Source organism: Sinohyriopsis cumingii, chromosome 7 (genome assembly GCF_028554795.1).
Source record: "Sinohyriopsis cumingii isolate HCF-2022 chromosome 7, ASM2855479v2, whole genome shotgun sequence".
Lineage (NCBI taxonomy): Eukaryota > Metazoa > Mollusca > Bivalvia > Unionida > Unionidae > Sinohyriopsis > Sinohyriopsis cumingii.
In genome coordinates this window covers 106,026,722-106,170,900 of record NC_142967.1, presented here as the reverse complement: position 1 = coordinate 106,170,900, position 144,179 = coordinate 106,026,722, and the positions used below count along the sequence as shown (strand labels likewise).

At 36.9% G+C, this 144,179-nt stretch overlaps 1 protein-coding gene, 1 long non-coding RNA gene and 1 other non-coding gene across 4 annotated transcripts; 2 read left to right on the top strand and 1 right to left on the bottom strand.

Annotated features, from left to right (window-relative positions):
* Positions 1-12,403: 12,403 nt before the first annotated feature.
* LOC149795886 (uncharacterized) lies at positions 12,404-21,915 on the top strand. The gene is made up of 2 exons (XR_016422441.1): positions 12,404-14,846; positions 14,890-21,915. It is a non-coding gene; the product is annotated as an uncharacterized LOC149795886 (long non-coding RNA).
* Positions 21,916-55,801: 33,886 nt separating this feature from the next.
* Trnar-ccu (transfer RNA arginine (anticodon CCU)) lies at positions 55,802-55,874 on the bottom strand. The gene has a single exon. It is a non-coding gene; the product is annotated as a tRNA-Arg (tRNA).
* Positions 55,875-56,097: 223 nt separating this feature from the next.
* LOC149795884 (uncharacterized) lies at positions 56,098-104,844 on the top strand. 2 transcript variants are annotated; one of them, XM_089965804.1, is made up of 8 exons: positions 56,098-56,164; positions 67,502-67,540; positions 70,886-71,006; positions 78,506-78,624; positions 86,126-86,205; positions 92,165-92,226; positions 98,540-98,659; positions 102,381-104,844. In XM_089965804.1, exons 1-7 carry the CDS (start codon positions 56,125-56,127, stop codon positions 98,616-98,618), a joined length of 540 nt encoding a protein of 179 aa, XP_089821930.1. In that variant the 5' UTR covers positions 56,098-56,124; the 3' UTR covers positions 98,619-98,659; positions 102,381-104,844. The 2 variants fall into 2 exon arrangements, with proteins under 2 accessions (XP_089821930.1, XP_089821931.1); XM_089965805.1 differs by lacking the exon at positions 98,540-98,659.
* The last annotated feature ends 39,335 nt before the right edge of the window (positions 104,845-144,179 follow it).

The window sequence follows — 144,179 nt, the reverse complement described above, 5'->3', positions numbered from 1 at the left end:
ACTTACTCAAACAATTTATAACATTTGTTTACAAGTAGATCACTTTAGCCTTTATTTCAAATATTGTTGAACCAGTAAGAACAAACATCTCAAGACCATTCAAACTGAATTTTTGGAACATAATTTCCTTTTATATACAAACAAATAGAGAACATATTCTAGATCAGTAAATCCATATACATGAATGAATTCCTATGAACATATTGTTTATGTACATAAAAATTATTTTAAACATAACGATTGAAATATTGAGAGCAGTGATAATACTATGCCAGTTCATTAGGTATGGTGATTATATATTTGTTTATAGTGAAAATTCCAAGAAAGTGTTTGAAAAATGTTATAAGAATTTAAATTTTAATATCATAGATATATAGTGGCAGTTGACAAGATGGCATACGTTAGGTCTGAATGTTTGACAAGCACCTGGTGTACCTGTAAATTATATAATGCCTCACGCCTTTGTAATGGTAATGGCTGGCAGCCCATAGGCATCGGCATATGTTAAGATTTGACTGACGTAATGAAGATACATTAGTTAGTACCTAAATAACTGAATTGCTAAGACTGGTATTGTGTCATACTGATGAATGAATTCTTATGCAAGTCACACTATGTTTATCATAATTCTTCCTGTTTAGATGAGATACTTCACCTAAAGGAAACACAATGGAATTGTCCTAAAAAGACAGGTGATGGTATATTGACAGGAAATGGTGGAAAGGCAGGAAACCTTTCTGTTTTTGGCATTGAATTAGGTGGGCATATGTTAAGATTTGGCTGACATTTGATGACACATTAATTAATACCTAAATAATTGACTTGTTATAACCAATACTGTGTCGTACTGATAAATTAATTCTTATGGATGTCATAATACATTTATCATTTGCTATTTAGATGAGAAACTTCAGCAAAAGAAAACTCAGTGGAATCATCCTAAGGCAGGTGATGGTGTATCCTGGATGGGGACAGGAAATGGTGGAAAGGCAGGAAACCTTCCTATTTTTGGTGTTGAAGCAGGCAATCTTAAGACAGTCAACAAATTTAAAATTGAACAATCAGGTGAGACATGTAACAGCGACATCTGTGAAAAAACAGCAAAAGAAATACTGGGTTGCGGACACAAGTTTTGCGAGATATGTTTCATTCCAATGAAAAGGAATCCTGTGTGTACAATATGTTCTCAAAACCCTTTTGAGACCACTCCGGGAACATCTTTAAAAAATCCAAGAAAAGTAACAAAAATGCCAGAAGCATCTTCCAGTAGTGATGCCTGCATCATATGTATGGAGAAACTTGATACACGACATAAATTGCCTTGTGGGCATGACTCCTTCCATGAGAAATGTATCATTGAGGCATTTGTGTACAAGGAGGTGTGTCCACTTTGCGGGAAGATCCTTGGAAGAGTTACCGGAAGTCAGCCAGATGGGGAAATGAAAATTACTAAATCGGGAAGGTCATTACCAGGCTATGAAGACTGTGGATTGATTGAAATTTTTTATGAGTTTCGTGGTGGGATACAAAGTGTAAGTACCAATATTTCAGCCTGATTCAGCAATTGTAGACTCTAGCCAAATTTTTCCGGCTATAATTTTAGGTTATAAGGCAGTTGATTGAGTAAATGATACAACAAAAATAATTAAAGTTTATATTGTGCTGATGCAATTGGAATAAAATCCCTTGTCCAGAAAGACCCACCACAAAAGCTAACATGGCTTGGTCCGGTCAGCCCATACGAAAATAACTTGTTCATTGCTTTTGAGTCACTTATATTCATCAATAGAAGAAGAACAAATGCTTCTTCTTTATACAAAATTTTAAAAAAGATCAAAATAACAACAACTACAATAATAATAATTATTATTATTATTATTATTATTATTATTGATAAAGGTCTTCTAAGTGAACTGTCAGTGACTATACACTCTACTAATAAGTGACATATGGTCAATGATTGGGATTTTATATGCAAACTTGGCATTTCACTTGTAAATAAGGTTTATTTCACTTATATGACACATGACTTTGCTAGCTTATCTAAAATACTGGTATAAGTGAAATGCACATCATTTACTCATTTCACCTGTCAGTGATGTAAGTGATTCCCTGCTTAATTCAATGAATTTCATTTATTTTTTTTAAACTTCACCCACCCCTACCCACTTTCATGAAAATTGTGTCCTCAGTTTGATAGAATGTATTCATGCAAATGGCTATCTCTGAGTTCTGACCTTATACAAAATCTTACAAACTTACATTACTGACATTATTCGATCTGTCACTTTGAATCACATTTGAAACAGCTTGATTAATATAAAATATTTAGCTGAAATAAAACATAAAAATGTGATAACACACCATAAGCATCATATATTCCCCAGATAAGAAATATAAATTTTCTTTTAGAAGCAATACATCTTAGTTAAAATCAATCATCAAGTACACTGTTCAGACAGATAAATTTGAAATCTGCCTTTTCTCACCCTGTACAACCAGCCATTAAGGCAGTTTGAAATCTGCCTTTTCTCACCCTGTACAACCAGCCATAAGGTAGTTTGAAATCTGCCTTTTCTCACCCTGTACAACCGCTCCGGTGGCCTAGTGGTTAGAGCGTCCGCCTCGGATGCAGGAGGTCGTGGGTTCGATCCCCAGCCGAGTCATACCAAAGACTTACAAAAATGGTACTAACAGCTGCCTCGCTTGGCGCTCAGCATTAAGAGGTTAGTGTTAGGACTGGTCGGCCCGGTGTCAGGATAATGTGACTGAGTGGGACATCATGCTACATGTCTGCGCCATGATGCCCCAGTGCTAGACATCACTATAAACTGCCACATTGCAGACATCGTAGCGATATGACTGAAAAATTGTTAAAGCTACATTAAAAATCCAAATCACATCACATCACCCTGTACAACCAGCCATTAAAGTAGTTTTCTTTCAGAATCTGTTGGCCATTCTATCTGTGCTGGTAAATGAATGTGTTCTCAATGATGATTTGTCAGCATGTGAATTGTGTATATTGCACAATGATGGAAATAACAAAAGCAAGAAAAACAAAGCTACGGAAGGAAACATGTTGGCATGGTTCAGTCTGCAGACTTGCATGGTTTAAATTCAAGAAATGAGAGGAAATGCGGCTAAGCCTAAATCATGATAGCATTCATCCTGGAGATCTACTAGACCCCAGATCTTTGCAACAGAAACATGTTTTAGATGTAAATTAGAATTTCAGTATCCAGCAATAAATTATTCTCTATGATTTGATGAAAATATGCTTAGTTTAATCTTGAGTAAGGAATAATATTGCTTTAAAAGAAATTATAAAAATTAATTTTATTAGGGTGCTGAAAAAATACCTATATGAAGGTGTGTCCCCAATTTGTGGCTGTGTTTTTTTACTTGTGCAATTTACACACACACTCATTGCTTTATTCTAGCTTTGATACCTAAGGCCTATCAGAGTTAGAAGCTTAATCTCAGTTGTTTTGGGAGACTTGTTTTTAAACTTAAGAGCATTTTAAATTATACATTATGAATTTATCTTTATTTTAATATGTGACTCTTATTGAAATTTATAAATAATCTGGGAAGTTTAGTATGTTTTTAAAAAATTGATAGTAGCACTTTTTTGTTGGACTAGCTGCATTTTACAATAAACCTTGGACTGGAGACTGTATTTTGCAGTTAGACTGTTAAGCAGAAAATGACCATAAACTTGCAGTTCACTTGAAATATATTCAACTGTTCAAGAACGCAGCACTTATAAACGACTTGTATATCACTTAAAAGTCAGTTGTGGGCGAAGCACATGAATCAATATTGTTTTCACTTATATTATACTTATAATTGCAAACACTACTGTTTTTTTACTTATTATAAATAATTTACTTATAAGTAACCATTAAGTCTCTTACACATCAAATATATATGACTTATTGGTCAGAACAATATGTCCTTTTGGAGAATTCAAACTGCATCATTCTGTTGTGATCATGACATGCTAACCAGTGAGTCACCTTGGCTCAAGATTATCAAAGCTAATTCATAATCCTTCGTTATCATTATTTATACTAATTATCTTTTAATTAATATTACTATGCAACCTGTAATTTCAGCCAAATTTACAGGTAGGGGAATCTATTATGTTGATATTTTAATCATTTGCTTCAGTCTATAGTTTGAAGTCTTACTCAAAATAGTATAAACATAATTTCTGTTTTACCGTCATTGCATACTTCCACACCATTAAATTGGCATTTTTTTATTGTTTGACAATTAAAGTAAATGTTTTGCTTTGGTTATTTAAGGACAACCATCCTCACCCAGGAAAGCCCTTCAGGGGAACCAGAAGAAAGGCTTATCTTCCTGACAATCGTGAGGGCCAAAAAGTTTCAAAGATGTTGAAGGTTGCCTTTGACAGAAAGCTGGTTTTTACCATTGGAGAATCCAGAACAACTGGAAAGACTGATACAGTCACTTGGAATGACATACATCACAAAACTAGAATTGAAGGTGGACCTTCTAAGTAAGTTTGACCTTCAGGAAGTATATGTAGATTGTCATATTAATAGGCTTTATTTCTCCTCAAGATAGTTCTCGCGTGTTTGACCTAAATATTTTTACTGTATTCAGCTGTAAATTTGGTACAGTATTACTGTATGATTAGCCTGGGCCACATGGCCCACCTTGATTTTCCTCGCTGTGTAATGAATACTGGTAGCCAAACCAGGACCCTGGATCAACTGGCAAACTTTGGATAGCTAGATAATTACCCTGGATAACCTTGTCCACTTTCGTGTTTGTTACTGTGTAATGGATAGTCAAACCAGGGCCAGGGGAAACAATGAAGTGGAATGAAATCAGTCACCCTAAATCTGAGGGTGCTTGGTGGCACTGCAAATGTTGACTAAGATTTAAATAAAATTAATAATGACAACAAAGCATGCCAGTTCACATCTCTAAGGTTCAGAAACATAAAATTTATATCAGTTATGAAGACTGCTATAAAGGCAAATTAGTTGTATACTTAAACTTAGGTTTGTACCTGGATGTGCCAAGATTGTTTGTGTCTTACCTGAATAACCAAATGCTAATGGCTGTTCAGAGGGCAGTTACTGCATTCTGTGGAACATCAGTTCATAGTATTGTTTACTCATTTTATATATTCTGTTACAAAAGAGTCAAGACAAGAGGTCTTATATCTTTACATATTTCATTTGAGCTCAAGGAACACATGGTAGACAGAAACATTTGAAGTTTTTTTTTAAAAAGGAAAAGATGTTTCACAACTGCAGAATATTTCGTTTACACATATTGCATAAAATGCTTTCTGAAAGTTAATTTGCTACACGAGTAAATAACAAAGAATTGTTGTTTTTATTTTCTTTTAATTTACAGCATTTTTTTCTGAAATAAATTGTATTGTTTCCATTACAATTATTTGCTTATTTCCAGCTATGGTTATCCAGATCCAGACTATCTGAGAAGAGTAAAGGAGGAGCTGGAAGTCAAGGGGGTGACAGAGGCAGATATTTAGAGACAGTGATTTTCGGGCTAAAACTACCAAACAGATGACAGTGTGAAGACATCCACTTGCTCATTTTCAATATGAAAGAGCAAGAGATTGCATCCAAAACATCAAAACTTTTGTGTATTTACTGTATATATTATAGCGAGTAATCAATACACATGAAACATGTGTAACAAATGTTCATACTGTGAGCTATATTCAGCAAGTATTGTATTTAAATTATTTGAAGAGTTTTATGAATTTTTTGTTTGATAAGCAAAAGTTGGATTTCTTATTAATCATTGAATCATCTATGATTTTCATTAAGATTATCTCACTAATTTATAAATTATATGATATGATGTTATGACACCAGTAAAAATGAATGACGTGAGAAAATGGCATGTTGTATTACTGTTGATTTCTGTTTAATTGCAAACAACTGTTGATTATTTTTTAATGAAATACATTACCCATAACTTTTAATTTTTTTGTTACATTTGATGATGGATACATTTTTGCAAAAATATGTCATATTTGGCTGTACACAATAGGAAAATGTACCTTCTGTTGACATCAGAATCATATTTCACTGTACACAATAGAAAAATGTACCTTCTGTTGACATCAGAATCATATTTGGCTGTACACACTAAATACACAATAGGAAAATTCACCTTCTATTGACATCAGAACCAACAGCATCATGCACCAGCAGATCTGGGCCTATGCTTTGTATTAGGACTAATCATTAGAACATGGACCCTGATCTATAGTTACATTATGTCTTGACAGATTAATGTCTATGTTGATTAGACTTGTATGTGAGTGTATATATATTAAAATATGTATCCATTAAAGTTATATTGGTTTAATGATTGAAGTGTCTCAAAATTTGCAGTTGTGTTATTGATGCTTAACTGTTATCATGTAGACACTTATAAGAGAAGTTTGCAGCTTTTTTATGTGTGAATGGATAGGTATTTATTATGAAGGAATTTTTGTTTATTTGTCTATCTTATTGTTTAAGTATCACTTGTGTGACATCTGTTGATCGCATGGCATTTGTCTGAGTAATGGCTGGGGATGGGAGTCAAAAGATTTATTGAGAGCTTTGTCCCAATGATATGGATGGATTCCCATGAAACTCAGTAAATATTACAGTTATCACCTAAAGTTGTACATATTGACAGATAACTTTGTGAATGTCACTGGATCACCATGAAACATGCAAAATGTTATGATCACCATCTGAATATGTACCAGGACTGAAAAAGCAGTGGTCTATGGATATCAAGTAGTTCATTTCCAATACAGAACTCCTGATTTTTTTTTGTCAATCTGTTGTCAATCAGACCAATCAGTGTGCAACAATATCTCTATTCTAATTTTAATATGTTATGGCATAGATTTTCAAAGCTTCAATAAATTTATCACTGTTTGACAGCATGTACATTAACACACATTGAATATATGAACTGTAGACTTGTTTCCACACTGAATATTGTAACCATTTGATAGTACTATAATATTTAAGTAACCAGTCCGCTTTAACCATCTTGCACTGTCTGATATGCAGCAAGAAGTTATGGGAACTTGTGGTAGTTCCCAGGTGATAATTCATCATAAATCTATTCAAGTTTGGTTTCTCTAGATCTAACATTTGCCAACCACTGACATTGAATAAAAATCTCAGAATCAGAGGTTGGTGCTCACTGTTTTGAAAATAAGTCACAATCATCATTATTTGAAGAAATCACATTGCATAAGGATATTTAGGTACATTTCACTTTGTATGTGTGTCTGATAATAGAAGATAGAAACAGTTAAAAAACTGTTCACTATAGTTTGCAGAGCTGCCACAATAAGTCCGGGACTTGCTAGTCCTTGTTTTTTTATTTAGCTCCTGTGTACATATCAATAAGTTGCTTTTTGAATTTTTTAGCCTTTTTATCTTGTACCATAGAATATTCTGTGAATGTATCTAAGCACATTTGATGGATTACTATAAAAACCTTATACATAATATGGTCATCATATCAAGATGCACATATTAAAAAGAAAAAAATATCACTATAATTTTTTTCAATGTTATTGACCTTTCTGTCTTGCACCTGGATGTAATTTATGACAGAATATTTGGAATACAAATTGTCTCACAGATTTCATTAGATTATCATGAAACCTTGTACTTATTGTGGTTATCATCTAAGATGCACATATCAACTGATCAAATTGTTTCTGTGATTTTTTTGTAGTCATCATTATCACTATCATCATCATCATCATCATTATAATCACAACCATCATTATCATCATCACTATCATTATAATCATCATTAATTTTATTGCTTCAGAGGTGTTAATAAATATTGTATCCTTTCATTAGATAAATTACTCGTGCTAATATGGAAAGAATTATGAATAATTAAGTGTAATTACAGTGCATGTGAGAAATTTCATGAGACATATTGTAAATAACAAAATGTATGCAAGCAGAAAGTTTAGTCAAATATTTTAAAGTAGAATGAATCAAAAACTTGTTAAACTTAGTTGATACTAGAATTCAAAACGGTCTATTTTTTCAAGAAAATTTAATAAAGCTTAAATGTCATAATTTATAGTATACAAAACTTTGTAAATATTCACCTAACTTGGATGTAATTTTCACACTTGTTTGTATTTTTTCATTGTTTTTTCAGCAAATGTTGGGTTTTGTACATGATTTTTGTTTCATTTCAGGTAAATTTAATTGTCCAACACATCTTTCTACTAAATGTTTTAAATCTTTGGTTGCCATATTTTTCCTTTTCTGCATTGTAATTTATGTTCAGCATGATTGAATGCATGTTTTATTTTTTAGCTTGCCTGTTCATAAGGTCAAATGAGCTTATGATATGATCCTTCATTGTGCATTGTCCATCATCTGTCATGTGTCATCTATTTATAATTGTTATTTGCAACTTTTTCTCCCAAACAACGGAAGACAAATGGACTAAATTTGAAAGAAAACATCCTGGCAGGAAACTCTTTTGGATTTATTCAAGTAATACCAGGCCACTATCAGATATGACAGCCATTACTAATATTTAAAAACCTTTCAACAACTTTACAAAAACCACCAAATTTGTTGATGTTCTGGCATGATGGTCAATCATTACTAAAAACAGAAAATCTTTAAATCACTTCTCATAAACCACCTGACAGAATTTGACCAAAATTGGTAGAAAGCAGCCTGGCATAGCTGGCATTCAATTCTGTACATAGAATGCTGAACTGCCATTAAATATGGCTACCATTACTAAAAATAGAATATCCTTCAAAATTTGCTCAAACAGTGCTAAACAGATTTTGACTGAAAGCATCTTGGCATAAAAAGCGTTTAACCTTTTTCAAATTATACAAATCCATCGCTGCATTTTACTGCAGTTACTAAAAAAAATAAAACTTTAAATGGCTTCTTCTTCGAAAAAGCTTAACAGAAATGGACCAAATCACCATCCAGGTAATAAACGTATTCAGATCTATGCAAATAATGCTGATTGTGTGATGTGCAGTTCTCTGAGTTTTGTAAATAATATGATTCTAAAAAGTAATGACAGACCTAGTTGTCCATGCCTATTGTACAGATTAACTCCCCTTGTAATGTCAAGTAGATGTACATACTTTAAGGATAGGATACGAACAGCTTCTAAATTATGAATTGTCACCAACTCTCCAGAGACAAAAGGTCAACAGAACATGACCTTGTATCTGTTTCTGTCAGTCTGCTTATTGATGAGTAAATAACAACTTTAATCAAATATTTTGTGATATCTGTTGATATATGGAAATTTGTGATATATTTTGCCAATTTTGCATCTCTGTGTGCATTATATGTAAATACTGTGCAAGGTGAGAGAAAGGTTAAAGCCTTAGCAAGAAGAAAATTTATAATTGCTGTCTTACATTTATGTTAAATAATGTTCACTTTCTACTTTCATTACCATACTTTTTGTGTTGTACAGCATGATCCATTGTTGAGTTCAGGATTCAAAGTACATCAGAGTCCAAGTTTTTCTCTGTTTAATGTTTATTCATTGTACATAAAATTGTTACATTTGCATTATCCTTTGTTACATACCATATATAGTCACTTATAAGACAAATCCAACTGCAAAATGCACAGACCTAGCATAATGCACATAGCAGATCTGGGTCTATGCAGTTTGTTAGGAGTAATCAGTAGAACAAACATCAGAGACTCTGATCTGCAATCATATTATGCTATGTCAGAACAGGATCTTTGTTGTTTGCAGTTTGACTCGACTTATGAGTATGCATATAAAGTATAATAAATTATTATAGCTGTCCCATTCTAAAACCAGGCTTCTAGCCAAAATAATTTGTTGAAATATGGTTGATATGCATCCTTAGTAAATATTGGTCAGCATCAGAAGGCAGTGGGGGGTGGGATGGGGGTATTAGCAAATATGGGCCTGTCATTTGATAAATAGTGTATATTCAAATCTATCACATACAGAGCAAGTATGGTTTTATGGTTGCAACATAGTCAAAAAGGTCGCAACAGTGTCATAAGTTAAAGCTTTGAAAAGTTAATATTTTTTGTATACTTTATTATTTCTCACTCATAATGTGATAATATATTTTAGTGTAAGATTTTAAGTTTAAAATTGATGTGTTGTGTTGAGGTAACTATCTACCCATCTTGCTATTCATGCCTTGTCCTTGAGTACTACTGTAAGACTTTACAAAAGAAAAGTGTGCAATTTCAAAATTAAAGTTGCAGTACTTAGAGTTCATACCTGTGATATATTTTAAAGTACCAGTCTGTGAGATCTAACAAAATATTCTCTGACATTTTTAAATTTTTTTGATATGATTCACTTTTGAAACCCTGCATGACTCCATCTCTCTTTTACCATATATAGTTTGTATTACTAACAATATTTACAAACTGTATGGTCATACTAAAATTACTAACATTGGACTTTCAGATCTGTTTTATGTCAATGGAAACAACTAGGATTTAGGTAAATGATTAGACCTGATGAGTTATCTCCCCTATTCTGCTGTTGCTAGCATTTTAAACACTAATAGCAAATGCTTTTATAAAATGAAATCGCCATTACAATTTCTCCAATATTGTATATGTAATATAAATTCTCAAATGATAGATAAAGACAAGGAAATTTAGAAAAATAAGTTTATGTTTATGATAGTAAAAGTGATTGCGAATAGCAACATCTTGGGAGGTATATGTATTCCATAAGGTCTTATGTAAATTAGTGACACCCAGACTGTGCAGACCATCAGTACCTTCAGTACTTTGATTGTTTCAGAGGCCATCCTTGAGCACTGATTGAAAAGGCAAAGGAACTGTTCTTTGGTTCACTTTTACTATCTTAAATAGTTGCAAATGATAGGGAATATACCCACAATAATGACTGAACTGATTGGTATTGCTAAAGAGTGTGCTCACAATAATGACTTAAATCATTGGTATTACTATAATGTGTGCCTACAGTAATGACTGAAAAGAATTGTATTATTGTATAATGTACATGCAATAATGACTGAAATGATTGGTATTACTACAGAATGTGCCTGCAGCAAAGACTGAAAGGAATTGTATTATTATATAATGTACATTTTGTTTATTAATTCCCATTATCACTGCTTCGATGGCCTAGTGGTTAGAGCGTCCGCCTCGGATGCAGAAGGTCGTGGGTTTGATCCCTGGCCGAGTCATACCAACACTTACAAAAATGGTACTAACAGCTTCCTCGCTTGGTGCTCAGCATTATGAGTTAGTGTTAGGACTGGTCGGCCTGGTGTCAAGATAATGTAACTGGGTAGGACATCATGCTACATGTCTCTACATGATGCCTCAGCGCTAGATATCACAAAAAACTGCCACAATCTAGCGTTATGACTACAAAATTGTTAAAGCTATGTTAAAAATCCAAATCACACACACACACACACACACACACATTAATTCTCATTGGACTTTTGCATACAAGATGAGGGGCAACAAATACAGATGAAACAGTTGTCCATTAAAAACTCACCCTCTATGTGTGCATACATGTGTGTGTGTGTGTGTAATAACATTATACTATTTATTTTATGTGTAATAATTTCCTATGTAAAGATTTGGCACCAATTTTTGTAAAGCAGAATGAATATGCATGGGAGGTGTTGACATATTTGAACTATTTTGTATATTCAGTGTTAAAAGAGAAACCATTGGACAACTCACTTAAATTTGCATTCATGATTTCACTTCTGAATAGCATGCAAGTTCTTTTCATGTGTCACTTTATTGTGACATAGCATAGCACAGTGCATGAGAGACATTGATGGAATATGCAATTTAACATAGACAGATCTATAGATGGGGAAATCCTTGACTTTGTATGGGTGACTTTAAACACTTGCATGCATTGGATTCAGAGACAGTACCCAAAGTACAAAGTAAGTGAATTACTACAGCACCATTCAGACATTACTATGAATGACTCCTGAGCTAACAAAATTGGAAATCAGGGTTTCTGTAAGGATATTTTGCTGTACATAAAACGATAATTTTTAATTTTACAATTATTTTTAATTTCAAAATCTTCCATTGTCTTGCATTTCTTAAGAGAAGAAATGGGTTTATTAATACTGTATAAAAAAAAATTTTTAAATATGTTTTACTTGACATGCACACTGTTTATATTTTCATTCAGTTTGTAAGATAGTCATTTTTATGAGGCAGATTTTCATTGTATATGGAGTTAGGCTTTAAGTATCAAAATGTAATTTGAGATAATTATATATCTATATATATATATATATATATATATATACACACACACAAACACATTTAAATGACTGAAAACCAAAATCCTTCAGGATCAGTATTCTGGGGGTGGGTTTGAAAAGTTTATGGTTTGCTGAGTTTTCTGCAGAGGAGAAATCTTTTTCGAAGTACGTAATGTGACAAGAGAGAGAGAGAGAATGTAATTATGAGAACATGTGTGTCTTTGCAAATAGAGTTTACAAAAATAATGAGGGGAAAGTGCAAATTAATGTGTTTAATGAAGAATTAGCTGAACAAGATAAGTTCTTTCCAGAAACCACATCCTGTCACATAAATATATTTGTTCCACAGTCCTCATCACAAGAAACAGCTGTCAAATGAGATACTTCTATAACTTTGCAACATGTCTGTTATGAATGATACTCAACAATGTTTAAATACTCCATATGATGTGTAATGTTCACAGTTCAATAACCTGGCTTAATACGGCAATGAGCAATGTGGTTTTCTTTCTTACATCTTTTCTTTAATGTGGCTTTTGTAAATGCCTCAGTGTATTGTGGCATAGCCAAATAGCACTTATCCTTAGCAATAGCACAGTTTATAATTTCTGGATAAGATATAAAACTCCAAGCTATGTCATTGAGTGAATCTGATTTTAGAATACTGCTTTGTTGGTCTCTGTCAGCAAAGCATGAAAAGCAAGACCATATAACTGGTTAAAAAAGCCCTGATATTTAATTAAGAAAATGAACAATGTTCTATTGATCATGTATACAAATGAACAGTATCAATCAAAGTTAGGTGATAAGCACATAAACATATTCTTTCTTATGTGGCTTACCTACAGGCATTTAGTTACTAATAATTTGCCTTAAAAGCGGTCTTCTTCATATGGTGCAAAGACTTCAGATTAGCCTATTATCAGCCCTAATCTGTGTTAGTGAATGTGTCAAGTATTTATTTAACCCTGCATGCTCTAGGGACTCTTTTGGGGTCTTTGTCTCACAGATCAGCCTACTACAGTACATGCTAACCATAATTGATCTGTTCCAGAATGTGACTTTTTAAAAGCATAAAATTGAAATTTGGGATGGAAATTTCTTTTGGTATTTGGAGTTGATGGGTTTTCTTTTAATGAGAACAAAAATGAAAATAGTAAGGAAGAAAATATTTGGAATTTTTAAAAAAATGCTCTTGAGGGGATTCCATTATACTGAGATTTTGGTTTTGTATAAGTCTACCTTGTTATTATGCCATTACACTAGAGAATCATTTATTCAAAGTCTAAATCATCCAGACTGTTATAAAATGTACCCAAAGGGGATTGAATAATCAAGCTACAATTATAATGTTCTCAGACAATATGTATATATGGGCTAAATAGCACAGTTCCAGCTATGGAGTGCTAGCTTCTTAACTGAGTTCACATAAAACAACTTGCATCTCAGCAAAAATGTCTTATACTGTAGGAGATCACTAACGAGGTATGGATTGTAGTTGAGGAGATATGTTTTATGTGTATCTGAGTTCAGTATATGAGGTATCTAAGTTTAATATGTGAGGTATCTGAGTTCATTGTGAGGCATCATAGTATCTGAGTTCATTATTTGAGGTATCTAAGTTCAGTATGTGAGGTTTATAAGTTCGGTATATGATATATCAGAGTTCAGTATGTGAAGTATCTGAGCTCAATATGAGGTATCTAAGTTTAGTATGTGAGGTATCTGAGTTCAGTGTCAGATATTGGAGTATCTGAGTTCATTATGTGAGGTATCTAAGTTCAGTATGTGAGGCATCTGAGTTCATTACGTGAGGTATCTAAGTACAGCATGTGCAGTATCTGAGTTCATTATGTGAGGTATCTAAGTTCAGTATGTGATGCAGCTGAGTTCATTATGTGAGGTATCTAAGTACAGCATTTGCAGTATCTGAATCAAATATGTGAGATAGCCAAGTTTAGTATGTTTGGTATCTTAGTTCAGTATGTAAGGTATCTGAGTTCAGTATGTGCGGTATATAAGTTTAGTATGTGAGGTATTTGAGTTCAATATGTGAAGTAGCCAAGTTCAGTATGTAAGGTATCTGTGGTTCAGTATGTAAGGTATCTGAGTTCAGTATGTAAGGAATCTGAGTTAAGTATGTGAGGAATCTGAGTTCAGTATGTGTGATATCCAGGTTTAGTATGTAAGGTATCTTAGTTCAGTATGTAAGGTATCTGAGTTCAGTATGTGAAGTTTCCAGTTTAGTATGTAAGGTATCTGAGTTCAGTATGTAAGGAATCTGAGTTAAGTATGTAAGGAATCTGAGTTAAATATGTGAGGTATCTGAGTTAAGTATGTGTGATATCCAGGTTCAGTATTTGAGGTATCTGAGTTCAGTATGTAAGGAATCTGAGTTAAGTATGTGTGATATCCAGGTTTAGTATGTAAGGTATCTGAGTTCAGTATGTGAAGTTTCCAGTTTAGTATGTAAGGAATCTGAGTTAAGTATGTGTGATATCCAGGTTTAGTATGTAAGGTATCTGAGTTCAGTATGTGAAGTTTCCAGTTTAGTATGTAAGGTATCTGAGTTCAGTATGTAAGGAATCTGAGTTAAGTATGTGAGGTATCTGAGTTAAGTATGTGTGATATCCAGGTTCAGTATGTGAGGTATTTGAGTTAAATATGTGAGCAACATGATCTCACCTCATCAGTACAATTTCTATCTAAGAGATTCCACTCTCTGTTTGATGTAATGGACTTTGCTTGTGGAATCTTCCATTCAGAAATGTATGGCTGTAGTGTGTTCTGAAAAAATAATACAGTGTACAGTATTCCTGCATTATAATGCTATTTTGGGAACCATAGAGTATAAAGATTTATAGTGATACCACCATATAATAAAATACATGATACATATAATTTCACCACAGAACCACTAAATATAATCGGAACAGTGAACATATTTGCTTTATAACAGGAACTGTGGTATAATGAAGGGCCTGGTAGAAAGGGAGTGTTGCATCAATGACAGTAATTGGGGGTTCATTATATTGGATTACAAAAAGGTACAGCTGTAGCATTCACAATAATTGGAGTTTAGGTTCATTGGATTACAGAAAAATACAGCTGATGAAAGAGAGTAGTTTACTTTTTGACTTTGAGAATACTGTTTTCCTTCCCTAAGATGCTACTAAGGGGCAGCTCTAAAGGTGTACTGCATTTTAAATGAGGTTGCCTTCTTAGAAAATAACCTCACTTATAATGCAGTACACTTATAATGCAGTACACTTATAATACAGTACACTTATAATGCAGTACACTTTTATAGCTCCTAATGAGTAGTAGTGTCATAGTTGTGGTACACAGTGTTCTGTATATCAGTTGAATACACTTTCTTAGTAACATTACATATCAAAACTGCAATCGGCCCCAAAAAAGGATTCAGTAACTCATGTTATATGAGGGGAACACAATATACTGGGTGCTTTATAATGAGGGAACACTTTAACATCAAGGCTTAATAGAAGCAACTGTTTGGTTGGTACAAACAACATTATATAGAAAATGAAGTAATTGTCAACCACTATCACAGAAATTTGCTGATGTAACTGAGTAATTAACATAATTGCTAAGCACTATGTAGATAACAGGATGTAATGAAGGGTGGCATAATGTGTACTTAACATTAAAATTGCCTAGCAATATGTAGATAACAGGATGTAATGAATGGTGGCATGATGTGTACTTAACATTAGAATTGCTAGGCACTTTGTAGATAACAGGTTACCATGAAGGGTGGCATATTATCTAATTAACATTTTAATTGCAAAGTAATTACTTTGTAGATAACAGGTTGTAATGAAGGGTGGCATATTGTGTAATTAACATTTTTTTTTGCCAAGTACTTTGTAGATAACAGGTTGTAATGAAGGGTGGCATATTGTGTAATTAACATTTTTTTTTGCCAAGTACTTTGTAGATAACAGGTTGTAATGAAGGGTGGCATAATGTATAATTAACATTTTAATTGCAAAGTAATTACTTTGTAGATAACAGGTTGTAATGAAGGGTGGCACAATGTATAATTAACATTTTAATTGCAAAGTTAGTACTTTGTAGATAACAGGTTGCAATGAAGGGTGGCATAATGTGTAATCAACATTGTAATTGCTAAGCAGTGTAGATAACAGGTTGCAATGAAGGGTGCTAGAAATGTGTAATTAACATTTAATTGAAAAGCATTTTGTTGATAACAGGTTGCAATGAAGGGTGGCATAACATGTAATTAACATAGTAATTGCTAAGCATTATTATAGAAAACCAGATAAGAGGTTGCAGTGAAGGGTGGATTATTGAGCAGAGTTGATCCAGACTGTTTAAAGAAAAAATAATTGGTGATAACCAAGGATGGTAGTAAAACAGGTTGCAAAATAACAAGGTTAGACATTTGATAGATACATTTATATGTTTATTTATCTTATTTTGGATGAACAAATAATTTACATTAGATAGTTTGGATATTTTGTTTCATTGTTTATGTGTAATCTTATTTATTAATTTTTCATTTATAAAATTTTACTTTATTTTTTGTTTGTTTCTTGCTCCATGCTAGTTAGAACAGTCATGTCATGCCTTGTACATACACAATACTCCAAAAGAAAATCACACATGTAAATATTTCATCTGATTAAAAAAATGAAAATTGGTAATACATGTAGTAATCTACACATTTGTATCTTGCAGTGTTTCCTTTCTAAAAATTGACTCTTTATGTAAATGAACTGGTTCTACACAAAACAGACAATATATCCTTAATTTGGCATGTATAGCAGTTAATTATGTTGAGCTTTACCATTTTTCTGTTTTGATAAACCATTAATGGCCTAAGTGGTTAGATCATCCACCTCAGATGTGGGAGGTTGAGGGTTCAAACCCCAGCTGAGCCATACCAAAGACTTATAAAAATGGTACTAGCAGCTGTCTCACTTGGCGCTCAGCATTAAGAGTTTAATGTTAGGTCTGGTTGACATGGTTTCAGGATAGTGTGACTGGGTGGGACATGATGTCACATGTCTGCAGTATGATGCCCCAGTGCTAGACATCACTTTAAACTGCCACAATACAGACATCATAGCAATATGACTAAAATGGTTGGAGCTACATTAAAAATTCCAAATCACACAGTCTTTTGATATAATTTGTCAGTTTATACTTTTCATTTTATAATTTGGCCACTCATGCATATATTTTTGCAAAATGTAGGATTCTCACCAAGTATGTTTTGGGTGTAATTTTTCAGAATTTTCTAGTAATTTTAATGTGTGGGATTTCTTTACATTTTACAGAGCTTTCTACATGGATTCAGCCAATAAAATATCTGGTTAAATACAAATAACATGTGGACCATGATGCAAAAATACATGGATATCGCATAATTTACATGTAAAGTCTTTTAGAACTGGTGACGTTTGCCTTGCTTTTCATATATTAACAAAATGAATGTTACATACAGCAATATTTTATGTTTTTAAATTGCGGTTTGTTTAAAGATTTTGGGAAGGAATGTTTATAGATTGTTCATGAAATTGTTGTCATCACCCAGCATTTAGTTCCCACTGAATCAGAGTTTAAGATGAAAAAAAACTGTCGGATTTGTAATAGCTTTAATTTAAATTCATGTGAAGTTTAGTGTAAGGCTAAGAAAAAATGGTTTTTCTGGTAGCTTGAAACAAGTTAAAAACTTTGCTGATGATCTCAAATTTTGCTGCTATCGGAATAAAAATTTTTGAATGAATATTGACAGAAAGTATTGATAATTTATGCAAAAGAATGATAAATTAAATCAAAGTAACAAATTTCATTATTGATTAGTCCTATGATTTGTGTAAAGAACAAGAAAGAAATACATCATTTCCTTCACTATAAGGTATTATATACTTTGGATACAAAAGAATAATACCTGACATAAAAAGAAATTTATTCATTACTCACTTGTTGAGACAAGTCCTGTAAATTGGGCTACTTATGTACAAAATGTATTATTCAAATATGGTTTGAAGTAATTTGGATTTAAACAGATGTTAGTAATGTTGTTTTTTTCTTCTATATTTTTAATGGATTATATGGTGCAGTAATGGCATACCTATGTAAATGAATCACATAAAACACACTCACTCTAATCATTTTTAAACCGTATTAAAATACAATGACTTAAAAATAAAAGCAGAATACTCCAAACATTTTTAAACCTTATTAAATATCAACACTTAAATATAGGCAGAGTACTCAGTCTAGACATTTTCTAACCTTGTTCAAAATCATCACTTAAATATAGGCAAATTACTCATTCAAGACATTATAAAACCTTGTTCAAAATCAACACTTAAATATAGGCAAAGTACTCAGTCTAGACATTTTAAAACCTTATTCAGTATCAACACTTAAATATAGGCAAAGTACTCAGTCTAGACATTTTAAAACCTTATTCAATATCAAGATTTAAATATAGGCAAAGCGCTCATTCTAAACATTTTAAGACCTTATTCAATATCAACACTTAAAAAATATAGGCAAAGTACTCAGTCTAGACATTTTAAAACCTTATACAGTATCGACACTTAAATATAGGCAGAGTACTCAGTCTAGACATTTTAAAACTTTATTCAATATCAACACTGAAATATGGGCAGAGTACTCAGTCTAGAAATGTTAAAACCTTATTCAATATCAACACTTAAATATATGCAGAGTACTCAGTCTAGACATTTTAAAACCCTTTCAGTATAGATGCTTAGATATAGGCAGAGTACTATAGACATTTTAAATGTTTACATCATATATTTAATATAGCAAAAGGTTGACAGGAATTGATATTTAGATGTTCTCATATAGTTAATGTTGAAAACGTTGACTGGAGTTGAAATTTATTTGATTCATACGTGTTGTTAATATTGACAAATGTTGCCAGTTGAAATATAGATGTTCTAATTATATATTTAATATTAGAAAAAGGTTTACTAGAGTTGGAGTTAAAATTTATATGTTCTAATTTGGTGTTTCAATTATATATTTAAGATTTGAAAGGGTTGACAGGAGTTACAATTTAGATATTTTAAACATATGTTTGATATTGAAAAAGGTGGACTAGAGTTGAAAATTTGGATGTTATAATCATGTATTTTAAATTGAAAAAGAAGTTGAGTTGAGAGACATTGTCCATACTGCTTATATCAGATTCCTTTGAGTATTCTGTCTGTATGCCTAGATCACATTGCTATGTGTATGCCCTCTATATGCCTAGATCATATTCCTATTTGTATGCCCTCTTATATGCCTAGATCATATTTCTATGTGTATGCCCTCTATATGCCTAGATCACATTTCTATGGGTATGCCCTATATATGCCTAGATCATATTCCTTTGTATATGCTGTCTGTATGGACAGTTTAAGAGAAAAGTATCTGTATAGATAGATAAATAATAGCATTGTAACATTAGATTTATTTTACAGACACGAGACAAATGCAAAACTTTTTCCTTTGTAATAGCATGCAAGATGTTTAATAATTAGTACAAATCTGTATTATTCATAGCACTGCAAATGTATGCACAGAATATACTGTATTGTATTATGTGTCAGAGACCCTAGGCCTGAAATATATTGTATTATGTACCTGAGTCCTGAAATATATTGTATTTTGTGCCTGAGGCCTGAAATATATTGTATTATGTGCCTGAGGCCTTATGCCTGAAATATATTGTATTCTGTGCCTGAGGCCTGAAATATATAGTATTATGTGCCTGAGGCCTTAGGCCTGAAATATAATGTATTATGTGCCAGAGGCCTTAGGTCTGAAGTATATTGTATTATGTGCCAGAGGCCTTAGGCCTGAATTATATTGTATTATGTGCCTGAAGCCTGAAATATATTGTATTTTGGACATAAGGCCTTAATTATGAAGTGTCATTGCCAGTATCTCAAAGAAATAATACTTGCAGTCCATTTTGGTGGCTATACCAGGAACAAAATGTGTCCTAATATCCTCTATAACAAAGTGTTAGGGTCATTTCTTGATCAAAACTCTCTGTTCAAAACCTAACTACTCTAAATTTAACATCTGGTAAGGAAATAATGGAATTCTTTTTTCTCCTTTTATTAAATACCAAATAAAAGTCTCAAAGTTAGTGATAAAAGGGAGCCACACATTTTCAATTAAAAACATTTTTGGATCATTGTTATGCAGACAGTAATCAGAAATTTAATGTGCTGATGTCCAGATATACCCTGTTTCATTTTCTTTTATATTATCTACCATTGCTAAACTTTGTAAATATAACAGGCCTACTGATTTGGGGTCAAAGGTTCAATGGTCATGGTCAATGTGGCTGAAAGAAGAAATATGATTTTTGCACAATAATGTTAGTTCTGCACCACAGATCGTGGCTGAAGATTGTGGATGACTTGCACTTTGATAAGGTAGAAAGGAGCTTTTGATTTTGGGGTCCAAAAATCATGGTTACTGTGGCTGAAAAATAGAAAAAGACTTTCTGCATCAAATTTAGTTCTCTACACCAATGTTTGTTGATCAAATAGTACATTTTGAGTAAGAATGAAGCTTATTTATTGTGTGGTCAAACGATTAAAAGTCACAGTCACCATGACGGAAGAAAAAAAAATGTTTTCTTTAAATTAACGTTAGTTAAAGGCCACATACCCTTGACCTAATTTTGCTGAGGGCATTACTTTTTGACATGGAAATGGACAATTGATTCTGAATGGCTAGGTCAAAGACAAGATCATTTTAGATGAATGAAAAATTGGTCTCCTGCACAGTAACTTTTGTTTTAACTGTAGTTTCGTTTATCTGACTGTTTGGATGGCTTGCAGTTAGTTTAATAAAGAAATCTATACATTTTTGGCTCTAAAGGTCAAGGTAATGGTATATAAAATAAAATAATGGCTTCTGTTTAGCAAGTTTAGTTTCAGATGACATATCTTTACCAGAGGTAAAGGTTAGTGAGACCCTTTGTCATTGGTTAGTAATTTCCAAAGCAAGGAATGCTTTACTAATCCCACATCAGGAACAATTCAGCACTGTGCAGACTGTGCCCTACTAATCCTTTCATCAGGGACAATTAAGTACTGTCAAGAAATAAAGTACCTTCCAATGTGTTCTTGTTTATTTCAAAAACCGGGTTATATTTTATTCCTTTATTTCAAACATAAATGGTATACTGGAGAAAAATGTAAAGAAGCCAGGAATTGCTTGCCATGTTATTTTAAAGTTTTCAGTTTTTAGTGTCTCCAAGGAAATATCACATTGAGATGGCTATATGATATGTGCATTAATCCATTTGACATTACTGTACTATTTGTGTGGTATATAATGTTAATTTGTTTTCTTGAAATCAATAGGCAAATGGATATTTGACTGATAATTGGACAAATAAAAATGGCATAATACACAAAGACAATGTTACCATTTGGAAGATGTCATGTGTAGAGGATGAAGGCACTGTAATTTGCAGAATCAATGATAACATAACTGTGGTAAAATAACACTTGCTTTTGTTGCTTCAGTTTGAAATAAAAATTTTAAATGGATGGTTATTAGTATAGTTTTATTTCATATTTTTGTATGCCTAATGTAAGGTGGGGCATAATTTAGTATGACTGGTGTTCATCTGTTACCAGTTTCATTTCAATACATTAACTCCAGTTCTTCACCATCTCATGAAAAAAACTGTGGCAATCATATTCACCCCCAAGCGAAATAACAACCTAGTCTATCCAAATTTCCATATACAAAATCAATTAATCAAATACGTAACACTAGTAAAATTCCTAGGAATGTTCTTTGACAAACACCTCACATGGAAACAGCACAATGAACAACTCACCCAGAATTGTAACAAAGATCTCAATTTACTCAGGAACAAAACAGGAGCTGACTGGGGATCCAACCAGAAAACCCTCCTCACGATATATAATACCCTAATTAGATCAAATCTGGATTACGGTTGCCAAGCATATAACTGTACTACAAAAACCTGACACTCTCCAGAAAAAAGCCTTACTATCATGCACAGGAACACTCCCCTCAACGTCATTAGAAGAACTACAAACACTAACAGGAGAATTACCCTTAAAATTACGTAGCAAGAACTGCTCCTCCGATACTCCGTTCGATTAGATACCCACCCAGACAACCATCCCACCAAAATGGCTATAAACAAATGTAAAGTAGGCATCAAACCCAAAATCGTACCCACCACACCAAGTGGCAAAGTAATCCTTGAACTAAGAGAAAAGATAACTCTACTAAAAAAAACCGGTAACAAACATTACAGACCAGAACAAATCACCATGGTTACAAACACCACCAAGGATTAACATTAAAGCTACGAAATTAGGCAATAAAGAAGGACAAGAAAACTTACTAAAACCTGTACTGGTAAACGAAATCAACCTAAAATACCCGGACTATGTTAAAATATATACCGATGGATCAAAAACAAACAACCCACCAAGAACAGCAGCAGCAATAGTCATCCCTGAATTCAATATAGAAACGGGATCCTGATTACCTGACCGTTGCTACATTTACACCACTGAATTCTGGGCTATACTTGAATCACTACAATGGATTAAAGACAACCAAATACCTAAAGCAGTCATTATAAGCAATTCCCTAAGCGTTATCAAATCGATCCAAAATCGCAATACACACTCTAGGGAACAATTCCTCGACAGAGCATGCCAGTTAATCGACGATATCACCACAGCACATCAATTAGTCGAGCTCATGTGGATACCGTCGCACATTGGAATCTCTGGCAACGAAACAGCAGACAAAGTTGCACAAACCAAACTAGGAGATAAAAACTCTATCAAGCTTAACTATAGCTCTACAGAAGCACTAAGTTTCGCACAAACATATATAGACCAAAAATGGCAAGAGTTTTGAACTCCTATAAAAAAAGATAAAAAGCACCATGAAACCCAAAAACCGTAGATAGGAAAATACAGCTACCTAAGGGTACCTATTTAGAACAGAAACCCATAAACAGGATAATCTCTGGAAAAACTAAACTAGCAAGCAGTTTAGGAAGGTTTATAGGACCCAAACCAGCCACCATTAACTGCATTAACTGCCAATACCGAAGATCTACACCACGTAATCAATATATGCCCAAAATATCAACCCGCTCGGAAAATATTTATCAAAAACCAAAAAGAGATTTGATCACCACACACATACCCAGAGTTTCTTATGGATTCTAATAAAAATTAAACAATCAGCATATAAAAATATAAATAAATTCATAGACTCAGCAGGACTTAGGAACAAAATATAATTACTATCCCCACAAAACCAAAAGACCCATTAACTAGCTAAATAAATTTAGAAGCCCCCACATAAAAACCCATAACATATCATTCAGTTTTATTAAAAAAATATTAATAAATAATTCACTTACGAAGCACCTATAAAAAAAACTAAGGAAACCGCAAAATCGGATGTCCTAGATGTCCTTAACGAACCGTGTAATCGGCTAGGACTCCGGTCTCTTGCTAAATAAAGTATAATAAACATTCAATCTCTAAAAACATTAATAAATCAATAACTTAAAGAGGCAATATCTAAAAACTTATAAATAACATAACGTAGGAAGCACACCCTAAACACCTCGACTAGTAATACCATAACAACCTTGAAAATCTCTCTTCATACATGATTTCTACTATCAACCTCTATAAACAGCATAGACACCCCCCCCCCCTCTTTTTTAGAACATTTTGAAAAAATAAAAAAATTAATAATTGAAAAATTAAAAAAATTAAAAACGCAACAAACACCAGGCAAATGCAACAAGAAACCAGCGATGTGAAGCAACCAGGACCGTTCCCGTGCTCTCCTTCCCACTAATAATGAATGAATTGCCCACTGAACTTAGACACAAAGACACAGTGATCACATTCAAGAGGGCTCTCAAAACTCACTTATTTCGACAGCAAGAGCAAACTTAAAGACTTAATAATGTTTCCTACCTGAAATATTCACAGCATGTTTTTTTATTTTTTTTTAATGTTTTTCTAATTTCATGTTGTTTGTTTTTGTAATAATATTATTATGTTTCTTATCTTATAGGTGTTGTCTAAAGTTGTAAAGCGCTTAGAGCTTCTCAAGATTAGGCGCTATACAAAGTCCTCATTGTTATTATTATTATTAATAACAGCCAACCATTCAACTGTAAGGGACCTTTATGGACCCACAGATTGAGGCCAAACTATCAGGGTTCCTTGAACCCATAAAAGTCTGGGGGAGGTGGCACCATTCCCTTCCCCAGGAACTACTAGCAGGCTGCGGTGCAGTCAGAAAAAGTGGCACATGTACAATTGTGCGCACGCCACTATAATTAAACTCAACAACAACAATTCACCATCTACAGTTACCAAACTGATATCTTGAACTTGAGGTAAGGAAAAGCCTAATGATTTCTATTTAGGAAGGTCAAAGATCAAGGCCTCTGGGATTGAAAGAAGAAAAATGGTTTATGCACAATGATACTAGTTCAACATCATATACTGTAGATATCTTGTTATTGAGTTTTAAAAAAATGCCTATTGAATTTGGGGTCAAAAGGTCAAGGTCACAGTCACTGTGACTTAAAGAATGAAAATGGTTCCCACACAATATTATTAGTTCTACATCACAGACCTTATTGAAAAATTTTAATGGCTTGCATTTGGGGTATGGAAGAAGCATTTGTCCTTTAAATATCAGAGTCTATGACTTAAAGGAAGAAAATGGTTTCTGCATATAAATGTCTGACCTTGACATTTATCTTCTCTAAAGTTTATGGTTGAATGCACATTGGGTATGATAGAAGCCTGTTTGATTGAAGGTGCAAAGATCAAGGTCACTGTGGCTAAAAGAAGAAAATAAATGTTTTTGCATTATTGCTTTAGTTGCTGATCATGTACCTAAATTAATGTTTGTGGAGGGTTTGAAATTGAGGTATAGAATAAACCTATAGATTTTGGGGTCACAAGTTTCAAAGTCGAGTTAATTGTGGCTCAACCAAGAAAAAATAGTTTTACAAAAAAAAAAAAAACTTGTTTTAGGTAACTTCGATTGAAAAACAGCCTTTCTATTAGGCTTGCACATAATGTAAGAAAGAAATGTATAGGTACCAAGGTGTAAAGGTCATAGGTAACAGTCATACTAAGCCTAAAAATGCAATTATGGTTTCTGCATATTAAGTTTTGGCCGCAACTGCTTAACTTAAATAAAGGTCCAAACAATAAGACTCCTTAACTCAAATAAAGGTCCAAATAATAAGACCCTTAAGTCAATAATCTCCGGAGCCAACTCGAGGTTTCATGGAGGATTATTAAACACATCGCTTGCGTACTGTACCGTTTACTGTACTCTTTTTTTTTAATTGTGTATTTGTTGGAATATAAATTGGCCGTATTTCTTGCTTTAAATTCACACTGTAAGAAATATCTTATTTAAAATACAAATTTCACTTAGACATTCAGTGGAGGCAAAAGTTAAATGTTTCTCATAAGTTTTGTTCCCGCCTTTTGCTAAACGTGAGGAACCAGTTGTTTCAGGTCGCAATACTTTCATTGCCGTTTCTTTATTTCAAGGCCTGTAGATATAATTCGACGCAACCTGGTGTTAATTTGTATATCACCACTAGACTGGGTGTCGCGTGAGATTTGTACAGCCTGTTGTAGTTTTGTTACAAAAGTTTTCCGCACATTTTTATCTCCGCTATCTAAAATTAGCGTCGTTTAAAATTAATGAGCAAAACTTGATTTTCTATATATTATCACTTTAAGGTTATCAGGTAGTCTATTCGATGCCATTTATATATTAAAGAATCACATGAGCTTCAAAGATGTCTGTGCTTTAAGCTGTTTATAAGTTATTATTTTATTTATTTATTAAGAACGTATTCATGAGTCGACAGTAATACAAGACAGTAGATGATAAAGTTAGATCGATGAACCAACAGAACGTTTAAATTGATCAAACCCACCCACCTACCTTGATTGATATTTAACAAGATGCAAAAAAAGTTTAATGTTATTTAATAATAATAATAATAATAATAATAATAATGAGGACTTTGTATAGAGCCTAATCTTTAGAAGCTCTTAGCGCTTTACAACATTAGACAACACCTATAACATATAAAAAACGTATATAATGACATTATTACAGAAAACAAACATCGTGAAATTAGAAAACACAAAAACACGCTGTAAATCTTTAAGGTAGGGAACATTATTAGGTCTTTAAGTTTATTCTTGCAGTCGAAATAAGTGTTTTAAGAGCGCTCTTGAATGGGATCTCTGTGTCTCTGTGTTTAAGTTCAGTGGGCAATTCATTCCACGTTACTGGGCCCTGGTATGCAAAAGAACGTTGTCCATATGACTTCGTTTTCGTACTGGGAATATTGAGTATACGATTGTCAGAAAAGGAGCGTAAGTGTCTTGCTGGTGTGTACACATGGGTGAGGTCGAATAATTATGTTGGACTAGAGTCCGTCAGTGAAACGTAGCACAGAAAACAAAGTTTGTGTTTGATTTTGGATCAAATGGATAGCCAGTGTAGGGTACAGAGCAGCGGGGAGGTGTGCTCTGATCGTGGTTCTCGAAGGATGACCCTAGCAGCTGTGTTTTTGACACAAGGATTTTATTATCTAGCCACTCAGTCGTATGATATATTTGGTCTTTAACACAGTTGATGATTATGTGATCTAGCCAATCTGTGATATGACACCTTCGGTCCTTATCCTGATACCCATTCCCACTACATAACTCAACCCCCGTGTACCCACCCCACCCCACCCTCACAAGAGGGGCGCTGTGTAGGCGCCTTTTTAAGACCAAATAAACTTAAGTTTCGTAATATTAATGCGTGAAAATTAAATGGCTAAATTTCCGAAATAACTTGGGTCAACAATTTATCCTATGCAACGAAGACACCCAAATCAGTTATGCTTGCAAAGGTCTGAGAAAGACTAATGCTGGGGGCTTGTTTGTTGTTACGGGGGGGTCTGTTTGCTTTTTTAGTTATGATTATCATTGGCAATTTTACCAGATCTAAAGTCCTTTAGTTCAGCAGTCGGCAACTATTTTCACACAGCTCAGTCCTCAAAAATGGAGTTTACATTTGTATAAATTCTTCCACTTAATAAGCTCATGGAAATTTCATGCAGATGTGTTGAACATGACAGTAATTTCTTGTTCCGGTGCATACACTTCCAAATAAAAACGCCATGTTTTTGAGTAGTCGTAATTGCGTCCACTGATAACGATGTCAAACGAGCTACCTTAATCCCGCTCTTCCTACTAACGTGTAAATTTGAACTACTGGATGTAATTTGATGCAAGTTGGTATTTGTAAACTGGAAGTGGCATCTAGACACTACTATAGAAGGTGTGTCAAGTAACATTTGTTGTGGTTCTGTTTTCAAGGTTTAAGGTATAACCAATTTGTTGAAGTCTTCCCCTCATGCTTGTTTTAGCTGTATAAAATGAAAACCGTTTCGATGTGATGTGTGATGTGATTTGATTTTTAACGTAGCTTTAACAATTTTTCAGTCATATCGCTACGATGTCTGCAATGTGGCAGTTTATAGTGATGTCTAGCACTGGGGCATCATGCCGCAGACATGTAGCATGATGTCCCACCCAGTCACATTATCCTGACACCAGGCCGACCAGTCCTAACACTAACCTCTTAAAAACCGTTTCGAAATGAATGGGTAAGAATTTGTATACTACATACTATCACCAAAACTATATCACTTAGGATGTTTGATACCATGTAAGTGACGCAGAATATTGGCGAGTCACATAGCATGTTTAATGCCATATAAGTGACGCAGAATATTAGCTAGTCACATAGCATGTTTAATGCCATATAAGTGACGCAGAATATTGATGAATTACTTGTGATAAAAGTCATCTCATAACACAATTCCTTATTTCGATAAACCTATACAATTTTCAGGTTGCATTCATGTTTGTTGTTTGTTTGTTTTTTCTAGTTTTTTAAACAAAATCAAAATGCACTAGAAACGTTTACTCTAATTAGGCATTAATTAGAAATCTGACCCATCGAGAATTGTTGATATTGATCTTGACATCGTTTCTCACCACCCAGCTCAATTCCCTCACACCTCTCCCAACACCAAGAAGAGGGTTAATAGGTAGGTACCGTTTTTTGATAACTTTAACTTTGGTTTCAGATTCTCAGTGCATGAAAATGAAATGGTGGAATTTCCGACACGACGCATGTCATAAATATCACCTTGCAAACGAAGACACGCAATTTCAATTATGCTCGCAAATTTCTGAAATTGGCTTCTACTGTTGATGCTTACGAGAATTATCGACAATTTTACGAAATCTGGAGTCCTTTGGATCTTGCTTCATGTTAAAGATATATATATATATATATATGTAAATTTCCTAAATCTTCAAATCTAAGTATTATAACCCCAAAAGGTGTGGTGGAGCATTTACTCAACGCCCGCCAAATAGACAATATTGGCAAGCATAGACAGACAGACAGACAGGCAGGAAGACAGACAGACAGACAGATAGATAGATAGATAGATAGATAAATAGATATTTACATGGCGTACGTAGTTCAGATTGTAAACCCCTACCCCAAACAAATTGATTCAGAAATGTTCTGAAATCTTCGACTCAACAAAGCTAGTGCAAATTTGTCCATCATTAGAATAATCTCTAGTTCCGTCGCATTCACCACCTCATAAAAGCGCCATGCTGTCTAAAGCACTTGACTCAAATTAATCGTAAGTAGGTCCGTTCATAGTGACATTAACTCGGATTAATCGCAATTATGTCCATTGATAATGACATGAAATGAGAGCGTATTTCCGCTCTTTCTACGGACAGGGCATGTTCAATTGCCCTCCATGGGACACGCAATTAATTTGCACATTGCAACACGATTTATTGGTTATATTGAACAAAATATACACTGAGTATGTTGATATCAGATTATATTATTGTTGAACTGAACTGAATAGAAAACTTTACTCGGCATTAAATTGTGATGCACAATTTATGGTGATAGGATGGGTGGGGTGGATGTAACAGATGTCATTTATCTAGAGTGGACAAACTTAACGAGAGGGGAAGAAGAAAAAACAGATTTTCTAAATAATAATTTTAATGTAGAACATTGTAAAATTGAACAGCTTTACAATTTATTCATTATAAAAACAACGTTCGGATGGAACCATCTATGTAAAATTGAACAGCTATACAATGTATTCTTTATAATAAAAAAAAACAGTTGGAACCATCAAGAATGATTTGAAGACACGAGACAGCTATTCTGTGCTACCTTTGGTGTAACAGCCCTCTCTCCCTGTGTATTTATGTCGACGTGACCCAGCACCATACACAATATCTATAACAACGTATTTTACATCAAGTTTTGTTGTAATGATAACAAAATTTTAGCTAGGCATATATATATATTTATATATATAGGTAAATAGCACTTCAAAATTGCATATTAAACATTAGCTCAACAAAACTCATAGCCATCCCTGTCGTTCGTGTTTCTTCAAGAGGAAAACATTTCTCAAGTGACGGTACCACGGTACCATCTTCTCATAGTAGGATATTTGGGCCCCTATGTAGAACGTACCGGGTCCCTGCACTGTTAATAGCAGTTTTGCAGATTAAAAATTATGGCATTTGATGGGTGGTATACTAGCTACTCCCATTATATATATATATATATATATATATATATATATATATATATATATATATATATATATATATATATATATATATATATATTAGGGGCCCAAGTCTGCGTACAAAATGTAATTTACCTCAATAATTTTTGCCGTACAATTGCCTAAAGGGTGACGCTTTTACCCGCAGTCACGGTGTATCATGGTTGTCTATAGAATGTAACTTTTACATAATCAGGCTACAACAAAGTGCAGTATGCTACTAATGTGTATAGTTGTGTATGCTACAAAACTTCATGTTTTTTGTGTGTATACCAATCTGAATTCATTTTAAAATCTGCGCATTTTTAAACACAAGTTGTATTTATAACAGTACACTTCTGGCTTTGGTTGTAATCTTGATCTAATCAAGTAATCAATGCCAAATCGACTCTTCTTCTCAAGCAAAATGTGGATCTCCGGTGCATATTGAGATTGTTGTTGGTTGTTATGGGTTTAACGTAATTTTTCAACACGTTATAAGCTATACATGACGGAGGAAAAACCCTTGGAAAAACCACCGACCCACCGGAAGCTACTGGCAATCTTTCTCACAAACCCACGTTTGCCGAGACCGAGTTTCGAGCCTAAGCTGACAGATGCGAGATGTCTGTGATCTCTAAATACGAACTCTTTAGACTACTAGGCCACTGGAATGTGGCATGTAACATCCTGGTAAAAGCTATGCAGATATACACTTGAAAAATCAAAATGCACGAGACTGATGCAGTAGGCATATTATCAAGTGATGTTATGTTTTACACACATGGAATTCTATTTCATTCCTTTTTCATGAACATAAAGTTTTTAAAAGCTATCAGTTTTTTGCATGGTCCTATCTTTCGCAACACCTCGCTTGTTTCCCTTATTGTTTTCTTAGCTCCAGATTCAGCTTTGAGGATTCCGTTCGTTTTTACTCGCCTTCGCTTCCTGTCTCCATACTTTATGTGGACTTTTCTGTTGATTTCCGTAAGTACATCGAAACTCAGTAAATCAATGGACACGAATATTGCACTTTTTCCCATGACAGGGCGTTTTGTGCCGGCATTATGTCTTGAATGATAACACTGAAGCAAATTTGAATTCAGAGATAGTTCAGACACAGTGCTTCTTCCGCTTTGTAATCTCTCACAGTCATGGACGTTTTCAACACAAGTTACAGTTATACCAGTACACTTCTCATTTATGGGAGTTTCGTATCGTTTGATTGAACCGCAAATATCAGTCGTGTACTCCGAGAAGATGATACCATTATCTGAGAATTGGTGATCACCATCTTCAGAAGCTCTGGTCTGATTCTTAATTTTGTGTCGTGCCTTTTTTCTTGGAGGCGGGATAGGATATGATGATTTTCTTGTTTTATCTTGGCTATCCTCACTTCTAGCAGGTGTTTCATCGTCATTGTTCTTTCTTTTCTGACCTTTGGCGTTGTTTTCGGAACATTTAGTAAGCTTCTTTTTCGTCCGTGGTGGAGGAACTGGAGTACTCTCACGACCTTCAACAGTGGAGAATCGAAAAACTGTTCTCTGAGCATTATTTTCTCCTGAAGAGATAGATGAATAATCACTGTAAAAATTGTTATCCTTCTCACTATAGGCAGACAGACGGTGTTCAGCATCCATTTTCATACAACTGATAGGTTTTATGCCCGTAAGATCCACGCCACAGACAGGCGACAATTGCTCTTGGACAAATCTCTCGCCGTTTGTGTTACGAACGAGAGGAATCATTTTCTCCAGATATTGGTCAAGTATGCTTGATGTAGAACAACCATGTCTATCTCCAGGATTTACACTTTCAGAAGAATAGAACTTTATAAGAGTTAATCGACGCCTTTTGGCAAATCTTGGTGTTATCACATTCGAAGTATAATCCAAGAACAAAGGGTCTTCGTCCAAATCTAAATTAAGTCTGCCATACTCATCATCCGACACTGGCACTAAGTATGCACCCCGACTGTACGACGTAAGTGACGCTTCATATTTTCTCTTACTAGAAACTGAGGTGAGAAGATAACGCTTTAGATCCAGGGAAGTCTTGCATACAGTAGGTATATCCATTATATTTTACCATCAAAATTTAACCTATAAAATATAAACAAAAACGTTGAATAAATGAAAGATCCAGAAATTATGGATACAGTAAATTGGCTCTATATATTTAAATGTAATTTGATGTTCCATTCGATCATACGCATCAAATATCAATTATTGAATAATAATAATAATAATAATAATAATAATAATAATAATAATAACATTATTATTATTATTATTATTATTCACTCGATTGGGACTTCCTACTTATGTTTTAATTAGTTAATATACAATAAATTGGCTCTATATATTTCATCGTAATTTTATGTTGCATTGGATCATGCGCAGAAAATATCAATTATAAATAATAATTATTATTATTCACCCGATTGGGACTTCTTAATTATGTTTTAATTAGTTTTTATATAATTAGGATATTATGGTATACATCCATCTAAAATGATACAGAATTACATCATTGTATTGGATAAGATCACATACAATGAGTGGTCCTTACGAAACATCACTCTTTAAGGATATAATTATTTTATGAATATAACCTTAAAAACAAAAATGACAAATGGACCTTAGAATCTTATTCAACATTTTTAAAATATAAATCTAAATATACATGTAGTTTGTTTTACCTTGGAACAAAAATAGAATTATCTACAATTGTAACAGCAACCCAGAATTAACTAGGATTTAGTTTGTTGATAAAAGTTGCTAAAGCTTATTTTTCTTGTCTAAGATTTGTTAAAATTGTTTTCGTTAATAATAATAATAATAATAATAATAATAAATCTATTACCCACTGATTTGAATACGAGGTGTCCACAACTTGATCTCCTGTGATGTGTTTCAATGTATCCGAATGTTTCTGAAGTGTTCTTTTCGTTTCATCAGCTTTTCTATGCCAGTCTTTTTGCAGCATAAATACATCCCAACGTAAAAAATACTCCCATTATTACGACATGCTCAAAGCTCGTGTCTGTTGTAGAGTATATTTTATCATTCTAATTGGACAATTCTATGTATAGCGATACCTATCAAGTGCGGTTGACAATGAACGTGACCATTAACTGACCATGACAAATGCTATAGCGTTGTCACCAGACCCAAGGCTTGAATTAGCACACAAGAAAACAATTCCAAATAGAAATAAAGGGACGCTTAAGTACATATCTTGCATCGTATTCTTCGTGTCCTTTTGTCACACATATCAATTTATTGGCATATTTTGTTGAAAGGTATGAAGATTGGAGAAGATTACTTAAACACTTTGACTGATAATTGTGTCGTAGAAATCTAAATTAACTCAAGGCCAAAATGTCGATTGCCTCGACTATTATTTCCCTATCTTTACCAGTTAAAGAGCATCACTTGGTAAAGATCTAAGATAAAAGACCCAATTTTTAATGCGCGTACAGCAAATCAGATTAGCTCTTGAATTTAAGACTATTAGTTTGATAAGCCAATAAACATGTAGATGCACAATTAAGTTTTAGACCTGTTTCAGTTATTTCACCGTGCATAATGATATAAATTTTTCCTCTAATCAATGTCTTAGTTAATTAAAGATGCATTAAATATTCATAGTAAACTATGGATAACAAAAGGAGAGTCAATACATAAACATGCCTTCTCCTTAACAAAAAATAATTATTGTTTGCTTCAAGGAGGTGTGTCTTATTAAGAGTAACGTTAGCTGAGAAATTAAATTTATCATCTGCTATAACATACATATTTGGGGAGGGGGGTGTTTTTTTTTTTGCACGAGGCTAAAATGAAAACTGACGTGATCATCTGTGGAAGACATGTGATCAGTTTCGGTATATTGTGTTTACCAATAAAAGTGTACAAACACGTTTAAGTTTTGTGTGGGGAAAAAAAGGAATTAATATTAAAGAATTTAGTACTCTGAAGGATCATGTAACCTACAAAGACCAGGAAAATTTACCCCCACCATCAAGACATCAAGACTTACTGTTTTCGCAAAAATTACACTCACACGCGCAGAGAGAGAGAGAGAGAGAGAGAGAGAGAGAGAGAGAGAGAGTGTGTGTGTGTGTGTGGTATTACTGCGTATGTATGCGCGATACCACTCCCTCAAGTTTTTCTTCTTAGAAACAGGCGCAATGTTTATGAATGTACTCATACCGTACACAATATACCTTTGAAAATAGAAAGGTCATCGCAACATTCGACCTTTCCATTAGACAATTTTTAAATCCATTTGAAAATAACCACGTTTATGTTTCCTTATTTTATTTATTTATTATGAAATAATTAAAAAAAACATGTGCCTGCTATTTATGGAAAGGGACATGGATTACACCCCCCACCCAACAACAAAAAATGAGCAATGCAAACCAACAGAAACAAACTAGTAAAAATTATCACCAGGACCGAATGAAGCCAATTTGGAATCATTAAACATAACGATATTCGTTGCATCGGTAGGTTTGATTCCCTGCTTTTCGCGACCCCCTCCCACGAACTTGGAATTTTATTGGCATTGGTTAGGTGTGAAGGTAGTAAATAACTCTTAGCGTACTTTAACACGTAGGTGTTAATTTTAGAGCATAATCTGAAAGAGCCGAAGGCAAAATGTGTTGACGATTATTTCCCTTTCTTTGACAGTGAAATTGCACAACAAGTGCAATCATATGAGCCGTGATATAGAACGTTGGATGCAGATAAACATGTAACTAATCAGTCTAATAATTCATTTCTTACTTTTTTCATTGCGTAATTACATTACTCGAGGCAATGCAATCTGTTTAAATTAATCAACTTAAATTATGAATTTATTTTAATTTAATTCCATTATCAGAGTAGTCTCCTCCACCTTTCCTGTTTTAGTTAATTAAACGTAACTAATTTAGTTGATGTGTGGTAACAATTTATAACCAAACACTGATTCAATGGTGTGTGACAAGACAATAAAATTTCGCTTGGAATAGCTGATTTTACACAGGTTGTAATATCTTAAGAGAAAATTGTCATAAATCGTTTATTTATCGAATTATTTTTTTAAACGAAGACGACATTTGTTTGCATATAAATATGGAATGAAAACTTAGTGTGTAGTGACTTATGATTAATTTCGTTAAATTTTTTATCCCTCTACCATATAAATATAAACAATTTTTTTCTTTTCTGCTTCTCCCTCAACACACACACATGCACACACACACACGAATAATAACTTCAAACGTATTTTTGTCACATACCAGAAGACAAGAAAAGTAAACGAAATCACAAAATTTGCACAGAGAGAGAGAGAGAGGAACCAGTACGAAAACCAACAACTGTGCTCATATAGCTTGTCTGAAATCAACTGGAAATCGTCTGAAAAAGATAGTATTATATGTCTGTATTAAACATAAAAAAAATAATATGGTTATTTACACACCACATTTGTTTGGTTATAAATTAGTGTTACATAATTCTTATAACCAATGATAAATATTTGAACAATTTATTAATCATGGCATGGAAAAAAGTGTCTTATCTAAAAATTTTAATAAAACAATTACGACTTCTAATACTGTTTGAAAGAATTCGGAAACTGTAAAATAACTGAGATGTGAATGAACTAAATTTCAAGCCATTGAATTTGAACAATACAGAATAATGCATGTATGTTTTTCGTGGAAATTGTATATTGCCCTGTACAATGTTAACGTGTAAGCAAGAGAATTTCGTTGAAGCTTATCGAAAATTGAAAGAAAATTATTGAGTCATAAGGCACAACCCACTAAACTTGAGGCGGGGGGGGGGGGTGGGGGGGGGGGGGCGCGCAACGGTTTACTCCCCAACATCAACTTTTTCCCAATACTCACCACCTTTTCCCTGATCTGGTTTGATATCCGCTACTGCCAGTAGGAGGAGATTGTGTATTGCTGGTGTTAAAGGACATTTTCAACTAATTTTACTTCATCCTGTTTTTAATTGTATCATTTCTTATTTTAATAAAAGGACTGTAACCTGCCTCGAGAAACCATGACCCAGGGAGATACTGTATTTTGCTCTTTTTAATCGTGGTGTAGAAAGAAATGATTGCCTTTGATGTGCACCACAAAATTTCAGTTGTTTTATTTGATGGTTTGAGGAGGATATCCAGCCATGATAAAATACCCTCACCCCCGTAATTTTCCTTTTATAACCATATTAACATTATGACACAATCACTTATTTTAAAATATAAATTACAATAATTATACACATCAACTGAAATTGTGACCACATCCCCTGTTCAATAAAACGTCAGTAGTATAGGGGGCCACTATAGCCTCAATGGGAATTAGCATTACAGAACCCCCCTGGGCCACTATAGCCTCAATGGAAATTTAACATGGAGAAAAACCCTGGGCCACTATAGCCTCAAGGGAAATTTAACATGGAGAAAAGTCTTGGGCCACTCTAGCCTCAAGGGGATTGAACATGGGGAAAAAAGCATGGGCAACTCTAGCGACAAGGGAAATTGAACATGGGGAATTGTAACAGGTCCAGACCTGATGGGTCTATGGAAAGGGAACAGGGGAGAGGGACATAACACACACACACACACACACACACACAAACACACACACGCACACACAACGTACGCGCGAAGACACACACACACACACACACATATAAAATAATAATTCGGGGTTAGGCAATTGAAAGTCAATCTCTTTTCGAGAAATAGGAGTGGCCCTGAAAAGGGCCTTTGGATTTATGTTAATATGCCCTTAACATAAAGGGCATCTGTGGCATCTTCTTGTCCTCAAGCTGCGTCTTACAGCAGGGCCATACATCAGAGTCCTCTTGAGGCAACCTTGTCTCTCTATGTAGACTCTTCGTATCCACAGACTGCTGGTGGTCCTGTGGACAACGATCCACTTGGATCGGACATACATGAGCATGTCCGTCCTGAACATCATTGAAGACACGAGGGTGGAAGATTCAACGTCAGTCCACATCTTGCGGCTACGAGAATAGGTGAGTGAGTGATTGCACTGAACTGCGCTTATTTATAGGGAGAGGAAGGATTGAAACGGATTGAGTTCGTTGACCAATCCAAACACGCGTGACGAAATTCAGTCAGTCCGCATCCAATCGGAAGAGAGCAGTCTGTGACGTCACGTGACCTATATACATTCGCTAGCGCCTGTGCGCTGTCAATCTATGCGACAGTGATTCAACATGACGGAAACTCAGAAAACGATCCATGGGGGTGCACCGACGGTGGATACTACCCAAGGGAACCCGGACTTACTTTCAGAAGCCGTAAACTGGGATTTTGTGGATTTTCTGACCTCGCAAGAATTTGTTCCAGAACCTTCGTTACCATCTTTACCGCACGTGGAGAATTTTCGACAGAGACAGAAAGAAGAATTGGAGAAATTTATACAGAGACAAAAGGAAGCAGAACAAGCTTTTCTGCTACAGCAACAGCAGCAAGAAGAAGAGGTAAGAAGAAAAAAACAGCAAGAAGAAGAAGAAGCAGCAAAGAAACAAGAGGGTGAAAGTCAAACGGTCACGGTACTGTTGGACATTTTAGCGGAGTTAAGAAGTCTGAAACAAATGTATCAGACTTCTTTATCACGACCGAAGAGAATACGACCTTCCCGAGCTAAACACGCTAACCCTGACACTAAGCCTACCTTACCACCTTTAGTGATTTCAACCCAATCATCATCATCAAAAGTAGGTCTCGGACGTGGCAAAGGCTTAAGACAGTTAAAGCTGATTGCTTAAACTCACCCCTACACCAAGAAAATAACGGCCCTTTTCAGGGCCACCCACTTCTCTCGAAAAGAGATACCATTTCAATTGCCAATAACTCAAAATAACAACCCATTTTACCCCTATAGTACGTGTCTGTGTATGAGTGCGTGAGTGTAGGTTCTTATTTTAAAATCATAACCCAAAGTCACTTACCTTTTATCATTAATGTATTCTGTTATCCATAGTTACAATTCAATTCACAACATAAACACTCTTAAAAAAGTTCATTCACTTCTTTTGTGTCATTATTTACTCTCTCTGTTTTTTAGATTTCTTCACAGGCTTTTCCTCTTCTTCCTCCTCACTTTCTTCCCTTCTTCTTTTCTTCTCCTGTTTCTTTTTCTTCACCTGTCTGCTTTCTTCCTCTTCTTCTTCCTCTTCTTTCTCTGAAGAATCCCTCTCTTCTTCTGACTCCTCTTGTTTCTTTTTGGGGCAATCTGGAGACCAATGTCCTTTTTCTTTACAATAATAACAGGTATCTTGACTTTTGTCTCTTTTAACCCCTGTTTTTCTTTTTTTGACGGTCTGGACACTCTGAAGACCAATGCCCTTTCTTTTGACAGATATAGCAAGTATCTTCACTTTTATCTCGAAAGGAAGGAGAGTAGTCCGAAGGCTGGTCTGAAGAGAATTTTCTAATGACCCGTCGCAACGCTCTGATGAAACGTTCCATCTGGCTAGTCTCTTCCATCGTTGTGATCAGGTAGAGAGTGAAATGAATAGTGAAAGGACAAGACACGTACACTTTTATATACGCTGGTCTGCCAGGACTATAAAGTAGCTCCTGGTGTTTAAACTTGAGTCATTTGACTTTTTTGCTTTCAAGATGAAACGATCTAATTCATTTGAGAAGAAAGAAGAAGAAGAAAGTAAGAGGCAGAAACGTGATCTATCGCCTCGTACCAGAGCTGAAGTCTTGGCACAAATTCATGCCAGTGATTTTGAAGACGACATGAGTGAACCAGAATCCAAGCCCTCTCAACCAAGTTCACCGCCCTTAGTTAACCCTGACAAATACTATTCCATTCGAGAGACAGAAAAGCGCTCCTCTAGAAAATTTAGAACCACGGCTTACAAATACACGGTGAAGTTTAAAGATTTCAAGTCCGAAGTACCCTTAGAGAAAGCAGAAGGGTTCATCACCGAGATGTGGGATTCTTTACTCACCGCACTCAAGCGACAATGTCAACCCAAAGAAGACGATCGCTTGACACTATCCATACAACACGATGGTTTGAAGTCCCCTGTTTGGATCGAGTTTAGCAGACCCACAGAACTGACCCCTTCCAAAGTCATGGGCAAGATACAACAGGTGCAACAATCCAATGACCAGTTTGACATCACCGATGGAAAAGCCACACTGAAAATGGCTCACGTCTCTTTTCCTCAAGGGACTGGACGCAGAAAGATGTTATTGGTGAACGATCTTCTCAGCATTAAGCGTAGCCTCGTCCAAATTTACAACCCTCATGACCAGATGTGTTTAGCCCGGGCTATCGTGGTGGGGCGAACCTATGCCAACAAGAACGACACGGCAGAATGGAAAAGAGCCTGGAAAACTATTCGACAATCGGACCGAGCCAAACAACGAAACGAAGCAGAACTCCTGTTACAACAAGCGGGCCTGTCCAAAGACACACCCTGTGGCATTCCTGAAATGCAAACATTGCAAGATGTCCTAGCTCCACGCTACACCTTGAAAGTGCACCCTCAAGAAGTGCGCGGACCGCTGTTGTTTCGAGGCCAAGATTTTAAGGATGGAAAATACATTCACCTTTATCATCACGATGACCATTTCGATACCATTACCAATATCACTGGATTCCTGGGATACAGATATTACTGTGAGAAATGTGACCGTAGTTATAATAATCGAGAGCAACACAAACATTGCGGATGGAAATGCTCAGGATGTTTGGCCTCTCCACCCTGTCTGAGCGAAGGACCAGTGCCTTGTTCAACTTGTCTGCGCACGTTTGTCAGCCCTACCTGTTACCAACAACATTTGTAGACGCAAGGTTCACAGCAGAAATGTGCTTGTCAACTGCTGAGATTGTGCCCTACGTGTGGACAAGGCATACGTACCAATAATGCCAAGGCACACGTATGTCGAGGAAAGAAAAAATGTCACATTTGTCACCACATCGTGGACTTGGAACATCAATGCTACGTGCAAAAATACCAACCAGAGAAAGAGGATGGTCACAAAAATGAAAAAGGCAGTTTCATCTTTTTCGATTTCGAATGCATGCAAGAGACCGGCATTCACATTCCTAATTTCTGTGTGGCTCATCGAGCGTGCGACAAGTGCATTCAAGAACCTATTTTCAGTCATTGCCCTCACTGCAGCAAGATTCCTGGAGGACGTGAAAAAATCTTTCGGGGACCGAACACGCTAGCCGATTTTGCCCAATGGGTCTTAGACCCCATCGACAAGACGTGGAGCCAAGAGGACAGCGAACGTTACGGAGATTGTCATCGTCATGCCACGGTGATGGCTCACAATTTCTCCGGATACGATGGACAGTTTCTTTTGAGGTATTATACGGAACAAGGCACCGAACGACCTAAAGTGACTTTGAACGGAGCCAAAATCATTTCCATGCAAGTGGGACAAGTACAGTTTAAAGATTCCATGAGTTACTTGGCCATGCCTTTGAGTCGAATGCCCAAAACGTTTGGAATGACAGAAATGGCTAAAGGGTATTTTCCACACTTTTTCAATACGGAAGCCAATCAACACGCCGTTCTACCCCATTTGCCTGAGGCTAAAGATTACGACCCCGACAACATGCGTACCGAACAACGAGAGGCTTTCTACGCTTGGTACCAGGCTCACGCCTCGGACCCATTCGACTTTCAGGAAGAAATGCTAAAGTATTGTCGTTCCGACATGGACATTTTACGGCGTTGCTGTGGAAAATTTCGATAACTGTTCATGGAACACGGAGGGGTCGATCCTTTGAAAGAAGCTTGCACCATTGCCAAAGCGTGTTCCTTAGTGTACAGACAAAGATTCATGCCTGAAAACACCGTGGCGGTCATCAGTCCTCAAACGACCAACTATGTCAAACGTCAATACTAGGTCAAAGCCCTACGTTGGTTACATTACTTGTGCGACAAGGAAGACAAATGGATTCAGCATGCCCGCAACGGAGGGGGCGAAAAGACCATTGGAACGCATTCGGTAGATGGCTGGGACTTAGAAAACCCCAAGAATGTGTACGAGTTTAACGGCTGCTTATTTCACGGATGTCCCGTCTGTTACCCTGACCGTAAAACTAAAAATCAGTTTCTACAACGAACCATGGAAGACTTGTACCAGGCCACTTGTCAGCGACGCCTAAAGTTAGAACAGGAAGGATACCAAGTGGTGGAAATGTGGGAACACGAGTACGATCACCGTTTGAAAACCGATCCCGAGTTTAAATGTCTCGTGGAAAGTTACAAGCTGGTGGACCCCCTGAACCCGAGAGATAGTTTGTACGGAGGAAGGGCCAATGCCACCTGTTTGCTGTACCAAGCCGACGAGGAGAAAGGAGAAGAAATGAAATACTTGGACGTGTGTTCGCTGTATCCCTACGTGTGCAAATATTGTCGTTTTCCTGCAGGGCACCCACAATTGTTCACGGAACACATCGACCTGAAAAACATTCGACAATACGAAGGCTTGTACCATCCCGTCTTACCTCACCATTGTCAAGGCAAACTGATGTTTCCTTTGTGCCGAACTTGTGCCGAAACGTGCAACCAAGACCAGCCTTGTCAGCACACCCAGGAAGAACGGGCCTTGACGGGAACCTGGGTCAGCGTAGAATTGTTCAAAGCTCTGGACATGGGATACCAACTGTTAGAAGTGTACGAAATTTGTCACTTTCCCAAGACACAACAATACCACAAGGGTGACCCCACGCAGAAAGGCATTTTCGCAGACTACGTGGATGCTTTTTTGAAACTGAAACAAGAAGCCAGTGGCTATCCGTCCTGGTGTCACACTCCCGCAGACGAAAAGACATTCAAAGAGAAATACTATGCACAAGAAGGCATCTCTTTAGACCACATCGAGAAAAACGAAGGCAGGCGATCGTTTGCCAAAGTGATGTTAAATTGTTTGTGGGGCAAAATGGCACAACGTCCGTGTTTACCCAAGACGGAGTATTTGACTGAACCTTCCCGCTACTTTCAGATGATTCACGACAAAACCAAATACATGAAACACGTGGACGTCGTTCGCGAGGATTTGATCTTGGTCAATTACGAAGAAGATCTGAACTTTGTACAAGACGACCCTTTTGGAAATGTCATCATTGCGGCTTACGTGACAGCTCATGCTCGCTTAAAACTGTACGAAGCTTTAGAACTGTTAGGGGATCACCCAAGTCAACAGCAGCCTGACATCGAAGGAGACCGTTTAGGAGCCTGGACAGACAAACACCCCGACGACAAGATTCTAAGTTTCGCCAGTGGTGGTCCTAAAAATTACGGTTACGAATATCGGGACAAACAAGGAGAAGTGCACACGCAGTGCAAAGTGAAAGGATTGACTCTGAATTATCGTACCAGTCGAGTGGTGAACTTTGGGGTATTGAAGGAAGCCTTGCAGTCTGGAGAGGACGAACACTTTAAAGTGACCACCTATCAACCCAACAAGATTGTACGTTTACCCACTCACAACATCGTCAGTCGACCCTTGCAAAAAGTCTATCAAATCGTGTACCAGAAGCGAGTGCGACTTCCCAATCATTTCACCTTACCGTATGGACACGTCGGTATTGGTCTGTATATAAAACGGAATCCTAGGCAAGATCGATAGTTCATTGTGACTACCAGGACCAAGTGAACAAGATGAATACTTTCAGAGAAACACAAAACAAGTTTAGAAAGGCACAATTCAAGTGTGGGGTTTCTGAAGTGGAATGCGCTTGTGAGCCTTGCAACTTTTCAACCTGTGTTAGTGACAGTACCAGAAGAACCCGTCACCCAGGACAGGACTGTCGTGGACATTCCTGAAAGGTCATTCCGGGAGGACACTTGTGTGACCGTACCTCATGTAGAGACTGTAAGAACATTACACACTGTCCCTAGGACATCTTGCTTACCCAGAAAATGTTGCACAGAGACTTGTTTATATTCCACTTTGATCGTTTTGATGTGTTTTTTATTCCTGTACATCACTCTTTGGCTTTTATGTATTTTTGTCTTTCGTGTTGTTCATATTTGAAACATTCAATAAACGTGTCCTGAAAAAAGTATATAAACTCTCGTCTTGTTTTTTTTTCGTGTCACAAGTGACATTCCTAACACTATGGCTACTTCTACTGTCTCTGCTCCCTCTTCCTCCACTGTCAAAGTCATCGACGAACGTACCAGATCGTACCAGTTGGGAGGCTTTGTATCTTCGTCATCCCTTTAACATGCTCATTGCTGGACCTAGCGCTTCAGGCAAAACCGAATTTGTCAAACGTTTGATCGAACATAAACATCATTTGATCGATCGACCACCTCAACGGATCGTGTGGTGTTACAAAGAGTGGCAATCGGCGTACAGCCTCTTGCGAGAAAGTCAAGGCGATTCCATCGTGTTTGTGGAAGGCATTCCTAAAGAAGACGATGGCATCGTCTCTGACTCCCGTCAAACCCATTTGGTCATTTTTGACGACATGTTAGGAGAAGACGAAGAAGAAATTAAACTGTGGTTCACGCGCAAAGGGCATCACCGTAATGCCAGTGTCGTTTACATCACTCAAAATTTGTTTCAACAAAGTAAAGCCCATCGCACCATCAGTCTCAATGCGCATTACGTGGTCTTGTTTAAAAGCCCTCGAGATAAATCGCAAGTGCAAGTCTTAGCCAAACAGTTAGGAACGCCTTGGCTGACTCAGGCGTACGACGATGCCACTCACACTCCACACGCCTATTTACTCGTCGATTTGAAACCTACGACCCCCGAGGATTTGCGATTTCGTACCCACTTGTTTCACCACTGGTGCCAAGATGGAGGGCCTGTCCTGTACACGTCTCCGTCCTCGACTTAACTTCATTCCACAACAAATCTATAAAAACCTCAGACCCTTTTCGTCTGTCTCAAACACACACAGTGTAAACATGACGTCCCTTCAGTCGCATCTTCCCGTCAAATTGATTCGTGCCTTGTACGGCATCAGTCGAGAAAAAAATCCACAAATACGAGCTCGTGTCTTAGAAGCTAGTCTCAAAGAAGCCTTACGATGGTTCACGGTGACGGCACGTCAATTACTCCAAGGGATCATTCAGATTCCTCATCAAACCAAACGCTTTTTCGATCGAAACAAAGTCGCTTTGGTCCAACTGGCCGATCCCCGCATTGACACTTAAACCAAAAAACAAATCATTTTGAAACCTGGAGGGAGCGGTACTCTAGGAGGGGTCATCATTCGCTCTCTCTTAAGATGGGATCCTAATGCTCCCAAAATTTTCCCCAAGACAAAAAAAGCAGTCAAACGAAGCTCCAAGGAGAAAAAGAAAAAGACCAGGTCCCGAAAAAGACCCGTGTCTGCAAGAACTTCTCCAGTGGCGGGACCCTCCTCTTACCAGACACCACCCCGGAAAAAGAAAAGAAGCCCTCAGAAAAAGAAACAGAGAAAAAGTCCCCAGAAAAAGAAAAGCCCACAGAAGAAAACTAGTCGGAAGAGAGGCACTTCGGGCAGGACGCAACCTTACACTCGCAAACCACGACCTGCCACGGCAGTGACTGCGTCTCCGGTAGCCTCAGGTTCCATCACTTCTCCGTTGATGTCACCAAGAACCGAACAGTACTTGGAGACGTTGATCACACCAAGAACTTCTCCGTTGATGACTCCAAGAACTTCCCCAGTGGCAGGACCCTCCAGTTTCGCAACAGTGGCTGCGGCTCACAAAGTACCTGCTCCCAAGGTCAAAGTCCAAGAAAGATCGGGCATGTTACAAAGTTTACTAGATTTGTCCAAGCAAGAACTGGCTCGATTTAGTCCGTTGCGTACCCCTCCACGACGTGTCATGCCTGTCCTCAAGTTGATACGACGTCAAGACAATCAGTGGCGACGCGTTCCAGTATAAAAAAGGTCTGTGACTAAGTAGGGTATCAGTGTTTTTGGTGCTGAAGACTCAAAGATGTCACCCTCCAGAAAGCATCCCTCTTCTAAACCCCAAGGAAAGAAAAGGAAAGGACTGCCTCCTCGTTTAGTCAAACATGGGGACATGTTATCTGTCCTGTCCAAAGCTCTCCACCCCTAAGAAAAAAAACTCATTCAAACAGCCTCCAAAGAGGTCATCGATACCGTGTGCGAATGTTGTTTGAACGTCTTGAAAGGCACGATCCCTTTGTCCAAACACCAGAAACAATGCTTAGGTAAACATCGTCACGTTCTTCGCCAAATGGTTCAAAAGAAAATTCCCATTCGTCAAAAGAAGAAGATGTTGGTCCAACGTGGAGGCATTTTACCCCTCTTGTTAGGTCCCTTGCTGAAAGGAGTCTTGGGAACCATGTTGGGAGGACTGGTGGGAGCAAGATAAAAAGGCCCTCGGAAGTCCCAATATCTCAGAATTGACCCCTGACAACCCCATGGAAGGACGAAAACTAGCTTTAGTGCCTTACAAACGATGGATGGAATACCATCGTTGGCAAGAACAACGCACTCCGCATTTACCTCCCAATCCCCATTTGAGCGAGATGTCCCAGTTGCAACACGAATTGCAGTCCTTGATGGATCGCCAAGATTTGTCCGAAACAGAAAAATCGCAAAAGTACGGTCAACTCTTGCAACGACTGCAACTCTTTCACCAGAAAGCTTTAGACGAAACAGCTCTACCCACTCTGAAAGATTTTAAGACCTTGATGAAAAGTCCAGCACCATCACCAGTACCAGTACCAGTACCACCAGTACCCGTGACCAAGACAGAAAAAGGAGAAGAAGAAGAAGAAGGGTTTCAAACTCCACCAGAAAAAGTACGCAAGTTAACAACACCACCTACCTCCAGAATTGGATGGATTAAAAAGATGATGGCCACCCCTTCTTCATCACAAGAGAAAAAGAAAGTGAAGACAGAAGTGAAGACAGAAGTGAAACAAGAACCGATATCCCCCGCTCAGACATCCTCCTCTTCAACACCTATTGCCGGTCGCACATGCAAAGCATTGCAATCCAAGAAAGTACCCCAAGAGAAAAAGGGGTGTCTTATTAACACACAAACACAAAAAAAAATGGAAAAAGTCTTAGCCAGCATTTACTACGATCCCTCTCATCCTGCAGGTTACGCAGGAGTTCAAAAATTGTATCGTGCTGCCAAAATGCGACTGAAAAGTCTCCGTTTACCTCAAGTGCAACGATGGTTACAAGAACAAGCTACCTACACTTTACACAAACCCATTCGACCCACGTTTACCAGAAGTCGCACCCGAGTGGAAGGCATCGATCATCAATGGCAAGCCGATTTAGCCGATGTCTCTCATTTGGCCAGCTACAATCGTGGCTACAAATATTTGTTTTGTGTCATCGACGTCTTTTCCAAATTTGCCTGGGTCGTGCCCTTGACTTCCAAATCGAGCAGCGAGTTAGTGCGAGCCCTGCAACGGGTGTTGAAACAAAGTGGTCGTCACCCTCTTCGATGGCAAACGGACAAAGGTACCGAATTTCTGAACCAAGCTTTCCAAAAGAATTAAAGAAACGTGACATTCATTTTTTTACCACCGAGAATCCCGAAACCAAAGCCAGCATCGTGGAACGTTTTCAACGCACTTTGAAAGAACGCATGTGGAAATATTTTACGCATCACCACACTCTGAAGTACATCGACATCTTACCGCACCTGGTGCAAGCGTACAACCAATCTTACCATCGAAGCATCGGACGTGCCCCGCAAGAAGTGACTCCCGACAACGAAGTGTTGGTGTTTGAGCGCCTGTTTGGTACGTCCCCGACAAGGGCTGTCCCCAAGAAAAGTGGAGAGTTGACCGTAGGAGATTGGGTGCGCATTGGCAAAACCAAACGCACTTTCGACAAAGGTTACTTACCTAACTGGACGACCGAATTGTTTCGTGTCATTGGACGAGTACATGGTCGTCATCCTGCCGTCTATAAATTGGAAGACATGAACGGAGAAGTGCTCAAAGGAACGTTTTATTTGCCCGAGTTACAACGTGTCACCAAAAAAGAAGACGACGTGTACGACATCGAACGCATTCTCGAACGCAGAACCCGTAAAGTAGGCAAACGACGTGTCAAAGAAGTCAAAGTACGTTGGAAAGGATATCCACCAAGTTTCGATTCTTGGATCGACGCTTCGCAAGTCATCGACTATAAAAAGAAGTGACCATCATGCCCTTTCACACAGACGCAGCTACGTCGACCACTCCTTCACCCAGTTCTTCTCTGCAAGATTTACAAAAACAACCCTTGTGGGTGTGGTGCGGAGAACGAGTGCCTAAAACGCAAATCGTCTTTTTCTGCCAAATCTTCGTGGTGTATTGTGTCATCGGGGCAGTCATTGCCAATTTGAGTTTGCAACAAGGAGACAAACAATTGTGGACCATTTTATTGAGCAGTTGCATCGGTTACCTGCTTCCTAATCCCTCCCTGAAATTCACCTCGAACGGGAACCACGGAAACCTTGCGTCCAGTGCCAGTGCCAGCCACTACTCCAACAACAACCCCATTTTGAGCGGAGACACGCCTCTGACGTCCAGCAACCCCTCGGACAGCCACAGAACTCTGGAATTATGAGTCACCAAAACTAATTTTACTTAACCTTACCCAGTGACAGTTCCATGGAGGTGTTTCCCAACAACACGTTGTGCTGTTACACGGCCAAATTACCTCAAACCATCCCCTTAGATCACGAAGCCCATTGGGAAGTGGCTTTAGTAGAAATCATTCACCCGACCCAAGTCCTCAATGTCCTTCCCAATCAAATGTTTTTTGATGTAGAAGTTCATGACGAACAATTGCAACAGTACTTGGATACCTATGGCAAATATGACAAGAAAACCCCTGGCACAAAAAATCAAAAGTACACCACCTATCATTTGTTCATTCCTCCAGGCTATTATTTTAGTGGTCAACATTTGGTGAACACCATAACCTCCAGATTTAATATCGTGTTTCTGAAAGCTTTGGAGAGTGTCAAAAAAAGTGTCACCATGGAATACCACAAAGCAGCTCGTCGCTTCTTGATGAAATTTGACGGGAGTAAAATCCTGTCCATTTTATTTTGTCCTGAATTGTTTGACATGTTGGGCGGAGACATGGACATGAGAATGGCCATGCTCAAGAAAAACGAATTACCAATCGTTTACGACAACGAGTCTTTTAGCAAGTTATTTCGTGCCCCGGTAGAACTGAACCAAGGACTGAATTTGATGTTTGTGTACTCCGATGTGATGGAGTACAACGTGGTGGGACACACCTCCGCACCGTTACTACGTGTCATTCCTTTCAAAGTGGATTCTGCCACGGCCACTGACGAAGAAGGTGGAAACACTTACCACGTCCACCGCGAATTTGTACATCCTCACTATTTGCCTGTCAGCAAGTCTTATTTGGACACGGTCAACATTGCTATAAAAGGAGATTTGGGACAAAATATTCCATTCACCAAAGGAAAAGTCACGGTGAAAACGGTTCTCTCACGACTCTTAAGTCATGTATTCAGTGTACCGAGGGGTTGCTCGACAACGAGGACACGGTTTAGGAGATATGTTGAAATCAACCTTTCGTTCAGTGGCCCCGGTGTTGAAACCGATGGTGACACGCGGATTGCATGCCTTGAAAGATGCAGCACTGACACAAGGCAAAGAATTTCTCCAAAATGTCATCATCGACAAACAAAACCCTAAAGAAGCTTTCTTGAGGGCAGGCAAAAATGTCTTGCTGCAAACGGGCAAAGACCTTTTGGACCGACGAGACACACCTATAAATGCCCTGCACGCTACCGAGTCAGGCATTCAGCAAGGACAAGGCGGAAAGAGACGAAGAAGAAAACACCCTTTCACCAGACTTCAAGCTAGAAAGGCAAAGAAAAGAAGAACCGTTCGAGACTTAGACGTTTTCGATTATTGAGAAACAGACAAAAAAATGATGCACCGAGAGTCTTGCGCTTGTTCCAAGTCGGAACTGGATTTCTTTGCCATGCACCCTACCATGATGACGATAGAAGAATCCCAATGGGTGGAATTTCATCCCGTCTCCTCTTTGACGGATTCCGCTCCCATCGAGTTTGAAATCAAAGGACAACCCGAAGATTACATCGATCTGAATAGCAGTTACCTGTATTTGAAAGTGAAAGTAATCAAAACGGACAACACCAATCCAGGAGGCGATGCTAGAGTAGCTCCTGTCAACAATTTCATGCATTCCTTGTTCAGCGAAGTGGACTTGTACTTGAATAACAAACTGGTCAGCAGCAGCATGGATACTTACCCATATCGTGCCTACTTGGAAAATCTCTTGACGTACGGAAAAGAAGCCAAGAATACTCATCTGGATGCTTGCGTGGTATGGAAACCTGACACGGCAGGTGTAGGCACGTTTAGCGACACAGTCCTGAGAGAAGATGACAATCCTCACAATGTGGGGTTTAACGACCGTCGTAAGAAAATTCTGCAAGGGCGAAGTTTAGAACTGATGGATCGTTTGCATTTGGACATGTGGTTACAAGAAAAGTATTTGCTGAACGGGGTGGATATCCGTCTGAGACTGAATCGTAGCAGTGCCGCTTTCCATTTGATGGCCCATGCCAACGAATACAAAACTATCATTCAAGAAGCCCGACTGTACGTGCGTCGTGTGGAAGTGTTACCTAAAGTGGGAAACGACGTCAGTCAGACGTTGAGCAGAACGACCGCCAAGTATCCGATACGACGCGTAGAAGTGAAAACGTTCACCATTCCCGCTGGACAGCGATCTATGATCGAAGATCATCTGTTCCAAGGACAGTTACCCAAGCGTTTGATTGTTGGTATCGTCAGGAATTCAGCCTTCAACGGAACCCACGATCAAAATCCTTTTGAGTTTCAACATTACAATGTGTCCAAGATTGAAGTCAGTCGCGACGGCAAGACCTTGTGTACCCGACCCTTTGAGCCCAACTTTGGTGTCGCAAAGAATTATTTGAGATCGTACTTGTCCCTGTACGAAGCCACGGGACAGTTAGGAACCAACACCAGTCACGGTATTTCGTACGACGATTATGCAGGAGGCTATGCTTTGTGTGGTTTTGATTTCACTCCAGACCAAGGCAGCGACGAGGGACATTTCCACCCTATAAAATCGGACCAGATTCGTGTGGAACTTCAGTTTGCAAATCCACCTCCAGATCACACAGTGAACGTCCTCCTGTATGCAGAATTCGACAATACCATAGAAATCAACAGTTTGAGAGAAGTCATTCTAGACTATTAGAAGCCATGGAAGACTGTTATCCCTCTTTGTCTAGTGGAGAAACTTTAGACATGAAATGTGAGGAGACCGTGGAAGGAGAATCCCAAGATAAAGACGAAAAGGACATCATGATCAAGTCGAGATGTCCAGAACAAGAACAGCAATTGGTCTCCTACTGTGCTACATACCTGGCAGACACAGTTACGATATGGATGAAGCATGATTACTATGAATGTCAAAACATCAGTCAAGAAGAAAAAATTCAAAGAATATCTGGACGAAGCTTGGAGTCTGTTTAAAAAAGACGTGTTACGTTGGTGGTATAAAGACTTGCGTGAACATTTCTGTCCTCCATTAACGACTCAAGAAATCCATTACATCAAAGCCCTCTTTGACAAATTCAAAGAGAAAGTTGAGATCGAAATTGATCACTTATTATCAGCAAAAGAACATTTAGTGACTTATTTAGATCATGGTTTTTCTAGAAACGATGAGAATGTAAATCGTTGATCTTGTGACTAGTATGCTTATTTTGTTGTCTTCAGCTAGGAAACGTAGTGTCCATCCATGACTCAATGACTTGCAACAGTGGAAATCACAATTTCATTCACAACGTTGCCAACCCTGTTTAAAGTAGAGTGTAAATTGAAAAAAATGTTTGTCATTTGAAAAAAATGTTTGATGTTATATTGTTGGATTATTGTTAAAAAATGTTAGAGTTGTTGGTTAGTGTTAAGTGATTTTGAATAAAAAATGTTGTGTTTTGAAAAAAATGCCTTTGTCTTTTCTTTGACTATAAGAATGTTGATTCATGCACTTTGACTTCTCTCTATCTTTCTCATGACACTCATTAAACGTTACGAATCGAAAACCGTGTGGGGGATGTTTTCCTTCACGTCCGCGCTTTGACTTTAAGAACCGGGGTAGCCTCCAGTCTAACCATCCATTGTTGACTCATCCTCCTACGAAGATGTGCTCCAAACTAGCTAAGCTAAACGAAGCCTACGTGAATTTGCATAGGGTCAGACACAGTCTGATACCGAAGCCAGAAGAAATAGAGAACGTGAGAATGCTAAAAGTCACTGAAGACCTGATCGAAGAGCTCTTCAGAGAAGAAGTGAACAGGGAGAAAGAAGAATGGACAGAGAAGTACAGACTTCAGAGACAGCAGCAACAGCAGCAGCAGCAACCTGAACCTGACAAAGGCTTTGTCGATTGTCGTATCGACACCAAAGAGTTCTTCTTCTCTTTCCGAAGAAGCAGACCTATCGCCAGAAAGTCCATCCTCGGAGGACGTAGCATTCTTAGAAACTAAAAGATTGCCATAGCAAACAAAAAAAAAAAAAACAGCCCTTTTCAGGGCTACCCAATACTCTAGAAAAGAAATAACAATCCAATTGCCAATATGTGTAGGTAGAGTTGTGTGTATATAAACACTGACTCTTTTATAGTGTGAGTGTTTGTGTTTGTGTATATGATTGTGTGCTTGTAAGTGCTCAAGTACGTTGGTGTGGATAGTATATTAAGATCAAGTTTTGTTTTTTTTTTTTGTTTTTTTTTTTTGCTGCTTCACGTGTGGGGAGAGTAGATTTAGGGTTAGATTGCTTTGAGTATGCGGATAGTATATTGAAGTGATTAATGAACATTTTTAGAATAGTGGTGGGTAGTATAAAAAAGTGAGTGAGTGTTTGTTTTAGGTCCGCGCGTTGTTGGGTTATGATCTAGGTAATATCAATTTTGTGTCTTAGGGGATGTTTTCCTTCACGTCCGCGCTTTTAGTATAACTTAAAAACTAATCGTCAGTTGGGCTACCCATCGTCGACCTGTTAACAGCAAGACAATGAATACAAGGATTGTGAAACTGCTAGAACTCCAGATGCACCTGGAATATGCCAGGCGCATAGTAAATGAACTGTCCGCGGAGGCTATCGTAGAAGAAGCAAGAATAAAGAAGGAAGAGGAAGAGAGAAGAGAGAGGGAAGAGGAGGAAAAGAAAATACGAGAGAGGATGACTTACAAGATACCAGAGACAGAGGATTGGGGTGCTGAAGCGAATCATCCCGCCTCTGCACTCTCAAGACAAAAAGTAGAAAGAGACTGGAGTCGAAGATGTATGTGTGGTGCCAGACCAGGAAGGTGCCAGCATTATATAGGTGCATCTGAAGTTCTAAAACAAACAGCCCTTTAAAGGGCTACACAATACTCTAGAAAAGAAATAACCATCGATTTGCCAATGTGTGTAGGTAGAGTAGTGTGTATATAAACACTGACTCTTTGTGTGTGTGTGTGTGTGTGTGTGTGTGTGTGTGTGTGTGTGTGTGTGTGTGTGTGTGTTTGTAAGCGCTCAAGTACGTTTGTGGGGATAGTAAATTTGGGTTTAATTTTATTGCTTTCCGTGTGTGTGTGTGTGTGTGTGGATAGTAGATTTGGGGTTAGTTTATTGCTAATTTAACTTATGTGGATAGTATATTATATGAAATGAGAAAAGTAGGGGATGTTTTCCTTCACGGCCGCGCGTTTTAAGTGATGATCTAGGTAATATCAATTTTAAGTCTTAGGGGGATGTTTTCCATCACGTCCGCGCTTTCAGTATAAGAACTCACAGAGTTTGATGTTCGAACCATTCTACGGAATAATAAAAACGAAGATGGTGGTTGTAAGTCAGTTGTTTAACAACTTGGTACATATATACTATTGGATAATGGATGGTATCTATGTAGTGGAGAGACTAGAAAAAGAATGGAAGATAGCAGAGTACCTGTACTACGCTAAATGCCTAAACGTAGCAAAAGAAGTGATAGCAGGAATGATAGAAGAGGAGGAAAAGAGATTGAAAGGTATGATAAATCCCACCTATGTCAGAGTGGGAAGCCTAAAGGAAGCACTTGACAATGCAAGCAAAGTCAGGTGCTTTCTTGAAAATATGTCACATGGGACAGAGTGCTCTTTTGTGGAGAGAGGTCTGGACAGACTGAAGAAAGGAGAGGAGTTGATGAGAAAAGTGATGGAGGTAGAGGTCAAGAAGATTAAAGAGAGATGGAATAAAGAAAGAAAAGATCAGGAAAACAAAAAGAAAGAGGCAGAGTTTGAGCGGCTAAACAACAATTGGATCAAAGTCCAGGAAAAGTTCAGAGCCATGGGTCATCCTGACTGGATAACAGAGGAGGAGAAGAAGAAGAAGAAGAAGAAGAAGAAGAAGAAGAAGAAGAAGAAAAAGAAGAAGAAGAAGAAAGGAATAATGGAAAAAGTGAGATCTTGTTGGAAGAAGTGGAGGAAATAGAAGAAGAAGAAGAAACACAAAGGCTTTTTTCAGGGCCATTCCTATTTCTCGAAAAGAGAATGACTTTCAATTGCCTACCCCCCGAATTATTATTTTATATGTGTGTGTGTGTGTGTGTGTGTGTGTGTGTGTGTGTGTGTGTGTGTGTGTGTGTGTGTGTGTGTGTTATGTCCCTCTCCCCCTGTTCCCTTTCCATAGACCCATCAGGTCTGGACCCTGTTACAATTCCCCATGTTCAATTTCCCTTGTCGCTAGAGTTGCCCATGCTTTTTTTCCCCATGTTCAATCCCCTTGAGGCTAGAGTGGCCCAAGACTTTTCTCCATGTTAAATTTCCCTTGAGGCTATAGTGGCCCAGGGTTTTTCTCCATGTTAAATTTCCATTGAGGCTATAGTGGCCCAGGGGGGTTCTGTAATGCTAATTCCCATTGAGGCTATAGTGGCCCCCTATACTACTAACGTCGCACCCAAACTTATTAGACAAATACTTCAAGCATTGAACCCCATATGTCCATTCTGATGGATTAATGCAGTGTTGCTAACAGACACGCTTGTATCGCGCTGGAAGGATTTAGCTTTTTGGAGGCAAAAATCATATAGACAATCTATTGAATGATTATTTATATACAAACTATGCCTTAAAAAAATGCTCACGAATTTTCATTGAAGAGATGTGGATACGTTAAGCTAATTTTCCAGTCTTAGATGGTCACTTCACATGCATGTTCAGTCATATCTAAGACATATAAATGACTTCCATGATCAATGGTTTCTTTTCAATGGCGATGGTCTTTTGAGATACAACCTGATCATGAAATACTGTATGAAACTATAATCACTGCATTCGTACAGGTCTTGTACAGTGTACACCCTCCTGCATTCTAACAAATTTTGTATAATACGCATTTGTTAGCAAATTTTGAAATAAAATTAAAAAAAACACACTCTGATTGTTTTGATTTATTTTTCGGCACAGCAACAGGGCGTTATTAAGTGCTAATTGGAGTAGAGTGCTTTGTCCAAGGAAGGACACAATCATATACTACAGACTGAACGTAGGATTCGAAACTAAGTTGTTATGTTGGGTTTTATCGCCATTTTTCAGCACACGATAGGTTATACATGGTAGCCAGTATTAATGGTGGAGGAAGAACCCGGGAAATCCCCGGAAAGAACCACCGACACTCGAGAAACTACTGGCAAGCTTTCTCACATACCCACATTGGCCGAATCTGAGATTCGAACCCACGCAGACAGAGATGAGATGGCAGTGACCCGTAACGGAGAGCGCTTTAGACCACTAGGCCACTCGAAACTATTTCTGTTCATAAAATATGAAGAGTTCCAAATATAACCGTTATAGGCAGGTGTCCTTATACAAAGATTTATGCTATGGCTGTAAATCTATCTGTACATGTACTGAGACCGCTCCGGTGGCCTAGTGGTTAGAGCGTCCGCCTCGGATGCGGGAGGTCGTGGGTTTGATCCCCGGCCAAGTCATACCAAAGACTTACAAAAATGGTACTAACAGCTGCCTCGCTTGGCGTTCAGCATTAAGAGGTTAGTGTTAGGACTGGTCGGCTTGTTGTCAGGATATTGTGACTGGGTAGGACATCATGTCTGCGGCGTGATGCACCAGTGCTAGACATCACTATAAACTGTCACACTGTAGAGATGGTAGCGATATGACTGAAAAATTGTTAAAGCTACGTTAAAAAATACAAATCTCTCTCTCTCTCTCTCTCTCTCTCTCTCTCTCATACACACACACTGTACATGTCCTGCAAAAGTGCAATGGCGACGCATTATCTGCATATAAAGGACACATGTCAACAGAGGACAGTTTGTGCACACTCGAGTGTCCTCATGTACAATTATCTCAGTAGGCGGAATTGCATTATTATTTGTAATAGTATTTTAAAACTAATTCCATCTCTGACATATAATGTTGATTGTTTATTTCCCTCAGAACAAATATATGCATTCGCTGACTTTGGCTAAAATTGGAAACTTACTTTTTTAAATTTTCATTTTGGAAGCTAATTCTGTCATTTAACATAGTTAAAATGCACAGTGGTAAACATTTGGATTCCTCATTTAAAATTATTGTTTTGCACACGCTTTTGTTTTGTTTGTTTGTAAAGCAAATTTAATATTTGTACTGAAAAATTAAAAAAAAAAAAAAAAAATGTAATCACCTCCGACGGGACTCGAACCCGCAATCCCCGGCTTAGGAGGCCGGTGCCTTATCCATTAGGCCACGGAGGCGCTTGATAATAAAGGTATAAATATTTATATATATGTAATATTTGACACAGAAGCTGCGGTATATCATTTATTTTTTAAATATTTTTTATTTAATATTATGTCATCAAAATATTTGTATTAATAAAGATTTGGTTATGGCACACTTTTTGTTAATGAGATTATTTCATTGTTACCAAATGGCTCCAGCGACTGGTTTAAAGTCTACTTTAAATCAATTGGAACCCGTCACAGCTACAACCGAGAACTAACAATGCCGAGAAGTAGATCAAGAAGTCGATCCCCCAGGCGAGGTCTTGTATTACTTTGGTTAAAGTGCAGATTTATATTTCATCCACTGTTTCATATACATATGAATCTACTTATTTTATGCGACATCCAAAACTTTAAAAGTTACTAAATTAGATGATTTAAAATTGTAATTATATCCAGATGAAACCTATTTTCGAGGGTCGGTGGGAATATAAATTTCAAAGAATGTATGAAGACTCGTTATAATTGATTACACATGCCATTATTTGTGTTCACTATTCTTTTACAGTATTTGTCAGAATAAAATTCAGTGGTGCATTGTATACTTTAAAGAAAGATGTAAGTTTTGGGAGGATCGTAACAAAAAAAAAAAACAACAGGAGTCTTACGTTTTATCAATAAAGTATGGCGAAAACTCTGACAACATAAAATCACCTTATCGGTGAACACAATGAGTGCAAGCGTGACCACAACCCTCCGCTCGATTCGACTTTTCTCACGCGTCCTTTATCGCTTCAGAATCGCAAGAAGACTGAAAAATTACACATATACATTCAAATGTTCGAAAGACAGCGACGTACCAACGTATAACTCTCGGACGACCATCGCACGAATCCAGTCTGGTGCATTAACCTTTTTTTTTTCTCTCACCATTACGTCACAAACCCTTTCTATTAGAATCCACTAGACAGAAGTAGCCCATTCTAGCACAGGCTGAATAACATGATGAAAGTAATTTCACAAGATAAAATGTTTTAGATGGTATCATTTTATAATTTTATATAAATTTCCAGAACAGAAATATGTAGTTAAAGTTTGGATAGTAGAAATAGCGGTTGGTGATGTCATCACACTTCAAATATTAAAGACGGTTGCTGGACTCAGTAGATTTAAAAATGTGTTTGATCGACTTTCTAGAGGTTGCCACCTGGTAAGATCATACGTTGTTTGTACTGATGTTTTTTCATAACAAAAAATCATAGTGAAGAAGAAAATATGACACTTGTATGAGAGATGTACTGTTTATTATGATGATGATAATAATAATAGAGAGAAAAAAAACAGTAGGAAAGGAGAAAAGCTGATACTTTATACCACTGGTTAACAATTGATGATGATGGTGATGCATGTGTGTGTTTGAGAGAGAGAGAGAGAGAAAATAGTTGTGATTGATAAAATCAGTACATAATACGGTACAATTAATAAAGATACGATAGACAACAAAATGATTCTTGTAATTTGTATGCTTTACTGATGATGATAGAGCAAAGGTAGATGACGAATGAAAAAATTAATTATATTTAGCATTTATGGTAATACTGACATTAGAGAGTTACAAATGATACTTTACCTGATAATTATACCAGAAGAAACAATTGTGAATACAATATTGTTTACTAGAGATTTACCATCATTAACAATGATGATGACAGTGAAAAAGGCAAGAGAAGAGAAACACGTTTCTCTTTCACTGTTTAATGCCATGCTTATTTCTGTGTAGGTAGTTATGAATGAGAGAGACAGAGCAGTGATTGAAGAACAAGAAACATTAGTAGGGAAGTGCAAACTGAAACGGATAAGTGGACTATGACATTATTTTATCTTTAAAATTGATAAGTGCTTTTCCAATGGAATGCATACAAGCCGGACGAGGGTGGCCTTGAGACATCTGGAACCCATACAGTACTTATCAGACTCTGTACCAACTGGGTCACATTGGCACACACACGTTTGAGAGCGTATGGGTGAGATAGAGATGAGGCAGGTAACACAAAATACTAAAATTATCAGGATTATTGTGCATACAATCCGAGGACAGTCTGAACACTATCAGCAACTATATGTATGTATGCATGTATATATGTGCAGAGTGAGAGCATTTTATTTACAACTTTTGAAAATAGTAGTTGTTGTGGGGTTTAATGCCATTTTTCAGCACACAATAGGCTATATATCGTGGCCAGTATTAATGGTGGAGGAAGAACCACCAACCCATGAGAAGCTACTGGCAAGCTTTTTCACATACCCACATTGGCTGAATCTGTGACTCAAACCGGCGCAGACAGAGGTGAGATGGCAGTGATCTGTAATGAAGAGCGCTTTAGACCACTTGGCCACTCGGGGCCCCTGAAAATAGTAGTAATTATACTGTAAATAACATTTTCATAATGCATTCATTATTCTGAGCAAATTCAACGAATCTGTTGATACACATTTTTAATTTTCCCTAGTATTAAAAGATAACACATTTTCTGTGCCATATTCGGCATGATTATTAGACCTTAACACATATTTACTGCAGAAACTGGTAGAATATGCTACTTCTGTCTGGGGGATTCTAATAGAAAGGGTTTGTGACCATAATGGTGAAAATAAAGGTTAATTCACCGAACTGGATTCATGTGATGGTCGTCCAAGAGTTATGCATTGGTATGTCACTGTCTTTTGAATGTATGTGTAGTTTTTCAGTCTTCCATAGCTGCCAACCCTCACGAATTTGGTGTGAATTTCACGACTTTTTCAGCGATTCACAAATTCACGCAACAGGCCAAAAATTCATGAATTCTCCAATCCTCAGTTATTTTAAATCTTTAATAAAATAAGCATTAAGCACTAGTCGTGATATTCGCAGTTGCCAAAAATTCCGGTACTGCTGGTCATAATATTAGTAGATCTTCAGCCGATTAGTACAGTTCGCCCGGTAGCAGGCATTTTAGCCTATTTTGATCTATATTTATAAGAGTAGTTTTACAAATGCTTTTGAGAGAAACTGGGGCCTAACAGAATTTTGCTCCGTGCATGCGTCACCAACACTGTTTTAAGTTACCATTCAGCATCGTATGTAAGATCTTGAAAATGTCTTCACCACCAAGGAAAAGGAAATGTATTACTGAAAAAGTGAAGTTTAATTTGGAATATATCAAAAATTGGCAGTGCATTCAGACATTAAACATTGATATTCATCATACTTTCTGCACTCAGTGTGCCATAGTAGAGACGATGTGAGGAAGCACGTTGGTTGCAAAAAACATGTAGAAGTTGGGAAAATTAAGAATTTGCCAATTTCAGCTCTGGAGTATTTTAAACCATTGGTGGAAGACCTGCAGGCTACCAATGCTGAAGCATTATTTGTGAGTTTTCTTGTTGAACACAATCTACCTTTATCAGCTGGATACCATGCTAAACATTTGTGCTGACAAATGTTCCCGTATGCGAAAATCGCTTCCAACTTTTCCTGTGGAAGAACCAAAAGTGCTGCAGCTCCTGTGCATTCCTCATAGCGAAAGTGTATTTTCTCTAGTGAGGAAAAATAAGACAGACTTTAGGGCCTCCTTAGCTGCAGAAAATTTATCAGCAATTTTAGTCACCAAGATCAACCAGCCGGCAAGAAGTCTGAACTGTTTAAAAACAAATTTATGATCAAGCAGTTGAGGAAGTTCAGGTCTGCCACAGTATCCTGTCATGATAAATAAATATTTCTGCATATATGTAGTGTTTTAGTTTTATATTGTGAACTTGATATAGTGTAGTATTGATGGTCAGAGTGGATGGAGTGGTCTGAGTGGATGTAGTTATTGTCATGGTACTTTTCACTAATTCATGTCCAAATTCATGACTTTTTATCCTATTTTCACTAATTGTGAGCCTGGAAGGTTGCCAGCTATGGTCTTCTTGCGAGTCTCAAAGTCAAATCGAGCGGAGGGTTGTGGTCACGCTTGCAATCCTTTTGTTCATTTATATTACCGATAAGGTGATTTCACATTGTCATAGATTTTGCCATACTTTATTATAATACGTCAGATTCCTTTGGAGAAAACAAACAAAAATGGTACAGACAGTTTACTAGAAACACTGCAGTGTGCTCAAAAAACCGAAATAGATCGACGTTCACAGGATACTCATGAAGACTGAATGTTTTATAATTTGAAAGTGTTTTAATAGTGATAAAAAAAGCAAAACAAAATCTGATGTGATTTTTAAACGAATTATTTACATTTTGCTATTTTTAGCAAAAATTCTTGTCATGAAGTCATGTAGTCCTCCCGAGATATGTGTTTTTATGTCGCTGTCCTACTTCCTAAATAAAGGCAGTGTGTAGTATGTTCTGAGATCAACTAACATTGGAACAAGAAATCAGATTTTCAGGAATATCTTCAACACTTGGCATCCCATAACAACACTTTCTACAAACTAAAGTCATGTAGCTTTAGTCAGACTTCACTTACTCTGATGTCATTTTTCAAATAAATTTAAATTTTGACAGAAGCTTAAAAACATGTTTCTAAGTAATGTTGACCAACATTTCATTTGCCTAGATGTAAGCCAGGAATGCTGAAATTGGTTAAATGGATGATAATTATATTGAATGAAACAAAGCTATTGAAACACTTTATTCATTATTAGTATCTTCTTATTTGGTAAAGAAACATACTTCAACTTAATTTAATTTCGACATTTTTGGCTTCTATCGCAGATTTTTTTAAAGGATAAATCGTTGCAAAGAAAGCACAATTTGCATGAGGAATCAATAAAGCCTTCTATAAATTTGACTAACAATATGCTCTTCACCCAGTCCTCTGTTTCAAAAACTCCAAATTTGAAATGCTTCATTTTTATATCAAATATGTTATGGATCATTGGTCTGTTATCATCAGATCTTCTATAAAATAAAAGCTAGAAGATAACTGCTATCAGTTTTCCTTTCCAAAAATTGCTTTCATTAACATGAAACTCGCATAATGGGGCAGAAAAAATTATATATTTAACTGATGATTTCTTTTATTATCTGGATAGTAATTAGCATAAATCTATTATAACTACATAATGAATGAGAGCAGCATCAGTAGTGGCATCTTTATGATTTATATAAAATATGTTCATTTTTCATGTACTCTTAATCCATCAAGTCACAGCTTCAAACATTACTTAGGAATTTACAAATATTCTCGTGTGAAACATTTTCTTAATTTTTAAAAAAAGTGTTAGTGACCATTGTCAGTTAGCACAGAACAACAAAAGAAACATTGTTTCATGTTCCATTAAATTGGTATTAAAACCTTATTAGGGTAGGAGATGTAACTTGTATAGCAAGGGCAATTTTTTAAATATTTTTCTGTTTAAAATTCATGCAATATTTGGGAGCCTGCGATTGATAGATTTGGTGCTGGGAGTAGCTACACCACATCTGTTAACAATATTTTGTATTGAATTTCTTCATTGCCTCTTAATTTGCCAACTTTCTTGACTAATCTGGCAAACAGTGGTAATTTTGATATGATCAAAAACATTTTATGTACAATGTATTATTTAGTTTATTGGGCCTGTAATGTAATTAGTACATGTACTTTACAATATTGATATTGACCTAGATTTATATAATGCTGCATTCGTTATGCACATCGTGGTTTTTATGTATGCTCAGTGGCATGCCAGCTTGCTTACAGTGACATCTGAAGGAAACACTTGATGTCAGTGAAAACTTTTTGGTTCTTTATTATTTATTTGATGCTGCAGTTGCTATAAGGTCTCTCCATTTTTTTATTTTATTTTCTGAAAGTTTTGTATAAAATTGCAGTCAAAAAGATTTTTAAACTACTTTGAAACAACCCCATGTAACATGTATATAGGAGCAAATGCACAAGTGACTTCATACCATTCTCTTTGTCATTTCACTGTTGCCAATAAAACATTACTGTAACTATTTTCAGAGACAACACTCTGAAGCATTAAAGTCAATATGTGACTGAACTAGAATCTTCTTTCCAACCAAATCAGCACAACCAAGAACATGCCATGTGAATGCATCTATTTTTAGAAAGAGATATTTTCTTAATATAACCACTCATTTTTTGGCTGTTACAACAAATCCATTGATAGGACTATATGTTTATGGTTTTATGCATGCATACTGAGAGTAATGACATGCATTGGTTAAATAGTATCTCTTTAACTGTCTTTATTATATTTTCACATTTAGGAATGATGTAAAAAAAAAAACTTGACCTGAACACTGGTTTTTCGAATTCCACAGTGTAGAATTGTTCCATATGTTTCTCACCTACATGATTAAATATTTAGGCTAAATCTGATCGCACATAATATTTAGACTTTGTTTTCATTGAATTATTTATTTTCCTTGATCTTTTTACCCAATTATTTACGAAAACAATCTAATAATGTGTTATTCATAGACACAGCGATGTCTGCCATTACAGGTTCCACTTAAGTTTCAAACTGATTTTATAAAGAAAATAACGCAAACACAAAATCTTCATTTTAACTCATTAACCCCTGGAGGTTTTTGTCGTTTTCATCTGAAATTCGAGTAGGAAACACATTTTGAAAGCTATTTCTGAATACATCCTATAAAACACCAACTTCCAGGTGATCTTTCAATAACGTACTGCCTAGTTGTGTTAGAAACATTGCTTTTCATTGGCTATTTGGCTCATGCATGAGCAGAAGGGTAAAAGTTGGAGTTTTTTTTTTATTATTCCAAATGCCCATCTTATCCTACTTTTTGCAAAGGTTCATCTGTCTGTTTGCAGTTCATACTGGTCTGCCTTACATCTGAGACCAAAAAGTTTAAAATCTAGACACAAAATTGGATTCCGACCACAGATGAATTTTGGGTAGAAAAAATCGGGTCCAAAAAATGAGGTTTTTCCCTCTGTATTTTGTAGTGCAGATATAAATTCCAAATTATTTGGTATCATTGTAGAGCTACATCTGTCTACCTTTCTATAATACCACCCACTTTAGTGTGTCTTACATGACCTTGATGCTTCAGAGCTCGGCAGTAGGCTACTACTTCCTGCCACGTAACCTCGTCACCAGGGTTTAATGTGTTAACAAAAATTAAATAAGAAAATGCTCCTCATGAAGTATATTCTTAAAACGTTACTATTTAATACTTGTGTTTAAATTTTGAAACAGAAATTGGAATATTTTCTTCATCAGATAGTACACTAGTCCTAACTTTAGTCAGAACTTATCAAGTCATTTTAATTATGGGATCAGTGAAATGAAAGGTGGGGCAAGTGAATTTTATGATATTACTTGTCCTGGACAAGTGGTTGAAAAAAGTTTGCTCTGACCTCTTCTCTGGACAGTTAGAATTAATTACAATATGTAGTTTGTAAAGTGTTCATGTGAAGTCATATATTCAAAATAGACACCACTGAAAATGCAACAAGGGCTCATAAACCTTAAGTAATGGACATAACATTTAATAACATCAAAACGTGACGTTTAATTGCACACAAAATTAAAGAATGGTGATTTAAAAACACTGATTATTGTTAAAGTTGTAAAATCATGAATGATACTAATTATATCTGTTATCAACTGTTTTCAATTTCCATTAATTTATTATAAGGCCATATAAAAAATACGTGTGGTTTTGGTTACATTGAAAAAACATATCAGGGTAGATAATTAATTTTTGTTATTACGTGTCCAAACTGGTTTAAACGAAGCATGATTAGAAAACAATCATTATTTGCATTAGGATTTATATTTTTTATCATAGTTACAACCCTTTGATTGCTGATTTTGTTTGGTGTTTTTTTTTAAATTTACTTTTTGGAGGAGGGCCATATTTTTTATTTCAAAATAGAGTTTGTTGGGTAATCAGAACCATACATATTTTTCTGTTTGGCCTAATTTTAAATGTTAAATAATCATTGAGCATTAAAGAATCTGATGACATATTGGTGAGACAATAGTACATAAATTCTGAATTAGTGTGACTTTTAGGGCTGGGACTTCAACTTTTAAATTTTATAGAGATCTCTGTAATAATAATAATAATAATAATAATAATTTTTCTAATTAGGATTTATGTTTCAGCAAGAGGATGCTGGCTGTCTTTTACTTTCCAATATGATGCAGACCCCAAAAAGCTATTTTCATTCTCATCATCCTATGTCAAAAGAATTTTGCCTTTATGTGTTAGCCAATCATAACAATTGGCTGAGGCGTTTGAAGAAATCAGAGTCACTTGGAAAAGAATACTAACAGGGTTTTAGGAATTTGCATTTTCTAAATTCATAGAGAATTCCATATCTCCTTCCTGAATTGTATTTGGAATCGAAAACAGTAAGTTTTGGCAGTCATCATGTTCCACCCATGGGTCATGATGGACTCAAAATTTAAGTCGAGGTAACTTGCCTTTCCTGTCAGAATAGGAGAAAGTGATGGGAAAACATATAGCAGTAATTTAGTTGTCTGTAATGTGAAAAGTGTTTGCAGCAACTGGTGTTCTACTGGGTCTGCAGTTGAAATACTGTTAAAATACACAAAATCCTTATTATTCTTTATAAAAGAATGTTAAAAACTTTGTTCCAGGTTTCCTGAATCTGAAAAACTGGTACCGTACAGGACTTCATGATACATTATCAGTAGCCCCCAGATCGGTTTTGTAAATAAAACTACACGTATCAGTAGGTTTAATTAGGAAATGGTTATAGGTCCTGATTGAAGGCAAGTTGAATTCAAGTTTATTTTCTGGCATTTTGAATGAAATTTAATAAAAATTTAAGTTATCAATTTTGATGACTTCCACAGCTGGAAATAGTATTGAATTGAATTGAAGCAATGAGCTATTTTAGTACTTCATTAATGTCAAAAGACTGCTGGGAAGACTTCCTGTAGAGTACAAGTCGTTCAGGTCATTTGGGTGTTCAGTACCGACTAATTTAGTAGCAAGTGTACTACTTAGAATTTGATTAGACATACCTTTAAATGGTGATTGTTCACTTTATTGGACTCCTCATGATCCATAATCCTTTGGAAGTTCATTATTTACATGGCTTGAGAAATACAAATGAAATAGTGTAAGTATGTGGACAGTTTTGGACGAGGATGACCTCTGATGTGTTCCAATACAAATCTAACTGAAAATGTTGTGCACTGTGATGTCACCATGAATGCTGTGCATATTGAAAAATTTCTTAATGCCGTGTTACTTGTAATGATAAACCAGATGGCCTCATTTCTTAACCTTGTTTCATATGAAAATGTTTTGATGACATTAAAAGTGTAGAGGATTCAACAGTCAAAATTTTAATAGATTTTGGCTAAACTATATTTGTAATAAATGTTAGAACAACGATGAATATTCAAGTAAATGTACTAACTTGACCATGTTGATGTACACTTTAATGCAAGACCCACAAAAAATATTTCATGCACTGTCAAAATATAGATTGAAATGATAAACCAATTAACATTTTAGCTTTTTCATGTCTTAATTAAGTAGAGTCCCAAAATAAGTTTCAGATTTAATTTTAATAAATTTGAGAGCTGTTACTGGTCTTTCGTAATAAAAGATTTGAAGAAAAAAAAGCAAACTGAGTATCGTTGAACCTGCCATGGCAGCAGCACAACTAGGTTATCACTTTGGCACCCGTGTTAGTAGGGAAATTTAAAAAAATCATTGATGAGTAAGTTTTGTACTGGTGACAGCGCCTTGTCTTGGATGCAAAAACATGTGCCTCATGTTGGATTTTCCTATCCAGCCTGTATACATCGAGAAGATTGTATGAATCACAAATAAATGCATATATTCTGTTCTCTTTTTACCCTGTGTCATTGGTTGAAAAACATGCAGTAGGGCATCATGGGATAAGTTAAAAATTCTGCAGGACAGTGTAAAGAAAATTAACTTGGAATAAGAAGATAATATTTAGAGTTTTGCTAAGCTATTGAAAATCAATAATCTGAGCAAATATAAAATTTACAATTTTTCCAGTTTTGTATATAACCCAAGGATCTGAAACTCCGATCACAACGAGGGTCACATGGGGACTAGTACATTAGCCTGAGGGTCGCATCACTGAAAACATTTGCATTATTAATTATTTTACAAATTCTTGGTATATTTGTGGGCCACGTGAATTAACTCCATGGACCACACATGGTACGCAGTCAGCATGTTTGAAATCCCTGATATAAACCTTATCCAGTATAACTGAGTATACATATAACACATTCTATAACATCATTAAATCAGTAGTTAAATAATAGGATATTAGAGTTTAATGGTACCTATTGCATATAAAGGGCTTCATAGTTAAAAAAATGCAATTCAATTTCGTATTGTACTGTACTCACTAGGTGCTCAGCATTAAGAGGTTAGTGTTAGGACTGGTCGGCCTGGTGTCAGGATAATGTGACTGGGTGGGACATCATGCTACATGTCTGCGGCATGATGCCCCAGTGCTAGATATGACTATATACTGCCACACTGCAGACATCATAGCGATATGACTGAAAAATTCTTAAAGCTATGTTACAAATCCAAATCACACACACATTTACATGTGAGCAGCCATTATCTATTCATGCTTTCATGATTATTTTACACTGCTAGTTGTGGAAATGTTGAGATTTAATTCTTTGTAATTGTTAATGCTAGTGGTTGAAGTTGGTTTGTACTTGAGGCAGTCTCAAACAGAGGATTGATTCCATTGGTTTTAAATTTAGTTAGCATCTTCACTTTGATGGTCTCTGAACAAAATCAATTGCTGACACTGTTTGCTAATTGCATTGAGCAAGGGTTAGCTGGTCATATATTTGGTTCACATGTGGAATGATGAAGTTATCTGAACTGAAGATTTAAGTTGAATTTGAATGCTTTTAAGTCATGTTAACATCATGATTGTCAGGAAGTATTAATTGTGCAACTTTAATGACATTGTTTTAAGGAAAAGGTCATATGCATGTATTTTAATAACAACCAGTTAGCTTAGTCATGTTATTGGCTGCATTATCTCCCTTTGAAGTTGACTAGAATAATTGATATTGACAGGTGTTTGATTTGTGCTCGTACAGGTGGTAATATTGTTGTAACTATTGAAGTGACTGCTGGTACTCAGTTTATTTGTACTTGAAGAGGTTAATCATTGAAAAATAAATAACTACAAGCTATGGCAGGCAAAACCATGAATTTAATTATCCAAATGTCCTTTTTAAATTTAAAAAAACCAAAATCATGAAAATTGAGACCTTTCAATAAGTTCTAGTTGTCTGTGTCACATTATGCAATCTTAACCAGTCCAAATGCATGTTATAAAGGTGTGGCAAAAATGTGTAATTATAAATAAATGGCACTGGACTGCTTAATTTCTATAAGTTTTTATTTTATTTTATACATTTCAGAGAGAAAGTATACATGGCATTCATTTAAGAGTGGGAATATGTACAGTTTGTTGAAATATAATATTAAAGTCATTATTCTTCATGGATATGAAAAAATGATCTTGTCATCTCTTGGGTTTCTTTTACGCTACTAGTTTCCAGCAATTATTTGGTTAGTGTGTGATATGGAATTTGATCATTTGAAAAGCTGAATTTAAGTTTTTTCTTTCCTTCAGATAGAAGACGTTCAAGATCAAGAGACAGAGAGAAGAGACGTAAGCTTATAATACAATTACATATAGAAGCATCCATGTTACAACTAAAAAATGTTGTACTTGTATATGATGATAATGTTCTCCATGTGAGTATACTGCATTATATTGGGACAACCTTATAATAAAGTACATGATTCAGTATAATGCTGTCCATGGTAGCTATGGAGTATACTGTCTTATAGTGAGACAACCTTAAGATGACATACATATTTTATTACCACTTAATGAATGGAATGTATGACCATCCTCACCTTTTAAGTCATTAACCCTTGGAAATGGGAGTAGAAAAATGCATTCTGGGCGTTACGTCTGAATATATCCAAATACATCTGCTTCCAAGAAATTTTCCTCTTGCCAGATGCCTATTTGTGTTAGAAATGTCAGTTTTCATTGGCTGTTTCGCATGTGCATGTTTAGAAGGGTAAAAGTTGGATTATTTTTTTTATAGCTTATTATAGCAATAATTTTCGTGTTACTCTAAATTCACAACTTGTACTACTTTTTGCAAAGATTTATCTATGTGCAGCTCAGATAGGTCTGCCTTAGATCTCTGGCCAAAAGAGTCTAAAATCTGGACACAAAATCCTATTCCAAGAAGGGGTGAATTTTTTATCTAAAATAATCAGGTATAAAAAAATATGTTTTCCCCTGTCTATTTTGTAATGCGAGTACAAAGTCCAGATTATTTGGTATCATTGTAGAACTATATCTTTCTACTTTTCTGTAATACCACCCACTTTGGTGTGGCTTAAATAAACTTGACACTCTAGAGCTCAGAAGTAGGGTATGACCTCATGACACACAAACATGGTGCCAGGGGTTAATGAGTTAACATGAAATGTGTTACAATGATGGGCCAGATGGTTAGGGATTGCTTTAGTAATGTAGATTTGAGTAAAGTAGTAATGTAGATTTGAGTAAAGTAGTAACGTAGATTTGAGTAAAGTAGTAACGTAGATTTGACTAAAGTAGTAACGTAGATTTGAGTAAATTGGTAATGTAGATTTGACTAAAGTAGTAACGTAGATTTGAGTAAAGTAGTAACATAGATTTGAGTAAAGTAGTAACATAGATTTGAGTAAAGTAGTAACATAGATTTGACTAAAGTAGTAACGTAGATTTGAGTAAAGTAGTAACAGATTTGACTAAAGTAGTAACGTAGATTTGACTAAAGTAGTAACGTAGATTTGAGTAAATTGGTAATGTAGATTTGACTAAAGTAGTAACGTTGATTTGAGTAAAGTAGTAACGTAGATTTGAGTAAAGTAGTAACATAGATTTGAGTAAATTGGTAATGTAGATTTGACTAAAGTAGTAACGTAGATTTGAGTAAAGTAGTAACATAGATTTGAGTAAAGTAGTAACATAGATTTGAGTAAAGTAGTAACGTAGATTTGAGTAAAGTAGTAACATAGATTTGACTAAAGTAGTAACGTAGATTTGAGTAAAGTAGTAACATAGATTTGACTAAAGTAGTAACGTAGATTTGTGTAAATTGGTAATGTAGATTTGACTAAAGTAGTAACGTAGATTTGAGTAAAGTAGTAACGTAGATTTGAGTAAAGTAGTAACGTAGATTTGAGTAAAGTAGTAACATAGATTTGAGTAAAGTAGTAACATAGATTTGAGTAAAGTAGTAACGTAGATTTGAGTAAAGTATTGAACTTAACATTTTCAACTGATGAGCTATATATATGGATAATGTTTGTACTGAATTTACTAAAGTAGAACCTTGTGGTTAAATATAATGCAGGGCCTACTTACAAGGGTCAGAGATGTGATATCTCCCTGAGAAAAAATGGGAGAATTAAGAGTTTGTGGGAAACATGAGGTAGAAGTTAGGTTTCAGATGTAATATGTATTGAAAAAGAAGTTATCATATGGGTTTACAACATGATGTTCTCTACTCTGTGCAAGTGATGAACCATACATGGATGATATTGCTTGATTAAGATTTGTACCGGTAATCATGGAAACACAGGGTCGTTTGTTTTAAAATTTCTCTGAGATTCACATTTACAGTTGCATTTTGTTGAATTAAGTGGGTCCAAATATTACTTTGGACCGAAACTTATGCCTGAAATAATGGTGTTATCGACTTAACAGGAGTCGTGATAAGTGGAGGAAAATTAGCATAACAAAGAAGGATTTTTTTGGGACACGACCAAAATGCTCAACATAACAGGTTCTTGAGATAACCAAGATTGAGGTACATGGGTTTTACTGTATTGAGTATAACTTCTATTACTTAAAATAGAGAAGTCCTCTTGATCTTTCAAAGACTACTGAACAGAATTGGACCAGAATTGACCCATTAATATGGCAGCCACAGCTAAAAGTAGAAAAACTTTTCAAAGATATGTCCTAATAGATCACTAACAGAATTTGACTTAATTTGACAGGGTCTTCAAGTTCACACAATATAATGCTTATCTGTGATCAAATATGGACACCACTCCTTAAAATTAAAAAAAACCACCTTTTTATTGACTTCTCACAAATGGACAAAACAGAAATTTGCAAGTTTGACAGAAATTATTCTGGCACAAAGCTTTTAATTTGTAACTTGTTCCTGTTGAACTGTCGGTATTGACCTTTGTCCAGTGCATGCCATGATATCAGTCAGCAGTTACTATTTAAGAGTTCCAATCCATCGAAACATAAAAGTTTTGACAGAATAGATATTTGATGGACACTGATGCAAAGTTATGTTATGTTGATCTCCAAGTCATGTTATTTGGACCTCAGAGTCATGTTATGTTGAATTCTAGATTCACCAATCAGATTACATCTTGCATGTTTATAAAAGTGAAACCTAATTTGGAACCTATCATTTTTAATGATACCTCACCCTAAGTTGAGATGCAATGATTTGTGATAATATACAAACTGTAAATTGACTTGTTTATGCAGCTTCATGCTTGCAAATTGCTTGGGGGCCCCAAGTGGTCTAAAGTGCTCTCCATTACGTATCACTGCCATCTCACCTGTCTGCATGGGTTCGAGTCTTGGATTCGGCTAAAATGTAGTTATGTGAGAAAGCTTGCCAGTAGCTTCTTGTGGGTCGGGGGTTCTTTCCAGGGTTTTCCCGGGTTCTTCCTCCACCATTAATACTGGCCGCCATGTATAGCCTATCTTGTGCTGAAAAATGGTGTTAAACCCCACAGCAACAACAACAACAAATTGCTTGTCACATAAAAGTAGTTATTAAGAATAGGACATCAATTATGCATATATTTACACTCAGGGTCATGCAGCTAATTAATTAATTATTTAAACACTACAAATGTACATGTAATTCATGAGGAAGGCAAGAATTGGGTCCAAAGTTCTTATCAATTTTAGGTCACAAAAGAAGTCACTCCAGAAGCAGATCCCCACACAGACACAGATCCAGGTCACCAGTTCGGAACCGAGACAGAGACAGGCGGCGATCCAGATCCCCACGATATAGAGACAAATCAAGGTCAGTTTCAAAATTGAATTAATTTCATTCTGTACTTATTTAAAATTTGATTGTTTAAGGAATGGGTTCCATAAACAATGTGTGCAAAGTTGTCAGTGGTCATGTCCCTCTTTTACGCACATCTTGTTTATGGCTCAGAACTCTAATTTTTCTGTAATATTTTCAAATTATTAAAATCCAAATAACTGTACAGATATTATGGAATAAATATCATTATGAAATGGATAAACATAGTGCATACCATATGTGCATTTCTGAATGGGAATAGTGGCATGAAAATATAACAGTATTTAAATATTAACCATATTTTTGCGTATTGCAGACATCTCGAGTTTCCAACATTACCCGTAAATTTATCAAAATGTTTTGTATGTCGCATTTATAAGATGACCTCTACTTTGAATGAATGAAATTTTCAATAGAAATTATAGACTTATAAGCAAGTATATATACTAGGTTGCAATGATCACTATTTCACTCTTCACTGACCTGTGCTATATTAAAGTTTGTAGTTTATATTTATTTCTCAAACCCTGTGTATTTGATTGCATATCTCTCTATTCATATTACACTCTTACCATAACCCATTTTATCCTGAATACGACTACAGTCGTACTCTACTACGTATGTGTGTAGCGTCTCTAGAAACACGTGTTATACATCACATATATATGTGTATTTCTTCACCATAACACGGGAAATGGTTAAAGCATGCATGCGCAGTGAAATTTTTTTTTAAAAACATGGTTGGAAAAGAAATTTTTGACTTGAAAATCGATTGATAAAATGATGGACGACAACTCTGATGTAAACATGGATGTTGATAGCGAGGGTAGCGACATTGAATTTGATGATTTGAATGATTCCGATGATAATATTTACTTAAATGATGGGTTAGAATTTAATAAAGTTCATGCATGTTTCGATTTCGAAAGCGATTCGAAGAATGAAGCTGACTTTGAAAGCGTTCAAGAAAAATGGGTCTGGGATATTTTTCACTTTGGTTGCAGCCAAGATTTGAATTGATAGAAGGAGCAACACCCAGGAGAAGCCAATGCAAAACATTAATTTGAGTTACTTTGGGATGATTTAATCTGGAAAAAAAACTTGTTGATGAAACAAATCATTACGTTGAAAGATTTCTAGGATTACGTTGTGACAAGTTTTCATAAGAAACTGCACGCTGAAGTACATGTTCCAGAATGTGAAGTAAACATTGGTCCTTGTGTCATGTTGTCCAATTTTAGTAAAATGATTATAACTTTTGAACTAACAGTGCTAGAAACTTCAAATTTGGACCAAAATACTAGAAATTAAATTATCTTTATTTTATTTGCATAATATTAGGAGAATTTCATCAATTTTCATGGACAAAAGATTCACTGAACATCTTGGTAAATTTTTTAATTTGTTTTGTTTCTCTTTCAAGTCATATTTCAAAATACAGCTGTGAGCATGTACATTGGTAAATGGTAACAAAACATATATCACTTTGTTGCAAATGTTATTACCTTTTCAGAGATATATAGTTTTATATACTTTATAAAAGAAATAACATTTTACAACATTTTTAGTAAACATGGTGAAGGTAGTCACAATTTCAGCAGCTGCTGCTGTATGATGCTCCATTTTACCACAATGTATTAAGAATTGCTTCTCAGGAATCAGGCACTGCAGTCGAAATTGGTAAACAGGATAAAATGGGATAATGGAACTGGTCATAAAAGAGGGTCATGCATGAGAAGATGACTCCTGCTGAATACTATTCCATCTTGACAGAAGTAGGTTATTGTGACCTATATTTTATTATTCAATACTTCTGTGTGTTTTAAGTTTATTTCTGAAGCTTTTTTGTGTAGAATAACCATATTAACCAGTTGTATGAAGTACCACACCCTTATAACAAAAGGATGACCTGTTTCAGATTTTACTGGCTTAAATTATGTTTTCCCTTACCACAAAAGAATTCCATTGCTACCTACATTTCAGATTTTACCAGCTTAAGTTGCATTTTCAGGTTTAGCTCAAAACCACGTAGGTTTTCTGCTCACTGTATTCATACTGTCATATCAGTATTCATGATATTTGGTGAGGGGGTCATGTTAATCAGTACTACACTATCATCAGAGAAGTTGGTCACAGTGATCCATATTTTATGCTTCATTGACTTGGTTTCAGTGTCAAGCATTGAATATACCAGAATCATCAAACTTGGTGATTTTTTGCATCCCTGTTAATACCATTCTGTCGCAACTGCATTACTGCTCCGGTTGCCTAGTGGTTAGAGTGTCCGCCTCGGATGCAGGAGGTTGTGGGTTTGATCCCTGGCCAAGTCATACAAAAGACTTACAAAAATGGTACTAACAGCTACTTCGCTTAGAGCTCAGCATCAAGAGGTTAGTGTTAGGACTGGTCGGCCTGGTGTCAGGATAATGTGACTGGGTAGGACATTATGCTACATGCCTGGCATGATGCCCCTGTGCTAGACATCTCTATAAACTGTCACACTACAGACATCATAGCAATATGACTGAAAAATTGTTAAAGATATGACTGAAAAATCCAAATCACACTCACACATACAAAAGACTGTCATTGTGACCTAATTTAACGTTTTACTGCTTTTATTTTTTGCATTTATCTCATGACTACTTTGGTGTTTTATCAGCTGTATAATACTCTGTTATATAAAATCTGTTAATGTAATAGAATTGAAACTGAATGGCATTTGGATCCAGTGAAAACAATGAACACAATGTATGCAAGTGAATAAGTTTATGAAATGAAGATGTAAATATATGACAGGAAGTAAACACATTGACCCTAATAACAATTTACTTTGCACACTGAGAGCTTGTTGATTATGCAGAAGTCCAACATATTGTCAATCACAGAACGAATTAGTGGTGGCATATCTTTTGAATTTGCCGCTGCTTTCTGTAATCTGTTGCAGTGCTGCCCAGAAGAGATATATGTTCATTTGTAGCTACACTAAAAATATGGTCTATTTAAGTGTCCCATTTCACATAGATTTAAAAGTGAGTTTGTCTTTTCAGTATTGATGAGTGAATTAAGAAATTTAATTTAGCAATGGAAATCTCCAGAAAAAGGAAAGCTTATTTTGTCAGTACAATTATGATTTTAAGTGATTCACAGGGAGGACATTTTAACTCGTTTAACAATGTTTAGCACTGGAGACGTCCAGGAAAAGGAAAGCTTATTTTATAAATGGGATTGTGATTTTAAGGGATTCATGGAGAAGGACATTTGAACTCACTTGATGATGTTTAGCACCAGATCAAATTATGAGGATTGTCTCGCTTATACGGACATTGTCCAGTTCTTCCTAGGTGTCAAAGAGAGAAAGAAAATGTAGATTCCAATCAACAGGAAGTAGTATCTTACTATTGAGAGTGACCTGGAGGACCCGATGGAAACATTTTTGCATTCAAGAAAGGACTGATGAGGCTAGAAAGCCAGGACATTTAGCCCTTGAATATTATGCAACTGAGAAACATTGCAGGCTTTGTTTAAAAAAAACCAAAACCTGATCTGATCTATAAAAGAAAAAACTAAATTAACAAAAATGCATGCAGTAGCAAATGCACATAATGTGACTGAATAGTGTTTATTACATTTGGATTAATACTGTTGATGAACAAACTTGTTTGTTTCAGATATCATTGGATTTGAAATTGATTACATACATGTATCCAAGTTTGTCATTTGTTTCTATTGTTCAATGTTCTGGGATTGCTAAAAGTGTGCTGCACATAATGTGACATCACTCAGTCACTAATCATCATATGTAACTTATATTATTGTGACATCACTCAGTCACTAATCATCATATGTAACTTATATTATTGTGACATCACTCAGTCACTAATTATCATATGTAACTTATATTATTGTGACATCACTCAGTCACTAATCATCATATGTAACTTATATTAATGTGACATCACTCAGTCACTAATTATCATATGTAACTTATATTAATGTGACATCACTCAGTCACTAATCATCATATGTAACTTATATTATTGTGACATCACTCAGTCACTAATCATCATATGTAACTTATATTATTGTGACATCACTGAGTCACTAATCATCATATGTAACTTATATTATTGTGACATCACTCAGTTACTAATTATCATATTTAACTTACATTATTGTGATATCACTCAGTCACTAATCATCATATGTAACTTATGTTAATGTGACATTACTCAGTCACAAATCATCATATGTAACTGATGTTTTGAACTGAAAATCAGATATTTCATTGAATACAAATTTACTTGACATTACACAATGCACTAGTTACAGATAGATGTTCATTTATTCAATTGCAAAATGGGTGCAGAGGTGGTAAAAATGTGATTGTCATCTCCTAATTATCAATGAAACTTTTAATATCGGGATGCATTGGCCTGAAGAGCAGCCTAACATTATTCCGTTTTTGCTGGTGGTTACAACATTTTTAATCACGTTAAACTTGATGTAGCTGTATATAGAAATTATAGCGGGCAAGTATATGCATTAAAATGAGATTTTTATATTTGTTTTTAATCATATGTAGTGTATAATGGGTTGAAAGAAAGCAATCTAAGGCATGGTATATTTTTATTTACTTTTTAAAGAATAGTATTATCGGACATAAATAAATACCATGCAGTGAAAAAAATGCCATAATTTACAAAAACTAAGAGTATTACAGTATGCATTTGACTGGCATTTTGTTTACTCACTAACCCCAGTACACAAGTAGACTCAGCATCTTTTACCATTGTGCTCTACCGACGATCGATATATAATGCAGTTAGCAGTTATGCACCCTGACTTCCGCATTATAGTGGGGAGAGGGTTACTCGTCATTTTATTCAAGAAAGTTTGGAGTGGAGAGAGTGATATTAAAGCTTTTCTAGTATGTCTGCCCTTAGAAAAATATATAATATGAGGTGAGGTTTGTAACTTTTGTAACTCGAGAAATTGCATTTTCATACCTAGACCATGATTTCTTTATAACTTTGTTTTGCATGTACAGTGAAAGTTTTCTAGGTGTCATTTTAATGTGGTGATGTTTAGCTTCAGCAAAATATCGCACAACTTTATGAGATTGACTTGTGGCAAGTTAAATGCCAGAAAAAGTCCCCAAATTTTGATTTTTCTTCAGGTTAAACAGTGTTCTATTCAACCCAGGTCCATAGCTGCCAACCCTCACGAATTTGGTGTGAATTTCACGACTTTTTCAGCGATTCACGAATTCACGCTGTAAGACAAAAATTCACGAATTTTCCGATCCTCAGTTATTTTAAATCTTTAATAAAATAACCTATTTCCCGTTAAGCGCTAGTCATGATATTCGCAGTTGCCGAAACGGTCCGGTACCGCTGGTCACGATATTAATAGATCTACAGCCGATTAGTACAGTTGGCCCGGTCGCAAGCATTTTAGCCTATTTTAATCTATATGTATAAGAGTAGTTTTACAAATGCTTTTGAGAGAAACGGGGGCCTAACCGGAAATTTGCTCAGCGCATGCGTCAAAACACTGATTCGAGTTACCGTTCAGCATCGCATGTATGATTTTGAAAATGTCTTCACTGCCAAGGAAAAAGAAATGTATCACTCAAAAAGTGAAGTTTAATTTGGAATATATCAAAAATTGGCCGTGCATTCTGCCATTAAACATTGATATTAATTCATGCTTTTTGCGCTCAGTGTGCCATCGCAGAGACGATGTGAGGAAGAATGTCGGTTGCAAAAAACACGTAGAAGTTGGGAAAATTAAGAATTCGCAGATTTCAGCTCTGGAATATTTTAAACCATTGGTGGAAGACCCGCAGGCTACCAACGCTTAAGCATTATTTGTGAGTTTTCTTGTGTTGAACACAATCTACCTTTATCAGCTGGAGACCATGCTAAACATTTGTTCTGACATATGTTCCCGGACTCGAAAATCGCTTCCAAATTTTCCTGTGGAAGAACCAAAAATGCTGCAGATCCTGTGCATTCCTCACAGCAACAGTGACAGCAAAAGAGTATTTTCTTTAGTGAGGAAAAATAAGACAGACTTTAAGGCCTCCTTAGCTGCAGAAAATTTGTAGCAATTTTTGTCCCCAAGATCAACCAGCAGGCAAGAAGTCGGAACTGTTTAGAAAACAAATTTACGATCAAGCAGTTGAGGAAGTTCGAGTCTGCCACAATATCATGTCTTGATAAATAAATATTTCTGCATATATATAGTGTTTTATTTTTATTTTGCGAACTTGATATAGTGTAGTATTGACGGTCGGAGTAGTCAGAATGGATGGAGTTATTGTCATAGTATTATTCACGAATTCGTGTCCAAATTCACGACTTTTTATCCCTATTTTCACTAATTGTGAGCCTGGAAGGTTGGCAGCTATGCAGGTCACTGATATTTTCAAGACTGCAGTTTCATTGAAATATTTTCATGCCAAGGAAAAGACACCAGCAAATATTTTTTAGAGTATTTAATTACATTTCACACAAAAATATCCCAAACTTAATATTAACAGATTTCCAAGCATCTTCAAAATTTCCACAAATTTTTATACCTCATAATCCATTTAAGTCAAACCTCCATTTTTGGAGAACTGTTTGAGGTTTCCTACCAAAGGGAAGATTGCCAACGGGCCAGATGAAATGGATGGCTTTTATGACCTTAAAATGCAATCAGCTGTTGTCTCTGCATCCTCTGCTTTATAAATATATTAGATTTTCTTGAATTATTTGAAGTTTGGAGGGAATCAGCAGAGGCACTTTAAATATTTATTTCAGTTGTAAAATAGCTTCATTTTTCTTGTGAAAAGTCAATTACATTCTTTTTGAAATATTTGCTGTTTTTTTGCTTTGGTGTGATACTGTCACAGTAAAACTGCACAGTGCTGAAAATACGTGTGATGGATAATCAATGGACTATTTGAACAGATGAAAAACCACAGAAGTTATATTTTCTCTGTTTCTTAACTTATTAAAGGTCTAACTCGTACAGATGTTTTCTATAGCACTTTGAAAAGGAAAACTTAATTTCTTTAAAATGCATAGATTACCAAAAATTGTCATTGGAATCTGAGTACCATTAGGAAATCAAGGGTGTGGCATTAAACTACAGTTTCTTGATTTGGTATACATACCTCATCTTTTATTATATATTTTGTAAGGGGCCATGTATCAGAAAGATTTTAAACCTGTCTTGACTCAGAACAATACGTTTACATGATGTTTTTCATGAATGTGTTTCCTTTGCAAGAACAAGTAGGCCAAAGTAATCGATAATGAGCGAACGCTAGATGGTAAGCAGTGTTGACATTCTGTACTTGTAAATCAGTTTTCCTTGGCAGATTACTTTTGCCTGGTCATGACAAGGATATGTGTGAGACCTGACATAAATGTGCAGTACATAAGTAGACATGTCCTTCAGCCTCCAGCAACAAAATGAATCCATGTTATTATATATTGCAGATCCAGAGATAGATCCAGAAATAAATCCAGAGAAAAGAGTAACTATGGCAGAGGAAGCAGCGATTCTGAAGATGATACAGAGGTTGTCTTCAACAAACAGGAACCAAAGACTCTTGATGGTATGCCCTGATAATCATATTGACTGTAAGAATTATGTACCTTTGCTCAATGGTGACTTCACTCCAGTGCATCAGAAAATTAGAAATACACAGAATGTGGAAGAATTAGGTTCTATTCATAGGATATATATATATATATATATATATATATATATATATATATATATATATATATATATATATATATATATATATATATATATATATTGGCATGAATTGGCTGAAATTCCTTTATTTTTTTCCAGGTGACCTCTGACCGATTTGCAGAGTCCCACTGCGGTGGCCTAGTGGTTAAAGCGTCCACCTCGGATCCGAGAAGTAGTGGGTTCGATCCTCGGTCAAGTCATACCAAAGACTTACAAAAATGGTACTAACAGCTGCCTCACTTGGCGCTCTGAACTAAGAGGTTAGTGTTAGGACTGGTTGGATAATGTGACGTCACTATAAACTGCCACACTGCAGACATCGTAGCGTTATTACTGAAAAATTGTTAAAAGCTACGTAAAAGATCCAAATCACGCACACACACACCAATTTGCAAAGGGATATCTCCTTGAGGAATGTGTAGATTGGTCAATTAGAGTGTTTTTAGAGTGTTTTTAGATATATAAATGTGTGTCATATGTAAATATTTAATACTTGTTTGGTCAAAGGTCACATTAAATAGCGTGAATTGGTTACCATGCCAATGGTCATTTGAGTTATTAGTGGCATGTCCTTTTTACCACTGGTCAGCATCCGTCATGAGCATTTGCATGTGAACACTCAAGAGGCTTCGTGTCTAATCTGATTTGGATCAGAGTTAGTGTGCGAGCTTATGTCGACAGAACTGAATGCAGTTAACATCATGCATAATAATGAGATTGTCATACATCTGATCAGCAGAGATTGTGTACACTTTAGAGGCCGTATTTCTGATTAGATTTTCTATGTAAACTTGTATCATTGAAAAATTAGATGAGATCAGTAATGACTGACATTTGTGCTTATTATTGAGATGATCTCACTTCTGATAGGCAGAGATTGTATACACTCTGGAGAGTGTATTGCTGATAAGATTTTGATACATTTAGTATGGTAGTTTATATTATCGAGATCTTAGTTAAGTTTGTTTTCTAATGGTGTGATCTTGCATGTGATTGGCTGTGCTTGTGAACATGCTGAAGGTGATACTTAGACATTGACCTGGTTTGTTCTATCAAGATCTTGGTTGAGTTTGATTATGAGTGACAACCATACATATTAATGAGGTGATCTGATTGGCTGTGTTTGGGAATACTCTTGAGGGGGGGCACTCTGGGTGACCAAATGATCTAAAGTGCTCAGCTTTACAGGTGACTAATATCTCACCTTTATCTATGTGGGTCTGAGTTTAAGCTCAGACAACATGGGTATGCTAGAAAGCATGCAAGTAGCTTCTTATAGATCAGTGGTTTTTCTCCGGGTTCTTCTTCCACCAACTATCCTGGCTGCCATGTATAGCCTGTTGTGTGCTGAAAAATGGTTGTTAAACTGACAAAACCACAGAAAGTCTTTATAGGTCACGTTTTGGATCAGATTTGATATGTATCATTGTTGCAGATCAGTTTGAAGGTTGCTGGTTAAATATGCCCAGGCTAGACTGGTTCAGCTGCCTCGGTGTCCATGGGACAGGTACTCAGCTCCCAATTCCTTGGTATAATGTAGCCAGTAATTTGTTAAAAGTAACATTAAAACTAAAATAATGAAAAAAGCATTCATCTTTGTTTGTATCATATCCTTATCTCAAAAGAAGGTAACTGTGACCTACATTTCATTTTTGACTGGTTAGGTTGTCATAGCATTTAGCTCATAACCAATTAGGTTTTTATCACCCTGTATACATACTGTTGTTCCAAAGTTGATGAAATTTGGTGAGGGGACAATACACCATTTCAACTTCATTTATGAGATATTTCCTTCTATCAGCTCAAAAAGAAGGCTGCTTAAATGCCTGTGACTTTCACCCACTAAACTCTGTCTGCTAGGGGTGGACAATGTGGGAGGTCATGGTTTCGAACCCCTGCAAAGTCATACCAAAGACTTATAAAAATGTTACTAGCAGCTGCCACTCTTGACACTCAGCATTGAGAGGTTAGTGTATGGACTGGTCTGCCTGGTGTCAGGATAGTGTGACTGGGTGAGACATGATGCTACATGTCTGTCGCATGATGTCCCAGTGCTAGACATCACTATAAACTGTCACACTGTAGATAGCATAGTGATATGACTGAAAATTTGTTAAAGCTACATTAAAAATCCAAATCACACAATATAATTTAAAAGAATGTCCCTTGTTTTATTGTTTTGTCTTTTATGCACTGTCATGGTAGGTTGATAGGTGTGTTTGGCAGATAAGTGGTTGTACAGTGTTAGCACAAATCTACCTGTATATTGCCAACAAAAAATTCAGATTTTAAACTTTAAAATGATTTAAAGTTCTGATGTAAAGAGCAAATATTGCAAAGTGTTTTTTAGCCTGAAAAAGGGGACACGATTACTTTATTCTAAAAGTCTTTTTTGCAAGATAATCTTTACAATAGCAGCTGAAGATTAGTAAAGGTAGAGTTGAGCTACATAATCATTGATTCCATTCCTTTTTATTTTATTGCTACTAAAATTGTTTCACTTTATTGTAGTTCTGGGTTTAAGTGAACCAATAATGTAATTTCAAAATCATTGAATAACCTTTTATTTTTTGGTACTGTTATGACACAGTCTAGTTAAGTGTTGTTGGAATATACCTCAGTACACTACTCTCACTTACAGTGCTGTTGGAATATACCTCAGTACACTGCTATCACTTACAGTGCTGTTGAAATATACCTCAGTACACAACTCTCACTTACAGTGCTGTTGGAATACACCTCAGTACACAACTCTCACTTACAGTGCTGTTGGAATATACCTCAGTACACAACTGTCATTTACAGTGCTGTTGGAATATACCTCAGTACACTGCTATCACTTACAGTGCTGTTGGAATATACCTCAGTACACAACTCTCACTTACAGTGCAGTTGGAATATACCTCAGTACACAACTCTCACTTACAGTGCTGTTGGAATATACCTCAGTGCACAACTGTCACTTACAGTGCTGTTGGAATATACCTCTGTACACTACTCTCACTTACAGTGCTGTTGGAATATACCTCAGTACACTGCTATCACTTACAGTGCTGTTGAAATATACCTTAATACACTGTTATCACTTACAATGCTGTTGGACTATACCTGAGCACACTGCTCTCACAGTACTGTTGGAATATACCTGACTATACTGCTGTCACTTACAGTGCTGTTGGAATATACTTTATTACACTGCTATCACTTACAGTGCTGTTAGAGTATACCTGAGTACACTGCTCTCGCTTAAGTGCTATTGGCATATATCTCAGTACACTGATCTCACTTACAGTGCTGTTGGAATATACCCGAGTATATTGTTCTCATCTACAGTGTTGTTGGAATATACTTGAGTACACTACTGTCATTTAAAGTGCTGTTGGAATGCTCCTTAGTACACTGTTGTCACTGAGAGTGCTGATCACTTTCATGCCTTCACTGCACTGCATATTAAAGACAGCATGACATAGTAGAATCTTGATGCCTGGAATATGGATGGTTAGAACTCTTGGCATTATCTCTTAAATAGTTTTTAAAGGTACCTTTTCATAGATGAGTGACTGAAAAGAAATAAAAATTAAATTTTAATAATAGACATGCAAAAATGAACTTTACTACTTGACTTGCATGTGGCCAAGTTATAGAAAAATTCAGTTTAAGTTAACTTGGAGGAAGAATGAAAACTCCTAATTCCCCGTTTCACACAATAAAACTGACAACAGTGATTAGTGTCCAAATGCAGAGTTGTTTATTTCAGTTATGTGACCATGGTCTTAATGGAAAATTTCGCAAAAGTATAGCTACATTTCAGGGTATCAATTTTACAGCAGATATGTTGTGAGAGACGATACATAATGCCTAAGTTCTATGCATTTATTCGATTCATCATCTCCATCACTTATGCACCTGATAATGTTTTGTTGTTCTACATTGAAAAACAACCATGAAATTATGAATGGGATCAAAACTACAATATTTTTTTGTAACAGCTGAGATGGTCTTCTTACAAGTGAAGGTATGCATCAAGGATTGTTAACTTAAATCAGCCACTTAATGCAGACTTTGGTTGGTATAAAATTCAATTTATGGTTGACTGGGTTGTGCTCAGTTGATAGGATAAGCCATGCTATAAATAGCCACATGCATACTCCATGTGAGGTTCATCAGTGGTAGGGGCTGATAGTGGATAACCCATGCTAATTATAGCCACATGCAATATTTTTGTGAGGTTCATAAAAAATAGTAATGTAAGACCAGCTGTCACTTTTAGGAAGATAAACTCTAAATTATTGGCACGAATTTACAAAATGACTGAAAGACAGCTGTTATGGTAGATAGGTCTGATAATGGTATGCAAACTGTAACCTGGCATGCTTGCATAAACTTACAAAAGCAATCAATCCAAACTGACTTCAAGAAAATCCAGACATTGTAATTAAGGGTGCTCTATGCAAGATTTAGTCAGCAGAATAATGAATTAAACAATGACAACATGCATAATTTCACAGTAATACCACAGTAATACCACATGCATTATATTCTCAGTGATGAAAGTTACAGTAAGTTAAATAATATTAAATAACATTGGCCATATTGGGATTAAATTCAGTGCATTCTGAGTACAAACGGTTTTCTATCACCGTCAGCTGATTGTTAGTGTTATAATAAATATCACTGGACAACAAATTTTTACAAAAGTCATGTTACTGAAATAAAATTAGTCAATTCTTATCAATTTTTATGTGCTGAACACGAATATGACAGTCAAATTGCAAAATTGGCTCTAGTTTTTTTGTAATCTGCAAGAAATTAATGTTTACATAACGAAATGCATTCCAATAGTAAAAGGTCAACTGTAATAGCCTACCTATAAAAAATCAAGTCATTGACTACATCTTAGATTTCTTCGCCTGTCTCTTGTACAGCTGTTCGGGAGCATCTCTGAGGAGTGTCCAGCAGTAGTCAGCCAGCATTGTAGTGGACCATTTTCCCTGGTATCTTTGTTCCATTGTTGCGATATCTTGATGAAAACGTTCGCCGTGTTCATCACTAACAATACCACAGTTGCTAGGAAAGAAATCCAAATGGGAATGAAGGAAGTGAATCTTTAGAGACATATTGCAGCCAAGTTTCTTATACTTCATCAACATGTCTTCTACTAGTTCCTTATAGTTTTCTGCCCTAACATTTCCGAGGAAGTTTGTAGAAACTAGGCGAAAAGCATTCCATGCTTGTTTCGCGTCACCTTCCAGCAAGTTGTTGAACCGGTCATCTTTGAAAAGCTCTCGAATCTGAGGACCCACAAAAACTCCCTCTTTAATCTTTGCTTCGCTGAGTCGAGGGAATTTTTCATGCAGGTATCGGAATGCTGGCAAAGTCCGGTCAATGGCTTTCACGAAGTTCTTCATCAAACCTAGTTTGATGTGAAGGGGTGGTAGCAAGATTTTCTGAGCCTCAACCAGAGCTGGGTGTTGGATATTCTTCTCTCCAATGGCTACATTCTGCCTGTGAGTCCATTCCTTCCTCATGTAGTGCATTTCCCTTGCTCGGCTATCCCACTCGCATAAGAAACACATGTATTTTGTATATCCTTGCTGCAGTCCCATTAAAAGGGCAACTACCTTCAAATCACCACAGAGGTGCCAGCTGTACTTGTTATACTCAATGGAATTCAGTAGCTGCCTTAAGTTATCGTATGTCTCTTTCATGTGGACAGCATACGCTACTGGAATAGATGGAAGAATGTTTCCATTGTGCAAAAGCACAGCCTTGAGACTCAGTTTCGAAGAGTCCACAAATAGTCTCCATTCTTGTGGGTCATGAGTGATTTTTAAAGCATTCATGAGGCCCTCAATATCGGAACAGAATATCAGATTACTTTCCTTTCTGAAGAAAGGCTCCAATTGCTGGTGGCGCTTTCGATATGAAGTAATTGTGACATCTTCTTCTAGAAGATTCCATTGTTGGAGTCTTGATCCTAGCAATTCTGCCTTGTTCTTTGATAAGTCCAAATCACGAATCAGGTCATTTAGTTCTTCCTGTGTTATTCTGTGTGGGGTTGATGATGCACCACAGTGAAAATCTGGATCACTGCATGCTGATGGACCAGGAGAAGAACAGGTCGACTCACCTTTGTCTTCGTCAGATGAATCAAGAGAATATTCTGCTGGAGGTTCTGGAATAGGAAGTCCCTCACCATGTGGAACTGGTCTCAATGCAGACGGAATGTTTGGGTAGACTATTCTCGACTTCTTTCGCTTCGTTATTCCGCCGGAAAGAGGAGGAACCAAGCAGAAGTAACAGTCATTTAGGTGGTTGCTTGGCTCTCTCCACACCATTGGGACTGCAAACGGCATTGATGACCTTTTGCAATTCAACCACTGTGAAAGCTGTGTTGTACATGTAGCACAGCATATATGCGGAGCCCAAGGCTTGTCTTGGTCACCAACCTTGCATCCGAAGTAAAGATGATATGCCTTCTTCACTTGAGAATTGATACTTTTCTTCTGGTTGGCAAATGTCACTTCCCCACAAATATAGCAAAAATTGTCCGCGGTATTAACACACTTTCGAGGCATTACTGTTCTTTATTGTACGTAAATGGATAAAATAATAAGTTTTATGTAACAGTAGCTTGAACTGTCTCGCACAACGTCTAAAATATTATAAATGCTGAACCTATCTGATTGGGCTTTATATAGTACACTGCTTACGTCAGCTTCAGCAGCCGCCTGGCATTAGTATAATAGGCCTACACATGTATAGTACACTGCTGACGTCAACTTACTTCAGCAGCCGCATGGCATTAGTATTGCATTGCATCAGAAAATGATGCAATCAACTGTGGATGATGTGAGCATGATGGTATTATGCAATGTTACATCATTATTCCGGATGTTGCTGCAGTCCTACTGGAGAAATTTACACAGTGAAACATAGAAAATGAGGTATATGAATATCTTCAAAACGAGAGCCAATACAAATTTTTCACGGTTATATTCGTGTTCGGCACACCAAAATACTACAGATTAGGGCCTTTTCAAGTCAGTAATGATTTCACTGTTGACCAGTGTATCCTTAAGTGGTTAAATGCAAGATGTAGAGATAAAGCAGATTTTAGTATAATGTGAGAAAGAGTTCATTAAGGCATAGGAGAATGTTGAGAATTAAGTTCAACCTCACTGATTTGAACGTGTACTGTTCTCTTGAATGAATTGATTTGTTGTTGGGTTTTTTTTTTGTGCTATGATGACTCTCTAGTCTAAGCATTATGTTTGAGTATGTTTGTGTTCTCACAAACAGGCACACACACTATTGTGTATGCTGCAGCTATTTATAAACACATGTCATTTCAGAGGCTCAGTTGGCAGAGATGACAGAAGAAGACCAGGAAATGATGAAGGTCATGGGTTTCACAGGTTTCGAGACTACTAAGGTCATTACATTTCTTATACTTTGATACTGATAAAAGTCATTTTGATACTGTCGTGGTCATTACATTTCTTGCACTTTGATACTGATTAAAGTCATTTTGATACTGTCGTGGTCATTACATTTCTTGCACTTTGATACTGATTAAAGTCATTTTGATACTGTCGTGGTCATTACATTTCTTGCACTTTGATACTGATAAAAGTCATTTTGATACTGTCGTGGTCATTACATTTCTTGCACTTTGATACTGATAAAAGTCATTTTGATACTGATTAAAGTCATTTTGATACTGTCGTGGTCATTACATTTCTTGCACTTTGATACTGATAAAAGTCATTTTGATACTGTCATGGTCATTACATTTCTTATACTTTGATACTGATAAAAGTCATTTTGATACTGATTAAAGTCATTTTGATACTGTCGTGGTCATTACATTTCTTGCACTTTGATACTGATTAAAGTCATTTTGATAATGTCGTGGTCATTACATTTCTTGCACTTTGATACTGATAGAAGTCATTTTGATACTGTCGTGGTCATTACATTTCTTGCACTTTGATACTGATAAAAGTCATTTTGATACTGTCATGGTCATTACATTTCTTATACTTTGATACTGATAAAAGTCATTTTGATACTGATTAAAGTCATTTTGATACTGTCATGGTCATTACATTTCTTGCACTTTGATACTGATTAAAGTCATTTTGATACTGTCGTGGTCATTACATTTCTTGCACTTTGATACTGATTAAAGTCATTTTGATACTGTCGTGGTCATTACATTTCTTGCACTTTGATACTGATAAAAGTCATTTTGATACTGTCATGGTCATTACATTTCTTATACTTTGATACTGATAAAAGTCATTTTGATACTGATAAAAGTCATTTTGATACTGTCGTGGTCATTACATTTCTTGCACTTTGATACTGATTAAAGTCATTTTGATACTGTCGTGGTCATTACATTTCTTGCACTTTGATACTGATAAAAGTCATTTTGATACCGTCATGGTCATTACATTTCTTGCACTTTGATACTGATTAAAGTCATTTTGATACTGTCATGGTCATTACATTTCTTGCACTTTGATACTGATAAAAGTCATTTTGATACTGATAAAAGTCATTTTGATACTGTCATGGTCATTACATTTCTTGCACTTTGATACTGATTAAAGTCATTTTGATACTGTCATGGTCATTACATTTCTTGCACTTTGATACTGATAAAAGTCATTTTGATACTGTCATGGTCATTACATTTCTTGCACTTTGATACTGATAAAAGTCATTTTGATACTGTCGTGGTCATTACATTTCTTGCACTTTGATACTGATTAAAGTCATTTTGATACTGTCGTGGTCATTACATTTCTTGCACTTTGATACTGATAAAAGTCATTTTGATACCGTCATGGTCATTACATTTCTTGCACTTTGATACTGATTAAAGTCATTTTGATACCGTCGTGGTCATTACATTTCTTGCACTTTGATACTGATTAAAGTCATTTTGATACCGTCATGGTCATTACATTTCTTGCACTTTGATACTGATAAAAGTCATTTTGATACTGATAAAAGTCATTTTGATACTGTCATGGTCATTACATTTCTTGCACTTTGATACTGATAAAAGTCATTTTGATACTGTCATGGTCATTACATTTCTTGCACTTTGATACTGATTAAAGTCATTTTGATACTGTCATGGTCATTACATTTCTTGCACTTTGATACTGATAAAAGTCATTTTGATACTGTCGTGGTCATTACATTTCTTGCACTTTGATACTGATTAAAGTCATTTTGATACTGTCGTGGTCATTACATTTCTTGCACTTTGATACTGATTAAAGTCATTTTGATACTGTCATGGTCATTACATTTCTTGCACTTTGATACTGATTAAAGTCATTTTGATACTGTCATGGTCATTACATTTCTTGCACTTTGATACTGATAAAAGTCATTTTGATACTGTCATGGTCATTACATTTCTTGCACTTTGATACTGATTAAATTCATTTTGATACTGTCGTGGTCATTACATTTCTTGCACTTTGATACTGATAAAAGTCATTTTGATACTGTCGTGGTCATTACATTTCTTGCACTTTGATACTGATAAAAGTCATTTTGATACTGTCGTGGTCATTACATTTCTTGCACTTTGATACTGATAAAAGTCATTTTGATACTGTCATGGTCATTACATTTCTTGCACTTTTGTCAGGAAAGAAAGGGTCTCAGGGCCAAGATGACAAAGAATTCTTATTTCTGCTGGCTCAAACGACTTGAAGTTTTCCACATTAACTTTTTTGATATGATGTTTTATGCTAGTTATAGATGCCATACAGATTATAGCTGGGGTCCGAACATAGAGCATGCATTTGACGAGACATAAACATGTCTTCTACCTGGTAATAAAATAAAACATTTTTGCATCTTGTGCAAATCCGAATTAAATGAGTTATGTCATTTTTTCTAAAACTTGAAATTGTACTGTAATTTTGACTACAAATTCCACCAGCAGCAATAACAATCTCTTTACTGTACTAAAAATGAATGAATGTCATATTCCGTAGCATCTTTTTGATAATTTCATTGTAAATATTTTTCCCACATTATGATTCCAAACATTCAATGACAGAACAGAAACACATGTAGTAGAGTCAAGACAACAGAATTGAGTTGAATTGACAGCCCCCCTCCAAATCCATTCATTACAGACCAACTGGAGAAGTTGTTGCAGCATGCATTCATACACCATAATACTCTAAATTTAAATTTTAAGTATACCATAATGATATGCTCCGGTGGCCTAGTGGTTAGAGTGTCCGCCTCGGATGTGGGAGGTCGTGGGTTCGATCCCTGGCCGAGTCATACCAGAGACTTAAAAAAATGGTACTAACAGCTGCCTCGCTTGGCGTTCAGCATTAAGAGGTTAGTGTTAGGACTGGTCGGCCTGGTGTCAGGATAATGTGACTGGGTGGGACATCATGCTACATGTCTGCGGCATGATGCTCCAGTGCTAGACATCGCTATAAACTGCCACATTGCAGACATCATAGCGATATGACTGAAAAATTGTTAAAGCTGCGTTAAAAAAAAAAATCAAATCAAAATACCATAATGACAATTCTTTTTTAAACTAATGTCGAGTACGTGATGACGTTCAAAGGTCACTGGGTGATGCTATGTGCGCATTAATATTGTTATTGTGTATTGATGAATCTATGGTTATGTATTTATTATTGTGTATTGATGAATCTATGGTTGTGTATTTATTATTGTGTATTGATGAATCTATGGTTGTGTATTTATTTTGGAATACTTCGTGCAGTGTTGATTCAAAACACCTCATTCATATTTTCCCAAACAAACGGAGTAACCTTTAATTATTATAGCTATTACACTATGATATCACCAAGGTCATCACTGTTCTTACATTGTAATAGTACACGGCAATAAAATTTCTTAAAAACTTTCCAAGTTTGCTGTGAAGATATTAGCATAGCTTGGGGCAAATTATTTGCCCAGAGCTGTCCCTGAAATTTAAAGAGGTTTAATCCCAGGCTGAGTCATACCAAAGACTTATAAAAATGGTACTAACAGCTGCCTCACTTGGCGCTCAGCATTAAGAGGTTAGTGTTAAGACTAGTCAGCCTGGTGTCAGGATAATGTGACTGGGTGGGACATCATGCTACATGTCTGTGGCATGATGCCCGAGTGCTAGACATCACTATAAACTGCCATACTGCAGATATCATAGCAATATGACTGAAAATGTTTAAAGCTACATTGAAAATCCAAATCACATACACACTTTCTGTTGAATGGGAAAAGATGTGTTTGAGGCTATTTGAAGTTTCATGTATCCTAATATTTGCAGACAATTGACTGTGCTAGTTTGGTATGTTGGAGTGTCTTAAAAATATCACATGTTTTCAATACTCAACAGTGAAAAGTTAAAGAATGGGAAGAAACTGACTGCTTTCAGTTTCCTATCATTCCATTTCATCCAGTAGAGTGCCAGTCCCTTCAGGGGACTCTTTTACTAAATTGTGTGTGTGTATATATATATATATATATATATATATATATATATATATATATATATACACACACACATAGGGCAAGAAGTGTTACATATATTTGTTTGGTTTGTTAATATAAATACCGCTTAACTCCATTAATTGTGAAGGTTGCTATCAAATTTCTCCCACATTGGTTACAGAATTTAATCTTTTTTCAGTAAAATATTCATTTAGCTCAAATTACTTCATCCTTTTGACATCATGTTTGCTTACCAGGCTGAAAGGCCAAGTGAACTTTATGGTCTGGCCCTAGCTGTATCAGGCATGCATCAACCATAATTTTAAATGTCATCTAAAAATTCAAAATGTCGTTTTTAAAAAAAATTAACACAGCATTTTGGTATGATGGTTATTCAGTCTGATACAGATAATGCTAGTCTGCCATTGATTTATTTCTAAAAATATAACAGTAGAGAGGCCTTTAATAACTTCTTTATAAAAACCTGCATAAAAGAATTTGATCGAATTTGATAGAAAGCACATACGCATGTAGACCACTGGAGTATATTCAGATTATTCTATCAATCATCATATAACTGCTGTTTCTAAAAATAGGAAGACGTTTAAATGACTTCTCAACAACTGTTCAACAGAATTTGACCAAATGTGACAGAAATCATCTTGGTATTAACGAATTTCAATCTGTACAAAATGATGCCAATGCATACAGTTTTCCACTTTTAAGTCATGAATCTTGCTTAATTAACAATCAGTGATCTAATTTTTAAAACAATTTCCCATCAACCATTTAATAAAATTTGACCATTCCACAGAATGTACCTTGGCACAAAGTGCTTTACAGTTTATTCTGATTTGTCATTAAATATGGCTTCTGTTACTAACAATAGGGGAAAAAAAATTGAAACAGCTTCTTGAAAGCTTTCATGACATAGTTTTATCAAACTTTACAGAAAACATTGCAGCATGATGGTCTTTCAGATATGTAGAGACTATGCTATTGAAAGCACCATGGCTTTAAGGGCTTTCAGTTTTATAGATATTACCATGTACATGTATGTCAGTCCATTATTAAATGTGGCCAGTGTTATTAAAAAAATTTTTTTTTGTATGACTTCTCAAAAGTCACTATACAGAATTTAACCAAATGTGAGTGAAAGCATCATGATGTGAGTGAAAGCATCATGATATGAGTGAAAGCATCATGATATGCTTTTTAGAAATGAGTAACAAATGATAACAGTCAACTGTCAAATGTGGCCACCTTTGATGAATAAAAGACCCGTCAAAGACATTGTCTCAAAAAACACTCAACAGAATTTAACTGAATTTGACATAAAGGTCTTTTAAAATTGTAAAAAAATGATCATCCTCTGCCACAAAATGTTGATGATGATACAAAAAGATATAGACTATTTTAAAGCAGCAATATGTTGTACCATTGTAGCCAACTTAACTGGGAGACATTTCTTCAGAAAGCCTCCTACTGACTCAGATTTCTTGGCCAGCTGCTCTTCCATTTGGCTGTTAGGTGTCACTTAGGTGAGTGATTTCAGTCCCACTTTGGCCTCTTGGTTGATGTTGATGTGGGGTTTAACGCCATTTTTCAGCATATTATAGGCTATACATGGCGGTCAGTATTAATGGTGGAGGAAGAACCCGGGAAAACATCGGGAAGAACCACCGACCCATGAGAACCTACTGGCAAGCTTTCTCACATACCCAAATTGGCCGAATCCTTGACTTGAACCCACGCAGACAGAGGTGAGATGGCAGTGATCCGTAACGGAGAGCACTTTAGACCACTCAGCCACTCGGGGCCCCACCTCTTGGTAAAATGAAGTTGTAGCTAAAGAACTACACAAACATAATACAAGTTTTCTTGTCTTTTAGGGGAAGCAGGTTGTTGGAAATGATATTTATGAAGCCAGCATTGTAAGCAAGAGGAGATACAGGTAAGACATAATAAAGGATTATTATAAGTTTTTGGAAATGTTTGAACAACTATGAGAGAAGCTGAGAATCTAGGTTTACTGTAGATTGTAAATTCACATGATAATAAGAAATCAATGCTTTATTTGTCTCCGTTAAATGATTACCATTGTCTCACCTGTGAATGGCAAGATACACATATATCACTTTTCCATGCAGCAGTTCTTTCATCGTCAATGATGTCGGGTGTTCTGTATTAGGAATGTTCATCTTCATCGACTTTTTCATTAGAAATTCGTAGTAGTGGTACAAAATAGCTCGATTTTGCAGAATATCGACAAATTATATTGACAAAATGCAGGAAAATCATGATTTCATAATTTTTATGTGCCTCATGATGGTGTGTCTGTTTGAAAGTAGAGATGACAAAGTGAACAAAATGGACGAGTTTACTGCATCACAAATGAAACTTTCAAAGAAGCAAATGAATGAACATGATATCTGCAATGTCCACAATATACATGAGAGATGGAGTATTGAAAATACCATTCTGATCATTTAAACAGTTATTTAGGAGAAATGTTCATAGCTTTTCCTTAATGGAATGGTTCAGACTATGACCAGTTTTCTCATGGGTACATAAAAATAGCATTTAAAATTATACTGATAGCAAGGGCTATCACATATCTATCAGATATGTACCATTTTAGAAATGAAAGTACTAAATTTGTGAGAATAAAATGCAGTTGAAAGTTTCAAAGAAAATTAAGGGCCTCAGAGCCATTAAGCGAAGACAACAAAGAATTTTTATTTCTACCTGTTAAATGAATTGTCACACACCAGTTGCTTTGCAATTTTGTGCATTAACTTTGTTGATACCATATTTCGGATTTAGGCTGTGATAAACAGGATACATGATACAGGTCACAACATAGCTAGGGGAGCATGCAGTTGACCTGGTAATAAGAATGGACCAAAATACTTACATTTCTACATCTTGAATTTTCTCATAATCCACATTCTTAGTTCAGCAAATCTGAATTACGTGGGCTATGTCATGAGTTCCAAGGCTTGACTACGCATTTTGAAATTGTACTGTAATTTTGTCTACATTCCAAGTGCAGTAATATCCTCCTTACTGCACTCAAAATGAAATAAACCTTATATTCCAGAGCGTCTTTTTGATAATTACAATTAAACAAGTTCATATATTTTCCATATTATGATTCGAAACATTCAATGACAGAACAGAAACACATGCAGATGAGTCAAGACGCTGCTCCTTCGCTGCTCAAATCATGTACTGTATGTGGAAGTGACACAGATAAATCCAGTCCATAATCACAAAATTTAGTAGAATCAGCAAAAATACCAAAATCATTCATTCTAAGACCAAATGGAAAAGTTGTTGCAATGCACATTCATTCAATACATGATTCTAAATTTCAATTATTAGTAGACCAAAATGACAATTCCTTTTGAAAGTAATGTCGAGTGCATGACTGAGTTCAAATTTCACTGGGTAGAGTTAAGAGTGCATTAATGTTGTTGTGTATCAATGAGTCTGTGGTTGTGTATATTTTTTTGGAATTCAGCATAAATTCAGTTACTTTGTTCCTTGTAGTGTATTTTTTTTATAATTATGCCTTGGGTAGAATAAGCAAATGAATGTATAATATAAAGGTTACTGTATTTGTATGGGAAAATATGAACTCATTTTATCGGATGGATACTGTACTCCACAAGGTCATGCATTATCCAGCCAAAAAAATCTTGTTCATATTTTCCCATACAAATGCAGTAACCGTCAATTCACCAATGTCCACCATTACTAAAAACTTTGTAAGTAGTTTCCATTTGGGGCAAGAAAGAAACCTTTTGTTTTAAGGCTCAATAGGTCAGAGTAACAGGTACTGAAAGAAAGAAAACTGTTTCCACACAGTAACTTGTATACAAGTTACCTTCACATAAAATTGTAAATGGCTTGTATCTGTGACAAGAAAGAATTGTTGATTTGGGGGTGAATAGATCAAAGGGCAAAGTCATAATGGCTCTTAATAGGAAGATGGTTCATCAAAATAGTTCATGTTAATTATCACCTACTTTGAACTTTGTGATTGGTTTGTATTTGAGACAAGGATACAGAGGTCAGGGGCTGAAAGCTGTTTTTACAAACTACTTATGTGAAGAAGACATATTGAATTGAGGGCTAAAATGTCAGTAGGTCAAAGTCAGATGGATTCCAAGAAGTAGAATGATTTTCACAAAATGAACTTGAGTCTCCTGCCACAAACCATGACTAACATTTCTGCATGTCTTGCACTGGAGATAAAGTAGGCATCTATTGAGTTGGGCGTCAGTAGGTCAAAGGTAAAGGTCACCAAGACTGGAAGGAGAAAAATGATTTCTACAAAGAGCCTTTGTTTTGTGTCTTTTTATAGATTACTTATATTTCATACAAGATAGACAGCCTTTAATTTGAAATTCAGATGATCAGAAATCAAGATAATATAACTCTAAGACGAGTCCTTGCCATATACACTGTACCACAGCCAGAGTTCATTAGTAGCTTGCAATTTTGGCAACATTTTGCATATAAGTCAAGGAAGAGAACTATTGATTTTGGAGTCATTGGGTCAGAGGTCAAGGTGACAGTAACTGGCATGGATACTGTGTCCTTTAGTACCAGAATATCTAAACAGTGAGAGAGGATTTTACATAAAAGCAGTATCATCATGCTATTGACATCATGGTTACTGTATAATGTGTCATTTACAGTTCTGTTGCTTAAATTTTGAACCGGTTTCTTTTATGTACTTCTCAATGCTATGATAAAATTGTATGGAGAATATTATTTCTAAAGTAAAGAGATAGCAGTGCAGAAGAAACCAGTTAATAATATGTTACATAGGTAAATGAATAGGCATAAAAGATAATTTGTGAGGAAAACTTATTTTTAAGCTTTTGTTTTGGCTGAAAATGTTCAAGGTATTCAGACTTGTGGAATAGGAGAAATGGATATACCATTTGATCTCTCCTTGGATCTTAATTGCTACAGTGTACATGTATATATATGCTCAGTGGTAATTATCATATAACCATTCTTTGATTGCAGCACACCTGCTAAAACTCAAACCTTGCAACCCAGAGCTATGCCCCCATTTTCTTTGGAGAAAACAAAGAAATAGTAAGGGCCTTCTAAGGCATTCAGAATGGGGAACATTCCTTTCCTTTCAGTTGATACTGTAAACAGTAATGTCACCCTTAAACTTCCTTTTTCCCATCCTTTTTGCAAGTAGTAAGCATTTTCATATAATGGGAAACACAACCCCATGGCTCCATGGATGAGACAGGTTGTTTTGGACATCCTCCAGATCATGTTCTGTGCCCATACTTTGTTATCATGTTATCCATCATTACAGAAGACCCTAAGAGATCTATACAAAGTAGATGTCTTGCAACAGATTCAACACCTAGATTTTACTCCAGGTGGTTCTTGCTGTCAGAAGCCAACATAACTCATTGGCTGGTCATAAAGTCGAGCTCTTGACCTTTTCATCCAAGCATCATGTTTCAAATGGAAAATAGATGGGTTGTCTACAATGTTCATGAATGAGATTTTGCATTTAGGGACATGATATAATGGTCCCTGAGTCGTTGTGAGATTTGTTGATGAAGTTGTTTTGTTCTGGTTAAAATTCTGCAAAAAGCACCAGTGCATTATATTCTAGGTCAAGGTATAAATCTCTGGTTTCACTTATGCTTAACCTCTGATTCCATATCAACAACAAGGACAAATCTGTTACCCAGTTGGTAGTGCATTGGACTTGTAATCCAAGGATCACAGTTCTGTACTTGCCCTGGCCAGCTACATTAACTGCCCTTGTGTGTCATTATGAAAGGTTGTTAGCTCCCATTTCTTTGGCATGATATAGCCAATAATGTGGTAATTTAATTTTATGGGGTTATGTCGACAGGGTATATTAGGAATGTGCCTTGAAACATCTTGACAGCCACTTCTACTGTCTCAAAGAAATGCATCTCATTCTAGGAATTTCTTCATCTATTAGGTCTGTTCATTGTTTAGTGGACCACTGTAATAATTATTTTGTATCAGTGGTGGCCAGAGCTCTACCTACTGGAGATCCTGTTTGGGGATATTTGAGGTCCCATGTCAGCAAATGGGAGGACCTTACTTTGGATATTCACTTGCAGATTCACCCTCTAGGAAGTTTGAACTGCATGGATGCCAGCATGGTGGTTTGGGTTGCCCACCTGCTGTCATTGCAGGAAGTCAGCAGGGTGTGGTTCCTTCAGGAGACAAAAGGCCCTAGTCAGTGAATTTCAGTTGTTGCTGGAGATACCGTCTGGAAAGAATATTCCAATTTCTCTGCCTTCAGGAATCAGATGCTCTGATCTCAGCCAACATGTTTTGGGTTTCTTAACTGGTGACATCATCAAATCCACATCCAAGTCCACCATATCCATGGACATAATTAGTTTCCTAACAGACTCATTGTCCCAATGGAATTAGCTAGTCCAAACTGAATGGTCTTTTGACCCTTTAGACAGATATTTACCCGTGGGGTTTGACCATTTGTGATTTTTGTGTGACATGGCTGAGTGAAAAACTATCAACTTTTGTTACCCTAGTCACTGATCCAAAGGCCTGGACAGTCAACACTCTTTCTATGAACTGGGATGGTCTAGATGCATACATATTCTCCAGGTCACTCTAAAACCAAAGGTCTTATAAACTGTGAGAGAATCAGAGTGCCCTCAGTTAAATTCTAAGGAAAATCATAGTCCTCCCATACCTGCTTCAGCAACATTAACTGCTGACCTGGAATCTTTGAGCCTACATATCTGGATCATATCAAACAAGCCTTTGAGTAAACATTTCTCAAGAAAAGTGGTGGAGAAAATAGCTTTTGTGTGAAGGTCAATCCACTAGAAGTGTATAAGAGGAAGTGAAGTTTGTTTTCTCAGTGATTCATTTTGCACAAATAGCTTTCTCCCGACCAGTGATGTTTTAGAATAAGAAGTTGGCACCCATCACTATAAAAGGCTACTGTTTCACAATCAGACATGTTCGTCACCACAGAAGGGAAAGTATGGATGAAAACAAAGATCTTTTTGACCGTCTGGTGAACTTTGTCCTGACACAACTGAAGGCTTTGATCTAGTGTCCAAAATGGAATCTACCATGAATTCTGACATGATTGAATCAAACACTGTTTGAAACTTATCTAGATCCCCATTTGGTTTGTCTCTGATATCAAATCCGCTTCTAACGACAATGGCAGAATCAGTGATATACATACCTTGTTGGTTAATCTGAACTGTAGTTTTGTTGGATGGTTCAATTTTGCCCATGATGGGCTCTGCCTTCGTTGAGAAAAACAGGTTCCTACCGATGGGATTCTTTTGTTGTGAAACTTCTGTTTTCATGGACCATTTGCCAAATAAGTGTCTGCTTGATGCAGTAAGGGCTTTGAAATATTACCTGAACTGAGCCAAGCTGATGTGAAGAGGGTGATTTCATTGAAGGAAGGAAAAGTCAAGGTCAGCTCAGGCTCTCTCATCCTGGTTGTTGCTTCTAACGACAATGGCAGAATCAGTGATATACATACCTTGTTGGTTAATCTGAACTGTAGTTTTGTTGGATGGTTCAATTTTGCCCATGATGGGCTCTGCCTTCGTTGAGAAAAACAGGTTCCTACCGATGGGATTCTTTTGTTGTGAAACTTCTGTTTTCATGGACCATTTGCCAAATAAGTGTCTGCTTGATGCAGTAAGGGCTTTGAAATATTACCTGAACTGAGCCAAGCTGATGTGAAGAGGGTGATTTCATTGAAGGAAGGAAAAGTCAAGGTCAGCTCAGGCTCTCTCATCCTGGTTGTTGTTGTTGTTATAGGGTTTAATGCCATTTTTCAGCACAAGATAGGCTATACATGGCGGCCAGTATTAATGGTGGAGGAAGAACCGGGGAAAACCCTGGAAAGAACCACCAACCCACGAGAAGCTACCCCCAAGCTTTCTCACATATCCACATTGGTCGAGCCCGAGACTCGAACCCACGCAGACAGAGGTGAGATGGCAGTGATTTGTGATGGTCTCTCATCCTGGATACAGTGGGTTATTAACTATGTGTACTGAGACTTGACCCCAAACCAAATGAAATTTCTTGTGCATTTCAGCTCATATGGTTAGGGCAGAAGCCATGAGCATTTCATTCAGGTGCTACTGTTCACTCACTGAAATTATCTAAGCTGTGAAATGAAGGGCAAGGATTACTTTTTCTAGCTTTTATCTTGGGGATCTTTTATTCCAAAGGGCTCAGTTTGACCAGGTGGGGCCAATAACAGCATCACATCAGGCTACAGTCCCTGGTGGATTGGCAGTTTCAGAATGATGCAGGCACATTTTGTGTCCTCACCTCTATCCAGTTATGAGGTACTATGATCTGGTAATGTATTTGGAAAAGAAACCAATTTTTGATGTAAAATATGTTTCTTTGTTAATACCTGCTGATAATGCAGTTGCAGCCTCTCAGCCTCCCCTCTATCCAAGGCAGGATCACTCTTGTCTGATTTGCACCTATGCAGAGAGATGACTTTAAGCTATTTTGTTGCTAAAGCTAGTTTGCAAGGTTGAGGTCATACTCCTAAGATCATCTTTGTGCAGTGTACTTGAACAAATGTTTTACTTCAAAAATTGGTTTTAAATTTATCCACATTAATATATTGAACTGAATGTTTATAAATCCTGCAGTTGGCTTTGAATTCCATTCATACTGTATAACTACAAGTACTTGGAAAGTATAAAATAGGTATATTGTAATAAATACAAAGTCATTCTTTTTTTTCTGAGTCAGAAAATAATGTTTTTTTTATATAGCATATGAGTATAATAAGTTGATCTTGTGGTCTCAACTTATTTTTAAGATCAGTTTAATTTCTTCACTGACTCAGAACAAAACAAATGTATATGTAGGGAGGCAATATGGCTAAATGCTAGTTTTACAAATTGTATCTTGATTGTAACATCGAAACAGTTTATCAAGATCAAGGAGCTATGTTTTAGTCCTATATGTTTTATTATAGCAAATAAGCAATACATAATGTAATCATAGTACCTTTCAGGCAGCTGTCTCTTGCACAAGATGTATTTTTTTTTTTTTTTTTTTTTTACATCTAGCCTGGACAAATGGATTTCCATTGACAGTTGTTATCTGGATACATTGATAGCAATGTCATAGTAAATCACTGTATTTGACATAAAAATTTCATCAGTATATATTATTCTCACAAGTTCAGGGACATGTATTTTGGCCTTGCTTCTTGACTTGTACAGGATGTATTTTTATGAATACCTCTGATTGGATGCCCTCAACATTTTCAATATGAAAAGCTCACATCATTGCTTGCAGAGTGATGTACTACAATGTTTTGTCTTCTGCCCACCCCTTAAAGCTTACAAGCAGAAACCATTCAATGTAGACATGAAATTTTACTCATATCTGTATACAGATGACCTGAGTAGAAGTTTAGGCCATTACAGTAACTTTTCAGTTTGTCACACATATTAAAACATTTTGAAAACTTGTCAGCATAATTTGGCAGAAACCACTTGAGGTAAGCAAATAAACTACGGTAGACCTCACTGTGTGTACATGACTTAATTAGATCTCATAGCCATTTCAGCAATTTGTTTCAATTTTTATTTTACACATTCTTGAACTTGTTTGACTTGCACTGTTAAGACTGCACATTAGCATACATTTTTTTATTTATATTTATCAAAGTAAAATAGTAAGGATAAGAACCTTTTTTCTTGCCTGTAAATGGTGCAGGCTATTGGAATTGTTTTTTCTTGCCTGTAAATGGTGCAGGCTATTGGGATTGCTTGTTTTTTCTTGCCTGTAAATGGTGCAGGCTATTAGAATGACTTGTTTTTCCTTGCCTGTAAATGGTGCAGGCTATTGGGATTACTTGTTTTTTCTTGCCTGTAAATGGTGCAGGCTATTGGGATTACTTGTTTTTCTTGCCTGTAAATGGTGCAGGCTATTGGGATTACTTGTTTTTCTTGCCTGTAAATGGTGCAGGCTATTGGAATTACTTGTTTTTTCTTGCCTGTAAATGGTGCAAGCTATTGGAATTGTTTTTTCTTGCCTGTAAATGGTGCAGGCTATTAGAATTACTTGTTTTTCCTTGCCTGTAAATGGTGCAGGCTATTGGGATTAATTGTTTTTTCTTGCCTGTAAATGGTGCAGGCTATTAGAATTAGTTTTGTTTCTGACCTGTAAATGGTGCAGGCTAATCGAATTACTTTTGTTTCTGGCCTGTAAATGGTGCAGGCTATTGGGATTACTTTTTTTCTTTCTGTAAATGGTGCAAGCTATTGGGATTACTTTTTTTCTTGCCTGTAAATGGTGCAGGCTATTGGGATTACTTTTTTTCTGGCCTTTAAATGGTTCAGGCTATTGGGATTACCTGTTTTTTCTTGCCAAATGGTGCATGCTAGTGGGATTCCTTTTTATGTTGCCTGTAAATGGTGCAGGCTATTGGGATTACTTTTGTTTCTGGCCTGTAAATGGTGCAGGCTAATGGAATTACTTTTGTTTCTGGCCTGTAAATGGTGCAGGCTATTGGGATTACTTTTTTCTTCTTCCTGTAAATGGTGCAAGCTATTGGGATTACTTTTTCTTCTTCCTGTAAATGGTGCAAGCTATTGGGATTACTTTTGTTGTTGCCTGTAAATGGTGCAGGCTATTGTAATTACTTTTCCATCAGCAGTGTCATCCACTACAATGGTTGATTCAACAATTTTAAGGCTCATTGCAAAGTTTTGAAACTCATTTCTCTTTTTGTACCAGCTGTTCTGTACAATTTAAACTTTGATATAGTACATATATATTACTAAGGAGTGTACCACAGGTCGCATATTCTCAAACCTTTTTGTGCGAGAAACTCAAGCTCATGTGCAAAGTTCCAAAACATTGACACTCTAACATTTATCAGAATAAAACTAGCATCACATAAATTTTAGTTTTTCTTAACTTTGGTCTCTCTAATAGATTGCAAAGTTTTCCATACATAGATTTATCCTAAATATCATATCTGACCTATTATCTTTAAATGTCTTGCTCAAAAACATTTAAAAATATGGAGCCAGGTGTCCTGTCTGTCATAATAATTTTTTTTACAGGTGGGACTCTTTGTCCTGTTATCATATCACCATTCACAGGTGAGACTCTTTGTCTTGACAGTGTCATCTTTACACCATTCGTAGGTGAGACTTTTTGTCCTATGTTAAAACATCATTTACAGATGATACTCTGTGTCACTATAACACCATGCACAGGTAAGATTCTTTTTCCTGATTATGTTATTGTAACATCATTCACAAATAAGACTCTTTGTCCCATCTATGTCATCATAACACCTTTCACAGTTAAGACTCTTTGTCCCAACACTGCCATCATAACACCTTTGACAGGTAAAACTTGTCCTGATTATGTCATCATAATACTGTTTACAGGTGCAACTTTTCCTCCAGTCTATGTCATTGTAACACCATTCATAAGTGAAGCTCTCTGTTTTGTCTGTGTTACCATAACACTGTTAACAAGTGAGAGTCTTGATCCAGTGTAGGTCGTCGTAACACCATTCACATTTAAGACACTTTTTCCTGTCATCATAACACTCTTCATGGGTAAGACTCTTTATCTGGCTATGTTATCATCTTTACACCATTCACAGGTGAGACTCTTTGGCTATGTTATCATCTTTACACCATTCACAGGTAAGACTCTTTATCCTGTGTTCATCATAACACCATTCACATGTAAGACTCTTTGTCCTACAGTCATCATAACACTCTTCACAGGTAAGACTCTTTGTCCTACATTCATGATAACACCTTTACAGGTAAGATTCTTTGTCCTATGTTCATCATTACACCATTCAGAGGTAAGATTCTTTATCCTGACTGTCATCAAAACATTTGCAGGTAAGACTCTTTGCCCAGGTTGTGTCATAACACCATTCACAGGTAAGACTTTTTTTTAATCTTCCTGGCTATATTATGATAACACCATTCACAGGTGAGAGACTTTATCCAGTATACCACTTGTTTGATAGGTTGATGACCTTTTTCACTTTTTTGCTTTCAGGCAATACATGAATAGGAGAGGTGGATTCAACAGACCATTAGATCCTATTGCCTGATTTTCAGTACACATTTTATAACTGAGTGACATGTCTTTCCTCAACCTACAGGCATTGTGGTTTTTAAGCACATTTTTAAATGCAATAAATTGTTTTAGGAAAATTGTATATTTCTGTTGAGACAAATTTATCTGTTGGAGTATGCCACTGGGTATTAATCAGTGCAGTATAAAAAGTCCAATGCCATCATTTATTTTTATGTGTACAGGAAGTTCTTCCAAGAGCTAAAATGTTGGCCGATTAAAAATTGGAGGACACTTTCATTTCAGAATTTAATCTTTCAGTATCGATAATGAAACATCTTATAGTTGATCAGATGAATAATACTGAAGTCTTTATTCTCTTGAATCTCAAATTGGTTTTCCAAAATGAACGGTATTGAATTTTCCATAATCAAAGGGTTGCTTACTTTGTTCAAGAAACATGAGGTAAATCATTCTCTGCTCCAAGCAGGTCTTATTTTCATTTCAATTTGCATTTGATCAATGTCCAGTAGTAAATGCATGTGATCTCAGTTCAACAAGTCAGCACTCAGGCTGTAAGAGTATATATATAAATGATTTTGAAAATTATTTGTATAGTGAAACCTAGCTATAACATGATGGCTGCAGTCCACAGTGTGCTGTGTATCTTATCATGCAGCAGTGCAAAAGTCACGTCACTTAATAAAAAGATGCATGTCAGCTCTAAAAAAAATAAGAGAAAACTTCTTGATTGCATATTTAATATTTGTTGCTTTTTTTAGCAGTGAACCATACTTTGGTAATACGTGTATAGCATGTCATGCTGTACATGTTTTCACCAATGCATGGTTCTCTGACACAGTTTGTCAGTGTAACAAAGGTTTTGGTTGGTCAGATTAGATCACATTTAAAGGAGGGACAAACCAAATAACACCTTACATAGAATATGGAAAGGACCCGATTTCAATTTAGAGAGACCCAGGGTATCAGACTATCCAGTTTTGTTGTAGCACAGCATGAATAATTAAAGTGTCAATACAGGTACTCGCCAACCAATGTACATTTAATCCATGATGATTTCATTGGAAATCTGCACAAAGAAGCACATCATATGTTAGTCATTTTTGTATCTATAATTTTGTGTATGAATTCAAGCCAAAATATGATCCAAGAATAACATTAAAAATGGTAAAGAAAATTTATAGTTTAATATGTTAGCACATGTATGTGTTGAAGTTATTAAGCAGCATCTTTATATAGTTTTGGAAACAGCTAAACAAATGTCAGCTAGATTCCATGTGAATTTGAACAATGTACATAATTCTTTTGACTACAGCATGAATAATTATTAATTTATGGGGGGTATTGATGGTGTCATTCACTGGCCTATTGATTTGCATGCTGATTGCATGACAATGAAGCTAAACCATGTGCATATGATGTCGGGTTTCTTTTTTTTTTCTTCATGCCTTTATAAAGCAGTGCTTGAAAATTGCAAAAGTCTTAAGCTTTGATGATTAGCAATTACATTTACTTAGTTCATTTGGTCAATTAATTGAATTAAAAATTTGGGTGAAGAACCTGTTTTCACCACTGCATTATTTGGTGCCATTTGAACAACCCAACATTCTGTTGATTATGTTGAAGATAAACACATAGAAGACTTGATGCCATGGTTCAGTAATAATTAGGCCAACAGTTATTGCCTTTTTAATGGTTCAGTAATAATTAGGCTAACAGTTATCACCTTTTTAATGCACTGACATCTTTAAGAAATAAACCAATATCAGAGTGCAGCAGTTGACTTCTGACACATCCAAAAGCGAACAATCGCAATAGAACTTTTAAAATCATGCAATTCAGGAATATAACACATCTTGACCAATTATGAAATCAGATTTTTGTCTATTTTGACATTAAAACTTTCTAGTACTTCAAGTAATCAAGTAATCTGTTGAAATTATTTTAAAATATAGGAACCCATACCACAGTCATGTTGTATTCTAATTCATGTCATCATGAAGTGTGTTATAGCAGGGTTTCATTGTATTTTATCTGCTGTACATTGTATTACCAAATAAATAACCACAACCTCAGCCAACCATATTGGCGAAAAATGTATTTGCAGAAGTATCATATTTAAAAGTAAAGTGTGAAACTTAAAAGACATGTTAGACAGCTATGTCAGTATGTTTGGGTATTTATTTGGAAAATCTTTCCCACCTGAGATCTTCAGGAAAACTGTTTACATTGTCTTACTAATGATGTGTTTTCTAATTTTATCATTCGTGTGAGATTGAAAATATTCATCCTCTATAGAGACATATCTGTTGTTGTATGTTCATTTAAGTTCAGTATGGGTGTTGTTAATCATGTCTGAATACCCATTTTGTATGACTTAATGCATCATTGGTTACTCTTAATAAATAAAAGTATTAATGAATCAGCCATTGTTGTCATCTGTTATTCATGGTACACAATATGATCCGTAAAACATCCAATCAGTCATTTTTCTCTTTATGTCACAAATACCCTTTCCTCAAGCAACGAATTTATAAATGAGACAGATTTTCAACATTTTGGATAAATTATATCCATGTTAGCAACAAATCCAGGAGTTGAGTAACAACATCAAGTGTCTTGTTGCAGTAGTGTATGACTGGGAGTGTTTTATCTTCAGAATGAATAAAGTTATGTATGACAGTTGAAACTTTGCTGTTCACTTTATGTCACTGTTGCCTAATATGATCTTCACACAAGTGGTGAAATGATTCATCGATATGTTTGCTTTACGTGTATCAATACAAGTGGTGTAATATTGATACAAATTGATAATGTATGCAAGATATTTTAAAAATTTAATCTTGAACAGTCATCAATAATTATTAGTCATTTTTGCCTTGTTATTCTTTTAAAACCAGAATTCATCTGAGACAGCTGTTGCAATTACAGAAACTCATTTTTTTATAGATAAAACAAACTCTGCAAATTAACAAGAAATGACACATTTTGTAATATTGCACATATATGCACACTGGCCAATTCCATGTTAATTATTTTATTGCAACAGTTTGTTCATCATAAACTAGTTTGTTTCCTCTTACCCTATCCACCCCATTTATGATATTTTGATATTTATGTTAAGGTGTAGGGTCAGAGTCAGTTGCCTATTGAAAAGTTGGAATTTACTGACAGTGCAGTGTCAGCATAGGGTAGCAGTGTAAATAGCTGGCCTAGCAAACTTGAATGCCTTTACATCGGGCCAACCTGCATGAAATCGATAGGAAGATGAATTATTTTCTCCAAAATTGCGAGCATACCGTGTTGTATGTTGTCAGTCTGTTGACAGATGAGATGAAACCCAATGTTGTTAAAATTGGACTTGGAACTCACCATGCACATTGTTAGTCACATGACATAAATGGTTGTTAAACAATATTTGATTGGCATAGTGTGGCCTCGAACAGGCATTATGTCGTTGTTTGGACTTGCATCAAGGAAGGTGTACAAATGCTTGTTCAAAATGCAGGGTACCTAGAAAACTCAAAATTGCTGATAGCCAGCATGATTCATCCTCAAATGATGATTTCGTTCAGCAAATACTGGCTGACGATAGTTATATTGACAATAATTTATAAAGTTATGAAGTATATAAGATTATTGAGCTGTCAAAAAGTGTTAATGGAGATGCCAGTGGGTGATTTTGAGCCTGAAAATGTTAAATACAAGTTCAATGTACATGCTGGGTGGACAAAAATAGGTAGCATGTTGATTAATCAACCTTTCAGCAAAAGTAGAAATGAAGGAATACCAAGCCAAATTAAAATACAGACAATTTAAAAGTAGTAGTATTGGGGTTAAAATAAACTGAATAAATAAGAAATTTTAAAAAAATGAAATTAAGAATGCAAGATATTTATTTCATAAAAATACCTCTATCTGTTGGCTGAAGTGAGTCCTGCATTTGATCAAATGGAGCAACCTTAAATGGCCTACAATGCTGCATAGAAATCACTGACAGCTGACAGGAAGTCTGAAAATGTTTCTGTTATGAGAATTGCATATAAACAGATGCTAAGTATATGCCTGTCTGTAAATGGCATACTGGAAATTCAACCAGTATATCACAAAAAACATCTTTGCTTGCAAAAGTTCTGATGTTAACCCAATCTACATCTTGGCGGATTGAACAGATATGTCTGTGCATCGGGTTTGTGAATTTCATTGGATGTGGTGTGGTGTGATGCTAAACTTGGAAAATATCCTTTTGAAATCAATTGCCTCCACCATTTTTGGCTGATATACAATGCACTGCTGTTACATGCTATTGGTTAGTTGGCATTACATACTAAGGGAGGCAACTTATTAAATCCAATAGATGTCGCATGGATAAAGCACTAAAATATTTGCTTGATCCACCAAGGTGTAGAAACGTATTGGAACTTGGCTGGATGTGCCCATAAAAGGGCACTACCTATCACTGACAGACCTTCTAAAGAAGGAAAAACTGTTGAGTTAGTACGTGTATCAATAATGTATTGTAGGCTGTGTATTGTGAATCATATCGATACATGGCACTGGTGTATCATTCACCCCTACTTCACACAAACTACTTCACACAATCTACTTGCATTATTTAATTAGAAAGTTTGTGAGTGTCAGCCGACAATACATGTTGGAATCCTTGTATCCAGCTTTCCATCCATCCTCTCATCAGGCACACAATCTCATTAGCACAGTTATTCCCACAATTTTGATGGACTGGCCTTGAAACTTTGTAAATATGGTCATTTACCTGTTGTTATGCCCCCTTTTTTAACTATATGCTCCTCTCCAATATGGAGTTTGGGTAGTATGTGGAAGAGGCATGGGTATATTTTCATGAGTAAATTGCTCACGATAGCACTAGTTCAACAAGAAACTTGAATTGGCATGGGCAAATATTATGACCCACGTCTGGTTTTTCTGTGTGTTGTAATTTTGTGTCTTTGGCAAGTTTCACAGGTACTTTAGTGGGGTATTTATATACCTTATGAAAAATTTCTAGTTGAATAAAAGCTAATGGTAAATTGAACACCTTTTAACGTTTTGAGCACTACACTGTTTGTTTGGTTTTTTTCAACATGTTGATCAATTCCAGATGAAAACCAGAAAGTAATATATAAAAGATAGACCTAAAGAGGAAATTAGTAATAATAATAACTTCTATCTTTTATCATTAACATGTGATTTTGATGCAATTAAGGGAGTTTAATTACAACAGCCCCATCCTCCTGGATTATAACAAATAATTGGGGAAGTTTTATTACTTGACTGACATGAAAATACTTGATGTATGAAAGAAAATTAGTAGTTTGGTAGCACAGTCCTTAAAATATGTTGACATTTGTATCTATCTTTGAAGATATTTTTGGTAATTATTTTGCATGCAGATTTAAAAAAATTGATATATTCGGTTTGAATGAATATCTGGTATCATTTTGAAATTCATAATTGTTTTGTCAGTCATTAAACTGATATTAATGATGATCATGACTTTTTGAAGAGAATAGGTCAGCCCTTATTGTGACTGCAACTCCATGATCTCCATTTGATCATTTTCACTTCCTCGACTTAAAAGGAAAATTGGGGAAAAAAAGAGTTGATATATTCTACTGTTTTTACATTTATATATTTGTTAATTAATTCATTGCACTTTCAGAAGCTGGTATTGTCTTGTCTGGCAAAATAATTTTTCCCTATTTTAGTAAATGCTATAGATAGTGTACTTTAGACTACTTCAGGCTGATTTGTTGAGCATAATAGAGCAGCCATTTTACTTTTCTTTTTCGTATAATATATCAGTGATTTACATAGACGATACCTCACAATATGTTAGTAATAACGACAGTAGCATTGTTAAGAGAAAGCTGAATGAAGATGTACAGTGTTTTTATGTTATGTGTTTAGGCTCAAATAAACAGTAACACAAGAAAGAGTGAAAACAACAAGCTCTGAAAGATTTAATAAATAATTTATTTCCCTGGAAAAATAAAGTAAAAATGAAAAAAAAATAACTTACGGTTTCAAGAATCAAATCCAAAAATAATCCAAGAATAATCCACAAATAATATTTTGGAAGTCCTTATAATAAAATGTTCTAATGAATTCAAGTTCAAGTCCTGACGAAGAATCCAAGATGGAAGGTGGTGACATACTCTGTAACCTGTACTGTGTTGAAGTCTACAGTTCCTTGTAGAAACACAATAAGTAATCCTCTGGTTTTGGAAATCCCAAATAATTTCTTTAAGAAATGTCTTTGTTCAAGAATTCCGTATTTCTGTATGTGCACAAAATATTTCCAGAGAAACAAATTTTTTAGAATCCAAAAAATTTAAATAAAACTCAAAAACTCAAAAATTCAATCCTGGTCACAACAGAAGAAAACAACTTGACATCAAGTGTTTAAAAGCCCCATAACTCCTAGATCTCTCTCTTTAAACATCACTATTAATACTAAGTATTTCACAATCTTGGAAATGCCTAATTGCGAAATAGAGGATCATGTGATCATGTTTACATATAAAAATCACATAGTCCCTGTATGTCGTTGATAAGAACCAATCATTTTATTCTGAGAAAAAGTTGTTTAGTTAACCATCAATCAAGGCCAGGAACTAAGTAAAAAATAGAAACAATTTTTCTATTATTAGAGATTTAAGGAAAGATTCAGGTCAGACTGAATGTTCTGGAAAATATCAAATTCCTAGTAAACAAAATTACATTACATTGACATGTAAAGAAAATAAAAAGATTCGAAACCCCTCAAACAAACAAGTCAAATCAAACACAAGTTAAATCAAATATACGTAACAAATGTGCTCTGAAAGAGAAATATGATAATAAACTTAGCTTAAATTTACTGTTTATCTGCTCATTAAAATGAGCAGCCAAATGTATAGAACTACACAGAAATACAATATTGAAACTGTTCACTTTGTCCAACTTTTAGGTATTCTTGTCAATAATAATGCATACAGGCCCAACCACTTTGACACACCTATTTTGAAACGTTTTTGCAAAACAAATAGGAACTTCTGAAATGGTTAGATATTTTATGTGTCATGTATATTTAATTTATATTGTTCACATGACTTTAGTCATGATCGAGAGCTGTGCCTACATGACTTTTGTCATGATTTTAAGAAATAAATAAGATGTTTACTTTAAGTTGAAGACCTGACCTTGTTTACAATTTAGTGAATTTATCTGTTAGAAATGATCTGTTTTCCAGAACATTCTGTTGTCATAGTTCAGGTGACAACCTGTATAAATAGGGGATCTAGGTATTCGATCATTCATTCCTCTTTCATGTCAGATTTAGGAATATATGATCAGATTTTATAGTTCAATATAATTTGAGAGATATTGTTTATTAAATTATTCATTGGAAGTACAAAGTTTTTTGAGTTTTTAGACTTAAACACTGCTTTGGGGTTATTGAGGTTATACATTCTAGATCATATAATTGTGATACATCAAGACATTCAAAACTTGGGTAATTCATTCGAAACATTCTATACTTTGGGACTTTCAATTAAACTTATTTGGGACTTACTTCCCAATATGGTGTCTTTTGAATTTTCACTTTGTATTCTTGAGAAATAAATTATTTATTGAAGTTTACTCAAATTTTAATTTCACTTCCTTTCTGTTATGTAGTTTAAGACTGTAGAACCATAATTGAGGGCTTGACTGAGATCTGAATTTCTCTAAAATATTTCAGAGATATTAAAATTTATCTTTAAAAGAAGTAGATACATATTTTGCTGAGATAATTGCTGAACACTTGAAATTGCCAAGACAGCATTGGACATTGTTATTATAAAGCGTCATTGGCAAAGCTCAAGAAGTCTATGCTTTATTACAAAAAGTGCTGATTATGATGGGATTGAGGAATTTTGAAAAGTTTGAGTTGGTACCTGAAGCATATCAACAAAGGGTTAGAAATTGTAGAAAATAAATTTGACAACCCACGTCGAATTTGCAAAGGAAAAATAATTAATTGATAGATGGTGCTCAACCAAAAAGTTTGATAATGATTATGACAACCAATTCAACAGTAAGAATTGACGCAGTGATGTCAAGACTCACCTTGATAAACAAAAGGTAGTCTGTAATGTAGTGTTCTTCATAATCGTTTTCGATAAGATATGCATTTTTCCCATTAATATTTCTCCAATCATGATGCAGAGAAAAAGTTAATAAAGATTATGCTAATTTTTAAGAACTATATTATTGTTTGTAGGATTAATTATTGTTTGTAGGATTAATAAAACTACTGTTTGCTTTCAGACAACAGTTTTCATATGTGGAAGTAGACATGATACCTATAAATTGATCCTCCTAATTCTGGTATACTGTCATCAGTTAGATGTGTTATGCATATTTAATTTGTATTGTGTAGTTAACCTTTGTCTATGATCGATGATATAGATTTGGTGTCAACCTGCATTTTGTCAACTGAGTGACTTATAAATAGGTTGTGGACTATATCTGAGTTCAAGGTCTAATTCTTTTTCGAAACTTCAAATGTTCTTGAAGAGAACTTCTGATCCACATCCTGGTTATTATTGTTTCTTAGGTTCTTATATAAGATTATGGTCAACAAAATTATTCATTCCTATCTTAAGAGACGTCTCTGGAAATATTTTGAGTTGTGTTCAGATATCATTTGAGAAGAATCATTTATTTGAAACTTGTTGATTGGAATTACAAAGTGCTCTTTGACAATTTGGACTAAACCACTATTTTGGGATTATTGTGAATTCATTCAAATACATTCTGGATTAAATTATTGTGATGCATCAATATTCATTTGTTGATATTAATAAACGTGTTGGTTTCGCTTGTTTCTGTTACTTGGTTTAAGACTATAGACTCGTAACAGAAATTGGGTGCTTCTATGGAATCTGAATTGTAAAAAATGTTTCATCGCTTAAAAAGTTTCTTTAAAATTTAAATTGACTTATTTTGGGAATATTTGTTGTCCATGGTAAAGACATTAATTTCATACATTTAATAAATCTTTAGTGAAACCAGCAAGCATTCAGAATTTCAGCTAAAGTGGAGAATTTTGTTTTAAATTCTACACAGGAAGGGTTAGAGTCATTGAAAAAGGACAAGTTGCTTGAACAAAAGCTTTATTAAGCATCTGCGTCTTTAACAAAGCAAGATATAAAGAATGCTTTGATTCAGTATTTGGTGGAAAATAATTATTTGGGATAAAAGTACTCTGGGTTTCATCAGCCGGTCTGTATCAGATTTTGATAGGAAATTAAATGAATTACAGTTATAAAACCAGATAGTATTTGAATAAACAAATCTTCAGCTTTAGAAAAATATCATGGAATTGCAAATTTAAAAGATGACAAAGAAATACAAAGGCAGAGAGCAAAAGAAGAAAGAAAGAAAAATACTATTGCAGAAAAATGAGAGGGTGAGACAAAGAGAGCGAGAAGATAGTGAAATGCAAAGGCAGAGAGAGAGGAGAGGGAGAGGCAAAAACAAAAATGAAAGAAATGAAAATGCAGATGGAGAAGAGAAGAGAAGCAAATTCAGATGCAGAGAGGAAAAGATGCGAGGGAAATGCAGATGCATGGAGAGATGGACAAGAGAAGGAAATATAGACAGAAAGAAGAAAGGGAAATGCAATATAGATTTTTTTTTTAAAATTAAAACTGGCCGGCAGAGCACCACCACCTGCCTTTATACACAAGTTCAGGTTTTAATGCTACCAGAAATATTAGGTTAGTACCACCTTTTAAAGAAAGAAAAGTAGATAAACATATTTTTGAAAAAATGCAGAAATCTTGAAATGGCCAAGAGATCATTGGACTTTGCTATTACAAAGTGTACTTATTGGAAAAATTCGTGAAGTCTACTCTTCACTGACGGTACATCGAATTGTTGATTATGTTGTAGCTGAGGAATATATATTGAAGGGTTATGAGCTGATACCCTGAGGCAAATCGACAAAGGTTTAGGAATTGTAACCATGTTGAATTTGCAAGGGTAAAATAACCACTATTTGATATGTGTTGTTGAGCCAAGACCAATGATCAAGAATATGATAAGCCGCATCAAAGTTGTGACAGTTAAAGAGTTCAAGAAATGCATCCACAATGATGTCAAGACCAATCTTGAACAGCAAAAGGTAGAAACATTGGAAAATGCTGCTTGAACAGCAAGTGACTATTCATTGACTCAAAAGTTTCATTTGTCAATGAATCTTTCTCTCAGCCATCACAGCTTCATAGGTGGCGCTATACAGTTTCGCATTTTGCATAGGATTTTAAAGAAAAAGAATGTCACCGGCTTTCCTCACTGGTTATACTGGCTATTTAAAAAAGACCTTGTATATCTTAGGTATAATGCAAAGAACCTTTAATTCCCTTTATTTTGGTGTATGATTGATGGGTGTACTATGGGTTATAGAGTATACAGCTTGGCCTTACTTCAAATGTGCATCTTTCAAAAAAGTGCTAGCTCTACTTGGTCATTTTCACTTCCTGAACTTCAGAGGTAAATTGTATAACAAAGAGCCGATAACTTTTTTTACATTTTATATATTTGGTAATTCATTCATTGCACTTTCAGAAGCTGGTATTGTCTAGTCTGGCAAAATTCATTTTCCCTATTTTAATAGCTGCTATGTATAGTGTACTTTAGACTAATTCAGACTGATTTTTTAACACAAGGGAGCAGTCATTTTAGTTAGCAGTGTGCTTAAATCATGTAAAATTTCCAAAAGTACAATATCCAAAAGAAATATCATCCACATTACATTAATGTAGCATAGAGGTATCCCAACATTCTCTCCACTGTGCATGTTTTAAGTGCGAACTACTTCACCTTACATACGTCACTCTCTCAAAAGTACATATTATCTGGTGAGCACCACCATATCAATATATCCAAGCCTCTGTTTGACACAGATTTTATAACCCAAACTTCTGATAATAAAAATCTTTTCTTATATGCATTTATTGTATGAAGAAAGGGCATATCATTTCAGATTGGTACAGGTTAGAAAATAAGCAACATAACAAAGACAGATACTCTAAGTACTCTTATTTCAAAGAAGTCAAGGTAAGTGTTTGATACTGTAGGTAATACATTTGTTGTGTCAAACAAACCCCAATCTTGTTCTATTCTGAAGAGTTACGAACAATTCATGTTGAAAGGTTCGATATCACTTATTGGCGAGTCTGCCAAGCCAATCCTTATTAAAATATTAAGGGATAAAGGGCCTTCTCAGAGTCTTCTGTTATAAGGTACTTTGCTTTTTCTGAGAAGTCTTTTATTGAAAGTGTCCTTATTCAGGGAGTAGAGTGCGGCTTTGTTAAATTTGCCATATGACTTATAATCAGGACTAGTGACTGTCGGAGTATTGACTTCTTTACTTATTGAGGGTATTTATTTATTACTTAGAAAGGACCTAGCTGGAGATAAGGTTGTGGTTAATACACTTGTAACATCAAAAGTTGATCCTGCTGATAATAAAACACAATAATTTATATCCTGCTTGTGCATTCACCAGAGCTATGGCACAAAGAACTGAGAATGATATTAATTAGGACATTGTTCCTTTAGCTGACACATATGTTGGTCAGTCACTTGATGAGGTAACTTTTGCTTCTAGTATTGATCAGTCAACATATATTGATCACAGTGATCCTGTTTTTATTACTAATTATCTATTCTAATTAGGATGACAAAAGACAATCACTTTTATATTGTATAAGTCTATTTTACCTTATGGGGAGAGTTGTGTTATATATATATATATATATATATATATATATATATATAAAGTGTGTTCTTGACCTTTGACCGTGATTAAGGGCAGACTCTTGGGCAACATGATGGTTGTCTTTTTTAACGATGTTTACTTCCAGTTGAATTATTTATGAAATTAGAATGATCTGGAAGCAAACTTGTTTTCAGTTCGGTGTAATTTACCATTTAAAATGTCTCACATACTTTGGAATCTATTGTCTATTAGGTCAAGTGAAATAAGAATAGATAGGTAAATAATTATTCATTCCTGTTTTTATGTTCAGCCAGAGGAATGAGTTAAAGTTGTGAACATATATAATCTGAGAAGAATCGTTTATTTAAATTATTCATTGGAATTACATAACGTTCGTCGACTGTGTGGACTAAACGACTATTTTGGGGATTATTGTTAATTGATTCATATACATTCTTTATTATATCATTGTGATGCCCCAAGAATATTGGTACATCAGCACATTCTGTATTGGAATATATTCGGAACTTAATAAACTTTTGGTCTAATGATATACTATTCCGTATTATTTTAGATTTAATTCACAATATTGTAAGTTCCTCTTTAATTTTCACTTTGTTACTTTAGAAATAAATGATTTGTTGATTTTACAAAACCTATTGGTTTATGTTCTTTCTGTTCATTAGCTTGAGACCATAGCGGATAACATCGGCCATTGTTTTTTAATTGAAAACCGAGAGAATGTCCTCAAGCATTTAGACGACGCTCTATAGATATTATGAACTTCTGAGACAGTGACAGGTGTAAGGTGAAGATGTTTGCATTTGCAACTTTCAGAATGGAGAGAATGCGAGCATACATCTATATGTCTGTTATATATTGTGGCTTAAATTTACCTGGATATTGAACTTGTGGAAATGATTCATGATATAAGCACACAGATGACTAAAATGACTGCTCCTATGTGCCCAAAAAATCAGCTCGTATGAGTTTAATTTTCACTATCTTTAGCAGTTATAGAAAAAATTAATTTTGCTTGACTATACAACACCAGCTTCTGAAAATGCAATGAATGAATTATATAAATATAAACAATTTAAAAAACGTTATCGATTATTTTGTTTTCAATTTACCTCTAAGTCCAGGAAATGAAATAATGAAAATGACCTAGTGATGGTAGCAATCTTTCGACAGATGCACATCTGAAATAAGGCCGTGCTATATATTCTATAACCCACATTACACCCATCAATCATACACCTAAATAAATGGAATTAATTTTTTTAAACAATACATAAGACATACAAGGTAAAACAAATCAGGCTGGATTACTTTCTGATGATATTTATATAGTTATAACTGATACACTTGTCTTAACAGGGTATAGGTTTGATCGTTCAGCTATATTTTTAGTGTGACTTTGTTTTAAACGTTTTCAAAGGGAAAAGTACATTTGAAATTTAATACTCACTTGTTTAGGTTGATTATATTGACTTGGTCAAAAAGTGTATAAATGACACTGTAAATGAATATTATGTAGGGGGAAATAAAGAGGACTCTCTCCGTGTTTCAGTTTCCTGTGATGGTAAATGTTCTTTGAAATTTTGAAAATGAAAATAAGATCCGAATCTACAAATTATTCTATTAGGAAAACAAGAGAGAAACGCAAAAGTTCAAAAAGAATTGGACAGGAAATATTATAAATTCATGGGGAATTGTTGGAGTACATAGATGGGGAAACTATGGACTATTTAGACGAAAAAGAAAGCAGAATTAGAGGAATCTAGGAAAGTGTATATAGAAAGTGTTATATTAAGATCCAGTACTAGAAAGGAAGAGCTGGGAGAAAAAAAATGCACGAAATACTTTTAAATTTTGAATAAAAGAAAATAGTTATGTCAATAAGACAATTAAGAAAATTATTTTTGATGATGGAACAAATATATCTGACCAAATAGATATAAGTCCAAAAACAGATTTATAGGGGATTGTACAAAAGTAGAATTGATCAGCTTGATGTTGATGATATTCAAGAAACTCAATCTGATTTTTTAATCACAATATTAAACTTTGTCAAGAGGAAAGAGAACCATGAGAGGGTCGACTTGCAATTAGTGAATACGGTATGCCTCTAAAACAGATGGAAAATGTGAAAAGTCCTGGCTGAGGTGGATTTACTGAAATCTATTCATTCTTTTGGAAGACTTATAAGGGGATTTCTGTGCAGATCAGACAATTATGGAACTACTATAGGAGAACTTCATATTTTCAGACTCAACGAGTCATTACATACCTACCAGGGGAAGACAAAGAAAGAATATATTTTTAAAATATTGAGACCTATTATTCTTCTAAATATGGACTATAAGATAGCTTCTGGTGCTATTGCAGCTAGGATTATAAACGTTCTTCCATCAGTAATCAGCGATACTCTAAAAAGGATTTATGAAGCGCAGATACATCAAAGAAAATACCAGGCAATTATATGATACCGTCGATTAACTAGAGAATAAAAATAAATATAGTTTATTATTGTTAACAGACTTAGAAAAAGGCCTTTGACTCAATTGTCTGGAGCTTTGTGGAAAAAGCTTACAGTCTTTTAACTTTGGTGAATCTGTTTGTAAATGGTTTAGGCTATTTTGTAATAACTTTAAAAGTTGTGCTGTAAACAATGGAAATATGTCATTATTTTTAAACTTGGAAGAGGATTCTTGAAGGAAATCCTCTTGCACCTTATTTATTTATTATCGGTGTTGAGATTTTAGCTATAAATGTAATGCAAAATGTGGATGTACAGGGACTTTATCTTTGACGTTAGTGAGCACAAATTAGGTCACTTTGCCGATTACGCTTTTATTCTCGATGGATCTCAACATTGTCTTAAGGCAACTATGAATATATTGCAAGACTTTTTTATTATCTAGACTTAAATGTAACCTGGCAAAAACAAGAGGCTATTTGGATTAGAAACAAGAAATTTTCCAATGACAGAATATGAACCCCAGAGGGGACCTAAACCAGTCTTCTTCTGACTTTACACACCTTGGCATCGATATTTCTTCAGACTTACAACAAATGGTGGAAATTAATTATAGGAAGAGACTAAATAAGGCACAAAAGAATACTGGCAAGCTGGAGTCAAAGACATCTCTGTGTAGTAGGTAAAGCAATTGTTGTAAAAATTCTTCTTCTGCCTATATTCATACATCTTTTTTCAGCATTTCCAAATCCATCAGCAAAAAATTGAAGCAGAACTCAGTCGTACTTTTTTTTTAAAGTTTGTATGAAGTGGAAAAGTAGAGAGAATTAAACGTGATATACTAGTATCGCTGGAGAATGAGGGAAAAGTTAAATATGCTACATATTTATTCATTCATTAGGTGCATTAAGATGGGTCAAAATATTACTGGAAAGGGAACATGGAGCTTGGCAGAACCTAGTCAATACAACTATCCAGAAATATAAAGGAAAGAATATTTGGAATTTAGGGAAGAGAAAATGTGAAGAATTTGGTTAACTCATTAAAAACAAGTTTTGGAGAGCTATAATTTTGGCGGTATCGAATTGGAAAGAGGAACGTAAAGTTCTAGTAAGTATGTATTCCTGGGAGTGTTCATTTTTTATATTTTTTTATTTTGCTCCAACTCAATGTTCTAACAATACAAATCCTGATAGGAATCCGGCATTGAAGTTCTTAACTATATTTAGCTGATGATCCCAGTAATTTAACCCTGGTAGTACAGAAGCCATATATTTATGGATGACGTCACCTGGCTGTGTATGCGGGAACCATATATTTATGGTCAAACGTCACCTAGCTCTGTGTGCGGATACCATATTTTTATGGCACAGGACAGTGACGTCAATGGGTGTCCAATCATAAATCGTGTGCTAATAATAGCAGGGAGATGGCATATATAATTGTTGCAAAGATTACGGCTCTGCATCACTGTATATGTAACAGAAAATCAGTAAAACAAATATTCAAACCAACTTATTTGCCCAGGAAAATATGTCGTCAACAGTGGACGTTGATGTTAACAATATGGTGGCTGTTAAGTAGTTGCAGTCTTGCAGCTGTCCCATTCTCAGTTGGCGCTGATTACTGTATATATATATATATATATATATATATATATATATATATATATATATATATATGGGATAATCCAATTAGAATAAAGTTTGTTAGGGCTTTGCGTGAAGGTATAAATACCAATATGCAGAGTTTTCCAAATTTGATAATTAATTTTATGCAGGAATATACCACGTATTGATATGAAGGTACTCTGACACTATCCCATTAGTAACAACTTTAAAGTTCCACCAAATCGAACTTAAACTAAATAGTAGCTAAGTTTCTCAACAAGTATGTCATGTACCGAGCCTTTTCTTCTATTGGGTGATACGTTGTATCATCAAGAGTGAGAACTGTACGAGCTTGAAAGGGACCAACCATTCATTTTACGGGGGTGGGTGGGTATCGGGTTTCGACCCCAACTTATTCCTTCCTTGTCTGTCATTTTTAAAAAATCACAATATTTCTATCGCATTATAAAGTTAATTTTGTTCTGCTTCTCTCTCTCTCTCTCTCTCTCTCTCTCCCAACAATCAAGTTGAAAAAGATATGGACGAGAGAGAGAGAGAGAGAGAGAGAGAGAGAGAATTCACTTCTTAATTAACCTACTCTTACGACAGAAATGTGAAATGTCTGTGACTTTGGAATCTAATAATCAAGACCTTCGTCCAATATCTTAACTTTCGACCTGGTAGAAATCTTTTTTCTCTCTCGTCAGTTTGCTTTGTTTCGTTTTAAGAGCTAGTTTCTGAGCTAGGCCAATGAACATAAAAAGCTTGGCCTCTTATATTTTTTTCCTCAAATGTTTGACAAGGCAGAAGTTATTATCTGTTAAGATTGTTGCTGAGAAATTTTATTTCAAATATTTTTGGCAAGTTGCAATTATTAATTATCATTGAAAATCTCACAACTCTTGCTCTATAATTTATAATCAATGAGAAATATTTATGTTAATTTTCGGTAATAATGACTTTCAGGCTGCTCAAATGTACTGCTCCGCTCAAAAGAATACCTGATAACCGGACACAAGAGCTCCCCAGTGTTTCAAACTCCATCTCAATGTGCTCATACTGTTGTTTATTTCTGCCTTACTTGGCGGTAAAGATCAAAGAGCTAACTAGGTTGCACAATGACATTTTTTGGCTGTTTCATTACCATATATAACCGAAAAATTGGTACACTGTTGTGTCGCGAGAAGACCCAAACTAAGGCTGTGATAATATTGATCTACCTGATGATATTGCATTAAAATCATACATATATAGACACGATAATGGAAACGAAGAAATACGTCTGTTTTGGTAGGCCACTGACAGTTGTGCAAAAACTAGCCGAACAGTAGAAGATGGATTAAAAACGAGAATTTAAAACAACTTGAGTTGTAAAGAAAGTTCATTCAAAAACTATATCTGCTGTCATATATTAAAGAATGCATTAATTATAAAAACTATAAAGAAATCAAATTTAGTTTGCATGTTAATAGATGGTAAAGGAAAGTTATGATATACATAAGATTTAGTAATGAAGCTGGGAAAAAGAAATATTTATGTAGTCTGAGTCTAGAAATAACCCTAAATGTTGTTACTTCCATGTGTGAAATCCTAACTTTTTAACATTATTTTTTATTCTGAAAGAAAAATTTATATTTGATTCATTTGTATGATGTGATGAAATAATAAAGTCCACTGCAGTTGATAACAAACCTGCATATGGATTTTGTATCAGTTATTACATTTGTCACACGTATAAGAGATACATGTATTTGTTAAATTTATTCTTGCAACCAACAGTAATTGATTAAAGAGGTTATTACATAAAAATCTGTAAGAAATGTGCCTTTCAACAATTTTCAAAAGAGAAAACTAGTTTTTCGTAAGTTTGACTTCATTGCATAAACATTATTCTCTTAACCCTAAAACATGACAAATATAATTGTTCTACATTATGATAATTATTATTTTACCTTCATAATTAAAACAAGTTCATAATACTGAGTTCTGAAAAATGAATGCTGTATTTAGTTGGATAAATGATTATGCCAACAATATTATTTTAAACAGTTTTTTGAACCTTTCAAACACTAACATTTATTTTTGGTTTATAGTGAATGGGGACGATATAACGTCATTGGGAAAATACATTACAAGACATACACTCGCTGGGACGATATAGCGTCACGATTTATAGCGACAATGGGAAAATACATTACATGTAGGATGACGTCACAGTACTGAACATTGGTAACAATGTAGCAAGGGCCTCACCTCCATATGGACCAAAGAGAGAGAAAAGAAACCTTGAACGTTTTGGCGAGACAGAGACATAGATAAGACATACAACAGACAACATACAAACACAAGTAACTATACAACCGAGTAAAAAAATGTAGGCAAAAAAAAAAAACCAAATCTTTTCGAGACATATGAGTGGCCCTGAAAAGGCCCATTGGGTTCTTCTTCTTCTTCTTCTTCTTCTTCTTCTTCTATTTTCTCCAGTTCTTCCATCATCTCCTCACTTTCTTCATGATCCCTTTCTTCTTCTTTTCCGTCTCTGGAATCCAATCAGGATATCCGATCAATCTAAATTTGTCATGTAGCTACATCCAATTTTCATTCAGCTTTTCAAACTTCTTTTATTTTCTTTTTCTTTGTCCTTTCGTTCTTTAGCCCAGCTGTTTTTAATCTTCTTCACCTCTTCTTCCATCACTTTCTCATTATTTCACAAATGACCACTCTGTCCAATGCAACGTATTTGCTAGAAAGCACATGACTCTCATGACACCATCAAGTGCCTCCTTTGAGGTGCCCACTCTTACATATGGAGGTTGAATGAAACCTCTTAACTTTTTTACTTCCTTCTCTATCACACCTTGTATCGGATCCCTGGCGACTATCAGGCCAGTCACAAAGTCTGGGCTACCTGGTTACTTCCATTCCTTCTCAAGCCTTTCCACCACATAGACTGCGTCCATGATCCAGTACCAACAGTCCTTCAATTTGTTAAACACCTCTATTGTCATCTTCGTTTATTCAATTTTGAATGGCGAGAACGACTATCTATCTATTTTGGATTATAGAGGTTTGCGTTCTTCCGAGCATGTACCTCTGATGTGTGCCTACATGGTAGGCTATTTAATTGCTCCTAGGGGAAGGAATTGGAGCCACGTTTCCCAAATTGAAGGAAAACATCCACTCACTTCACATATTATCTACTATCCACACACGAAAAGAGGAAGAACAAACCCACAATATACCATCAAAAAGCCCCCAAATCTACAATCCACACACGAGAAGGAGAAAAAACAAATCAAAATATACTATCAAAAAGACCCAATATCTACTATCCACACACGGGACGGAGAAAACACAAACCCATGCTATACTATCTACAAACCACAAATATACTATCAGCACAAAGGTGAGGAGCAAAAACTAACCAAAATATACTATCCACACGGGAAGGAGAAAACAACCCAATATCTACTATCCACACAGGAAAGAGAAGAAAAAACAAACCACAAATATACTATCCACACACGAGAAGAGGAAAAATACAAGCCCAAAATATATTATCAAAAAACCCAATATCTACTATCCACACACGAGAAGAGGAAAAACAAGCCACAATATACTATCAAAAAACCATATATCTACTATCCACACATGGGAAGGAGAAAAACACACCACAAATTTACTATGTACACACGAGAAGAGGAAAAACAAGCTCACAATATACTATTAAAAATCCAACATATACTATCCACACACGAGAAGAAGAAAAAACAAACCACAAAATGTACTATCCACACAAACGTACGCGAACGCATAAAGCCACACACACTCTACTATCCACTAAAACGTATGTGAAGTCACACACACACACACACACACACACAAACACACACACACAATCACATCAGTAAAGGAGTGAGTGTTTACAATCACACTACTCCACACTCACTCAAATTGGCAATTGAATAGCCTCTTTGGGCAGCCCTGAGATATTGTTTAAAACTCCAGATGCACCTGGTTAATGGTGACACCTCCCAGGACGGGCACCCCCAGACACAGCATCTGCTCCAGTCATTTTCCCAATTGACCGTAGTTGCTGTGAGTGCGAAGGTAACTTGTGTGGCCTCATCATCCCAAGTTTCAGTTTGTGGGACCCTGAAGACTTCCCTCTGTCTTCTCCTGAGCCAGACCCGTTCATGTTGTGGCTCTCGTGGTAACTCTCGCAACTCCTCCTCCTACCAGTTTTCCGTATGTGGGATCACGATTCTTTGTACTGGTGGGAAGAGCTGTGGCTGTGGTAGACGTGGCTGTTTAGCTGGTGCTGCCTGTGGGGGGGTACTCACCATTGGTTTCACCTCACACACATGTCTCATCATGAGTGAGGTATGATGCTTTCCTTCATTACTTCCTTCTTTTTAACCTCATTCTCCTCCTTCTCTATCCTGACCTCTTCTGCCACGGCCTCCATAGCCAGTTCATCCAGGATGCGCCTGACATATTCCAGGTGCATTTGGAGTTCAATCAATTTAGCAATTCTGATGCTCACCTTCTTTAGTTGATCCGTCAACGATGGGTAGCCAGGCTGACGAGCGCTTCCCTTTATGTTTGTCAAGCACGGACGTGAAGGAAAAAAATCCCCTGTCACCAAAAACATGGAACGTGTGGACCTAAAAGGAACACTCACTCATTTTTACTTACAAACCCTAATTACAAACACATACATATTATATGTTGACAAGCTACGTGTAAACGAAGTTCTTATAGACACACTTCTACTTTTTAACTTACTAACATACCATTGGCAAATTAGCATCTGAAGGTAGCAAAGGGGACATCCGTGAAATAAGCAACCGTTAAACTCCTACACGATCTCAGTCTCAGCCATCCACCGAATACGATCCAACGGTCTTTTCGCCTCCTCCGTTTCTGGCATGTTGAGTCCATTTGTCTTCCTTGTTGCACACGTAGGGCTTTGACCGAGTATTGGCGTTTGACAAAGTCTGTCGTTTGAGGAGTGATGACACTCCTTAATTAACGTTTCTAGAAGAGTAACGATCAAAATAAGTCACTAAACGTTCTAAAGAATATACAAGACTGCGCTGATGAAGATAATACTCACCATGAAAACTGTGCCTTGTAATTTCGCATTATTTAATAGTGTTGACTGGGCATTTCTTCTCATAAAGTCGATGATATCGTCTTCCATAGGTGGCAATCCATACGAATCAAAATACTCCACATAACCTTCTTTAGGAAAGTAGACTGCTGCCCTGTGGGTTCCTGTGAGATGTCTGTCGTCCGTGTTGATGACATAAGCTTGATTGTCTTGAGGTTTGCGATGAGGCAGATCATATTTTGCAAACACGACAGGTTTCCAAGAAGTAGTATATGAACTGTGGTTCAAAAGATAATACAGTTTCTAGGTATCCGTTTTGTGTGTTGTTTTGTTTTTCTGAGTTTTTACTTCACAGGTAATGATAAGTTATCAATTCAATCCTGACTTTTTGCTTGAAAATGTCTGACAAGCAACCGTTTCTTTGCTTCGTCTCCGCATTCGGAGCCAAGAGAGCTTCGATGTGATGGATCTCTAGTCATCAGTGGAGGAGAGGAATGATCACACAAGTCTTTATACCACTGATGCAACACGGCATCTTCCGAGATGAGACTCCAAGCTTCCTTCAGATACTCGTCCAATTTTTCTTCTTCTTGACTCAGCATCAGACATTTGTCGTGTTGAATTTGACTGGGATGATCGTTTTGACATCCATAGCTATCTTTATTGATGAATTCTGTAATTTTTCTATCAGGTGTTTGGCAAAACATGAGACTAAATGTTTTTTTTTTCCTGGTCATCTGGACTTCATCACTATGTCCTTTTCGTCTTTGGCTTAGGGTTCTGCTTCCACGGTATACTCCCATTCCATTTCCATAGATTCTCCACCATTCAAAGAAGGATTACAGTCTTACATTGCTTCTAATAACATAGAATGACTTCTCTCAAACTTTTGATTTATATGGTATTATCAAATTCGGCAGCTGATAAGATGATGTTCACTGTCTCTTCTAGCTCTTTGGCAAACTGAAGTTCCACACGAATCTGGTCGGATGTTATAGGGTGGAAATGCCCCTAATCGCTGCCTTGGTCAGGAGTGAAATCAAAAGCTCGCAAAGCATAGCCTCCTGCATAATCGTCGTACGTAGTACCGTGGCTGGTGTTAGTTCCTAACATTGAGGTGGCTTCGTACAGGGACAGGTAATTCATCTCTTTACCAAACGTAGGTTCGAAAGACCTGGTACACAAGTTTTTGCCGTCCCGACTGACTTCGATTTTCTTCACCTCGAAGTGCTGAAATTTGAAAGGCTTTTTATTAAAGGCTCTGTTGAAGGCTGAATTCTCGACGATACCTAGGATTAAACGTTTGGGTAACTGTCCTTGGAAAAGATGATCTTCGAACATGGAATGATGTCCACCGGGAATGGTAAAAGTTTTCACTTGCACGTATCGGATACGTGACGGTCGTTCTGCTCAAAGTATGAATGATGTCGTTTTCCACTTTAGATAACACTTCCACGCATCGTAAGTAGAGTTTGGCGTCCTCGATTTTGCTTTTGGGAGTGTCAGTAGCTTCAGCCAACAAATGGAAAGCGGTACTGATCAGATTCAGTCTCAAGCGGCCATCCATACCGTTCAGCAAATACGTGCCTTGGAACCACATGTCCAAATGCAAATGATCCTTCAGTTCTAACCTCTTCTTGTTTATAATTTTCTTTCGTCGCTCTATAAATCAATCATTTCGTTTTCGCCAATTCTTCAAACTGGCCGGCATTGTTAGGCTTCCATAGAACGCAGGCATTTAGATGAGTGTTCTTGGCGTCTATTCCGTACGTCAAGAGATTTTCCAGGTAGGCACGGTAAGGGTAAGTATCCAAGCTGCTGCACTGACCAGTTTGATATTCAAGTACAAATCCACTGAGCTGAACAAGGAATGCATGAAATTGTTGATGGGAGCTATTTTCTCAGTTTCGTCTATAGCACCTACATCCTTATCTAGAACTTTGACTTTCAAGTACAAGTAATGCTGTTCAGATCGATATAATCTTCGGGCTGTCCTTTGATTTCAAACTCGATGGGAGCTGAATCCGTCAAAGAGGAGACGGGGTCAAATTCGACCCATTGGGATTCTCGCATCGTCATCATGTTGGGTGGCATGGCAAACAGATCTAGTTCCGACTTGGAACAGCTGCAAGACTCTCGACGCATCAGTTTCTGTCTCTATGATTTAATAATCAAAAACGTCTAAGTCTCGGAGGGTTCTTCTTTTCTTAGTATTTCTAGCTTTATGAGTGAAAAGTCATTTGAAGGGGTGTTTTCTTCGTCGTCTCTTTCTGCCTTGTCCTTGTTGTGGTACCAGGGAAGCAGGAATGCTTGACTCGGCAGCGTTAAGGGCATTTATAGGCGTGTCTCGTCCGCCCAAAATGTCTTTGCATGTTTTCAGTAAGACATTTTCGCCTGCTCTCAAGAATGCTTCTTTAGGGTTTTGTTTGTCGATGATGATATTCTGGAGAAATTCTTTGCTTAGCGTCAACGTGGCATCTTTCAAAGCGTGCAATCTTTGAGTCACCATCGGTTACAAAGCTGGGTACACCGAATGAAAAGATATTTTCAACATGTCTCCTAAACCATGTCCTCGTTGTCGAGCGACGAATGGGTACGCTGAATACATGAGTTATGAGTCGCTAAAGAATCTTTTCTTGAAAACGGAGTTTCACCGTGACTTTCCCTTTGGTGAGCATAATATTTTGTCCCAGATAACAATGTTGACAGTGTCACTATACGACTTACTGACGGGTATATAGTGAGGATGTACAAATGCACGGTGATTGACCGTAGTAGAATCCACTTTGAAAGGAATGACACGCATTAACGGTACGGAGGTGTGTCCCACTACGTTGTACTCCACCACATCGGAGTACACAAAGATCAAACTGAGTCCTTGGTTCAGTTCTACTGGGAAATGAATATTTCACAAATTTCAAGTTGTCGTCAGTGATTGGATTATCTCTTATGTTCTTGACATCCTTGGTCATATTGAGGTCCCCTCCCAAACTCTTATACAATTCAGGGCAAAATCTAACACGTATTCTTTTTGCCTCACTTTCAAATTTCATCGGTAGTTTGTTTAGTTTGGTCAGAACTTTGTAAAATGCTGTATTGATTATGTCAGCAGTCGTGTCTACCAGATGTTGACCGCTAAAATAATGCCCTGAGTTAATTCTAAACTGATAGCTGTACAATGTAGGAGTAGTGCCGGGTACTGGTCGACTCATAATTAATTTGTGATGTTGTTTAGTGTTAATTATGTTTGTTGCACTGCCTCGTCCAGAACGTTGACGTCAAACGTGTTTTGAGTTTCAGTGATGTTTTTGTTTTGTGTAGAGTGAATGATTTTCAACAAAGCCACTTCCCAATGGGCTTCGTGATCCAATTGGATGGCCTGGGATAATTTGGCCGTGTAACAGCATACAATGTTGTGGGCAACCACCTCCATGGAACTGTCACTGGGTAAGATTAAGTAAAATTGGTTGTTGTTGTTCATAGTTCCAGAGTTATGGTGTTGTCCGAGGGGTCACTGGAAGTCAGAAGAGTGTCTGACAGAGGATTATTTTGGTGAGATTGTTGGAGTGGTGACTGGCGTTGGGCATAAGGCTTCCGTTGTTCTCACTCGAGAAGTTTTTCAGGGAAGGATTGGTAAGAAGGTACCGATGTAACTGCTCAGTAAAATGGTCTACAGTTGTTTGTCTCTTTGTTACAGACTCAAATTGGCAATGGCTGCACCGATGACACAATACACCACAAAGATTTGGCAGAAAAAGACAATTTGCATTTTAGGTACTCGATCTACACACCACACCCGTAAGGGATGCTTTTTTAGATCTTGCAAAGAAGAACTCGGTCAAGAGCGGTCACTGCAGTGGTAGCGGTAGCTGAGGCTATGTGGAAGGGCATGATGGTCACTTCTTTTTACAGTCAATGACCTGCGAAGCGTTGATCCTAGAATCAAAACTGGGAGTATATCCTTTCTAACGTACTTTGACTTCTTTTGACAACTCGTTTTCCCATTTTACGGGTTCATCGTTCTAGAATTATTTTGATGTGGTACATTTCGTCTTCTTTTTTGGTTACGCGTTATAGCTCGGGTAAGTAAAATGTTCCTTTTAATACTTCCCCGTTCATGTCTTCCAAACTGTTTCGTCTAAAGCTTTCTGGTGAAAGAGATGCAGTCATTGCAACACTTGACTTACTTTTGCTATTTTTCTGTTTCGGACAAATCGTTGCGATCCATCAACGACTGCACTTCGTGTTGTAACTGGAACATCTCTGTCAACCATTCATGGTAACGGTCAAGAGTGTCAATAAAATCTTCTGATGTAAGCGGTCTAAATCGGAATAATCGAAAGAACGCAGACTTGATCCAGAGAAATCTGACGCGTTTGTTGACATTTTTCACTTGTGAATATCTCGATACAAAAGTTCTACAGTCACCAATTGAGATTTTGCTCTGGCAAGTCCCTGCCAAACTTCCTCTTGCAGTTCATTTGGTAATCCTTGAATATTTTTTAAACTGGGTTTAAATACTTGTCTAGGTGTTGTCTAAGGTTTTACTCCTAGGCAGTTTGGTATCTTAAACGACATGGTATGCCGCTTCAATGACTAGATCCCACTAAATGTAGGTAGTGACAAACCGGAAACCATCTAGCATGTTCCAGGTGAGCCGAATCTTTCTGGTCCCACTGGTGAAGTGACACACCGCAACTGAAGAACTTGACTTTATCCCCTGTGCCCAAGTAGATAAATCCGGCTCTGGCTAATTTTTCGGGGGTAGGTCCTCCTAGATATTTAGGGCATTTTCCATGAAAGGTTTGGAATCGACCGTCAAAGACACAGTATTCAGGAAAACGCACAGGGAAAGAATATTCGTCTTTCACTGGTTCATTTCGATGAGGGTAGGATGAAATCCGCAGGAGTTTACTCAGTTTTGGATAACATCCGTAGGGTGTTAGCTGCATGGTGTCAAGTGGAGAATTACGTCCACCATGAAAACCAGTAAAGAGTCCACTCTAGCGAGTGGCATCGCTTTCGCACCCGTCAGATTTGACCTGTACATCATCCCTTTCCATGGTAGGTATTGTAGTAGTAGTCATAGCAAAGTTCCCATGATGTGGTACTACATCGCTGAGGTCACAACGTACAGCATCGCTCTCGTCGCAAGGTACAGCATCGCAGTCGACTTGAGAATCCCCCAATTTGAATGGTGCATGTTTAAAAGGATTCATCTTTCTCGCTTGGTCTTGGTAGTGACAATGATCGATCAGTCTCGGGCGTTGTCCCTTTTCATATGCTGCCCAATATTGACGTGTCCTTACGGCAAAGTGAAGTGGTTGGGAAGCCGAACTCTTTTCGATTTGATAGACTTTTTCCAAAGGCCGGCTGAGGATTTGGTATGTGGGTAAATGTACAATCTTGTGCGGTTCGTATGTGGTCACTTTAAAGATTCCATGCTGTCCAAACTGCAAAGTTTCTTTCAGCACACCAAAGTTCACCACTTGACTGGTGCGATAGTTGAGAATCAATCATTTCACTTTACACTCCGTGTGCACTTCTCCTTGTGGGTCCCTGTATTCGTAGCCGTAATGTTTAGGGCCGCCACTAGCAAAACTTAGAATCTTGTCGTCGGGATGTTCGTCTGTCCAGGCTCCTAATCAGTCTCCTTCAATGTCAGGGTGACGTTGACCCAGGTGACCGATGTAGACGCAACTGTCCGTAGCAAAGTACAGAACGTGACCACCTAACAGTTCTAAAGCTTCGTACAATTTTTAGCGAGTATGGGCTGTCACTTAGGCTGCAATGATGACATTTCCAAATTCGTCGGCTTTCCCAAAGTCCAGTTCTTCTTCGTAATTGACTAAGATCAAATCCTCACGGACGACGTGCGCGTGTTTCATGTATTTGGTTTTGTCGTGAATCATCTGGAAGTAGCGGGAAGGTTGGAAACTGTGAGCCAGTTCAAATATCTTCGTTCCATAATCACTGAAGAGGGATCAAGAACAGAAATTTTGTCAAGAGCAGCACAAACAATGGCAGCTATGTCAAAGCTAAGACCCATCTGGAGAGACAAGAATATCTGTCTGAAAACTAAAATCAGACTATTGCGACCCCTAGTCATCTCAGTCTTTTTGTACTGATGTGAGGCATAGACCCTGACGGCAGAATTACAACGAAGAATCCAGATACTTGAAAATGAAATGCTACAGAACCATCCTTGGCATCTCTTACATGGACCACATTACAAATGAAGAAGTGCATAACACCATCAGGCGCGAAGTAGGCCAATATGAGGACCTCCTCACCACCGTCAGAAAGAGAAAGCTGAAATGTTATGGCCATGTCACTACAGCCAACAGTATATCCACAACAGTCCTGCAGGGCAGAGTCCAGGGTGGCAGAAGGAGAGGTAGACAGAGAAAAAAGTGGACTGACAACATCACAGAATGGACCAGGAAAAGTTTTGCGGAGACACGGGCATTGGCACATGATCGAGACAAGTGGAGGGAACTGGTCAGATGTTCAGCAGCACAGTGCCTCGACGAGCACACGGGGCCATGATACTGATGATGATGATGATGATGATGACGCCACAAGCAATGTAGCATCACTGCGGTAGGCGATAGCCTTCCTTCATTTTTCTCCGCGTGGTCTGAAGTGATGCCTTCCTGCTTCCAGTATTTCTCTTTGAATATAATTTGGTCTTCGAGAGTGTGGAGCCAGGAAGGATGGCTTTTTGGGGAAATTGGTGAATTTCGTACACTTCTGACAGCTGGTGTCCCAGGTCCAGAGCGTTAAACGATTCCACGCTGACATAAGTTCCCGTCAAGGACAATTCTTCCTGAGTGTGCTGACAAGGATGGTCTTGGTTGTATATTTCGGCACACGTATGATATAAGGAATACATCATATATTTTTAGCAATGGTGAGGTAAAACAGGTGAAAGGCAAGACTTTGCACTTGATCAATCCTTCGTATCGTCGAATGTTGTCCAGGTCGATGTGTTTCGTCAGCAATTGCAGTTACCTTACGGAAAAGCGACCATATCTCCGTACAAATGGATACAGCAAACACGCGTCCAAGTATTTGATTTCTTCTCCTTTCTCTTCGTCGGCGTGGTATAGCAAACAGGTGGCATTCCTCCGTCCTCCGTACAAACTATCCCGTGGGTTCCCTGGGTCCACCAGCTTGTAACCTACCACGATGCGTTTAAACTCTGGATCGGTTTTCAAACGGTGATCGTACTCGTGTTCACACATTTCCATCACTTGGTATCCTTGCTGTTTTAATTTCAAACGTCGCTGACTAGTGGTCTGGTACAAGTGTTCCAGGTCCGTTGTAAAAACTAATTTTTAGTACCACGTTGAGGGTAGGAAAGGGGACACCCGTGAAATAAGCAACCGTTAAACTCCTACACGATCTGAGGATTTTCTAAGTCCCAGCCATCCACCGAATACGGTCCAATGGTCTTTTCGCCTCTTCCGTTTCTGGCATGTTGCATCCATTTGTCTTCCTTGTTGTACAAGTAATATAGCTAGCGTAGGGCTTTGACCGAGTATTGACATTTGATAAAGTCTGTCGTTTGAAGAGTGATGACACTTAGGGTATTTTCAGGTATAACTCGTTGGCGGCATACTAAGGAACACGCTTTGGCGATGGTGCAGGCTTTCAAAGGACAAATTTCTCCGTGTTCCATGAATAATTCTCCAAATTTTCTACAGCAACTTCGTACAATGTCGACGTCCGGACGACAACACTTTAACATTTCTTTTTGAAAGTCGATGGGTTCCTAGGCGTGAGTCTGGTACCAAATGTAGAAAGCTTCTCGTTGTTCGGGACCTATGTTGTCGGGGTCGTAGTATTGAGCCTCGTACAAATGGGGTAGAATGGCGTGTTGATTGGCTTCGGTTATGAAAAAGTGCGGAAAATAGCCTTTGGCCATTTTTATCATTCCAAAAGTTTTAGGCATTTAACTCAATGGCATGGCCAAGTAACTCATCGTATCTTTAAACTGTACTTGTACCACTTGCATGGAAATGATTTTCTCTCCGTTCAAAGTAACATTCGAACATTCGGTACTTTGTTCTGTATAGTACCTAGGAAGAAATTGCCCATCGTATCCCGAGAAATTGTGATCCATCACCGTTGCATGGCGATGACAATCTCCGTACCATTCGATGTCCTCTTGACTCCACGTTTCATCGATTGGCTCTAAGATCTATTGTGCGAAATCGGTCTGCGTGTTCGGTCCCCGAAATATTTTTTTCACGTCCTCCAGGAATTCTGCTAGAGTGAGGGAAATGACAAAATATAGGATGTTGGATGCACTTCTCGCACACTCTGTGAGCCATGCAGAAATTAGGAACGTGAATGCCGGTCCCTTGCATATATTCGAAATCGAAGAATTTGAAATTGCCTTTCTTCTGAAGTAGTGAAGTGGGATACCCTAGCGACAATGGGAATTAGCATTACAGACCCCCCTTGGGACAATCTGGCGACAATGGAAAATTAACATGGAGAAAAATCGTGGGATAATCTGGCGACAAGGGAAATTAACATGGAGAAAAAATCGTGGGACTGTTGAGCGACAAGGGAAATTGAACATGGGATTTTTTTTTTTTTTTAAAAAAATAAAAATTTTTTTTAAAAAAAGGGGTAGGCAATTGAAAGTCATTCTCTTTTCGAGAAATATGGCTGGCCCTGAAAAGGGCCTTTGGGTTTATGTTAATATTAATATTAACATAGATGGCATCTGATACATCTTCTTCTTCTTCTTAAACTCCTTCTAACTGCAGGTCCATACACAAGTACCCTCTTGAGACATCCTTGTCTTTCTATGTAAACTCTTCTCATCCATAGACTAGTATCTGTACTATCAACAATAGTCCACTTGGACCGGACATACATGAGCATGTCCGTCCTAAACATCATGGAAGAAACAAGGGTGGATGACTCAACTGTGGTCCACATCTTGAAGCGACGAGAACAGGTGAATCAATGCAGTGAACTGCGCTTATTTATAGGCAGAGGAAGGATTGAAACGGATTGAGTTCATTCACCAATCCGAACACGCGTTACAAAATTCAGTCAGCTCGCATCCAATCCGAAGAGAGCAGTCTGTGACGTCACGTAGTCTATATAGATTCGCTAGTGCTTGTGTACAGTCAATCTATGCGACAGTGATTCAACATGACGGAAACTCAGAAAACGATCCATTGGGGTGCACCAGCAGGGGAGACTGCCCAAGGGAACCCGGACTTACTTTCAGAAGAGGTGAATTGGGATTTTGTGGATTTTCTTACCTCGCAAGAATTTGTTCCGGAACCTTCGTTACCTTCTTCATTACCGCAAGTGGAGAATTTTAGACAGAGACAGAAAGAAGAATTGGAGAAATTTATACAACGACAAAAGGAAGCGGAACAAGCTTTTCTCCTACAGCAGCAAGAAGAAGAAGAAGAGGTAAGAAAAAAAACAACAGCAACAACAGCAAGAAGAAGTAGCAGCAAAGAAACAAGAGGGTGAAAATCCAACGGTCACGCTACTGTTGGACATTTTAGCGGAGTTAAGAAGTCTGAAACAAATGTATCAGACTTCTTTATTACGACCGAAGAGAATACGACCTTCCCGAGCTAAACACGTTAACCCTGTGACTAAGCATACCGTACCACCCTTAGTGATTTCAACCAAATCATCATCATAATCAACAGTACGCAGTCCAGAAGTAGGCCTTGGCCGTGGCAAAGGCTTAAGACAGTTAAAGTTGATTGCTTAAACTCACCCCTACACCATGAAGAAAAAAGGCCCTTTTCAGGGCCACCCACATTTCTCGAAAAGAGATAGCCATTCAATTTGCCAATAACTCAAAAAAAAACCCCACCCATTTTACCCTTATAGTACGTCTCTGTGCATGAGTGCGTGAGTGTAGCTTCTTATTTTAAAATCAAAACTCAAAGACACTTACCTTATATCATTCATTTATTCTTTTATCCATTGTTGCAATCCAATTCACAATTCACAGCATAACACTTTAATTAAAAGTTCATTGACTTCTTCTGTCTCCTTGTTTAGTCTCTCTGTTTTTTTAATTTTTTCACCGTCACACTCTTTTCCTCTTCTTCTTCCTCCTCCTCCTCGCTTTCTTCCCTTCTTCTTTTTTTCTCCTGTTTCTTTTTCTTCACCTGTCTTCTTTCTTCCTTAGAAGAATCCCTCTCTTCCTCTGAAGAATCCCTCTCTTCTTCTGAAGAATTCCTCTTTTCTTCTGATTCCTCTTGTTTCTTTTTTGGGCAATCTGGAGACCAATGTCCTTTTTCTTTACAATAATAACAGGTATCTTGACTTTTGTCTTTTTTAGTCCCTGTTTTTTTTTTTTTTTGACGGTCTGGACACTCTGAAGACCAATGCCCTTTCTTCTGACAGATATAGCAAGTATCTTGACTTTTATCTCGAAAGGAAGGAGAGTAGTCCGTGGGCTGGTCTGAAGAGAATTTTCTAATGACTCCTCGCAAAGCTCTGACGAAACGTTCGATTTGGCTAGTCTCTTCCATCGTTGTGCTCGGCTTGAGAGTGAAATGAATAGTGAAAGGACAAGACACACACCCTTTTATATACGCTGGTTTGCCATGGCTATAAATTAGTCTATGGTGTTTAAACTTGAGTCATTTGACGTTTTACACTCAAGATGAAACGATCCTATTCATTCGAGAAGAAAGAAGAAGAAGAAAGTAAGAGGCAGAAACGTGATCTATCGCCTCGAACTAGGGCTGAAATCTTGGCACAAATTCATGCCAGTGATTTTGAAGAGGACATGAGTGAACCAGAATTTGAAACCTCTAAACCAAGTTCACCAGCCTTAGTCAACCCTGACAAATACTATTCCATTCAAGAGACGGAAAAGCGCTCCTCTAGAAAATTTAGAACCACGGCTTACAAATACACGGTGAAGTTTAAAGATTTCAAGGCTGAAGTGCCGTTGGAGAAAGCAGAAGTGTTTATCACTGGGGTGTGGGATTCTTTGCTCACCAGACTCAAGCGACAATGTCAACCCAAAGAAGACGATCGCTTGAGACTTTCCATACAACACGACGGTTTGAAATCCCCTGTTTGGATCGAGTTTAGCACCCCTGCAGAATTGACCGCTTCCAAAGTCATGGACAAGATTCAACACGTACAACAATCTAATGACCAGTTTGACATCACCGATGGAAAAGCCACACTGGACATGACCCACGTCTCTCCTCCTCAAGGGACAGGACGCAAAAAGATGTTATTGGTGGACGAGCTTCGCAGCACCAAAACAAGTCTCGTCCGAATTCACAACCCTCATGACCAGATGTGTTTAGCCCGTGCCATCGTGGTGGGACGAACCTATGCCAACAAGAACGACACGGTAGAATGGAAAAGAACCTGGAAAACTATTCAACGATCCGACCGAGCCAAACAACGAAATGAAGCAGAACTCCTGTTACAACAAGCCGGACTGTCCAAAGACACACCCTGTGGCATTCTTGAGATGCAAAAATTGCAAGATGCCCTAGCTCCACGCTACACCTTGAAAGTGCACCCTCAAGAAATGCGCGGGCCTCTGTTGTTTCGAGGCCAAGAATTTAAGGACGGAAAATACATTCATGTCTATTATAACGATGGCCATTTCGATACCATTACCAGTATCACTGGATTCCTAGGATACGGTTATTATTGTGAGAAATGTGATTATGGTTATAACAATCGAGAGCAAGACAAGCATTGTAGATCGAAATGCCCAGGATGTTTGGCCTCTCCACCCTGTCTGAGCGAAGAACCAGTGCCTTGTTCAACTTGTCTGCGCACGTTTGTCAGCCCTACCTGTTACCAACAACATTTGAAAACACAAGGTTCACAGCAGAAATGTGCTTGTCAACTCCTGAAATTGTGCCCTACCTGTGGACAAGGCATACTTACCAATAATGCCAAGGCACACGTATGTCGTGGAAAAAAAAATGTCACATTTGTCACCACATCGTGGACTTGGAACACCAACGCTACGTGCAAAAATACCAACCCCCGCCAGAGAAAGAGGACGATCAAAAGAAGAAAGGGAATTTCATCTTTTTCGATTTCGAATGTATGCAAGATACTGGCATTCACATCCCTAATTTCTGCGTGGCTCATCGAGCGTGCGAGAAGTGCATTCAAGAACCTATCTTCAGTCATTGCCCTCATTGCAGCAAGATTCCCGGAGGACGTGAAAAAATCTTTCGGGGACCGAACACGCTAGCCGATTTCGCTCAATGGGTCTTAGACCCCGTCGACAAGACGTGGAGCCAAGAGGACATCGAACGTTACGGAGATTGTCATCGTCATGCCACGGTGATGGCTCACAATTTTTCCGGATACGATGGACAGTTTCTTCTCAGATACTATACGGAACATGGCACGGAGCGTCCTAAAGTGACTTTGAACGGAGCCAAAATCATTTTCATGCAAGTGGGACAAGCGCAGTTTAAAGATTCGATGAGTTACTTGGCCATGCCTTTGAGCCGAATGCCTAAAACATTTGGAATGATAGAAATGGCTAAATTTGTACTTTCCACACTTTTTCAATACGGAAGCCAATCAACACGCCGTTCTACCCCATTTGCCTGAGGCTCACTATTACGACCCCGACAACATGCGTACCGAACAACGAGCAGCTTTCTACGCTTGGTACCAGGCTCACGCCTCGGACCCTTTCGACTTTCAGGAAGAAATGCTAAAGTATTGTCGTTCCGACGTGGACATTTTACGACGTTGCTGTGGAAAATTTCGAGAACTGTTCATGGAACACGGAGGGGTCGATCCTTTGAAAGAAGCTTGCACCATTGCCAAAGCGTGTTCCTTAGTGTATCGACAACGATTCATGCCTGAAAACACCGTGGCTGTCATCAGCCCTCAAACGACCCACTTTGTCAAACGTCAATACTCGGTCAAAGCCCTACGTTGGTTACATTACTTGTGCGACAAGGAAGACAAGTGGATTCAGCGTGCCCTCAACAGAGGGGGTGAAAAGACCATCGGAACGTATTCGGTCGATGGCTGGGACTTAGAAAACCCCAAGATCGTGTACGAGTTTAACGGTTGCTTATTTCACGGATGTCCCGTCTGTTACCCTGACCGTGGCACTAAAAATCAGTTTTTGCAACGAACCATGGAAGACTTGTACCAGGACACTTGTCAGCGGCGCCTGAAGTTAGAACAGCAAGGATACCAAGTGGTGGAAATGTGGGAACACGAGTACGATCACCGTATGAAAACCGATCCCGAGTTTAAACGTGTCGTGGAAAGTTACCAGTTCATGGACCCGCTGAACCCGAGGGATAGTTTGTACGGAAGAAGGACCAATGCCACCTGTTTGCTGTACCAAGCCGACGAAGAGAAAGGAGAAGAAATGAAATACTTGGACGTGTGTTCGCTGTATCCCTACGTGTGCAAAAATTGTCGCTTTCCTGTAGGGCACCCGCAATTGCTGACGGAACACATCGACCTGAAAAACATTCGACAATACGAAGGCTTGATCAAGTCCAAAGTTTTGCCTCCCACGAACCTATACCATCCCGTCTTACCTCACCATTGTCAAGGCAAACTGATGTTTCCCTTGTGCCGTACTTGTGCCGAAACGTGCAACCAAGACCAACCTTGTCAGCACACCCAGGAAGAACGGGCCTTGACATGAACTTGGGTCAGCGTAGAATTGTTCAAAGCTTTGGACATGGGACACCAACTGTTAGAAGTGTACGGAATTTGTCACTTTCCCAAGACACAACAATACCACAAGGGTGACCCCAGTCAGAAAGGTATTTTCGCTGACTACGTGGATGCCTTTTTGAAACTGAAGCAAGAAGCCAGCGGCTATCCTTCCTGGTGTCACACTCCCGAAGACCAAATACAATTCAAAGAGAAATACTATGAACAAGAAGACATCACTTTAGACCACATCGAGAAAAACGAAGGCAGGCGGTCGTTTGCCAAAGTGATGTTAAATTGCTTGTGGGGTAAAATGGCACAACGACCATGTTTACCCAAGACGGAATATTTGACAGAACCTTCCCGCTACTTCCAGATGATTCACGACAAAACCAAATACATGAAACACGTGGACGTCGTTCGCGAGGATTTGATCTTGGTCAATTACGAAGAAGATCTGGACTGTGTACAAGACGACCCCGTTGGAAATGTCATCATTGCGGCTTACGTGACAGCCCATGCTCGCTTAAAATTGTACGAAGCTTTAGAACTGTTAGGGGAACGCGTCCTGTACTTTGACACGGACAGTTGCATTTACATCCATCACCCGATTCAACATCACCCTGACATCGAAGGAGACCGTTTAGGAGCCTGGACAGACGAACATCCCGACGACAAGATTCTAAGTTTCGTCAGTGGTGGTCCCAAAAATTACGGCTACGAATACCGGGACAAACAAGAAGTGCACACGACGTGCAAAGTGAAAGGACTGACTCTGAATTATCGTACCAGTCGAGTGGTGAACTTTGGGGTAATGAAAGAAGCCTTGCAATCGGGAGAGGATGCAAACTTTAAAGTGACCACTTACCAACCGAACAAGATTGTACGTTTACCCACTCACCACATCGTCAGTCGGCCCTTGGAAAAAGTCTATCAAATCGTGTACCAGAAGCGAGTGCGACTTCCCAATCATTTCACCTTACCGTATGGACACATCGGTATTGGTCTGTATATAAAAAGGAACCCTAGGCAAGATCGATAGTTCATTGGAACTACCAAGACCGAACGAACAAGATGAATACTTTCAGAGAAATGCAAAACAAGTTGTTTAGAAAGGCACAATTCAAGTGTGGGGCTTCGGAAGTGGAATGCGATTGTGAGCCTTGCGATGGGTACGATGCTGTACCTTGTGACCTGAGCGATGGCGTAAAGCATCACGGGAACTTTAGTGTCACTACCCCTATCATGGAAAGTGATGCTGTGCGTGTCAAACCTGAGGGATGCGAAAGGGATGCCGCTCGTCCTCTTGGACATTTTACTGGGTTTCGTTTTAAAGGGGAATGTTCACCTTCACGTCTACGCCCTTACGGATGTCATCCAGCCCTGAGCAAACTCCTGTTCCTGTCACCCAGCCCTCATCGAAACGAACCTGTGAAAGACGAATATTCGTTCCCTGTGCGTTTGTCGGAATACTGCGACTTTGAAAATCGTCTTCAATCGTTCAAAGGAAAATGGCCTAAGTATCTGGGAGGACCGACCCCCGAAGAATTAGCCAGAGCCGGATTTTTCTACTTGGGCGAAGGAGATAAAGTCAAGTGCTTCAGTTGCGGTGTGTCACTTCACCACTGGGAACCGCAAGATTCGGCCTACGTAGAACATGCTCGATGGTCACCGAATTGTCATTACTTACCCTTAGTGGGACCGAGACATTGAAGTAACTTTACCATTATAATCTGTTCATGAATACTTTACAAGAGAACATTCGTGCTTTGCCTGTGGAGTTGAGAGAACGCATTTACCGAGAGCTGGTCAAAATACAAGTGAAACGTAAAGAACAATTGCATCCGTTACGTCACCGGTGTTTGAACCACTGGTACCTGAAGGCTATACAAGGACTGATTCAATTGAAAGTGTTCCATCGGACAGACATTGATGAACGATCCTCTAGTTTAAAAAAGGATTGGTTTGGTATTGACGATTCTACCTACATCATTGTAAACGTACTGCATCGAATTCCAGAGGAAGAGTTAACGAATTACCAACATCTTGAACACAATGTCAACTTAGTGAAAGAGGAAACTTCTGAACGAATTGTAATGTGTAGATTAGTGACTGAACGATTTAAATTCGACACTGAAGTAAAACCATGTTTGTGCAAACAGTACATTTCTTGTGTCAGACCAAAGAGGATTTAGTATGACCTATTCATGGATACTTTGCTAGAGAACATTCGTGCTTTGCCTGTGGAGTTGAGAGAACGCATTTACCGAGAACTGATCAAAATACAAGTGAAACGCAAACTCAGAGTGATTCATCCGTTTTTAAATTATGCTATGTTCCAAAGTACAAGAAGACTGATTATGAGTGGATATTACATTAGGCACAAAGTTAAACGAGGCTATTGGCCACCACCCAACGATTCCAAAAACAGTGTATATACTTATGGATACTTTACAAGAGAACATTTTGGGCTTACCTGAGGAGCTGAGAGAAAGGATTTACCGAGAGCTGTTGAAAATACAAGTGAAACGTAAAGAATAATTGCATCCGTTACGTCACCAGATCTTTAACCACTGGTACCTGAATGGTATAAGAGGACTGATTCGTCAGAAATTTTTTCAGTGGTCAGACCTTGTTGAACACTTTCAGTTTGTGGATGATGATGGACCAGACGTTCGTAATTTTGGTTACTTCGAGATTCACTTACTGCAACGTATTGAGGAAGACGAGTTAAAGGATTACCAACATTTGTTACATGGAATCTGCTTAGAAAAAGACGAAACATCTAGACAAACTCTGACGTTTCAATTACGGTATGTAACATTTAATTTCCCTACTGGAGAACGAACATGTTTGGTTAGAAATTACATTTATTGCTTCCGAAACAAAGACACTATAAAATCAAGTTGCCATGCCACGGATTATGTCACATATCATTGAACAGATTCCGTGGAAGGTACTCAATGACCATATTCAAACCGTGGATCATTACCATCAATTATTACAAGAACTGTATCCATTCAATTTGGGACGACAAGTGGTGTGTGTCTTAGTGACTTGTTTTCTGGGATTTCGTTTACCAGCCGATTCTTTGTGGACTCTTTACGATCAGTACTTACCACCTCAATGGCCTTAAATGGTCACGAAAAACTCCTTTTGCTCAAAGCCTTGCATTTTCATCTGGATACTTCTCGACCTCAACGGGAAAAAAAGATTCGTCAACTTTTAGCGACCCAAGACGTGTATGACGATGTGTGTGTAGCTTGTGACTTACATCCCCATTGGACAGATGTTCGTGACTGGAAAAAGGGGGGTTTTGAGGCTTGGACCCAAGAAGTGGCCAAGTATGCACAAGAGTTGTTCAAGCAAAAAAGTTACTTTTCAACCTGTGTTAGTGACAGTGCCAGAAGAACCCGTCACCGAGAACAACCACTCGCTTCAGGACAGGACTGTCATGGACATTCCTGAAAGGTCATTCCGGGAGGACACTTGTGTGACAATACCTCATGTAGAGACTGTAAGAACATTACACACTGTCCCAAGGACATCTTGGTTACCCAAAACATGTTGTACAGAGACTTGTTTATATTCCACTTTGATCGTTTTGATGTGTTTTTTATTCCTGTACATCACTATTTGGGTTTTATGTATTTTTGTTTTTCGTGTTGTTCATATTTGAAACATTCAATAAACGTGTTCTGAAAAAAGTATATAAACTGTCGTCTTGTTTGTTTTCGTGTCACAAGTGACATTTCTGACACAATGGCTACCTCTGCTGTCTCTGCTCCCTCTTCCTTTACTGTCAAAGTCATCGACGAACACTTAGATCGTGCCAGTTGGGAGGCTTTGTATCTTCGCCATCCCTTTAACATGCTCATTGCTGGACCTAGCGGTTCAGGCAAAACCGAATTCGTCAAACGTTTGATCGAACATAAACATCATTTGATCGATCGGCCACCTCAACGGATCGTGTGGTGTTACAAAGAGTGGCAATCGGCGTACAACCTCTTGCGAGAAAGTCAAGGCGATTCCATCGTGTTTGTGGAAGGCATTCCTAAAGAAGACAACGGCATCGTCTCTGACTCCCGTCAAATCCATTTGGTCATTTTCGACGACATGTTAGGAGAAGACGAAGAAGAAATTAAACTGTGGTTTACGCGCAAAGGGCATCACCGTAATGCCAGTGTCGTTTACATCACCCAAAATTTGTTTCAACAAAGTAAAGCCCATCGCACCATCAGTCTCAATGCGCATTACGTGGTCTTGTTTAAAAGCCCTCGAGATAAATCGCAAGTGCAAGTCTTAGCCAAACAGTTAGGAACGCCTTGGCTGACTCAGGCCTACGACGATGCCACTCAAACGCCACACGCCTATTTACTCGTCGATTTAAAACCTACCACCCCCGAGGATTTGCGATTTCGTACCCACTTGTTTCACCACTGGTGCCAAGACGGAGGACCTGTCCTGTACACGTCTCCGTCCTCGACTTCATTTCACTCCCCATCAAAAATCTATAAAAACCTCAGGCCCTTTTCGTCTGTCTCACACACAGTGTGAACATGACGTCCCTTCAGTCGCATCTTCCCGTCAAATTGATTCGTGCCTTGTATGGCATCAGTCGAGAAAAAAATCCACAAACACGAGCTCGTGTCTTAGAAGCTAGTCTCAAAGAAGTCTTACGATGGTTCACGGTGACGGCACGTCAATTACTCCAAGGAATCATTCAGATTCCTCATCAAGCCAAACGCTTTTTCGATCGAAACAAAGTCGCTTTGGTCCAACTGGCCGATCCTCGCATCGACACTCAAACCAAAAAACAAATCAGTTTGAAACCTGGAGGGAGCGGTACTCTAGGAGGCGTCATCATTCGCTCACTCTTAAGATGGGATCCTAATGCCCCCAAAGTTATCCCCAAGAAAAAAGTCCAACGAAGCCCCAAGAAGAAAAAGACCAAGTCCCCAAGGAGAACTTCTCCAGTGGCGGGACCCTCCTCTTACCAGACACGACCCCGGAAAAAGAAAAGAAGCCCCCAGAAAAAGAAACAGAGAAAAAGTCCTCAGAAAAAGAAAAGTCCACAGAAGAAAACTAGTCGCAAGAGAGGCACTTCGGCCAGGACGCAACCTTACACTCGCAAACCACGACCTGCCACGTCGGTGACTGTGTCTCCGGCAGCCTCACGTTTATCCACTTCTCCGTTGATGACACCAAGAACTGAAGAGTACTTGGAGACGTTGATCACACCTAGAACTTCTCCGTTGATGACCCCCAAAAGAACTTCCCCAGTGACAGGACCCTCCAATTTAGTGGCAGTGGCTGCTGCTCACAAAGTACCTTCTCCCAAAATCAAAGTCCAAGAAAAATCGGGCATGTTACAAAGTTTACTGGATTTGTCCAAGCAAGAACTGGCTCGATTTAGTCCGTTGCGTACCCCTGCACGACGTGTCATGCCTGTCCTCAAACTGATACGACGTAAAGACAATCAGTGGCGACGCGTTCCAGTATAAAAAAGGCCTGTGACCAAGTAGGGTATCAGTGTTTTTTTGCTGCTCCTGAAGACTCAAAGATGTCACCCTCCAGAAAACCCCAAGGAAAGAAAAGGAAAGGACTGCCACCACGTTTAGCCAAACATGGGGACATGTTATCTGTCCTGTCCAAAGCTTCTCCACCCCTACGAAAAAAACTCATTCAAACGGCCTCCAAAGAGGTCATCGATACCGTGTGCGAATGTTGTTTGAACGTTTTGAAAGGCACGATCCCTTTGTCCAAACACCAGAAACAATGCTTAGGCAAACATCGTCACGTTCTTCGCCAAATGGTTCGAAAGAAAATTCCCATTCGTCAAAAAAAGAAGATGTTAGTGCAACGTGGAGGTATTTTGCCTCTCTTGTTAGGCCCCATACTGAAAGGAGTCTTGGGAACCATGTTGGGAGGACTGATGGGAGCAAGATAAAAAGGCCCTCGGAAGTCCCAAGATCTCAGAATCGACCGCTGACAACCCCATGGAAGGACGAAAACTAGCTTTAGTGCCTTGCAAACGATGGATGGAATACCATCGGTGGCAAGAACAACGCACCCCGCATTTACCTCCCAATCCCAATTTGAGCGAGATGTCCCAGTTACAACACGAATTGCAGTCCTTGATGGATCGCCAAGATTTGTCCGAAACAGAAAAATCGCAAAAGTACGGTCAACTCTTGCAACGACTGCAACTCTTTCACCAGAAAGCTTTAGACGAAACAGCTCTACCCACTTTGAAAGATTTTAAGACCTTGATGAAAAGTCCAGCACCATCATTATTACCACCACCACCACCACCACCACCACTACTACCATCCCCAGGGGTCACCAGAGATGCTACCTCACGAAGACCTGAGGAAGAAGAGATGCGAGAAGTGTGTCAAACACCGTCAGCAGCTCCCATTTCAAGTAAGATTGCAGCATCCTTGTTGACACCGTCCCCGACACCCCAACGAGAAGAAATGAAAGCTTGGGTTTAAAAGATGATGTCCACTCCTCCTTCGACAGAAGTGAAAAAGAAAGAAGGGAAACCAGAAGCGAAAAAAGAAAAGAAAACCAAAGCCATTCCATTGCTACCTCCACCACCACCACTATCTTCGACTTCTACTCCCGTAGCCCATCGGACACGTAAATCCGTTTCCAAACCACCCTTCCGTCCCACCCAAAGTAGCATCACCGAAGAGTGGGTGACTTATTAACACACAAAAAATGGAAAAAGTCTTAGCCAGCATTTACTATGATCCCTCCCATCCTGCAGGTTACGAAGGAGTTCAAAAATTGTATCGTGCTGCCAAAACTCGACTGAAAAGTCTCCGTTTACCTCAAGTGCAACGACGGTTACAAGAACAAGCTACCTACACTTTACACAAACCCATTCGACGCAAGTTTGCCAGAAGTCGCACCCAAGTGGAAGGCATCGATCATCAATGGCAAGCCGATTTAGCCGATGTCTCTCATTTGGCCAGCTACAATCGTGGCTACAAATATTTGTTTTGTGTCATCGACGTCTTTTCCAAATTTGCCTGGGTCGTGCCCTTGACTTCCAAATCGAGCAGCGAGTTAGTGCGAGCCCTGC

Bases quoted from the DNA above. Each gene is read 5' to 3' on its own strand.
- LOC149795884 (XM_089965804.1), top strand. From the start codon at position 56,125: ATGCCGAGAAGTAGATCAAGAAGTCGATCCCCCAGGCGAG. The intron at 67,541-70,885 runs GTAAGCTTATAA...TATCAATTTTAG, and splicing joins AAGAGACAGAGAGAAGAGAC to GTCACAAAAGAAGTCACTCC. The intron at 78,625-86,125 runs GTATGCCCTGAT...ATGTCATTTCAG, and splicing joins GGAACCAAAGACTCTTGATG to AGGCTCAGTTGGCAGAGATG.